The following is a 110,330-nucleotide window of genomic DNA, read 5'->3' on the forward strand; positions in this document are numbered from 1 at the left end:
GGAAGCGGGAGGGAGGCGGGGAAGCGGGAGGAGGCGCTGTGATTGGCAGCTGCTTCAGTCAATCGGACGCAGGCGGAGGCGGGGCGGGGCGGGCCGCCAGGGAGGCCCGTGGGCGAGAGGCGGGGCCTGCATGAATGGGGCGCGCGGCGCGCGGCTGCAGTCGGCGCACGGGGGGGAAGCTAGAGTCCCGGCCCGGAGTGGGTGGGAGGAAGCGAAGTGCTGGGGGAAGGGAAAGAGCGCGGGGGGCGGGGAGGGGCAGCGCCGGGGCGGCGCGCTGAGAGCGGCGAGGCGGCGGGTGTGAGCGAGAGCCGTGGCCGCGGTGCCTGTCGCTGCGGTGCCGCTGTCCGCTGCGCCGCCTCCTGTCGGACCCCGAGGAGCCCCCGACCCGGCGGAGGAGTAGGGACTGGGGTAGCCGGCACTGAGGGAGGAGCCGGGTCCGAGCTGCCGAACCCAGGACCCCCGGGCGTGGAGGTGGGGGGGCTGAGGCCCCCGAGGGGGCCCCGCCGCGATGGGCAACCTGGAGAGCGCCGAGGGGGGCCCGGGCGAGCCCCCCTCTGTCTCGCTTCTGCCGCCGCCCGGCAAGATGCCGATGCCGGAGCCCTGTGAGCTGGAAGAGAGGTTCGCCTTGGTGCTGGTGAGAGCCGATCCTGTCCCTTCCCCCTACTCCCGCCCCCACTCCCCGCCCCGATCTCAGCGCCCCGGGTGGGACTTTGCCCTGGTTCCTCGGTCTGGCCCACCCCTTCAGTCAGGGCCCCCGACGGCCCCCGACCCCCAGCGCCTTCCCAGGCGCTGAGCAGCCCCGTCGGGGACCTCCCGACCGAAGCGTCTACCTCTGGACACTTAGGAGGAGGGGTCCCTAACCCGGGACCGCCCCAGTATCAAGAGTTCTTCCTCTTCCCTCCCCCTTCTGCCGCCCTTCGCACTTCTCCCCACTTCCCTGACAGTCTCCCCAGATCCCTGGGATTCTCATTTCTAAATCTTTGGCGGGAGAGGGGGAATTCAGAAGCTCCGGGCCGGCCCATTCCTCAGCCTCAGTCCGGGTTCTCTGACTGGGGAGACCGCCTCTCGTGTTAACATGGAGGCTTTCCAGGGAGTGGGTCCTACTCCCAGCCCAGACCAGATGTTTAGGGGAGAGGAGGGGAAATGGAGGGGGGCTGGCAGCTCGTGAAGGGGGTGGAATAAAGAGTGATGCCATTCTACTTATTTTCAGAACGGCCTGCAGGCATCCTGCAAAGTTACAGTGGGTTTGCCTAAAAGGACTGAACATGTGGATAAACCATTTCACTAGTGTATTTTTCCAATTGAAACAATACACAAACCATCCTGCCTCCCCCACCACCCCCCTTTTTACGTTAAACCCTAGTGGCTGGTTTTTGTTTTGTGCCTGTGCTTCTTTTTAGTCTTTCTGTACCGTTCCTAAGTGGTCTGTATGAGTGAGGTTTTAGGGCTGACTTTAGGACCCTCCTTTGATGTGGGGATTGGACATTGATGTCAGTGGCTGTCTGGACCCAGAGGATCTGATCGATATCACTAAGATGGAGACAGAATATGTTGGAGCTATAAATGAAATTTTGGAGAAAGTGAATTAGGTGATGGAACATTTGCTAACAGAGGTAAATCTTAGAGAAACTTGGGGAAATAGTTCCCAGTTGCTCCAAGAACTCTCTTAGAGGCAGTACCAATGCTGCCTTTATTGTTACTATGGCCAGAAGGGCTGACTTTGCCTTTGCTTGTGAGGAGGGATAAGTTGTGGACTTAGCAGCCTTATTGGATTTCATCTGCTTTGGAATAGGAAGATTAGATCTGTTGGCATCAGTGAAGCTGTCTAGAGATCCTGGCCTCTCCAATGGTGCAGAGCCTGACATCAGCCCATTGGCACTGTAGCGGGATCAGAGAGGGTCCATGGGGTTCCAAAGGGAAGCTGGCACCTCTCTTGCCCATCAGCTTTGGAAGGGCCTGAGGGATCTGAGCCACACATCCTGTGGCCCTCTGCATTTCCCCTAGCCTCCTCAGGGGGATGGGGTGAGTCAGTGATTACTAATGTGCTGTGGCCATCTCAGAGGCTGAGGAGGAGAGCCTGGGACTTGGTGCCCTTGAGAACAAGAGCTCAACTGTTGGGGAAAAGAGTAGGAGGGAATCTGCACTCCAGTAAGGGTGTGAAAACCCCCCATCAAGTGGCATGAGGTAGCTACAGAACTGGAGAGAAAGGGTTGTTCAAAGGTGGACTGGATAGGGGGCTGCCTTAGGAAGGGGCTACCAGGCTGGTTGTTGTGAGAGCTCAAAACTAGAGTTGGTCATGTCCTCTTTGGAGTTTGGTTGACACGTTTGTTTAGTTGGCAGGTTAATGGCTTAATATTCACAAAATGTACAAGGTATCCTGATTACTAGCCAGCAAGCCCAGGTCAAGCCAGAGACCTGACCACCCACTTGCAAGCCTTCCTTTCTGTATAAAGTTTTTGATTTGTTTCCTTGTTGCTTTTGTTTTGATCTTTCTGCTGCTGATGGGGAGTTGGGACAGGGTAGGCCCAGGGCTAGTTGTCTTAGGAAAGGAGGTGATTTTACCTCATTTTTCCAACACAGGGAAATCATGCTTTCTTGGAGATTTCAGTTCTTCTCTGGGACTCTTAAAGATCCTTCTTTCCTCTGTTCCTAAAACATGCCCTTTCCACTATCCTTTGGGAACTCCATTGGCTATTGGCTGTTTGACCCTGGAACAGGCTCAGGTGTATTTCCTAACAGCCAGGATAAGCTTAGTAGAGTAGAAAAGGCAGGGGCTCTGACTTAGCAATCATCTTAACCTCTTTCAGCCTAGATTTTTTCATCTGTACAGTGGGGCAAATGATTCCTATCCTGGTGGGATTTTGAGAATTATGTGAGGTATGTATATAAAGTGCTTAGCACCAGGTACTCAATATAGATTTGTTTCTTTTTTTGATTGTGTGACAGATTGCTGCTTTTTCACCATTTTCTTTCCCAGATTGTCAGCCTCACTGTGGTTTATAAAAAAGTTATTTGTTGGTTTTGCTGAGGTGATGCGCTGGTGTCCTGGTTAAGCATATGCATTTTCAAGTCAAAATGGGCTCATATATGGCTCCTCACAGTCTCCAGTTAGCAAAGTATTTGATCTCCAGCAGGTTACTTAATCTAAGTCCCGAGTTCCTCTTATAAATGAAGATAATAATAGTATTTCCCACATGAGGTTATTGTGTGAATTTAACAAAACTAGAAGTTAAGTCCTTAGTTAGCATACTCTGGCATCTACTACATGCTCAGTAAATAGTAGTTTTTAAATGTGTAACTATTGTATATTTTTGAGATTAATCCTTTGTCTGTTGCTTCGTTTACTATTATTTTCTCCCAATCCGAGGGCTATCTTTTCACCTTGCTTATAGTTTCCTTTGTTGTGCAAAAGCTTTTAAGTTTCATTAGGTCCCATTTGTTTATTTTTGCTTTTATTTCCAATATTCTGGGAGGATCCATGAGACAAGTGCTCGGGCCTGGTGCACTGGGAAGACCCAGAGGGATCGGGTAGAGAGGGAGGTGGGAGGGGGGATCGGGATGGGGAATACAAGTAAATCCATGGCTGATTCATGTCAATGTATGACAAAAACCACTACAATATTGTAAAGTAATTAGCCTCCAACTAATAAAAATAAACGAAAAAAAAAATGTGTAACTCTCAGCTGTGACTCAGATCTGAGAGCACTATATTCCCAGAAAAGTATTTTCAGTTCAGAAATCTGATGAAACCAGTTACCCCATTATGTATAGCCAGTCCCAGGATATGCTGCTGATGTCACATGGAGGGCTTCCCCAGTCCCAATATATCTATGGAAACCACCCCCCTGAAAAACACCCTGGCTGGGGAAGTTGTATCACTGCTGAGTCAAGACCACAGGCTCCCCGCTTTTTGGTGCAGACACATGATCTGACCCACAATCTGTCAGCTGAGGTTGGAGAACTGAGGTCTGAAGCCATGAGGTGGTTTGTGCAGGACATTGTTCCCAAGAGTGCCGCCCCAGTCCAGTGCCCTCACCTGGGGCTTTTCGTTCTGGTGTTCTGAGATGCTGCCCTTCTCCGCTCTGGGGGCAGCTGACATCCCGGATGGGTCCCCTCTGGCTGGGTCAGCTTCCACCATTTATTCTGTGTACAGTACAAACAGTATTATTTTCTAGATGTGCCCTCATATTAAAAAGGTTGTGGAAAAAAAAAAAAAGGTTGTGAAGCTGCTATGTTACACTGTTTCCTCGGGATCCTCCCTTACCGCCTGTCTTGACAGCAGCCCCTATTCTGTTGAGGACTGAGAGTTTAGGATGGGCAGTTATTGGAGCTCCTCTTTATTAACACCAGGGTGAGAACCGATCTCTGGTCTGGTAAAGCCCCCTCCTGTATTTTGGTTCTGGCTGGATTGGATTACTACCCAATCTTAGTTGCTCAGAAGCTAGTATGCTGGCCAGTGTTGGTGTAGAGAGGGGAGACAGGCTTTAATGGTCTTAACAGGATAACTTTTCTTGTTTGCACCCTGATTTTTCTATTTGCTGGCTTATTACAGATTTGAGATGAAGTCTGAAGGTTCTGATGCCAGAAAAAGCCCTGGATATCCCACAAGAGGAGGCTCTCAGGGCATGAGGTTGGGGCTGTGTGACAGCCTGTCCCTGCCATGGCCCCTCCTTTCACATTTCCCTGGTGATGACTGCTGACTTGGGGTTTTTGCTATAAGTGTAGCATTGATGTGGGAGCTAAACTGGCCTGGGTGCTAGTTGTCAAGAGACTTTGAGAGACCTCCTTTGACATAGAAAGGGGCTGGGAAAAACTTGGACTAAATATCAAGTTCCAAATCGCCATGGTGGAAATGTTTTTCCCAGCTTTGGGGATTGTGGTGAATTAGTTCAGGCTGGGATAGGACTTGGGGGAGGGAAAAGGCTCTTGACAGCAGCTCTGGCCAGAGGAACCCCCTTGTTAAGAGACCCCACTGAGAAGACCCTAGGCCACAGAGAGAAGCCTAATTCCTAGACTTTTCCATGTGACCCTGCATTAGACTGGGGAGGTGTAGGGCTGGGTGGGAGAGGGATGGAACTGATGCAGTGGACTCCTTGTGATTTGGGGATGTTTTCATTGCTCGTAGGGAGATTCAACCTCTTTTTCTTTTTTCTCTTAAAGTGATACTCATTCTCTAAAAAAAAAGTTTGGGCAATTTATAATTTAGATTGAAGAAAAAAGTCCATATTTTCTCCATTCCTTTAGCAAATGGAGACATGTGTTCTAAAACTTTTCATATTTGTTTCTCTGTGTAGAGTTTTGTATCAATACAGTGTTGTGATAGTAGTGTGTGTGTATGTGTGTATGTATACATACACATATTTATCCAATATGGCTTTTTTTTTTTGCTTTTGTTATTTCAGTAGTTTTCCCAGGCTAGTCACTGTAAACATTTTTAAATGCTTGCACAATGGTCCATCAAATGAATGTACTATTGTTAACTCTCCTCCTATTGTTGGACATTTAGTTGTTTGCTTCTGTTTGCCGGCATAAACAGTGTTATGATGAATATCTTGGTGTACATTTTCAATAGTTAGAGTTTTTCTTGGGCTAGAAACCCAAAATTGAACTTGCCAGATTGTAGGATATAATGTTTTTCAGGTCCTAAATATATATTTCCAAATGATTTTTTTAAAAAAGATTAGTGCATGTGAGTGTCTTTAAAGGGAGGGAGGAGGGTTGAGAATAGCTTCTTTTCTCCAGATTATGAAAATAAAACAGTTTTTAAGCACATTTAGAAGTAAAAAGTTTGTAAAGTATAAAATACATAAAAAAGTATAAAGAAGAGAATTAAAATCACCTATAATCTCTCCATTTACTTTTAACATTTTGATGCAAATTTTAACAATTAGTCATACTGTGCATATTGTTTTGTAAGTTGATTTTTAATTTGACTATTTTAAGCGTTTTTTCATTTGTTTATTCTTCAGTATCGTGATTTCATATCTGCAGAGTATTTCATAATATAGTATTTTATTAATGCCTTATATTTCCTCTGTCTCTCCTTTTTGTTACTATAATTAACACTGTGATGAATTTTCTGTGCGTAAATATTTGTGTGCATCTCTATTTCCTTGGGATAAATTGCTAGAAGAGAAATTACTGGACCAAAGGCCTTTGAGGAATATGCCTTCTACAAAGGTTGTAACAGTTGGCTTTCCCACTGACAATGTGCCTCCTTTCTCGATAAACTAATCGTTACTGAATGGTTTAACTTTAAATACTTTTGCCAATTTAATTAGCCAGTATCTTGTAGTATCTTGTAGCATTAGTAGTAGCTTGTTCTAATTTGCATTTCTTTGAACATTTCCTCATAAGTGTTTTGGCCATCTTTTTTTTTTTTTTTTTTTTTTTGGCCATCTTTTATATGTGTTTTTAGTTCTCTGTTGGGGATTTTATATTTTATTATATATACATATTTCTGTGTAAAAATATGTATACACTTTCCCCACTTTTTCGTGATGAAATATTTTGCATGAATGAAAGAGCATATGTAACTATAATGTAAGATTAAAATAATGATAAAATGGGTACTAGTATATCCACTGGGGAGTTCTTAGCATTGCTTCTCGCCCCTTGATTTCTTCTCCCTGCTTGTTTATCTGGGATGAGAAAGCCCTTTAGCTCAGGACCTGCGGGGTCTGTGTCTGCAGCTGGGACAGTCCAGGTGGCAGCCACACCAGTGCTTCATGGCTGCGTCTGTGGGGAAACAACTGCCACAGCTGCTGAGAACAGGAACTGGCTGTGGTGGAAATAGCTAATCTTCAATGAAGTGAAAAAAGAAGCCAAGGTGGAGAGGAAATGAGACCACAGATCCTCCCCTGCCCCTGGGGTTGCCTGGGAAGGCTGGTCGGAGCCAGGGCCCCAGTTCTGTGGTCGAAACCGGAGAATCTGCCCCAGAGCTGAGTGCAGTCGGCCCGGGGGACAGCGGCGCTGGCTTCCTGAAGCCAGCGTGTAATCTGGTCAGCCAGGCTGGTCACCTCCACTCTGGGGAACTGTTTCTCCAAGTCTGAGCTGAGTTGAAGCAGTGCCAGGGAAAGGCCGGGGGTTCATTCCAGTTCGGAAATGCTCTTCAGAGAAGAGGAAGGACCTTTTTCTTTGAAGATAAGAAAGGGTGCTGTCTCCACATAGCCCCTACCCCCTGCTTCTTGCTGTGTACTTGAGAGTCCCCTCTCTGAATAGCACCATATGGAAAGTTAGAGTATTAAGATTGTCATCCACGAAGAAGAAGGTTCTGGAATAGAGATGAACTCGGCAGCTAGAATTCCCGTGTTCCCATTTCCAGTCTCTCTTTGCCTCCCTCAGCAGAGCCACAATTTTATATCTTGTTTTCCTTGCATGGAAAAATGAGTCCCCCAGGAAAGATGTAAAGTTATCAGGCTGCCTCTTGTCTTTGAGATACTCTGGTTGTCTTCGCCTCCCACCCTCCTCTATACTTCTTCTGTTTTCATCTTTCTGAATCCTCTTCCCAGAGTCTCTTATGCTTTCTGTCTTCCATCACTTCACAACAAAATTGTGGGTTGGGAGTTTGTGTGTTGGGTAGAGGAGGACCTGGATAGGTTTTGGGGGAATAGCTTTCCCCACTCCCTTTACTAATATCCATATTCTTCTCAGTTTATAAAGTACTTTGAGGTACTTGAAGGGTGTTCTAAGTAATATTCAGAACCACAAGGGGAGAGCAGAATTATTTATGTGACTAATTTTGCAAGTAGAGGAAGGATTTAGGCTGTTGAATACCCATGAAGGTTCAGTTCTTGTCCTCATCTCTTTCCTTGTTCCCTCCTTATAACACCTTCACATCCTCTCCCAGGTTATTCCCAGGGCAGGCTGGGCTGATGGTCCTGCCTCTGGGTCCCTGAAAACATGAAGGAAGAAATGATGTACTTTCCTCCTCCCCTGCTTGCTCATTTCTACCCAGATCTAGACTAGAGAGTGTCGTAGCCCTCCTCTGATTGCTTAGCCCCTCTCTAAGGAAGAGCAGAGCCTGAGCTTGGTGTTTGGGTACTTTCAGAGATGGTTATCTAGTTTTACGAACTAAAGTTTAGAGCAGAGTTAGTTTCCTCTCAGTTTTTACCAGCTTCCTTGCAGGGAGCTGGGAAGCCAGTCCCTAGATCCTCCTAGTATTTCCCATGAAGCCTTAAAAAACATGATATTTTGAAAGAAAAAGCACCAGTTTTGGAATCAGAAAACTTGTGTTCTGATCCAGCTTGATAGCCTTTTTTCTCCCCCCAACTGATGACCATTGGCAAAGTCTATAACTTTTCTGATTCAGTTTCATTTTTGTGACGTGATTATACCTACTTTACAAGGTTTTGAAGACGTTTAAAGTAGACAACAGTGAAAATACTGTGTAATCTCTAAAGGTTCTACAGTTAAATGTTTGTGGCATACACATACCACCTCTTAAAGTGGTTTTCAGATGGGGGAGGTGTTGTCCCACGGGGAGTTTTTGGCAAGTGGGGATGTTTTGGTATCACACTGACTAGGGGAGATGGGGTGGCTTTTGACATTTAGTGCCCAACGACTAGGAATATTAAACATCCCACAGTGTTTGGGTCAGTCCCACACAATAAAGAATGATCCTACCCAAAATGCTAATAGCACTTCTGCTGAGAATTATCTTCTGTTAATCTGTACCTCATTGTTTTGTGTTCCACTTGGGAATGAAGCTTTAAGGGCAGTAAAAGTAAAGGCAGAGCAACAGTTTTTGGTTTTGTCATGGTTTTCCCATTTCCTGGTACACCTTCAAGAAAGAGCTGGACCTCCATCTTTTTATTATCTCTGTCTATAGGTTTAAGGGCGGATTCCCTGGTTCCTTCTGTACTGTGAGTTCTATCCTACAACTTGTCAAGAACAATTTGGGGTACACATTTCACTGTTGACCTTTACTAACCCCATTAGCTCCTCAAGCCAGGGGAAGTGTTCTTTTAGGTTGGGGAATATGTTTAAGAGCTCTTTAAACAGTGTTTCTGAATTTTTTGAGTAAAGGACCCTTTTGAAAATCTGCTTAAATTTGTGACTTCTAATTCTAGGCATGCACACAGCCCTTTAGGGTTTTAAACCCATTCTTGGGTCTGCTAGGGAAACCCCTGGCTTTGAGCCTAGAGGAATAGGAAGGGAGATGAGAAGCCACTGTAGGAGCTCCTTCATACAGATAGTACTCGATATTTTTATAAGAGGAAGGGAGTCGTTTATCAGTTCAGATAAAAGGGTACCTCTGTTGGTGGATCCAAAAAGAGAGCATGTTGAAACTTGGTTGACTGCCATTCAGAGGGAGATATCTGGCCCCTGGACATCTTAACTTTGACTAAGGATACTTTGTGGTGAGGTCTCCCCCTTTGATCCAGACCCTCAACCTCCAGGAACATCCAGGTAGAGATGGCAGGAAATACTTTGACAAGCCAGGGGAACCAGGGGCATCCTTGGAGTGAGGCCCAAAGGTTAGGTCATCTCTCTGTGTTTGGAGGTGTTACCTGCCCAGACTTCAGCTTTCTCCCACAGGCCTAAGGTCTCTGGGGAAATCCAGGCGGTTGTGGCTTCCCTGGGCATGCCTTAAAGGGGATTTTTGACATACAGTTTCTAGCAGTTACTTTTATGCATAAATCCTTTTGCTTTCTACCTTTCCAAGAAAAACAAAAAAAACCTTTGCTTTTATTGACTGCTCAGAATATTTCATACCAAAATTTTGTGAAGAAAAATTCAGATCTTTGGAGGGCTTTATTTATTATGAAAAAAATTTTTTTTAGGACAGTGTTAAGAATGTTTTTTCTCGGTGGAGCCTCCCATCTCATCTTTATAGGAGTGGCCCAGTTTCTGCTCCACCAAATACCTAGACTTAACTCGTATAGCTTAAGGAAAGAATTCAACGTTTGTTGGGTATATGCCACATGCTTTTATGTGAATTATCTCATTAAATGTGACAGTCATTTTGTGTCTGTTGTACAGGTGATGAAACCAGGGCTCAGAGGAGTTAACTAACCCGGAGAAGGTCTTGTCACTTAGAGAGGCCTTAAGTAAAAATTTTTGTTTAGATCTTTTTGTTCATACTAGAAGGATTGATAGAAATACAGCTTCTAAAAGATGCTCATATAGAGTTTAAAAAACAGAGAAAATCTTCTGGAAGAATACAAATAAATCTAATAATGAATACCTGTGAAATGCAGGGAAGGAATCATAATAGGAAGGACAGGAAAGTCAAAGGGAATTTAGGTTTATATATTATGTTGACATTTCTTACAAGGAGAATGTATTTATGTGTTAGTTATACAATTAAAAGTTAAAGGAAAAATTCTTAATTTCATTAGATATCAAAGAAATGAACATTTCAATGATACACTTGTATATAAATCATCAGGGCAAAATTTTAAAGATTGGCAGCGTCTGTGGTTGTCATTGGGCTCCCCTGATGGTTCAAATGGTAAAGAATCTCCCTGCAACACAGGAGACCCAGGTTCGATCCCTGGGTCAGGAAGATGCTCTAGAAAAAGGAATGGCTGCCCACTTCAATATTCTTGCCTGGAGAATTCCATGGACAGAGGAGCCTGGCGGGCTACAGTTCATGGGGTCACAAAGAGTTGGACACAACTGAGTGACTAACACAGTGACATGGTTGTCACTAATAGTACATTAATACACCATTAGTGGTAGTATAATTTGGTACAGACGTTTTAGAAGATATTTTGTAGGGTCTACTGGTTTCATATGTGCATGCCCTTTAACTTGTTCATCTCATTTCTAGGAAGCTGTCTTACAGAGTGGTTTATGCATGTGCATGAAGGTGCATGGAAAAGATCCTCAGGATTGCATTGTTTACAGTAAACATCTGGGAGAAACCTGATTGTCCATTTCCTGTCCATATCTATTCCTTTACTGTTCATCTGGTTACCTCAGGCAAATACTGGGAGTTATCCTTCATTTTTCCTTCTGCTTTCTCCATACCCAGTCTATTACCCTGCCAGTTCTATGTTCAAAAATATGTCTCGGATCTACCCATTCTATCTCTACTGCCTCAGTCCAAGCCAGAATCAACTCTGACTTGTATTACATCCAACAAATTGGCCTCCTGATTTCTTCCACTGTGCCTTTCTCCATCCTCACATCCATTTTCCACAAAGCAGCCAAATTTAAACTATAAGTCAAATAGCATCATTTCCTACCTAGAAATCTTTTTAATGTCTTCCTTCTTGAAGGAAAAAAACCAGCAAACTCCTGGCCTTGGCCCCTAAGAGTGCATTATTTTGGCTCCTGCTGACTTCTTTAACCTTACTCACCTTCCTGATTTCTGGCCTCCACATTAGCCTTCCTTGAGTTAGGACAAGTTCCTTCCTTGTCTCAGGGCCTTTGCACAAGCTGTTTCCTCTCCAGGAATGTCTTGTCCTTGGATTTTCAAGTGGTTCAATCTAGTTTATGCTTCAGGGTTCAGTTTTAATAATATCACCTCTCAGAGAGGCCTCTCTTCCTTACTATTCTCTATCTTAGCACCCTATTAATTTCTTTTGTATAATTTTCTACTTTAAAATTCTTTAATTGTTTATGATCTGTCTCCCCAGACTATTGATTCCTTGAGGGTAGAGTTTTTCTGTATGCTTATCACTGTCCACCCCAATACCTGGCACTGGGTAGGCCCTCAATAAATGGTTGTGACTGATGGAAATCTCCAAGATATGTGTGTGTGTGTAAATATAATAGTCTAAAAGGGGAATTAAAAGAAGACTATATATAATGCTTTATAAAGCAGTACGTTTGTATGTAAATATATAGGAAAAAAGGCCTGGGACAATTAACACCAAGCTGTGGGTTCCTGTGGTTACCTGTGGTTACCTGTGGAGGGGGATGGATTGAGTTGGGGACCAAACAGTGATTCCTTTTTTATTCTATAAGCTTTTGAGTTGATTTATTTTTTAAGCTACACATACCCACATATTTGTTCCTCCTTTAAGGGAAAAGGAGGAATAAAAATAGGGGAGGAAGACTCAATTTTTGCTGTAAAAAAGAAAGCTCCTGTCTCTTACTCTGCACTAATACAAAAGAAGAGAGCAGGAGGGAGAAAGGACACCACCGGGGTCATTCCCTGCTCTGTACTGAGCTTGAGACTAGTTTTCATAGTAGGAAGAATCCTAAGAGATGCCCTTATGCCCTGAGGCTGTATTTTAAATTCATAAATGTAGGCACAATCTCGGTCCCCTAGACACAGGCAAGTTGTATATTTTTAGCCTCTTTCATTTCTAGGCTATTGAAAGCTGCACCTCCAGCTTCAGCAGAACTTTAGCAGATGAAGTTAGCAAAGAGAATAACGTGAGCTCTGGGCTTCACTGCAGCTAAGCTTCTCAAAGTTAAGTCAGTTCAGCAGCTGGGAACTGACTTGGAAAACTATGTTCTCTAGATTCTAGTCTCCCAGAAACATGGATAGCTCATCATTTTCACAGCTGATATTTGCTGCGTGCTAATGGTAGGCTGGTCATCTGGCAGACTCTTTATACACATTATCTCACTTAATCTCCACAACTTTATGAAGTAGTTATTATTATCTCCATTTTATAGATGAGGAAATGGAGGTCCAAGAAGGCTAAATAGCTCACCTAGGATCACACAGCTAGTAGGTGGTGAAGTCAGAATTTGAATCCAAGCAGTTTGACTCCAAAACCCACATCCTTAACCACAATCTCCTTCTCTTTCTGGGGTCAGCACCTCCCTCGCCTTCAGTATTGCTTTGGTGGGGATTGTGTACATTACGGCAGAAATCAGGGGAAGTAGGACAAGTCATTTTTTGCTGAGAAGTGTAGTGGGAAGGTCTGGGCTTTGGAATCCCAGTCAGTCTTGGGTTTGAATCCCAGCTATCCCCTAGGACATTCACTGTCCAACAAATGTTTCCTTCTTCATTTACTCTGTGCCAATGATACCACTGGGTATACAGTGGTGAAAAACAAATATCACCTCTGCCTTCATGGGGTTTATGGGAATGCAGATATTAAATGAATAAGTACTTAATTACAAATCTTATGTCCTTGGAAGCCAAAGAACAGGTTGTTAGGAGACAGTGTAACCAACACTCCCCTGTAAATGAAGGCCAGAGGCAACCTTGGGATCTATGAGAGACTTTCTCCTTTCATCTGATTTTCCTTCCTTTCTGGCTTTATTAAGAAAATAGGTCTTAGGTGCCCGCTGTATATACAACACTTTCTTGAGTGCTTTGAAGAATACCAAAAAATAGAAGATAATTGGAAAGACAAAATACACATTTAGAACTGTACTTTGAATGACTAGGGAATTAAAACCAGTGCCTGTCCTCGGGTTATCTGTGTGCCTCAGTTGTTTCATCCATAATGTGGATTACTGTTTGTCTTGCCTAGTCATATGTTTTGTGAGAAGACCAAATGAGATCATGAGGTGATGAGGGGCCACATAACTCCAAGCAGAGAAGGACTAGAGGGTTAGGGAAGGATTAGCGTGGCCTTGGATCGCTAATCAGGCAGTACTCTCAGAAGGACGTGGACTTGAAGTCAGGTCTTAAAGGGGACAGGTGTGGATTAGGAGAGAGGAAGCAGAAGGCTAAGGCAGAATGGGAGGGGAGTAAAGAGGAGGAATGAACTAGATCTATGAAGGACAGCCAGGAGACCCACCTGTCAGGGTAGAAGATCCTAGTTCTAGACACAGACATGAGCTTGGGTCAGAACAGTTGGTCAGTTCACAGAAGGTTTTGTCTGAAGAGCCCCTGATTGTTAGTAAAGGCCCTGGAGGCCTTCCTGCCCAGCGTTTCAGGGGGGACTAGAGATTAGTTGATAAGTGGTTCCTGGCCACTCCTGGTCTTGCTTGTAATAATGAATGATTGAAATATACAAGAAGAAAAAAAAAAACCCACTCAATCCTTACAGGTTAGAGAATCCGAATAATTTGATTAAGGTAAAACTGGTTGGAAGATGATCCCAGATATCACCCCTGAATTGCAGCAATCTAAGGGCTTCCCTGATGGCTTAGACGGTAAAGAATCTGCCTGCAATGCAAGTGACCCAGGTTCGATCCCTGGGTCGAGAAGATCCCCTGGAGGAGGAAATGACAACCCACTCCAGTATTCTTGCCTGGAGAATTCCTTGGACAGGGGAGCCTAGCAGGCTATGTACAACCCTTGGGCTCATACAACCCATGGGGTCACAAAGAATCGGACACAGCTGAACAATTAACACTTTCACTTTCAAAAAATATAGATGCTTCTATTTCTAGTCACCAAGTTTGGGGCTAATTCTTGCCTTTGCCAAACTTATCTTGCCTTCCTTTAACGTGGAATGTGGTCGGATACTGAATAATTTATATAATTAACAATACTTTGTTATGTTAGGTGTTCATTTCATACTACTCATTGCATAGTGTCCAGCGCGTGTGTTCTTTCTGCTTGCTAGTGTTTTCTTGTACACTGTATTAGGGTGGGGGGGCATTGGGGTGCACCCTCTCCCAGCTAGTCACCCAGGCTGGACACCTGGGGCTCGCTCTTGGCTGCTGCTCCTCGTCCTTCTCTCTGTGTACCTCCACCTCCGTGGTTGGTCCTCATCTCTTGCCTGATCTGCTGTTGTAGACTCCTTAGGGGTCTCTCTACTCCAGTCTTGCAGACCCAGCCCCACCACCTGTCTACCACTCCCACCCCCATTCATCTTCACAGACATATATAAAGATCTGGGTGATAGGTTTTCTAAGAAAAAAGAGTAAACCCTGGGATAGGAAAGAACTTTGCACATCCGAGGAACTGAAGGAATGCCAGATTGGTCAACAAGGATGCTAAAGAGACATCAGGGATTGTAGAAGAAAGGTGATCAGGGCTCAGGTCATAGAACCTTATCAGCCTTGATAAGGAGTTTGGGGAGTGACCCGATCTGTTTTGTAGTGTGAAGAGTTCACTGTCGCTGCTGTGTGGAGAGTCCTGAAATCTGGCTTCCCTCCGGGCAGCCTGTTGGCCTGAGTAAGACCAGGATCCTCAGTCAGCTCTGCCTAGCAGGGTGATTGAACCCTCTGCTCTTTCAGGTTTGACTGGTGTCCAGCCCTCTTTCCTATACCCACCTCAGGCCAGAAAGGGCAGTGCCTCTGCTAGGCTGGCCCCAGTGTTTGGCGTGCCTGCCCGTGGCCTGAGCCTATAATTTGGTGGGTTGGCTGGTTACAAAAATAAAAAGTGTGACCTATAACTAAAGCTGAGTGGATTCAGTAAAGAGGGAGCTTTTAATTTGCAGAGCTCCTGGGCTGTGTTTAAGTGGAAGAGAAATGTGTCTCCTCCCTAGGCGCTGCTCCATTTTCTCCCTGGAGTACCTGCTCTGGGTGAGTTAGGGTTTGTGGGCCTGGGGGGTGAGCTTTAGGGAGATATTTGCAAGGGATGTTAGGGTCCAACAACAGGTTTGATGGGGCTTGCTGGGAGGCTGGTGTTATTCAGTTGCCTCTCAACCCACTGGGAAGCTTGTAGAGTTTTTATTTTTTTCATTTTATAAGTGATACATTTAAAAACTATATTTATTTAGCTGCATCTGGCCTTAGTTATGACCCGCGAGAGGCACATGGGCTCTTGTGGCTTAGTTGCCCCGTGGCATGTGGGATCTTAGTTCCCCAACCAGGGATCAAACCCGTGTCCCCACATTGGAAGACAGATTCTTACCCACTGGACTACCACGGAAGTGCTGAAAGTAGAATTTTTAAAAGTTGATTGTGTGATCACTCATTTATTCACTCAACACAAATGTATTGAGTGTTAGCATTTTAGACATTGGGAGTTCCACAGTGAACAAGAGACAGAGGGACTCGCCCCATGGATGTCGCGTTGTTGGTGGGGACAGTGATCAATGCATACACAGATCTGTATGGAATGTTGAGTAGGGATAAGTGCCATGAAGAAAAAGAAGCTAAAGAGGTAGAGAGGAAGAGTGGCAATATTTTGGTGAAGTGGCAGTTTGGGGAGTTGAAGTACAAGAGAACAGTGAAACAGTGAAGACGACTCTGTGGACTCTGAACCCCAGCTCCTGAGAATCCCCCAGGGCAGGGGATCAGTGGGCAGCACAGCTGGTCTGGGCAGGGTCGGGTCCATGCTGCTCATCCAGGGGCCTGGCTGGTTCCTAGCCCCAGGTGGGCCCAGTCAGAGCCTGTGGTTGCCTCTTCCTGGCTCCACTTGTCAGAACTGTCTGCAGGACCAGGCAGGGTGCTGATTAACTGTAAATAGATACTTGTCTTTTCAGGGCTCCTCAAGCCTGATTCTCTTAAGATTTCCTGAAGTCACTGTGTGTTCTTGCCTAGAGACTTGTTCTAGGACTAAGAAGGCTGGCCTGGGAAGCTATAAGTGGTGTCAAGGTTCCTTCAGCCTGGGACTGCTGCTCAGCCAGGCCTTTTTTCAGGACCCTGGGGCTCCACGGATTTGAAGTTGAATCCCAGCTCTGCCATTTATTAGCTCCATGACCTTGGGCCAGTGCTGTAACTTCCTTGAGCCTCAGTTTCTGTGTCTGTCTAATCAGGATAAGAGTACTTGACTTCTAGGGATTTTTTGGAGACTTAAATAAAATTTAAGGGTCCAGGGCAGTGTCTGGCGTGGTGGGTGCTCAGTACATTTTAAGTAGAAATGTTATTCTCAGTTCACCAACCTCTTCGAGTCAGGGCTGCTAAGTCACTTCAGTTGTGTCCAACTCTTTGCGACCCCATGGACTGTAGCCCACCAGGCTCCTCTGTCCATGGGATTCTCCAGGCAAGAATACTGGAATGGGTTTTTTTTGTTGCCCTTCTTCAGGGGATCTTCCCGACCCAGGGATCAAAAACCAGCGTCTTTTATGTCTCCTGCTTTGGCAAGTGGGTTTTTTTTACCACTAGCACCACCTGGGATGCGCTCAAGTCAGGGATCTGGTATTAATCGAGAAATATGGATTATTATTGATGGGTAAGAGGCTGGTTCTGTGTACCTCAAAGTTGTAAAATCACTGAATTGCATACCACACATTAATCACCTTGCTTTTCTTCTTGATGTTGTTGGCCTTGTCATGACCATGACCTCTCCACAGGCCTTAGAACCTCCAGGAACCAGTATAGCCCTTGGCCTATCCTTTAGCACCTTTCATCTCTAGTGTATCCATGGAAGGAACTTGAAGAGCCTTTAAGGCATTTACCAAGGTTAGAATAACCAGCCTCTGCCTACTGAAGTCCAGACCTGTGCTCTTGGGACCGTACTGAACTCTGGGGTGGTAGTGGCTCATTTGCAGACTGAAGGGGTCACAGACTCCCTTTCTTTTCAAAACCAGTCTCAGAATGATGCCCAGATAATATTCTAGAACAGATGGACGTGACATAGCTAAGTGGGAAAGAGCATCTTTGTTTGAATCTTCTGTGTCCAGAGTATGCTTAGGCCCCTTTGGACAGACTTCTGGTTTATGGTTGTGGTTATTTTGTTTTCACTTGCTGCTCAGCAGAATCAGCATCACACAAACACTCATTATCCTCAGCCCCTTGGCAGTCAGGGCACTTGGTAAATCCCTTGTAAAGTGCTCACGTCTGCAGATTATTTTCTGATGCATCTGGCATGAGTTCCGGATTGATGGTCCAATAGCAGCTATTAATTGCTCCCTTTGGGCTTGCCTAATTACTGCTGGCATCGTGGGTGAGTAAGGGATTAAGAGTCTCTTCTGCATTTATGGGGTAGCAGGTCCTGGTGAGCTCCCAAAGCATTTATCTGTCATTTCCCCAGAATACCCTTGTTAAAAGTTGGTAGCAAAACCTCAGGAGTTGAAGGGTCGGCAGCTAGACAGCGTCTGGTGGCAGCAGGCTTCTCGGTTGATTCCCTCCAGGAATTGTAAAGAAACCATCTAGTATTTGTTGCCTATGGGTGCCTGTAGGGAAATGTCAGGTGGTGTCACAGTGTTATAAAAGCACTGCCGGCTGCTTCTGACTGTCTCAGAGGCAAGAGGGCAGAGGCTACTCCAGCCTTATCCCACCAGGGCTAGATGAAGAGTCACTCAGTACTCTGGAGGGCTTCTGAGGCTGCGAGCTGAGAATGGTGAAGGTGTCATCTTCCTCGCCTGGAGACAGAGAAGGGAGAGGAATGCTATACCACTGCTCTGAGCCTCCTGAGTGCAGCCCAGTGTTCATTCACTCAGCAAGCACTTACTTAGCACTTAGAATTGTGTTAAGTGCCAGAGAAATGAAGATGACCGAGTCAGTGTCTGCCCCCAGGAGTTCAGTCTGAAGGGGAAGAAAAACACATTAACATCTAATTGCAGTCTTCAGCTTGGGAAGTGTGACGGTGTAGAAAGGCAGGAGCATCTGGGCAGCACAGAGCAGGGCTTGGGGAATGCTGCCTGTAGGAGGAAACCTCTGCTGGCTAAAAGGATAATAAGGAGCTGGAGAGAAGTGTGGAGGAGAAGGCATTCCAGGTAGAGGGGCAGCGTCCAGGCAAGGCAGAGCGTAATGTGCTCAGAGAATCCTGGAGCTGCTCGGGGCTTTTGGAGTATAAGGTGTAAGACAGACAGTGGTAAAAGGACTTTGACTGCTCTGTGGATGGGCTTCCCTGGTGTCTCAGACAATAAAGGATCTGCCTGCAATGCAGGAGACTTGGGTTTAATCTCTGGGTTGGGAAGATCTTCTGGAGGAGGACATGGCAACCTACTCTGGTACTCTTACCGGGAGAACCCCATAGACAGAGGAGCCTGGCAAAGAGTCGGTCACAGCTGAGCAGCTAAGCACAGCACAGCAGATGAACCACACGTCATGCTTTTTGGTAGGAGGGTGGCATGGTCAGATTTTGAGGTGTCAGTGTGGCAGCCGTGGGAGGGGAATCAGTTGGAGGTGGACAGCTAAGTAGATGCCTGACAGTGTGGTGATGCTGGTGGCCGCTTGAACCAGGGCTGGTTTGTGTGGTAGAGACTCAACAAATAGTTTGAAAGATTAAACTTAGGGAGCTTGATGGTTCAAATTTGGTATTAGAAAGGTGGAGATAAGGGGAAAAGGAGGAACTCAGGATGGCACTCAGATTTCTAGCTTGAGATAGAAATGCATATTTGAGAGAGTCATTGGTGTCTTCCCAGGTCGTGCTAGTGGTAGAGAACCCTCCTGCCAATGCAAGAGACATAAGACATGTGTGTTGCGGGTTCAGTTCCTGAGTTGGGAAGATCCCCAGGAGGAGGGTGTGGCAACCTACTGCAGTATTCTTCCCTGGAGAATCGCATGGACAGAGGAGCCTGGCAGTCTACAGTCCATGGGGTCGCACAGAGTCTGGACATGACTGAAGCAACTCAGCATGCACGATGTCTATCGGTCAAATAAAATTTGGAGCTTAAACATTCTCATGCCTCTCTCTATATTCCCATAGACAGCACAGCCGTTTAGCATGTCTGGGAGGGGACAACTCCAGGGACTTCAGCAAGGTCACAAGGGGAGAAACAGAGTTGTGGAGAAAAGTAGTTAACTGAGGGGACCAAAAACAGAGATTTGTGGTTAATCAAACCTCAGCCTTGCAGACCGCAGGTTTAACCTGAGGAAGTCAGGAGACAACGGGGAAGCGAGGGGCTTGAGATGAGGTGGAACACTAAAAACAACTTTCTTTGCAAAGTCTCGTTCAAAAGATCACTCAGCAGAACACCTTAGTCAGTGAGTGACTCAATTCTTTCTCCCCAAACTCTGGTCCCAGCTTTCCTGTCAATTCCCTGGGTGGCCATTGGTATTTTCAGTCTTAGCTTTCAAAGTGGTGTATGTGCAACTGCTCTAACCTAGAAAATTAGTAAACATGTAAGTAAATATATTTAACCTATACTGTTCAGCTGCATGTATAGACTGTATTTTATGTATTTTAAAGTTCTGTGAAGTTATATTTTATGTATTAAGGGCTTAGAAGCTGTCTTTGAATCACCTGCGACTCCTGGAGTAGCGCATCCCAGTTACCATTTATAGAGCCCTTCTCCTGGGCCAGGGCACATGCAAAATACTTTTCTTTCATTCATCCCTTCACTGAATTCTTGTAGGAGGTAGAGATTGTGATTCACATTTTATAGATGAAGAAACTGAAGTTCAGAGAAGTCTAGTAACCTTCCCACTGTCTCATGAAAAGTACCAAGGCTCAAATCTAGGTCCTCCCTGTTCCAAAGCCCATGCTGTTATTTATAGATGGCTCTGAATGTTTAAAATGCCATTCAGATATGAAGGAATTGTCACTGGTGGTATCCAAGAGGGAGTTCTCTTGGCTTTCTGCTCTGTATGGTGTCCCTCTTCCTGTGAGACAGAAGCCTTGAACTTCAGGTATCCGGCACACATACCTCGTTCAGCTAGTTTCACCCAGTCTTGCTGGACAGGGAAGCACTGTTTAATGATCAACCAAAGTCAGTCAGATAAATCCAGGTGGGCCTTTCCAAGTTAGAAATGGAGATTTGATTTCTTTGAAAGGAGATGGCAAGATATGGCAGAAAAAGGCATGTCCTGTCAAACGTTCTGTTGGAGGCCACGTATCTGGGTTTGAATCTCGGTTCTGCCTCATTCGGTATGACTTTGAGCCAGTTGGTCTCAGATTTTTATTTCTCTCACCAGTTAAACAGGCATAACACCACTTACCTCCATGGGTTACTGAGAGCAGTGACCACAGTGCCTGGTCTGTAACAGACGCTCAGTAATGTTTTCCTCCCCATCTGTGGCCCTGAGTGATTATGACACCTAGGATGTCAGACATTGAGAGAAGCAAAGGTTCAGAGTCTCTCTGGGTCAAGGGGTGGGAACTCTTATGAGGCTGCCTCTAAACCGGTGTTTCGTTTTGTTTTGTTTTGTTTTTCTGGCTGGACAATCAAATGACAATACAAAAAAGCTGGGACACTCAAAGATGGGATTGGGGGTGTGGGTAGTCATGACCCCTGTGTCAAGCTCTGGCCTTGACAAGTATGAGGGAGGACAATGTTGGGAAGGTGGGTTGTGGATCAAGAGCGGACTGGGGTCTTTATGTTTCCTCCCCAAAGAGGCGAGGTGCTCTGAGGCCCTGAGACGGACCCCCACTTGAGAGCAATTGGAAGAGTCAGGAGAGATAAAAGACTTGTAGTGCCTCTCCCCAGCTGATATGACTGGTGCTGGGCCTCAGTTTGTCCTTCCATAAAGCAGGAGTCATGCCTCTCCCACGTGCAGTCTGGATGTAGGAAGGGATTCATTAGGTTTTATGACTTGATGATAAGCTCCTGGATTTATAATGAGACTCCTGGAAATCCAGACCCAGTGGTACTGGGTGGGGTAGAGTGCTGTCCCCAGCAGGCCACATGGGCAACTCACAACACCTTTTAGGCTTCTTCTGTATGTCAGATTGTCTAGGAACATGTGAGATCAAGGAAAAGTCCATGCCCTCAGGAAGCTTACAGTCTAGTTCAAGAAATAAAACAGAATGTGAAAGGTGAATAGTAATATGGGAGTGAAATCATCTTTTTTTCATGAAATCTTACAATTAAAAGATCTACCTCAGCCCAAAGTAGATATTTATAAGCCACAATTTTTCCTTTTTTTTGGTAAACATGTAAGAGTTATTTCCAGACAAACCAAGACTTCCAGTTGGCACAGTGTATGGTGCCTAGAAGATACTAAAGGAATGATGGAGTGTAATCGTGGATGGGAAGCGAGGGCAGTAGCCCTGCAGAAGTTCAAGGGACGGAGTGTGCAGAGGTGTGGGTTGTTTGAAGGGGGCTTCATGAGGCACCTTGATCATATTAATCCTGAAGGATGCATGCAATCTGAAAAGGTTCAGAGAAATGCTAAAACAATTGGTTGTCTCACAGGGGGCATTGTGTGAGAATGCAAAGTCAGGGTCAGACCCAGGTTCAAACCCCGACTCCATCACGTACTAGCTGTGTGACCTGGGACAAGTTCCTTGGCCTGCCTTTCTGAGCCTTTGTTTCCTCACGTGTAAAATAGGAATGATTTTGGTCCTAACTCCATAGGCTAGTTGTGAGAATTAAATGAGATAATTTATATAGAGTTCTTATCTCAGTTTTGTCAATAAATGTTATTAGCTTTTGTCTTTATTCCATCTTTCATTTTAATAGTAGTGTCATTAGTATCCTACTCAGGCCCACTGATTTACCTTCGTTCCTAGGACCTTGTGTCATCTGGCCATTCCCTGCCTGCTGTAATTTCCTCAAATATGCTTTCGTTCTGTTATTGCAGATCACTTGAAGACTCCTGGACTTTTTGTGGTGTTATGTGCTTCTGTGTACTTGCAAATGCCATGTCCTTGCCTAGAATATCACCATCTTCCCCTGCTTAATTGCTTTTGCCTAACTTCCTCCTGCTTGATGTTTTAAGAGTAAATCCTATAGCATTTCTTCCAGGAAGCCTTACTTGACTCCTCTGTTCTGTTGCCTCCCTGGGATCCCACAGTGCCATATGCCGATATTTGACAGCAGTACTGTGTGCACTCATCCCTGGCTTGCTGATCTACCTTGCCCTCTGGATATAAGCTTTCTGAATGTAGAGATTCTACCTTATTTATTTTTATATCTTCAGCTTCTAGCTTAGTGACTGGCATATAGTTATTTTCTGCTAATTGTTGAATAAGAAATCCAAGCCAAAAACAAACAAAAAACCAAGAAGAACACAGCTAGCTTTATGTGTAACATTTATTACCTAGTTCTGATTTAAATGCTTTATGTATATTAACTTATTTAATTGTCATAGCAACCTTAAGAAGTAGGTACTATTTATACCTCCATTTTACAGATGAGGAAACTGAGGCTCATAGAAGTTAAATAACTCTCCCAGGGCCACACTAGTAAGTGGTGGAACCAAGATTCATACTAGGGCAGTGTGGCTCCTCATTCTGTGCTTTAGCCACTCTTTGAGATTTGTGATATTTATTGAACGCCCAAGAAAAAGTGAAGAGACATTAGCTGTACATCACAACTCCATGAACACATGCTAAAAGCATTAGGGAATGTGTTGAGACACTTTTAGGGGAGAGTGTAAACCTTCCCACTCTTACTTATGACAGATTTGCTAGAGAAGATGGGATTTCTCCCCTTGTGAATTGGATGAGGTCATGGCTGGCGACTGGGAAGGAGATGATCTCTGAGGATGATGGAGAAGAAATCTTAGGGAGCGGATGAAGAGTATATGTATGGGGAAATTAAATTTGCTCAATCTTTATTGAGTACCTACTGCAGTGATCAACAAGCTGATTATGATGATGCCTGTGCTCAGGAGCTTGTGGTCTAGCGGACTTTAAGATGAGTCTGGTTAGACGACGAGTCAGGGGAGTATCTTAGACTTATAACACGAACTAAAAGACAGAGTTGAAACCCAATGAGAAGTGGGAATTTGCTGCGGGGGAGAAACAACATTTAAGGAAAGTGATTTGGGCTATAGCACATAAGGCAGATTATAAGACCAGAAATAGCAAGGACAATTGTTAAGAAGTTGGATAATCCCCTCCAAAAATAACCAGGGACTGAACAGAGGACTTGGTGATGGATGAGGTAGTAGCAGGATCAATCAGTTATTTATTAAGCACCTGCACATGACTCAAAGAAGGATAAGGCATGACCCCTTCCCTCCAGTAGTTGTATTCTAATTGAAATAAAGGAAACACACACATGAAAATGCACTATATGACCTCATTCAATTTGTGTTGAGATTCATAGTATCAGTGACCAGGTATTTTCTTTCTCTTTGCTTCACTCATCTGGATTTCATTTCTAAGGTCACCTCATTTTCCAGAATAGCTGCTGAAGTTCCAGCTGTTGTCTCTGCATTCCAGCCAGCTGGATGCAGAAAGGAGAAAAAAAAGATATATTCCCTCCCTTTAATGATACTTCTCAGAAGTTATACACACTACTTCTGTTCACATCCCACATGATCACATAGCCACATCTGAATGCTAGGAAAGATGAGAAATATATTAATTCTTTGTATTAAAAAAAATTTTTTTTACTGAAGTATTGTTGATTTACAATGTGTTAATTTCTGCTGTACAGTGGAGTGGCTCAGTTATACACATATATGCATTCTTTTTTATATTCTTTTCCACTATGATTTATCCCAGGATATTGAATTTAGTTCCCTGTGCTATACAGTAGGACCTTGTTGTTTAAAGACATGTGTTAATTCTGGTTGCTAAGTGCTCAGCTAAGCATTGGAGGTTCATTAATAAGGAAGATGAGAGGAGGTTGGGGATAACAAGCAGGTGTCTGCCTTATCATTCTTCACATTACAATTATGCTTTGGAGCTCAGAAGAGGGACCAAGCTCTGATGGATTTTGAATCCAGTAGTAATAGGTAGGGATTCAGAAGATTGGGGAAACATGAGTTACAAGTGAATCCTATGACTAGAGTAGCTACTCCAAGAGAACCCAGGAGACAATAAGCTGATCAGAGATGTTGGGGCCAACCTGGAAAAAATCTTAGCTCTGAAGCTGTTTCTTATCTAAGATGCTGAGAACAGTCAGTCAAGGAGTTTAGGTTTTCTTGTGTAAATGGTAAGGAGTCAGAGATTTCAGAACTGAAAAGAAGGATGATTTATCTTATGTGCTAGGAAGTTTGGAAATTCCATCCACATGCAGCCTGGAAGTAGGGATGCCAGCTAGAAGTTTATCCCAGAAGGTCAGGAGTGCACAACAAGGGCCCATCTGATGGTGGCCATGGGAAGGGAAGAAAAGGTATGGATGAGAGATCCTGGGAGAGGCACACTTGGGTCCTAGTGAGTAATGGCCTGTGGTCCGAGGAGAGAGAGGAAAATGCCTTTTGTGGGGTATAACCCCAGAAATGTTGTGTCCCCTCTGAGGTAGCACTGCCTAAGGGCTCCCCCTGTGGAAGGCAGAATATGGTAAAGAGAAGGGTCAACCTCAGTTGGCTACACGGACAATGTAAATCTACCCCAAGACTCCTTGGCTTTGGAAAAGCCAGCTGCCCCCAGCAGAATAGTTTCCATTCTGCGTAACTGGGGAGTGTGTGGGTCTGGCTAACCGCGAGGAGGGGCTGAGGAGCCAGCAGACAGATCAAGTTGCTGTGGCAATGGTGTTTTTAAGCTGGGGCTTGGGGCCCGTAGCTAACAAGAGTTCTTCTATCTGAGAGTATATGCATCTTGACTGAGCAGGCCAAGAGGGCGTCCTTAGCCAGGGCCAGGTTACCTGCCCAGGTCACCTGATGTCAGGTGTAAGGCCGACAGCGTGGCAGAGAGTAGAGCTAGGGGGCTTTGCTGGCCCTGGGGGCCTAATGGACTTCCTGCACCAGTTCAGGATCCAAGGCGGGAGTCGACCACAGTGCAGAGGAGGCCTCTGGGGTACAGTTGCATTTGGATAAAGCCACCTCTTCGTTTGATTGACACCGGCCTTCCAGGACCTTGCTTTTACTCGACTTCCCTGGTGTGAGTTGCAGAGCTCAGCCTGAGACATCTGGCAAATCCATCTCTTTTTCCTCCAGGCTGCTCAGGGACTTGGCCCGTAACTGCTCAGCAAGTCATTTCTGGTTAGAGAGTCATCAGTGACCACAGAAGCACGTTCTCCAGACAGGGCTCTGAAAGCTGGCTTTTCACTGGCAGCTTGTCCCCAAAGTGATAGCTTCAAGCCAACAAAACCAGAAAGTCAGACCTAAGCTGCTACAGACGCTTAAGTCAAGGAGCACCCACTTTTCTTTTGTCATAAGGTACTGCGGTAAATTTCCCACAAGTCTAGTCGGGCAGCTCAGGCCTTGGGGACACTGTGTGTGTGGTGAGCGCTGTGTCACACCCATGAGCCCCTGTGCATGGGGCTGCGGATGGAGGGAGGGGAGGAGGCAGGGAGCTGCTCTGTTGAGGCTGTGGGACTTGGTGGCACCAGGCCTCGCATCTAGGGAGGTGACTGCTCCCGGTCCACTCCTTCCTATTCTTCAAGTGTTTACCCCACTCCATCATGGGCAGGGCTCCCTCTTCCTCCAGCCAAGTGTCATGAACTGTTCTTGTGATTTCCTTTCTGCGGCAGGGCACTTCTTCTCCCAGAGCCTTTCCCGGTTGACTCGGGCTCCTTCCAGGCTCTGTCTGTCTCTTGTTATCTTCTCCAAACCTGAGCTCTGAAAAGGAGGATGGGTGGGAGGAAGGCGAGGAGAGCCATCCTGCGCTTCGTCTCCTAGGTTGGCCGCAGAGCCTGGCTCGGCCTGTCTGTGGGGGCTGCATTGAGACCTGGCTGCCGACCCAGCCTGCTTCCTCGCTGTGCTACACCCACCGGTCACGGGGCTGGGGAAGCTATGCTTCCCATGTCTGGACCTTCTTAATTTTAGCTCTTGGACCTCTGCTCAAACACTCTGATTTTTTTTATTTTCCTTTTGCCAATATTGTAGTTTGGGGGTGCAGTTTTGGGAGGAGCTGTGCTGAAACAGTGAGATAAACAAACAGTGACGTAGAGGCGGGCGGCAGCGTAAGCACCGGGCTGGGCCTGCTGTCTGGGCGGGCCAGGTGGAGGAGCCTCCCGCCCTGCACCCTGGCCAGCTGGCTTGTGTTAAAGCGCTGGCTGAAAATAACTCTCATTGTCTGGGAGCTGCTACCGCGGCAGGGCTGGCTATGGCCGCTGAGGGGGCCGGGGTAGCAGGAATGGTGCCTCCCACCTCCTTGGGCTCCTGCCCTTTGGGAGCAGCACCCAGCTGGCCACAGCTGCCCCTACTGCCCACCAGGAGAGACATGTGGAGAGGAGGCCTGGCCACTCCTCACCCTGGGTCCTTTTGGCGGCTGGGCGTGGGCTTTTGTGCCCAGTGTTGCCTGCTTCTCCATTGACCTGGGGGCAGAGATGTTGGTTTGTGAGGGGCTCCTGGTGGGAATATGGCACTCCAGCTGCTCCTCCAGCAGTCTCCTGGACTCCCACACCTTGTACTTCCTCACCACCTTCTCCTTTGCCATCCGCATAATGGGCTGATCTGCAGATGCCCGAGAGGACTCGCTGGCAGCTGTGACCAGGGGCCAGGGCTCGGTAGCATGTGGTGCCTGGGACAGTGCCTCAGTTCACCTCTGGGGAGGTTCTAGACTCAGCTTCCCCATGGGCTGAGCATGGCGACTGCGGCTACTACTCCAGGGAGAAGTGGCCAGCCATAAGAGCCTCGGTGGGGAGGTGGTTCTGAGAGGGAAAACATTAAGAAAACCACTAACTCACATTCTATATTTGCTCAAAATGAACAGCCCCTGCCTGCCTTCCCTTAAGTCTCCAGAATCCCCTTTGCAGGAACATTTCAGCCATCTCTCTCTCTCTGTCTCTCTCTCCTCAGGCCGTCTTAGCCTTTGATCCTGAAATTTATCATGACTGACTGGGACCAGTAGAGGCAGCTGGGAATTTTGGGTGGTTCCTATCTCTGTGTGTTGGGTTTTCCCCAGGCCTGGCCCAAGGAGACTGGCAGAGGAGGGGTGAGTCCCAGCGCAGGACCCACAGCTTTGAAGGAAACTCCAGCCCCACCGGCATTTCCCTTCCCCTGCAGTGGGAAGGAAGCGAGGAGGGGCTAACCGGCTGGGGGTGCAGAGCAGGAGAGGGAAAGGAACCTCTGTGACCAGAGCCAGCTCCCGTCGCCTCTGCTTCTCTGGGGCCAGCAGGGTCGTGTGGGGAGTAAGGAAGCCTCGCTGGGGGGACTGGGCCCTTGCTCCCATGGAAGGGGCTGGCCCCTGAGCAGGGCGCTCGGTCTGATCTCAAACTGGCCGTAAACCGGAGCCTCCTTGCTGGAGAAGCATCAGATCCACCCCTTTCTGCTTCTTTCTGTTATAGGTTTTTATTATTAGACTTCTGGCTGGTTCCCTCTGATTTAGGAATCAGTCCCAGAGTTGCTTTGAGTCTGAGTTCCTCTTCTCCCATCTCGCTGGAGTCTGCCCCTCCCTCCCCAAGGACAGTGATGTTTTACTGCCTCCTAGTCTTAGCAGCAAAGGATCAAAGCAGGGGTGAGGGGTTGCTCTGTCCCCAGAGTGTTGAGAAGCAGAGCTGAAGGAGGAGGGACAGAGGCAGGAATAGAGGATAACCAAGGAGCAAGAGAGCAGGTCCTTGGGATGTCAGAGCATTGCTCAGGGTTTCTAGGAGGAGCGGCGAGGCAAGTGTGTTGAACACCCACAGTGTTCCAGACTCACTAGGACCTAAAGTATTTATCATTTAATCCTCATAAAACCCTGTGAAGTGGTGAGATTATCTCCGTTTTGTGAATGAGCTCTCTGAGGTTCTGTGACTCTGAAGAGCTTGAAGTTGATCTGGAGCTCGCTGGTTCCACATCCAATGTCCTCTGCTCCAAAACAGCCGAGTCTCCTTTCTCTTCAGCAAGGGTCTCCGAGAGGAGTTAGCAAGAACTCAGCCTGGCGTCTGCCTCAGGAGAGCCTGTGGACTCAGTGGAGCCACAGCAGGAAAATGTCAAGGAAACAACCTCTGACTGAAACCGGAAGGAAGGTTGGCAGGTTTGCTCCCTGGCTGTCCCCGGAACTCAGGAAGCTGCCCTTCCTCAGGACATTGAGCCCTGCTGGCCTCACACACAGTATCTGCTGGAGGCAGGGGCCCTGATGTCATGGTCTGGCGGGGAGAGAACTGCCAAACCCTGGCCCTGCCCGTGATGGGTGGCTCCCACCCTCCACAGTCCATGACTGACTGCTTGTGAGTGCCGGAGGCTGGGGAATTCCCCCACCCACTTCCTTCCCCGTCACACTTCAGTCACAGAGGAGAGAAAACTACCCTCACTGCTCTGAAGTGTTACCCAGAGCTCTAGACCAGAGGACGTGGGCCTGTGGTCAGAGCTGCTTCATGTTCCTGCCCCTGGTTTCCGTTTGCTGGCATCCCTCTCTCCTGGGCATCTAAAGTCTGGCCAGTTCCCTGAGGTTCCTCTTCCATGCTCTTAGGCTGGGGTTCCCAGAGGTGGTGACCCTGCTTTGTCTTTGAAGTCCCGGGGGACCAGACGTTTTCTCAGCGGTTCACCTGGTGGGGAAGTGTGAGGCCCCAGCAGCTGCCAGCGGGTGGCTGAGGGAGGAGGTTGGTGTAGACGGGATGTGAAGTCTGCCACAGCCGCGACGAGCTCCCCCTCCCCCTCCCGAGTCACGTGCTTCCAGGGGAGATGACTATTTTCTGCCTTCACGGCACAGACATGGGAGAGGGGGCACAAGGACAGTGAAGCCACCTCAGGCCGTGCGCAGGGCCAGAACCAGGCCTAGTCTCACGAACTCTGCAAGCTGCAGCCTGGCCCTGCTTAGGTGGGAGAACTTGCTCCAGGCCACCTTTGGTTTTCGGGTCCCTGTTCTGTGGTGGCCTCCTGCTGGCCACACAGACACTCTGAGATCGGCCCTTAGCCGGGTGGTCCCAGAGAGAACACCTGGGGTTTTATTTGCCTGTCCGGCCAGGCCTGCTCCGTCGGCAGTGGGGCGGATTCGGTTAGCCCCTCTTCTCTGCCGAAGCTTAGGCAGATTCACAGAGCGGGAGCAACCATGGGGAGAAGGGTGACGTGGTGGTCCCTTCCCCTTCTTTTCTTCTCTTCTGGGTTTCTAAATTCTTCCATTTCTAAACACTGAACAGAGATCCCAACTCCACTTCCTTTTTCAAGCCATAATGACCCTGTTTCCAGCCAGAAGCTTGGCCCAGAGCTCAGAACCGGAACCTGTTTTTTTTGTTGTTTTTTTTTTAATTTATTTATCTTTGGCTGTGCTGGATGTTTGTTGCTGCTCAGGCTTTTCTCTAGTTGCACCGAGCAGGGGCTACTCTCTTGTTTCAGGGCACAGGCTTCTCATTGTAGTGTCTTCTCTTGTTGCAAAACACAGGGCACACAGTCTTCAGTAGTTGCAGCTCAGCCCCCAGGCTCTAGAGCACAGGTTCACTAGTTGTGGTGCACATGCTTGGTTGCTCCATGGCATATGGAGTCTTCCCGGATCAGGGATCATTAACCTGTGTCTTCTACATTGGCAGGCGGATTCTCTACCACTGAGCCACCAGGGAAGCCCCACAACCAGGACCTCTTAACCATAGGTTTACCATCAGCTTACCGTCCACTTGGTGCCTGTCATAGGGTTAGATGTCATTAGTGGTTGGAGGCATATGAATAATGGTACAGTCAGTCCTTTAGATGAGCGTGTGTGTGTGTGTGTGTGTGTGTGTGTGTGTGTGTGTGTGAAGTCGCTTCAGTCGTGTCCAACTCTTTGTGACCGTATGGACCGCAGCCCGCCAATCTCCTCTGTCGATGGTATTCTCCAGGCCAGAATACTGGAGTGGATTGCCGTGCCCTCCTCCAGGGGATCTTCCCGATCCAGGGATCAAACCCACATCTTTTAAGTCTCCTGAATTGGCAGGTGGGTTCTTTACCACTAGCACCACTTGGAAAGCCCTTAGGTGAGCATACAACTGGCTTAATAGCTTGTATGTAAATAAATACCTAATAAATAGATACATGTAACAGAAATAAACTATGTTTAAGGATTTTCTTTCAGTTTCTTAGAAAACAGAGAGCCTACTCCCAGTATACTCTTGCTGTTTTTGGAATAACTCAGAGCTGGTATGACTCCTCAGGATCCTGGGCACATACAGTCTGTGTCCCCAGGGACAAGGATGTCAAGGACCCAACAGAAATAAGCCAGGTGGTCACGCTTTGTTTACCTGGAAGTTAGAGCTGAGCTTGGAGCAGTAGGTAAGGGAGAGGAAGATGAGAGGAAGGCCTTACTGTGACCTGCAGCCAAGGCAGCCAGATTGGTTAGAGGAGGGGCTTGGCTGGACCTGAGCAGGAGGGGAGGGGTAAGGAGGGGTCAGTAGGGCTGCTAGTCTGGGTGGGGCTTGCCCCTGGATGTCTTGGCTTTTTATTCACTTACACTTGTATTCATGTATTCCTTCAGCAAATGGTAGTGAACAAAATAAAATGACTCCCGGTCTGTCCTGTACTCTCAGAGTGTCTCAGTGAGGGGTTGGGACACTTCACTGTGTCTTAAATAGTTGGCATAAGTAATCAGCACTAATGATTAAAGCAGTGAAATCTTGTGAACTATTTCCTTAAAAACTTGAGCAGTAATCTTCATGTTGATGTTCTGCTCATTCCCTGGTGTCCTGGATGTGAAGGAAGGGGTTAGACTTGTAGCATCTGCACAGGTTATATATGGGTGGCTCAGGATTCACCCATGGGTGTGTGTGGTACAGGAAGCCTGCCCAGCTCTCAGGCTGTGGGGGAAAATTGATTGATGTTGTCCCTTTAGACTGGTGACTTTCAAACTTTTTTGACCAGTCCCATGTTAAGAAACACATCTTACATTGTGTGTGTGTTTTGTTCATGAAGCAAAAACTTTGTGAAACATTATTTATACTTCCTAATTGCAATCAATTCTGATATCTTAAATTCTTGTTCTATTTTAATCTGTTCATTCTCATTCAAAATAAAGTTACTCTTGACTGACTCCACTTGATTCCACAACCTGTAGTTTGGAAGACGCTGCTCAACCAAACTGAACCAAACATGAAGGGGAAACAGGAAGATGGTCGTGCACCTCTAAGCCTTCCTATTCAGCCATGGAATGTCAGGGTGAAACCTGAGGGTTCAGGCGTGAGGGAAGCCTGTCAGCCCTGTTGACTCAGGTTCTCTCCTCAGAGCTCCATGAACCTGCCTCCTGACAAGGCGCGGCTCCTGCGGCAGTACGACAACGAGAAGAAGTGGGACCTCATCTGTGACCAGGTACAGGGCTTGGGACCGAAAGTGAGGCTGGGCACGGCGGCAGGGCCTTGGGCATTAACCGCAGCCCTGGGGTCCCTTGGGGAACCCTGGCCTGGTCTTGGCCTCAGCCCATGCTTATTTCCTCTTCTAAAAGCAATTTCCTAACAGAAACAGGCTGGTAGGCCAGCTTCCCCTCTAGCTCCCACAAAGCACTGTCTTGATTTCTCCCCACTGAGGTTTGTTGAGCTGTGAGGTCTGCTCTGGAGGAGTTTGGTGGTTTCCCCAGCAGAACCTGTTTCTGCCTTTCCAACCAGGGTGAGGGCTGTGCCTGGCTGAGGAATCCAAAGCGCCATTTGTCTTTCACTGTGCTCCAGACCTGGCGAATAGCAGCCTTTTCCCCATTATTTACAGGCCTCTAGGAATGAGAAGCCCGGTCCTCTAGTCTTCTGTTCCCAAATCTCAGAATGTGAGGATTGGAAGCTCTCTCTACATGAAAGTGTTTAGAGCCAGAAGAGAAACGAGAGATTTTCACTTAGCTCAGAATCAAGAATTAGCACCTGTGGCCTTGCTTTTTCCCCTGTGTACGTTTGAAGATAACAAATCATGAGTTTTTGAGCTCAGACAGGCCTGGCTGCAAGCAGCCTCTTTTTTTTTTTTTTTTTTTGCAAGCAGCCTCTTAATTGTTAACATAAGAAAATTACTTTAGACTCAGGGTTACTGAGTCTACTCAGTAACTCAAAATTACTCATCGAAGGAGGAGAAGATGGCAACAGAGAAGAAGTACCTGAGGATAAGTCGCGGAGGGGAACTTATGGTGTGGGGGATGTTAAGGGCCATGTGAGAGCTTAAGGAATCCCCTCACATCAGACACTGTGGGTGCCCTGCTTCCTTAGCATTCTTCTCAGAAGCCTGAGTGTCTGCATGCACACACGTGTTTCCCTCACAGGAACGATTCCAGGTGAAGAATCCTCCCCACACATACATCCAGAAACTCCAGAGCTTCTTGGACCCCAGCGTAACTCGGAAGGTGAGGTGCGAAGCAGGGTAGCCCCCTCTTGCTGTCCTTTGCAGTCCTGTGGGGTTTAGGGGCAAACCCTGTGACGTGGGTCAGGACTGTTCTGAGCAGCAGGAGTTGGGTTTTTGTGTTCTGGGGGAGTGTTGTGTTGTGGGGGAGTGTCTGGCTAGGAACAGATGGAAGGACTGTCACTGCCCTCTTGGGTGCCTTCCCTTTCCTTTTCTGCCCCTTTTGCTTGTATTGTAAAGTTGACTTGGGGGCCTCCATCAGTGACAGAGAATCCTACATTCACAGAAATTCAGGAGGAGAGTGCAGGAGTCAACCAAAGTCCTGAGAGAGCTGGAGATCTCACTGCGGACCAACCACATTGGGTGAGTCACCCTTGACCATCAGAGCCTTTCCACCTGGCCACTTAGGACCCGGCGTCCACTGAGGAGAGTTTGCCTGTTTATCTCCTTGCTGTGGGGCAGAGCTGCCTCACGAATGCCTTTTGGTTCCCCAGAGGGCTTCAGACTGTTCCTTTTCTGACTTTTCTCCCCCTCAGCTCTGCCAGCTGCTGACTGGATGCTGCTGGCAAGCCTGGGGCCTCTCCTGGGGTCCTCGGTCTGTGGCTTTGAGTGGAAGACATTCCCACAGCAGCTGAGACTGGAGTCTGCCTGTGGCCTGGGGCTGGGCCAAGGGAGGCCCAGAGAAGGCTGGGAATGGGGGAATGTATTGCATTGGGTTGCTGAGACCTGGTTTGTGGACTGTTTGGTGCCCAGAAGACTATTTGCTTGATTATAAGACAATTTTAGTTCATGAGCAGAAGCAGCTTCCTGAAACTTCAGGGAAGATCTAAAGCAGGTGGACCAGATGCTGAACGTCTTCTGTTGTCCCAGACCCGGGTCCTGTCAACCTATTGCCTAGGCCCCTAAAAACTACATGAGTCTTTTTTTTTTCTTCCAGAGGAGTGGGGAACCACAACCTGCTGAGCAGGCACAGGGCTAATGTGTGAGATAGAGGGAAAGAGCTACAGTCTTGGATTCATAAAACTGTAACCAGCCAGGGTAAATATAGTGAAAGTGAGAGCGAGAGAGAAGATGAGAGAGAGAGAGAGAGTGTGTGTGTGTGTGTGTGTGTGTACGTAGACAAAGTGACAGAGAACTGCAGGCAGGACTACAGATCTGGCCTGATCATTGAGCGCTCACAGGAGTGAGGTCTGAAAAGTCGAGCCTGGGGTGGAGGTGGGGGTTGCTGGGCAGGTTCCAGACCCAGGAGCAGGAGTAGAAAGAGCCAAATGACATCATCTGCCTTCCCCTCCCGGCCCGCCCGGGCTTCTGATGCAGGCTACCTGTATGCAGTCAGCTGCCTCCTGCAGTCATGGGAGAGAACAGGAAAGGGACAGTTGCTGTCGCGGTCACTGTGCTTGGTGACCAGAGCTGGCTTTCACACCTCATCCATGAACCACACACTGAGAACTGATCCGCTAGGAAATGTGTAACTCAGCCTTCACCTTTATTTGTTGAAGCTCGAGGAAGGAAAAACTGCAGTGCCCCATCAGCTACCCCACGTGTGAGAGCACACGCGACACAGATGACAGCTCCAAGCACCACCCTGCACTCATCCGAATGGCCTTTACCCCTCCCTACTTCCTTCTCTCTCGGGCCCTCCTGTCCTCCTTACTGAGTCCTCCTGCATGAGGAGGGGGCTCTGCTTTTCCCCGGAGAGGGCTGTGGAGCAGTGTGGGACAGTCCCCCCAGCCTGCCCCCTCTACCTGCTGCCGTCCCCTCTGGCCATCGGCCAGGTCTGAGGCCAGAGCAGCGTGGTTCCCAGGCCCAGGTCTCTCGGCAGTTGGCACACAAGCTAGAGATCCGAACCGGGTCCTTGGTTCCCAGGAGCAGCTCAGCATCTGGCATTTGAGGAGCTCCTGTCATTTGAACTGTGCTCCCCTGGTGGAGTTATGTGGGAAGGCCAGGACGCTTCCTGGATTTCTGGGCAGGAAGAGTGTGTCAGGCTGTCAGGCAGGGCTATGGGAGCTCCAGGGCGGTGGGAGCCCAGGGCAAGGTAGCACGAGGGGAATCCTGCCTCCGAAGCAGCCTGGTCCGCCCCAGGCCCTTGGAAGATGGGGACTCGAGCCTGGAGCGGGCCAGGCTGGGAAGCGGGGTTCCAGAGCTACCCCAGCTCCTCCTCCTCCTGGTTTGTGTTGGTTTCACGGCCTTGCTGAAGTGCCCTTTGACATCTCCTCAAAGTGTCAAGATCCCGAAAATAGCAGTGGAGACTCAGACAGGAAATGAGAAGGGGGCGGGGAGCTGGAGAGCAGACAGACAGGAAACGGGGGGCCTGTCGGCCCCCAGAGAGGAAGCTAACTTCAGGCAGCTCTGGTGTCAGTCAGCCTCCTCCGCCAGAGCTTGCTGCCAGATCTCTGCCGGGCTTGGCGCTTCGGCCTGGCCTCTCTCTGTAGCCCGGGTGTGGCCATCCGACATGGCGCTGGTGTCCCAGCTGTGGGGGAGAAGCGGCCTCGGGGGGCTGTTCGGTGCTGCTGGCCTGGAAAGACCCCCAGACTCTCAGAATGAATAGGACACAGGAGTCAGGGTTTCATCTGGAGAGTTTTCTTTCTCTCGGAGTCCTGTGTGTCTACAGGACAGGAGTGAACCTGTCCTGTAACAATCCTGGGAATTGCTCCTGACTTTCCTTCCAGGGATGTCTCGGTTTGAAGGCAGAAGGGTGGAAGTGCTCTGGTCTGTTGTCTGTCCTCCTGCCTCCCCGGTTCAGTCTCTTAGAGGTCAGAGCCATTCTGGAGTTACTTGAGTTCCTGACTGTTCCCCCATCCTTCTCCTATTCTGCCAGTCTCACCTGTGACCACACACAGAAATCCCATGTATCCCTCTGTTCACCGCTTCCCAAAATACCTTTCCTTGACCTTGGTGGAGAGCCCTTTGGCCTGGTATGCCTCTTTTCCAGAGCTCTCTCTGCCCTTCCCTGCCTGTCTTTTAACTGAGACTTCGGTTGAGTTGGGGTGCTCAGTCGTGTCCAACTCTTTGTGACCCCATGGACTGTAGCCCACGAGGCTCCTCTGTCCTGGATATTTCCCAGGCAAGAATACTGGAGTGGGTTGTCATTTCCTTCTCTAGGGGATCTTCCTGACCCAGGGACCCAGGGATCCTGACCCAGGCTTTGATCTTCAGAATTCTCCCAGCCTGGTGCTGAGTTCCAGAGGATCCAAGAGGGGATGTTTCACAGAGGCACCTTTTACTCCTCCCCCTCAACCCACTTTACTAGCACTCTCCTTTGCTATGTTTCCTTTATCTGCAGGTGGGTGCGGGAGTTTCTGAATGATGAAAACAAAGGCCTGGACGTGTTGGTGGATTACCTATCCTTTGCCCAGTGTTCTGTCATGTGAGTACCACCTGGGACCAGGGCGGGGGGACCAGTGAGGTAGGACACAGTCCCATTCTGCTTTGACTGGAACTGGCAGTAGTGAAGGTGGAATGGGAACTCCAGGCAGCAGTGTGGGCATGGACAGGTGGCCATGGGGCTGCCTGAGGTCAGCGAAGAATGCCAGGTGACGAGTAGGAGGTGTGTTTTGGGGAGCAGAAGGCAGGATGTGGAAGGGCAGCTCAGGATCCTAACCCAGAAGACCCAGACTCCATGCTGGGAGCTGCCCAAGGAGGTGTCCTGGCTTTTGGGAGAGAGGCCCCCGCGGGGTTTGTTTACTTTGGGAGAGCTAGATCTTCGCAAAGCCACTTTAGGTCTCCAGCTGTGAGAGGGTTTCTTCATGTCACCCCAAGAGCAGTGAGCATGACCTTTGACAGACTGAAAATGAAGCCTTCAGGAGCCTTTTTCAAGCAGGCAGGGGTTTGGAGGCAGCTGGAAGTGAGTTAGCAGAGGAAAAGGCAACGTGGGCCAGGGTGGGGAGTGGAAGGAACGAGGGCTTTCAAGGCAAAGCCCAGCGTGGGTCTCTCCGGTCCTTTACTATCTGCGTGACCTCTGGAAGGATTGCTGAGGTCCTCTTATGTAAGAGGGGATTCATGTTCCAGGGTTGCTGTAAACATTGGATGATAATGTGTGTAAAGCAGTTTGTAGTATTTGGAACATAGTGGTAGCCACTTTTATTTGTTAATTGTTATTTAAGGTGGTGTTCCCTATCATAATTACCTAAATATCTGGAAAGAGGGTTATGTTGATCATTCACAGCATGACCAACACATGCAGACCTGTACCCAAGACTGACCAGAGCCCTTGGGTGACCGATCATCCCAGTTTACCCGTGACTTTCCCCACATGACTTTCCCCAGTGTTAGCGCTGAAAGTCCCTCATCCTGGGGAACTCCTCAGTCCAGGGACTCTCCCCAGTCATGACTTTCACTTTTCTTGCTGCTGTCCTTGCCCTGGGCCATTCTCCTTCCTCAGCAGGTTTTTACCCTCATCTCCTTAAGAGTGCGGGAAACTATTGCCTCTCCTGGGTTTGGCCTTAGTCATTTTTACCAGGTCATCCCATTAAAACCAAGAGTGACCGACTCCCCCTTCCCGTCCCTGTAGAAGTCAAGCCTCATCATCTTTCCATCCCTTAAAAAAAAAGCAAAACTCACTCTTTTTATAGAAAGAAATGAAAAATATTTGCTGAAGCGATTTAAAAAAAAATTCAGAGCTTTTATAGTAAAAGATGTAGATCATTTTTCCAAATAAGCCTATCTTGTTTGGAAAGCAAACAAATTCCAGCTGCTTGAAACTAAAATATCCTGAAACCTCAGTATGGTAGTGTCCATGGCAGTACCTTTGACCGTTTTTAAGAGAAAGACTCGGGGCAGGTAGAGGGTAGGTAAGAGTAAGTGTTTTGGGAAGGGTTGAGAGGAAAAGAGTGAAGCCAAATAGAGTTTGAGCAAAGGCACTTGTTTGTACACTGAACGTCCCAGAGTGGGGCTGGAGTGGGAAATACTATTATCGATGGAGGGAGGGCACTGGTAAGTGGTTTCCCTGTCCTGGAGACTCCTCCGAGTTCTGCTTGAAAGCCCCATCAAGCATCTGACCGTCAGGATCCTGAAGTCTGTTCCTACTTTCTTGGAGACATTCAGGCATCTGCAGATACTGCTTCCTATTTCAGAAAGCCTTGGCCTCTGTGACTTTGACCCTGGCGCTGTGCATATTTAAGGAGCCTGTTGGAAATGCTCGTTCCGTCCTGGGTGACCCACTTCATGGAAGAGGGCAGGAAAGGGGAGTGGGGCTTGCTTCTCAGAGGGGGAGATCCAATGAGGGCACCTGCAAGGGAGAAGGTCCTATGGGCTCATCATCTTGAGCTGTCCTCTTTGCTCTGGCCACACTCCCAAACTGCTGATTGTGGAAGACAGCTGGTCCGAGAAGCAGAAAGTGACAAAGAAGCCGTCCCAACTCCTGTAGGGATTAAGGACCCCAGTTCACACCTCTGCCCTCCCCCAAGGGAAGCTGCAGCGCGAAGAGCCTCTGAGCCAGGAAAACCTAGAAACCTCAAGTAGAACCATGGAGAACCCAGCCATCAAAACTCAGTGCTGGGATGGGACTGGAGTTCTTCCTGAACATAGAGGCCTGTCCCACTCTGGCTTCACCAGGACCCCCATCCCCTTCCACTCAGACCTGCCCTCATGAACCTAATCCAGAACCACCCAGGCCCCCTCAGGGCATTGAGAGGCCTCTCCGGCAGCTGCTGTTGGCCGCCTAGTAGTACCTGCAGTTGCCCAGTTCCCCACTGCTGTTCTTCGGGCCGACTCAAGGGGACCCATGGCTTCTCTGAGATGTCCTGTCTATGGCTGGGGGTGCAGAAAGACTACCAGCCCCCTGAGTCCCTTCAGGCCCATGGGAGGTGACTGCTGGAGTTGCTTGGCCAGTGGGGAGCAGCAACTGGCCTCTCAGTATCCCCATCTCCTCAGATGCCCCTCCTGGGCATGGCCCATGCCGCCTCTGCCCTTCTCAGCACACCTGTGCCAGTGGCTCTCCTGGCCAGGGCTGGGTCTCTGCTGGCCGGTTCTGCTTTTTCTTCTGGCTGCCCTTGCTTCTCGTGGCCCTCAAGGTCTAATGGGCGGGGGTGGGCCCGCCAGGGGCTTGGCACTGAATTTCTCCTGTGTGCGGGCATGTGTGTCCTTTCCTGCTCCAGGTTTGACTTTGAGGCTCTGGAGAGTGGTGACGATGGTGCGTTTGACAAGCTCCGGTCCTGGAGCAGGTCTATCGAGGACCTGCAGCCAACCAGCGCCCTGTCCGCCCCCTTCACCAACAGCCTCGCTCGCTCTGCGCGCCAGTCTGTGCTCCGGTATGTGTGCTCTCGCTCTGCCCGCCTGCCTCCCACCCTCGCCCCCATCCATCCAGGTCCTGGGTAACAACGGTGAGTGCTCACGCTCCTCCCTTCACTCTTGCTTCCAGGCTCAGCTCTCTTGCCCTCTGCCTGCCAGTCTGTCTCTGGTCTGTCCTCTCTGTCCCTTGACTCTGCCCAGCGATCTGTCCTGGGTAAGTACATCCCCCTCGGCTGTGCCCACCCCCTCTGGGGTTCCAGCCCTCCCCTCTCATCTCCCCCTCTCTGGGGGCCCCTCCATTCCTCACTCTCACTCTGCCATTCCTTCAGGCCCCTGGGCAGGGCTTGTCCTCATCCAGCTCCTTGGTCTTCACCGGCTGGTTCAGCACCTGCCTTCATGTCTGTTTCCCCCTGCTCTGTACTCAGCTCTTTCAGCTGCCCGGAGACCAGCCCCCACCAGCCTGCTGCTGCTCACCTTTCCCTCCCTTCTTCCTTTAGGCCTTTTTTCCTCCAAGGCTGCAGCGTGTGCATTGGTCTGCAGTAGCTGAAGAGCTGTCCTGCCCAGAGGCAGGTGGATGGACTGGATGATTTCTCAGAGCCCCTTCACAGAGGGAGGCTTTCCTTTGGGCCCTGTGGCCCCTTCCATGATCTCTCTCAGCCATGCTTTTCTCCTTGTCTCCTTTGGGTCTTGCCCCTGACACTGCTCATCATTCTAGTCATGCATGACCAGATACCATTTGTGTTTCCTTTTTTTTCCATGAAACATCACTGGGGGCAAAGTCAGAGGTAGTCCCGGCCCTCTTGTAGCCTCTGGGGTCTGCTCTGTCTTTTCTAGGGCCTAGAAGTGGGGTGGGAGCCAAGATGCCCCTGCCCCAGGGGACGTGTAGAAGATGCAGTGACTGGGAGGAGGGGAAAGGAGGGCTCCAATAGATGTCTCCTGGACCCATCCTGAGATCTAGGAAGGCCTGCACACCTCCTTTTGTGTTTGGAGGAGCTCTGAACTTAGGATGGTTTGGGCACTGGTTTTAAGGCTGGGGTCCTGGAGATTTACTGACAAAGACCTGCTCCAGGGAGGTGAAAACAGTGGAGCACCCTTCCCCCTGCACCTTCTCTCAGGGATATTGGTGCAAGGTCCTCCATCCCCCTTTCCTCCTGCTGCTGAGGGGCAGCCTGCTGTCTGAATGATGCTGCATGCCCTCGACCCTTCACCAGAATCCCTCTCTCCTCCAGGTACAGCACTCTCCCTGGGCGCAGGGCTCTGAAGAACTCCCGCCTGGTGAGCCAGAAGGATGATGTCCACGTGTGTATCCTCTGTCTCAGAGCTATCATGAACTACCAGGTAAGGTGACAGCACTGGCCGTGGGTGCTCTGCCCCTTCCGCCTGGTCTCCCAACTAGGAGAGCTAGGAAGGCACCACCTTGTAAAGGATGAGTTTGCGGGTGGGCCCACAGTCAGGGAGCTCCAGCTGGGGTCTGCCTTCCCCCCATCACCGTCTCCCCTCCTGTCCTTTCTCCTTGCTGCAGTATGGATTCAACCTGGTCATGTCCCACCCTCACGCTGTCAATGAGATTGCGCTCAGTCTCAACAACAAGAATCCAAGGTGAGTTCCCTTCCTCTCCTTTCTTCCCCTCTTTGCCCAGGGCTCTGGAGATCTGGGCTCCACTTGTCCCCGTCTGGAAGTCCTATCTGGTCTCGGGTCCTGTGGCCTAGGTCAGTGCCTCAATTCGGCCCCCTCCCCGCTGCTGGAGGAGGAGTGTTCTGCTTCCCTCAGGTGTACACAGCTTAGGGAGGGGAGCCAGCTTGCCTCCCTGGCCTTCTCTCCCAAGCCCACACCTTCTCCTTCACCACAGAGGCTGTCTTTGTTCTCTCGAAAGGACTCACACAGGTGTGAAAGTGAACTGTGTCATGGCCAGGGCAGGGGCGAGGGTATTCATTTTTATTCTCCACCCCTTAGGACCAAAGCCCTTGTCTTAGAGCTTCTGGCAGCTGTGTGTTTGGTACGAGGAGGTCACGAAATCATTCTCGCTGCCTTTGACAATTTCAAAGAGGTCGGTGTCCTACATTCATGTGTGTGTGTGTGTGTTTGTGTGCGTGTGCGTGTGTGTGTTTGGTGGGGAAGATATGGGAGCCAGGTAGGTAAGCACCCTTTCCTGTGATCTCACACATCCTGGGGATTTTAACAGCCCAGTGCTTTTAGCTCAAGGTGATCTGCCCCCTGCTTTTTTAAACCCAAACCCAGACTTCAGTCTTACTAGATCTTATGTTGGGAATGCTCCTGATTGGCTAGCAAAGGATGCCCTCATTGAGGGTTAGTCCTGTAGTCCTAACCCACTGTGCAGAATACCTGAAGATCCTGGTAAATGGTTGGACCCCTGGGAAGCCTGGTGATCTGTGCTTTAACAGGCACCCTGGGTGGTTCCGAGGTGGTGAACACACTGGTCGTACCCAAGGCAGTTATACTTGTTGTGGGAGGAGAAACAAGGGTTCTCCTGGGTTGCTGGCTGTTGTTGGTGAAGGGAAAAGGAGCTCCTAGTTGGAATTCCCCAGCCCCAGGGCCTGGCTCTGAAACCCCCATCTGCTTGAACATAGGATTCCTCGACATCCAGCCGCAGCTGCTGGTCCCACCCCTTCCTCCTCTTTGGACCTCTTCCCTAGCATCCATTGTTCAAGCCAGGAAGTGGCTCTTCCTCCTTGAAGCCAGGGGCTCGGCTGAGTCTCTGGACCTCTCTCAGCTCCGGGGCTTTCCTGCGCCCCATCCTCTCTCCTGCATCCCTGCTAGGACCTCAGTGTCCTGCCTCAGCCTTGGCCTCCACCCCACTCCTTTCTTCAATAACTCAGCACCCCCAGGCCCCTTTGTTTCTTCTTGGCCTACCCCCAGAGGCACCTAGAGCCCAGACTAAGGTCACACCTTTACTGAGCCCCTTCTGAGGCCCAGAGCAGATGTCAGGTCCCAGGCTTTCTTATGTCATGTCCCAAGTGGCCAGTTACATAAAGAGCTGTGGTTACACTTGGTCAGAACCAAGTCCCTTTGACAAATGTTCCTAGGAACCAGGGCTCGGGGATGCTAGGGTTCTGCAGGGGACAGATCCTGTCACTGAGAAGTCTGTTTGTTCAGGTGTGCAAGGAGCTGCACCGCTTTGAGAAGCTGATGGAATATTTCCGGAATGAGGACAGCAACATTGACTTCATGGTGAGGAGCTGGGCTGGGTCAGGTGCTTGCCCAGCAGGGCCACCTACTCCTTGAGAACTGGGCCAGGCCGACAGTGCGCTTTGGTGTTCTCTGTGGAACCGCAAGTGGTTCTCTACTCAGTAACTGCTCCTTGTCCACTCACCCCAGAGGAAACTCCAGGACAAGGTCATTTTTCTGTCTTGGGTCTGGTTCCTTTACCCCTTTCTGTGGCCTTACCGTCCCTGATTTGGATCCTTCCTGAGCTGCTTTCCTTTCCCCCAGCTTTTCCTTTGGCTTCACTTCTCTTCAGTCGAAGGTGTTCAGCTAGTAGGGTGGTCTCAAGAAATACCTGCTGAGGGACTTCCCTGATGATCCAGTGGTTAAGATTCTGCACTTCCACTGCAGGGGGCACAGGTTCGATCAGGGAACTAAGATCCCATATGCCAGGTGGTGTGGCAAAAAAATAAAAACAGAAGTAAGTTTAAAAAAAAACACAACAACCTGCTGATGTGCAAAGAATATCAGAGGACGAATCTTCATTTATACCCATTTCTCATATAGTTTACTTGTCTTCATACACTGACTATTGTTTGACTTAAGTTAAAATACTCTTATTGCTATTGTTCCCCAAAGACTTACCTATTTGCTCACTCCTTTTGATTATCTCCTTGATGATGCTGGTTCTGCCAGCCACCTGTCGTCTCTGTCTCAGCTGTCTCTGACCCTCTGGGCTGCTCCTCCCCCAGGTGGCCTGCATGCAGTTTATCAACATCGTGGTGCACTCGGTGGAAGACATGAACTTCCGGGTCCATCTGCAGTATGAGTTCACCAAGCTGGGGCTGGAGGAGTTCCTGCAGGTGCAGTGGACTGGAGTCCTCACAGTGGGAGGTGCTCTGGGACAGAGGACCAGCTTAGCTGTATCACAGTGGGTGTTTCTTTTCTAAGAGCCTAGTCATGGATGCTCCTGGCACCCCACCTGGGATTCAGGCCTTCCTGCAGAGGGCTCAGTCAGTCAGCTCCAGGGCCAAGAATCAGGCACTGCTGCAGGAGGAACTCCCCGGGTCTTAGCTCCAGGAAGGGGTGGTGAAGGGGATGAGGAGGCTCCCCCCACTACTACTGTGTCTGCTCTTCCCCAGAAGTCACGGCATACAGAGAGCGAGAAGCTGCAGGTGCAGATCCAGGCGTACCTGGACAACGTGTTCGACGTGGGGGGTTTGTTGGAGGATGCCGAGACCAAGAATGTGGCCCTGGAGAAGGTGGAAGAACTGGAGGAGCATGTGTCCCATGTATGTGGTCCTCCGTTGCTGCCAGGACCACTGTTGAGGGTGGGGAGGGAATGGGGACATCTGAGTCCCAGGAATTCCGAGCCGACCTACGTACCTCCCAACTGAGCCCCCCGGAAGCCTCAGAACCCAGCAGGGCTCTCCGGCACATGACTCGGCTGAGGTACTGGGCCATCTGCAGGGGAGTGAACACACCACTAGTGACCTCTGGACTGGATGTGAGGTGGCCTTGGGCTCCAGAGAGTTAGATGTAGCCATTTGCCTAGTACTGTTTCCCGCGGCCTCAGATCCCAGGCCCACAGGAGTCCGTAGGGAAGCCACTGGACCAAGCTGCCTTTGGAGCCCTGGGTGGAGGGGTCGGGCCCGGGTTGGTCACTCGGGCTGAGATTCCACCGAGTGGCCAGACTTTAGGACTGGCCGCAGACCTGCCCTTCTCATCCTGCAGCTCACAGAGAAGCTTCTGGACCTAGAGAATGAAAACATGATGCGTGTGGCGGAGCTAGAGAAGCAACTGCTGCAGCGGGAGAAGGAACTTGAGAGCATCAAGGTACCAGGTTACCTGGGAAAGGGGCCCCTGGGTGCTGGGGCCAGGGGATCTTGCTTTCCATCTCTGAATCATGTCAAGTCCTCACGAATCCAGATCTTGATTCACCCTTGGAGCACTCCACTGAGGGTGGGCTGATGATTTCACCCCAGGATCTAGCCGGAGAGGGAAGCTGGAGCCACAGCGGGCCAGATGCACACACAGAAGGGTAGAGACACCTCTGGAGTCCCCGCCTCCTCCTCCAGCCTTGCTTCTCCCTAGCCTGTACCTCCACATGCTTCCCCAGCCCAGCTCCTTGGGGCTATTTGTTAGGGTTTCCGCCAGGTATCCCATACTGGAGGGCAAGGCCTCCTCATATTTCAGTGTCTTCTCTGTCCCTCATTGAACTTTTGTAGTTGCAAAATCATGCCCCAACCTATCTCTTCTCCCACAAGAATACAGTTATGCCAGCTCTGCTGAGCCCAGCACATATCCACCAAGCCCCTGCTAAGAGTCTGAAGTGCCCTGTCGGGAGTATGGAAGACACAGAGGTGGCTAAGGCAGGGCCTCGTCCGTAGGGGGCTTCCAGTTGAGCAATTGTACAAACCAGATGGAACGAGAGCAGGCCTGGGGCACCAAGGGCTGAGAGCAGCCATAGCAGGCTGCTGGTGGGTCAAGGAGCATCTCCCAAGGCAGCCTTCTACCCAGGTCTTGAGGGACCAGTGAAATTGGGCTGGAGCACTGCAGGGTGCCAGCCAGATGGTCGACTTTTTCACTTGCCTTTTGTTACGTTGCATCCCAGCTTCCCCCAGTCCCCACCGGGGTTTCTGCTGCTCTTTGCCTTTGAGCACCTTCCTGGAGACCCCTGTGTAGGAAGCCTCACTCCCAGAGGCCTTCAGGTGCTCTTTTCCTAATAGTACTCTCTGCCCAATAGGAGACTTATGAGAACACGAGCCACCAGGTACACACCCTGCGGCGGCTCATTAAAGAGAAAGAGGAGGCCTTCCAGCGCCGATGCCACTTGGAGCCCAGTGCCCGGGGCCTGGAGTCTGTGGGCAGCGAGGCTCTGGCCCGTGTGGGCTCTGGGGAGCTGAATGAGGGCGTGCCCCACTCCGACCTGGACCTCCTTGCTCTGGCCCCACCCCCTGAGGAGGCCCTACCTCTGCCTCCACCGCCAGCTCCTCCCTTGCCCCCGCCTCCTCCCCCGTTACCAGGTAAGCAGGACCCTTACCTGATAAAAGGTAAGAGGTGCAGCCTTATTGTGGGGCCACAGGGAATGTGCTGGAAGGATGTAAAGTCAGATGGGAGGGGCTGAGGGAGGGAGCATCTGAGGGATGCACAGGTTACTAGGGAAGGGATTCTAAGAGCAGGTGTGGATATGTTTTAAGGAGCATAAACATGCTGTTTCTGATTCCTCTGAAGACATTCAAGGAGAGGGCTTAGGCTAAAGCAGGAAAGTGTGGGTCAGAGACCAGCACCACCACTCCTGGGACCCCTGGGAGTCAGAGTTAGAACCCCTGGGAGCTGCTTGGGCAGGGAGTTCATGCAGCCTGCTCCCCTGAAAGTCTTTAAGGACAGGTAGACGAGCAGAGGGGTCTCTTGGCCCTTGAGTCACTGTGCCATTTCTTCTTCCCCCAGACAAGTGTCCCCCGGCCCCACCTCTCCCTGGCGCTGCCCCCTCTGTGGTGTTGACAGTAGGCCTGTCAGGTGAGTGTCCCGAGGGCTCTGGGCAGAGCTAGTGGGACCGAGGGAGTGTGTCCTTGGCTCCTGTCTCACTGATCCTCCTTTTAAATTAGCTATTCGCATTAAGAAACCTATCAAGACCAAGTTCCGACTGCCCGTCTTCAACTGGACAGCCCTAAAACCCAACCAGATCAGTGGCACTGTCTTCAGCGAACTTGATGATGAGAAGATCTTGGAGGTAGCAGGGCCCGGGACCCTGAGGGATAGGATTGGGGGCTAGGGACTAGGTTGTCCTTCAGGCTAGATCTTCTGGCCTTGGAGGGGCCCCCGGACTCAGCCCTTGGGGTACCAGAGCTGGTGTGCTGCCAGGGGCCCTCCTCCTGTAGGGAGAGACCACAGCACTTTCCCTCTCATGACTTCTGCCAGGACCTGGACCTGGACAAGTTTGAAGAACTGTTCAAGACAAAAGCCCAGGGCCCTGCCCTCGATCTCATCTGCTCCAAGAACAAGACAGCACAGAAGGCTGCCAGCAAGGTGACCCTGTTGGAAGCCAATCGTGCCAAGAACCTGGCCATCACCCTACGCAAGGCTGGCCGCTCAGCTGAGGAGATCTGCAGGGCCATCCACACGTGAGGCTCCCACTGAACTTTCCCTGGCTCCCACCTGTTGGTAACCCACTTAGGATCTCCACCTGGGACCCCAGCCTTCTCTGGATTCCAGGGTATCAACAGAACTCCCTCAGTCATTCAGTGGCATAGCCAGAACTGACTGCATCTGTGCTATGTGCCAAGCATTTTGTGAGATGCAGGGGAGTCAGTCCAGACCTTCCCTCAGGGAGCTCCCAGTCTAGTGGGAACATTCCAGTAACACTGGGTGGTAACCACCAAGATGATGGAGGTACAGGAGGCTTTAGGAGAACAGCGAGGGCCAAGTAGCTGAGCTTGGTGATCAGGGAAGGCTTCCTAGAGGAGGCGATGTCTCGCTTGCGACTTGAAGGATGTATATGTATATGAAGTGCAGACTGGGGCCTAGAAGGAGAGGCATGGTGCCCTGGATACTGAAAATTGACTCTGGCTTTAGTGTAAAGAGGCGAGCCAAGGAGACTGAGAGGCAAGCAGAAGTCTTGCAGGCTGGGCCTCCTAAGCCACACCTGGGAGTTAAAACTTCTTAGCTGCAGAGGGAAGACACTGTAGGGTTCTTAAACAAGAATGGACTGTGCCCCTAGGACTTTTACTGGTGCTGAGTAACATCAGTACTGGAGTTACTGAAGGTGAGGCCGTGAGTCCTCTGCCTCTGGCTGTGTGCTGCTCCAGATCCCGCCCTCCGTCCTTGCAGGAACTGGATCATGAAGGGATGACAGATACTGTGGGCAAAGGCAAGACCCGAGGTGGTTCCTCCCTCCTACACAGGTTCGACCTCCAGACACTACCCGTCGACTTCGTGGAGTGCCTGATGCGCTTCCTGCCCACGGAGGCGGAGGTGAAGCTGCTGCGGCAGTATGAGCGGGAGCGGCAGCCGCTGGAGGAGCTGACGGCTGAGGACCGCTTCATGCTGCTCTTCAGCAAGGTGGAGCGGCTGACCCAGCGGATGGCTGGCATGGCCTTCCTGGGCAACTTCCAGGACAACCTGCAGATGCTCACGCCGGTACGGCTCTCCTCCGAATCCTGGTGGTCCACAGTGTGGCCCCCCCCCCCTCCACTCCTGACCTGCTGGCCCCTTCCCTGCTGGCCCTGCTCTGACGCCATCCCGCCCTGGCGTGGGGTTACTTAGTTCTTCCTCTTGCCTTCCAGCAACTCAACGCTATCATTGCCGCCTCTGCCTCTGTCAAGTCCTCCCAGAAGCTGAAGCAGATGTTGGAGGTGGGGGAGGTTGTGGACGTGGGTGCGGGTGGTCCCCAGGTCCTGGGTGGGGCTGGAGCTGTGCAGAGAGGAGGGCCTGCCCTGAGTTCCTCTGGTGCACCTCTGAACAGATCATACTTGCGCTGGGGAACTACATGAACAGCAGCAAGCGGGGAGCTGTGTATGGCTTCAAGCTCCAGAGCCTGGATCTGGTAAGAGGGTAGGGGCGACAAGGAGCCAGGGAGCTTGAGGGGCGGCAGCTGTGGAGCCCAGGTGTTCAGACCTGTTGCGTTGCCCTTTGCCCCCCTCAATCAGCTGCTGGACACCAAGTCCACCGACAGGAAGATGACCCTGCTTCATTTCATCGCCCTGACGGTGAAGGAGAAGTACCCAGACCTGGCTAACTTTTGGCATGAGCTGCACTTTGTAGAGAAAGCCGCTGCAGGTGAGAGCCTGGCCTGGCGAGCCTGCCCTTATGTCCAGCCCAGGACAATCCCCGGAAGCTATGAGGAGAAGAACGCTTGGGTGCCTTTCTTTCTGGCTTTTCTTTTTTTCTGACACTTCAAAGCTTTCCACTGGGGCCATGGGCAGGGGCCACCCCCGAGAGAGCCTTCCTACAGGCCCCTCGCCCCACCTGGCCCTGCCCACCCGGGTGCTGTGGGAGCTGGTAGAGAAGGCAGCCATGGCTCTTTGCCCCCGCTGGCTGGCCCCGGAGCCTGCCTGTCTCTGTGATGTATGTGAAGCCCCCCACAGACATAGGGTCACTGTCATTTTGTCCCCCTCATGAAACCGGGGCAGGCCTGGGGCAGCTCTGTGTTGGAGCCTAGCAGTCTCCGGCTCACCTTCCTTGGCTATCTGGAGGGTCACGAGCCCACAGCCTCCACTCCTTCTCCTTGCCCCTGTGAGAGCCTGGCTCGCTTGGCGCGCCCCTCTCCACACGTGTGGGAGCTCTGGAAGCAGGGCGTGAGGAGCCAGCAGTCCCCGCTGCGGGGAGGGCTGTAGTCCTCAGCCTGGGCTCTGGTGACCGCAGTGTCCCTGGAGAACGTGCTGCTGGACGTGAAGGAGCTGGGCCGGGGCATGGAGCTGATCCGGCGGGAATGCAGCATACACGACAACAGCGTCCTGCGCAACTTCCTCAGCACCAACGAAGGCAAACTGGACAAGCTCCAGCGTGACGCCAAGACGGCCGAGGTGAGCACAGGGTGGAGGCGGGTGCGAGCAGCCGGGGCCACGGCGCCATGCCCCTCTGGTGGGCGTGGTTCCGGTTCTTGGCTCAGAGAACTTTCATCAAGCAGCTGGCTGGCTGATTGGGGGGCAGGGGGTTGCACTGTGGGTGGCAGGCAGCTGCCTCTGGAGACATGCACTCCAGGGGGCTCTGGGAGCCCCTCGTTCTTTCCCTCCCACAGGGGCTGTGGGGGCCTCGGTTGCCTCTGCTTGGTCCTGGCTGGTCCCTCGTGGGAGCTGGGCTTCCCCTAGCCCGCCAGGCTGACCCCTTCTGCCAACCCCTTCCCCAGGAAGCCTACAATGCCGTAGTACGCTACTTCGGTGAGAGTCCCAAGACCACACCTCCTTCAGTATTCTTCCCAGTGTTTGTCCGATTCATTCGTTCTTACAAGGTGAGTAGAAGAGAGGTTTCTAAAGAGGAGTCTGGCTCTGAGAAATCGGGCAGGGGGGAGAGGGCTGGGCTTGAAGTCTGGGCCTTTTTTGTCTCCTCCTCTGGGTCCTGGGAGGGATGGATAGAAGCTGGCGGCAGGCCTCTTAGCTGTGAACTGGTGGGCAGGGTGGGGGCCCAGGCCCTTCCTGTCATTGTTTGGGGCAGGAAGTGCCCCTCCAGAGGGTGGCCACCTGGGGTTGCTGGTCCCACTGACACCCACTCTCCACCCTCAGTGTCAGCTCCTCCCCTCATAGCCTGTGTGAACCTCAGCACACACACACACCGTCCTTATACACACACACCATCCTCAACACACACACACACACCATCTTTCATGGTTCTTAGGAAGCAGAACAAGAGAACGAAGCCCGCAAGAAGCAGGAGGAGGTCATGCGGGAGAAGCAGCTGGCTCAAGAAGCCAAGAAACTGGATGCCAAGGTGGGTGGGACCAAGGACTGAGGCCTGGAGAGCAGGGCAGAGGCTTAGGGGGAGGGTGGAGCAGAGAGCTGGAGAGGAGATCGAGAATTGGAGCCCAAAGACCACCCAGAGGACCTGATGCTGGAGTCCACAGGATGGGGAGAGGGGCTCCGAGAGGGGACTCCCAGGCTGTGATGGGGGCGGGGGGTGGCGCTGGTGAGCACAAATCCAGGGCACTCCAGGGTCTGAGTGCATCTTGAGGCAGGAACCAGCCCTGCGGAGGGTTAGTGCTAACGCCCTTCCCCTTCAAATGCTCGGCCCTAGACCCCATCCCAGCGGAACAAGTGGCAACAGCAGGAGCTGATTGCAGAGTTGAGGCGGCGCCAAGCCAAAGAGCACCGGCCTGTCTATGAGGGGAAGGATGGTACCATTGAGGACATCATCACAGGTGGGCCCTTTGCCCTCTGGCGCCTGGCCACTGGGTGGCACCCAAACCCCTCCCATAGCCCTTTGGGCCTCCTCCCACCCCACCCCCATGGGGCCTGACCACTGTGTCTCTCTCCTGGGCCACAGTGCTGAAGAGTGTCCCTTTCACGGCCCGTACTGCCAAGCGGGGCTCACGCTTCTTCTGTGATGCAGCCCACCATGATGAGTCAAACTGTTAACCCCCAAGGCTGGGGCCCTTGACAGGTACTGGGCACCACAGCTGCCCTCTGCATGCCCACCTTCCAGCACTCCTGCTGGGACCCACAGACACCTCCTCCCCTGCATGATTTGGAACCATCCTCTGGCAGCCTCGCGGTGACGGGGGACACATACTTCTTCCCTTGCATGCCCCATGCTCTGAGAAGCGTGACTGATCCCTGCATGTACCCTCAGGGAAGTGGTCCTCTCCCACTAATGCTGTCTTGGCTTCTACTAAGACCCAAGGGGTAGGGTAGGGAGCTGCCTAGATAGGCAGGGCCAAGCGCCGCCTCTGATTATTGAGGCTGAGCAGCTCCAGTCCTGGGCCTGGGTGTCCGTTGTCCTTGCCTCCTCAAATGAGCTCTGGCAGTGGCTTCTGCCCAGGGACATCAGATGATCCTTGACCTGTTTCCTGATATCCAGGCTGCGTGGGGTCTCTTCCCAGCTTCCAGCTCTTGCTGAGTCCATCTTATTTCTGCCATTCCCTAGTGACCTTTAGCACCCCCACCTGTTCCTCTGAATATGCAGAGTCCACCCTGACTGTCCACTCCAGCCTCTTTTAATCTCACTCATTAGCCTCACAGCTGGCTCTTCACTAAACCTGCCTGTGGGGCTGGGCCTACAGAAGGTGGGCCTGGCCTAGCCTTCCTGCCTGTTCACAGGCCTCTTGTCTTCCCCACAGGCCTCCACCACCAGCCCCTCGTCGTTCGCCATCCAGCCAGGAGTGCTGCACCGCCCGCCGGCCCCCCTCGGGCTCCAGGCCCCCACTGAGACCCTCCTGAAAGCAGAAGCACTTCAACCCACGGAGTCCTGCAGGTCCAATCAGTGCACCTGAAGCCCTGGAACTGGCCAAGGGCCCAGCAGAGGGCTATGCTGCTCTCAGTCCATCCCAGCTCTCAAAGCTGCATCTTGCCTGCCACCTCTGTGGGCACGACGTCTTTCAGGGCCTGGCACTTCCCTGGTGCCTCCAGTATTGCACTTTGCTCCCAAGGTCTTCAACTTCATTTCCTCAAGAGCCAGCTCAGGGCTGGATTAAAACCATTTCCAGCTTTAAGCTAGGCCACGGGCACCTAGGCCCACCATCACTAGAGCCAGAGGGAGGAGAGGAGAAAGCAATTATCCCTTCTTTTTTCCCCTTACTTTTTGAATTCCAGTGGTCAGCTGTGATCTAGGAGTGTCCAAGCTTAGACAGCCCTGGACCCTGCCAGCCTCAGATCACCTTCTACCAGCAGCAAGGCTCTCCTAAGCCTGGGCCCACCCAGCTGTGCCCTAGTGATAAAGGGAGAGGAGCAATCCCACACTCCCTGCCCGTGGCCCTTTGCAGTTGAGGCTGATTCTGTCCTTGCCAGTGTGAGCAGAGGGGTCATTTTCTCTTCCCCAACCTGGAGACAGCAAGAGAAAGGGTGTGCCAACAGCATCCTCTTTTCCCCAGCTAGGTTTTGCTGGCAGGGGGCAGGGTCATGGTGGTCTCAGCTGTTTTCTCCATCCCCTGTCAGTTTCTTCTCAGTCCCTGAAGGGAACACAGGGGCCCACTCCTTTTTGTACATGTACCACTTCCTTCTCTCTTGTACATAAACCCCAAACCTTCCTTCTCTCAACAAAGGCTTGAAATACCAGGCCTGACTCTGTCTCCTTTTTCTGAGCATAGGGGTTACATTGGCCATTTAGACTGACCTAAGCCACAGGGGGGCTTCCCTGGTGGCTCAGCGGTGAAGAATCTGCCTGCAATTCGGGAGACGTAGGTTCAATCCCTGGGTGGGGAAGATCCCCTGGAGAAGGGCATGGCAACCCACTCCAGTATTCTTGCCTAGAGAAGCCCATGGACAGAGGACCCTGGCAGGGTGCAGTCCATAGGGTTACACAGAATTGGACATAACCGATGTGACTAAGCAGCAGCAAGCCACAGGGACAGAAAGGAGGCTGGGCCAAGCTGCCATGCTTGGGGGAGGTGACAGCAGAAGCCTGGGCAAGGAGAACCTGTTTAGATGGGCTCCAACCTCACAAAGGGAGGCAGGCTTCCCATGAGGCACCAGTGCCCCCTGCTGGCCATGCGTGTACCTGTCTGGTCCCCAGCCTGCCCCTAGTACCAAGCCCACAGACAAGACAAAAGAGCCACTGGCCATGTTATAAATATTGTCATTTAAAAAACAAAACCAAAACAAAACACACATACACTGCGCCCCAGGGCTGGAGAAAGGAGTGGTGGAGCCCCAGGGCCTGGGCAGGGAGGAGCAGGCCCTGATGCTAGAGGCTAAGGACCCCGCCCCTGCCACCCAGGCTGTGTCCACCAGCCTGCCACGTGTTCTGGGGGCCCCTTCTCGCATTTTATCTACTGGTACCACCCACCCACATGGCATTCACCACCAGTCGCTGGCCTGAGACTGAGGGCAAGCACTAGTCCGGGAAGCTGAGGGGACCCTTGGACACCACAAGCACCTTGGGAGATGCCAGAAATGGTGGGTTGGGGTTGGGGATACTTGAGAAAAAGTGGACACAGACCCAACTAAGGAAGAAGTTATGGGGCAGACAGCGAGGGTGAACTCAGCCACAGCCTCACGCAGACCCGAGGCACGGTGGCGTGTCAGGTCACTGGTGGTCATCCAGCTGCTGCAAGAGCGTCCGCCGCCGTCTTTCCAGCTCCCCCTCGCTCAGCTCGCTTTCCGACGTGTCCCAGCCCGTCTGGTGGAGCAAAGGCACAGCTCACCCACGGCTTTCCCGAGGGCCTGGGCAGAGCGCTGACCGGGCGGGGGCCGGGTGCCTGCCTCTCACCTTCTCCTTCTTGATCCCAAAGGCTGGGGAGCGGTTAGGGAGCTCTGCCCGCCGGAGGTCCCTGTCCTTGTCCTGTTCTGGTTCTTTCTCATCACTCTCCTTGGCAGCTTTCTCCTCAGGGTCTGTCTCACTCTCGGGACTGTTCTGTAAGAGCCCAGAAGCCGCCTCCTCAGTTCCTGTGGAGGTCAGCCCGCGAGGCGGGTGAAGACATGAAGATATCTCATAAAATAGCAGAGCCTTGGACGGAAGTTCCTTCTCTACGCACCGACTTGTGTCTTCTCTTCTTAGTTTTCTTTTTTGGTTTCTTGGCTTTCCGAAGACCATGATCTGGAGATGGAAAAATCCCCACTAAGTCCCACGGGAAAAGGGAGGCCTCATCCTTTTCTCTGCTCATTCTTCACAGGCAGGGACCTGTCTGAGGAAGTCTCAGTCCAGTTCTCCTTCCTTCTCTCCGCTTCCCGCCTGGGCAGGGACGGGAAGTTCTTACTCTCTGACAGGTGCAGCCCTCCCCACCACCTCAGGGGTGGGGCTCCCCTAAGGTCTCCCCTCCAGCTCCCAACTGCTTACCTGATCCGAGGAGAAGGCGAGAGGAGGGGGAACCCCGTCCTCCAAGGGCAGCACCCCCACTTTCAACAGAATCAAGTGAGGAAGAGGGCTCAGAGCCTGACTCCGAGGGGTTCCGTCGCCTCCGCTTGGGGGGCCGGAGAGAGGGCGGGGGCAGCTCCTCGTCTCCTGACTCAGAGCCCTGGGTAGATGAACAGATACAAGTCAGCAGAGAAGGGCACTGGGCTCCAGAAGCCCTCGAGTCTAGGAACTGGGGACAGGAACATCCAAGGCCAAAGGAATCTCCCAGTCTCCCTCCAGGGAAGGTAACATATGGGGGAAGCGAGAGAAGTGGTTCTTATTTCCCTCAGGTGGTCCAGCCTCACCCCGCATCCTTCCTACCCGCCAACTCACTGAAGGCGAGTGGGAACGCTTGCGATGGTGCTTCTTGCCCTTTCTGCCGTGCTTCCGGCCTTTGCTGTGGAGGTGCTGGCATTCCGTCTGGTGGAGGCAGAAGGAAGGGTGAGGAAGGCGCCAAGGTTAGCCCCAGGAAGGAGCCTGTGTCCCAGAGGTTTTGCTGCCTCCTCTGAGGCTAGGGCCTTGGGTGTATCCAGGGCACCGTGAGACCTCCCCTTCCTTAGTTGCCTGGGAAAGGAGAGCCTGGGGCTGAGAGGTTACTAGGCTACTGTTAAGCTAGCTTCATGTGTTCATCAGCCTGGGGCAGAGAGAGAGGACCAGAAGCTCTGCCTCACCTCCAGTACCTGCAGGAACTCCCGAAAGAGCCGGATCCGCTCCGACTCCAGGGTGATCTGCTCAAAGGCTGAGTCGCACACAAAGCGCTCACGGACCTTGAACAGGAGAGCACTGCTGATCAGACCAGCCCCAGCACAACATGGAGGCCGCCGTGAGCACAGGGCAGGGCTGGGGCAGAGGAAGGAAGGAAGGGCGCCGAAGCTGGCCCCGAGCTGTGCTACGACTGGGGTGGGCCCCCAGTGGTGGTGAAGCACCGCTGCCCTCAGGACTGAGGGGGTGGTATCTGATGCCAGGCTGCAGTCCTGACCTCTTCCCAGGCCGTGCCCAGCTCCAGAGCAGGCACAGCCTGCCTCAGCATGCTTCGGAAGGCAGCTTCCCTGCGCCGCAGTCGCCGGGCCTCCTCCTTCTCCCGCTCTCTCTCACGTGCCTCTGCTTTCTCCAGCAGCTGAAGGCGACAGGACACAGGGCAGGGTCACTCAGGAGGTGGGTGTGTGGGAAGCTGGAGTCTGAGCTCCTACTATCACTCCTGGACTGGGGGTAGAGTCACACTGGGGCGGTGAGTGAGAAGGAACGGAACCAGAGCAAGGGACGAGTTCGAGAACGGAGCCCTGGCTACAGCCCCACCCCACGCGGCCCCTCACACTATTGAAAGTCAGCTTGATGTTGCCTGCATCCAGCGCAGCAGCCCTCTTGTCAAAGCTTATGACGTGGGCGAAGTCCTCGAAGGCTGTGTTCACCTCCACGCAGAAGCCCCGGTCCTGTGGGCACAGCAGCGCATGAAGCAGGGGGGCACCACAGGCCTGAACCTGAAGCTGGCTGCCTCCAGGGCAGGCATGGGTCAGACTACAGATGCTCAAGTAGCCCCTCCCCCAGAAGAGATCCACAGGACAGGGATGCACTTCGGAGACCAAGTCATTCAAATTCTCCCCCATCTGGTAATTAAGCCTCCCATACCCGCCCTTGCCTTAGCTGTCACAGGGAACTGGAGGGGTTGGATCACGGGTAGGTGTTCAAGGTACATGTTCTCTGTCTGTCGATGCCTGTGTTTCTCACAATTGATTCTTTGTCCCTCTGGCTTAAGCTTGAGCCATTGCTGGGTCATAAGCTCCCTGTATGCTTTCTTAGTAAGCATCTACGGCTGTATTTATTGAGTGCTTACTATGTACCAGGTACCATGCTGAGTGCCTCACACACATTATCTCACTCAATTCTCACATATCTGAACTAAAGCACAGGTGCTAATTTTATGTGGAAGAAGAAACCAAGGTTGAGAGGAACTAGAGTAACTGCCCAAGGTCTTCAAGGCTAACATATGGCTGGACAAGAATTCTACCCCAGGTCTTTATAACAACAAAGCCCCTACTTTTAAGCACCACGCCCACAATCATTTTGTCCACGGGAAAAATAAAGGCCATCAGCTGTACAACTCCCCGGCATTATTAAGAACACATCATACTATAACGCACCATGGACTAGGCACTGTGCTTCTCACCTAAGCCTCACAACACCCCAGTGAGCAGGTTATAGGAGAGTTGTCTCACTTGACCCAAGATGACTCAGTGGGAAATGCAGCCACTGGAGCATGAGGTCTGAGGCAGAGGCCCAGGTCCCCTTCTACTACCTCTGCTCATCTGGAACTTGTTCTGGCCCCCTGCTGATGGCAGAGGAATACACTTCCTGCTGCTTCCAAGAGGGCTTCCTCAGCCCATGCTCTCCACCTCTTCCCCTCAGACATACAATCTCTCTCACTTAGGGAACTGCAGACTTCAATCTCACCTCTTCACTGACTCCTTCCATCAAGTACGCACCTCACTTAACCTGGAATACCCTTTCCACCCTGCTCTCACCTTCCTCAAGCTAATAACCTCTGCTTCTGTCCCTCTGTTTCACAATCTTTAAATGTAGCACAAAGGAAAACATTTATTAAGCCTACTAATGAGCAAGATACTACAAATGTTATCATTTAATTCCATGACCTTGCATTTATGTTATCCTCATTTTACAGATGAGGAAACTGAGGCTCAGACATTATATAACTTGCAGAGGTCTCAGGAGTTCTACAACTCTAAAGCCTGTGCTGCACTCGTTCTACCCTCTTCATGGACACTGTTCTCCTAGAGGTTGCTCATATCCTAAGAACTCCGAGGATCCCTTCTCAGTCCTCATTCTTCTATCCTCTGTTCACTTCTGCAGTCCTTCCTTCTCAGGGGTCCCCTCCTGTCTCTGAACCCTTTTACCACCTCTTTTGTTTGTATGTGCCTGTTCCACACTGCTCCTAGCAATCTCACCCCTCACCTCTCTCCTGACTTTCAGACCCATACTAGATTGGATATTTCACAGACACTTCAAGTTCAGCAGATCCCAAGATAATTCATTTTCTGGGAGCCCACAGGACAGGGATGCACACTCCACTCCCACTCCCATGAATGGGCCCAGATTTTCTGTCTTTCAGCTGTTCCGAGTTCAGGACTCTGCATTACCCTATGGGATGTAGAGTGTCATCACAGTCCACAGTCTGCCTGGTGGGTAGATGGCCTCAGGGAGCCCTGGGTTCACCTGCCTTCCAGAGGCAGGAGCCCAAAAGGGGTCAACAGGAAGGGGAACTGACCAAAGACTGTCCTCATGAGGTGTGAAGAGACAGGCCTCAGTAAGGATAGGGCTCCTACAGGCCTGTCAGCAGTACCAGCCACTTAGGGGTTAAAAGTTAAGTGTCCAATAAAATTTAACTCTTCCCGGATTAGATATTTCTACTTTACGTGATTATCATATTTAAAATATGGTATTTGCTTTATTCCTCCCTGCCCCCGGTTGCTTTATGAGAACAATTTCCCAAATGGAATTCATGTTTTCTCTTGCACTGTTCTTCCTGCTTAATCCTTACCAACCATCAATCTACCCCTGCTATCTCCGACTCACTCCTTCCTTCCCTCAATTTCACACACACAAAAAAATGTGTCAATTCTACTTCTGAGTGACTCTAGCCTACTGGTTTGAATACTCTTTTTTTAAATCAGCAGATTTTTTTTTTTTTTAAAGAAAAATCTTAAGTAGAACCCTCATTCCATAAGAGAAACAAGCAGTTACACTTGAAAATAGAGGAAGGAGCAAAAAGTCGCATCCACCCCGCCCCCTCTGGCTTGTCCCAAGGCCCCTGTGAGCCGACCTAAGGAGCTTCAGAAACAACTGGAGCACCTCAGCTGTGCTCACTGGCCATCCCCACCTGGATCATGCAGCAGCTCCTGCCTGGTCTCTCTGCTCACTCCCCCAACTTCAAACCCTGCCTCGAGAGTCCACGGCTGCCCAGACTTTTCTCCCAAGGGCCCCAACAGCAAGGGAGCAGTCTAGGGGTGAGTCAGAAGAGGATGACTCAAGCTCAGAATTGACCTGAATCACTTGCCACTATCACTTTTTGTGTCCTGAGGCTTCAAGTCCTGTCTTCCTACCACTCCATCCCTGTGCATTTAAGTACTCTGGCTGCGGGCATGGCTCTACACCACCACTGGGGCTTTTCCAAGACATCATTCCCCACCTCCCTGTTACTTACAAGATAAAAATCCAATTTCCTTATTTTAGCATTCAAAGAATTTTATATGCAGGGCTCTCCTTCCCAACTGGGGTATAGAGAAATAGAGGAAGCCACAGGACAATATGATACATATTACCTAGTGGTAAGTAATTTTAAAATATTAAGTTTATATTAACAGATAAGTGTTACCATATTAAAGTACAGCACCTGCATGAATTTTAAAGCAAAACACAGGACTTAGAAGAAATGTGTGTGCAGTGAGACAATCCTAGCTTTATTCTCAGACCTTCTTTATCTCGGATACCAAGTTACTCCTGCTGGCAATCAGGTGAAGTCTGGGGGAACATTCCCCACTTTTCAGATGAGGAAACATGCTCAGAAAGATTAAGTAATCTGCTCAAGGTCACAAAACTTGTAAGTGGTTAAGGTGGACTTTCAATCCCACAGTCTGCCTTCACAGTATTGCTCCTAACCACGGTGTACACGGTGAACACTGCTCCCAGAAACTCATGAGAAGGGTATTCACTTCCACAAAGAAATACTTTGTTATCTTTTTCCTGAAACACAGGGCTCTCTCAGTCCATCACTCAATTTTCCCTCTTTGATAGACATGAATATTGAGGAACTCGCCAGCATGGAGGTGGTAAACTGTAGGTGACTTTGCTCTCATGTTACGGACACGACAGGGAGGAGTGAGGACAGATCAGGAGGATATGCCCCTTCTAAAAGGCCGTGGTATCTCAGTTTTAGCCCACTGAATGCTTTGCAAAGCCAGCCTAGTGCTGCTAGATAATCCAAATTTCCAAGAGATGCTGAAGATCCAGATTTTAATTGTAATCTCTTGATTTTAAAATGCTAGCAACAAATTCCAAGTTTTTCTAAAACACTGTATAGGCAGAAGGAAAATACTTGTGGGTTACTAGTTTATGATTAGTTGTGCTTCCTGCTCCTCTTTGCTCCTGCGGCACCCTACACCCAGGGCCTCCATCCTCCCCACCTCCTCATTCTTAGAGGTGCAGTTCAAATGGCAATTCTTCTGATTCTCATCCCTGTAATAATAACGCTTGCCCCTCTGTAATGTCTATCTAATTGTCATGTCTCTCCTCCTATTAGACCCTGAAATCCTTCTGGGCAGAAATTGTATCTTGTTCATTTCTGTAAAGAAAGGATTCCAATAGCTAGCTCCTGAACTCAGTTGCAATGCTCCCACAAAACAGGATTTATCAGGGAGCCCTGTTCTGGGAGCAAGCCCTGCACCCAGCCTGCATCCATCCACAGCCCCAGGCCTCCCTCACCTTAAGGATGTCCTTTATGATCTTCTTCTCATCATGGAATCGTGCCTTCAACTCCTCCACATAGAACTTGAACAAGTCCAGAGGGGTGGAGCCTGCGGGGGAGGGAGGGAGGGGGGCCTGGCGGGCGGCAGCTTCCCAAGGCCTGAGGGTGGGGTTGAGGACAGGACCAGGGAGTGGGAGTGCAGACAGACTGGCAGGGCAGGAAGCCAGGCCATAGGAGGGAGAGCCCGGCTGCCTTACCCGGCTGGCCCAGCATGTTGGCAAAGCGGATGTCAGTGCTGACCGCTGGGTATAGCTCCATCCAGGTGGACATGGAGTGCAGCTGCCCTGTCTCGTGCAGCTCATCCAGGAAGGTCTAAGCAGGGAAGAGGCCAGTTACAGGGAGAGTGAGAGAGGGAGGGAGGCAAATTCAAAGCCTGGGGCGGAAGAGGAGAGATGGCAGGGAGAGGCAGGAACGACCAGAGACTGAGGAAATGCAGACAAGGGAGGCAGAGATGAAGAGTTACAGATAGGGAGGCAGAGAGCAATGTGAACAGAGACTGTGAAACAGAAAGGGACAGATTTCACATGAGAATAAGCCGGACTGGAAAGCAAAGAAACAAAAATATGCCTGCAGCATTACCTTCCCATGACTCCCACACTTCCCAATGTGTTACAGCCAAGTAAGCCCCTCTACCACCACTACGAGTGCCACCTCCAAGATGGGGGATGAACTAGCTATGCCTGTCTGGCTCCCCACTGAAGGGAAATAAACCTGGCCAAGCTGCCAAGCCTTGCATTTAGGGCGCCATCTGCTGGCAGTTTCTGGGTGGCGCACACACCTAGTCTAGAGGAGCTGGCCCAGAGCTGAGGGGACACAGGAGGAGCAGAGCTGTAGGCAGAGAGAGGCCTCATGGAGCAAGGACAGGGCTGGGCAGAGAGTGGGCCTGGCCGAGAGAAGGCAGAGTATAGGTGAAGAGGAGACTGTCCAGGGCAGAGCTGAGCTCGGATCCAGAGGGCAGCAAAGATACCTGGAAGGCCTCCCGGTTCTTGCGCTGCTGGCGCCGCTCCCGAAGTCGGGCTCGCTCTCGCTCCTCCTCCTCCTCCCTCTCCAAAGCTCGGATGTGCTCCTCAAAGCAGATCAGTGCATCTTCCTTGTCCATGTCTAACCGCAGAGAGGAGGCTCAGCAGGCACCGCGCCAGGGGAACACCCTCTCAGTCCCAGCACCCCCAGAGCTTCCAAGATGCTACTCCTGCAGGTGTCGGGGACACCCAGGGTGGTGGGGAGAGGGGAGCAGGGGCTCCTGGGAGAGGCTACTGGAATGATGGCTCATGAAAAGGGTTCACTGATTATATGAAGCACTCAGCTCTTGTGAATTTGGTTACTAGAAGTCATCATATGAAATCAGTTATCTCAGAATCTAAGGTTTTACTTTTTATTGGACTGGGAATCAACCAGGCTTTGATATAACTTCAGAAGGTGAATATCAGAAGATACTGCAAGTGATGACAGGCCAACAGCAGCTGATTGCCACATGTGTGACCATTTACGGCCCACCATACCAAGATGATTTTTTTTTTTTAATTTTTTTATTTTTCAGTGGGTTTTGTCACCAAGATGATTTAAAACCATATTCACATGAGCTATAAAAGTCATCTTCAAATATTATTCCTACCCCAGTGCTCTTTTCCCAAGAACACACAATATCCAGGTTAACTATAGACCCTAGAGGGAGAGGTGTCCTGAAGCATCCATCCTGTGATCTCAAGTCCAGAGAGGTTCTGGACTAAATGCGAGGGACTCCTAGATGTTCAAAGGAGCGGGAGGTGCAGGGGGAGCAGTGTGAGGCAGGTGCTGGGGGTCAGGGAGGAAAAGGGAAGGGAGAAAAGGGAGTGGAGACCCAGGCTTACTCTGCAGCTGATGGTCCTGAGCAAAGCTGGGGTTATCCATGAGGTACTGCTGGGCCTGGGACCAGGTGGTTTGGAAGTTGACACTACTCATCCCATCTAGGATGCTCTTCAGGGCCTGGATGTTGCGGCGACGCAGCTGCTTAGCCTGTTCCTAGGGAGTCATGGGGTCAGGGTGAGGCAGGGCAGGCCAGAGCTATATAAGTGGGCCTGGGCAGAGGAAACCTAGGTAAAGGCAGGTGGCTTGGGAACTCTGGGATGGCCAGACTCAAGGCCTTTCTGACTCCAGAAAGGGGAAGGAGCACAGGTTACAAACCACACCCTCAGAGATCTTCCTGTACTCCCACACCAAGTTGTAGGCCCAGAGCATGAACTGGGGATGTGCCATACCAGCTTCTGAACAAGAAGCTGGGACCCTCGGGCAGCAAGTGAATGGGCGGGTCCACAAGGAAGCCAAGACATGGAAGGCCTTAATGAGACTGGGGCTGATGGATCCAGCCCAGTAGTTGTTACCTTCTCCTTCTTGGCCAGGAAGAAGAGGACATCATCATAAACCTCTTTTCGATCCCTCTCAGGGACCACAGCCCAGACCTCCAGCTCCCCAAAGGTCTGTTCTGCCCTCCTGTGGAGCATATGGGTTGTGAGAAGGCAGGCAGAGAACAGAGCCTGGGCCCATGGGGGTCTCAGGGTTCCCAGGCCCCAACCCAGCCTGGCCCCCTGACCGGTAGCGGGTGGTGGAGGTCATGCGTTCATGCTGCTCCAGGAAATGCTGCAAGGTCTGCTTGGCCTCCTTGGCTCTGAGCCGGGCCTCTTCCTTCTCCTCCTTCTCCCGCTGTGCTTTGTAGGCATTGAATGCCTGCTTTTTCTCACTCAGTTTGGGCAAGGCACTAGGATGGACAGGATGGGAGTTGGGTGGGGGTAGAGGAGTCAGCCTGAACCACAACGCATGGCCCACAAAGCAGGGTCATGGCACACTGGGGATGGCTTTCACAGAACTGACTGAAGAGTCCATGCAAGGGCACAGCAGGCTGCAGGGGCCCCAAGGGCACAGGGAAGCAAGATAGGTTGGTCTCTGGGATGTGGGGAGGGGTGACAAACAGTGAGGGAACAAGACAGGGCTCTTAAGACACTATTAATACTGAGCCCTTTTGCTATGGGTTCTCAAGTTGCAATCAGGCCTCTGCCCTATCCAGCCCCTCTTTCCCCAATTAATTCAATTCAAATCAATTCAATTCAACAAGCATTTATTGAATGATTCCCTTCCCCTCCTTCTCCTGGAGGTTCTTCAGCTTCTCTTCCCCAGCACACTCACCTATCTATCACTCTTCTCACTCTGACCCCCTCAGGGTTTCTTAGGAAATCCCTGGATCAGCCACCCTCATGAGCAATGTCTGGAGGGCCTGCCCAGGCCTACCTGTAACGGGGGTCAGTGACCACCATCTTCATGGCCTGTTCCCACGAAGCATTGGAGGGGACAGCCTGGAATGGAGCAGGCGGGGGTCATGCCCTGCCCACCTCCAGCCCCTCCAGGGCTACCCTGGGAGCCCCACCCTCAGCACCTTGTCCCTCAGCAGCTCCTTGAAGGCCTGCTTTGCCTTCTCCCGGTTACTCCAACTGAGACCAGACCTCTCCGGCTCCGGTTTTGATTCTTCTTCCTCTTGCTGTGGTGGCTGATGCTGTCCAGCAGAACTGGGGGACAAAGGGAACTCAGGCATAGTGTCCCCCAGTCCCTATAGTTTTCAGTGCCCTGTGTGATCAGAACACCCCCTTGCTCCCCAGGGAAGCCCTTGTCTGCTCATCAGAGGCCATGCCCAGATCTTCACCCCTTTCCCGAGAAACCTGGCAGAGGTCGGGGCTGAACCCAGCTGGGAGCTGAGGTCTAGAATGCCATGGGGGACGGCCCTCACCTGCTGGGGCCCTCCTCTGGCTGCTGCGGGAACCCCTGCTCCAGGGGCTGGGCGGCCTCTGACACGGTGCAATCTTCACTCCCACCTGGCTCAGGTTCTAGGAGGCCTGTGGGCAGCAAGGTGGGGCCAGGCGGCACAGGTGGGGGATCGGGCTGAGGCTGAGGCGGCTGTGGCTGTAGTGTCTGTGGCTGCTGCTGTTTCCTGTAGGTGGGTCGGAAGGGCAGTGTCGAGTAGTGCAAAGACAGAGGTGGTCAGGGGCTGGCTGGTCTCTAGCCTGTGAAGGACTAGGGCCAGAGCAGACCACTTCACAGGAAGATGAGAGCTGGCTCTTCCTCTCACAGAGCATGGATCATGCAGAGAGGCCACTCCCACCCCTCAGGAGGCCCCACTTATGGGTGGACAGGTGGGCAAGACAAGCAAGTCACTTACCCTGCAGCCTCTTGTTTGACTAGAGCTGCAACAGGAAAGGATAATGTGGTTAGAGGGTAGCACAGGGTCACGCCCCAGAGCCCCTGCTTGGGCCCACCCCCTCCTCACCCTCCAAGTCATCCAGGTCCTTGGGCCGGGTCCAGCGGGACTCCTTACTCTGATTGTTGTAGTAGTAAGGTTTGCCTGTGTCCGACTTGTACTCTTTCCAGGGACACTGGGACAGCAGGAGCTGTAAGAGGATGGGCCAGGGAATGTCAGTGGGCTGGGCATACCTTCCAGCCACAGTTGGGGGAGCTAAATGAGGGGATCCAGTGAGGGGGTTACACAGGAGTGTTTAGCTACCACCTGGCCTGGCTCAAAATGAGGGAAGGTGGACTTCTTGAGAACCTAGGAAGGTTGGGGAATGGTCAGGGATCTTAGGATTAGAAGAACCATGAGTATGGTTAGAGATTCAAGGAAGGCCAAGGACTTGGAAGGGTCAGGGCAGCTGAAAAAAAGGGCTAGAAAGCCCCACTCAAGACCTCTGCCTTGGACTTGAGTACGCTGGGCTTCTCCCACACGGACTGCTTGTCGTCAGCATTGTAGTAGTAGATGCGCCCATCAGGGGCCACATGCTCACTCCACAGTGCCCTCTAGGGGAGGGGAGGGTGCACAGAATGGTGGTCAAGGCTCCTTTCCCAAAGCTTCTCCTCCTCATCCCCAAAATTTAACCATTAGCACCTCCCTTTCAGCCTTTCTACCCAGAGACCCCTGAGTGGAAAGAACTTACCGGAGGGCCTGTCCCAGCCACAGCAGCTAGAAAAGAAGCCAAAGAAAACATATTAAGTCCTTGTTCCAACCCTTATCTGATCCCCATCTATTCCTCCCTTACACTCCATCCCCAGTAAATCTCCCCTGGTCCCATCACATCCCAGGATCCCTGGCACCCCAACAGGCATGATCCAGGGTGGGCTCTAGTCCATGGTCCCCTCTCCCCCCCAACCTCCGAGCCTGGGGGGAGCAGACCCCCAGAAGACTCACAGCTGGCGGTGTCCGCACCCGGAGCCGTCTGCCGAAGAAAGAGGAGGGGGAAGGGTTGGGGCCAAGCCCAGTGGCCCCCAAGACCCAGGCCATGGGGGATGAAGAAGCAGGCCAGGCCAGGATCCATGTGTCCTGCTCCCAGGGATCTCTGTTCCCTAACAAGCTTCCCCCGCCCTCCGGGACCATGACTCTAGGACCCCAGGAAGAAACTGCACGGCAGCTCCTTTTTTCATTTTCAAGTGAGAGTATTCTGTTGAGTGAGACTCCACGGCCCACCTCTTCCACACAAAGTACCAATTGCCACATCCTACCCAACTCTACTACACTGAGCAGCAGCCCAAGAAGGTATAGCGAGATCTCCAGGTATTGCGCCGCTCCTTCCAGAGACAAAGAAGATTCGAAGAAGAAATTGTACTCGTGTGTCCACAGTGCTAACTCTGTGCGAGTGATCAGTGTCTGGAGTGAAGGTGTTCCTTAAGGGAACTGGGCATAGCAGGGGGATAATGAGAGGATGCATGTGCCTTTGGGGACGAGTGAAAAACTAGAAGAGCTGAGTTCATGGCTGGAAGGACTCAGTGTGGGGAGTGCAGCAGGGCCAAGGGTGGATGTGATGAGAAGAGGGAAAGAAAGGAGGCTGCGTCCCTGTACGCCAAGTCAGACCCGCAGGGCTGCAGTGCAGAGCCCACTTCTTGCCCTCCCCCCCGGTGCTTACCGCTGCGGTGACAGGCACTGCTGGCATCAGCATTCCTGGCATCATGGGAGGTACCATTCCTGGTATCTATGGATACAAAGGAGATAAAAACCAGCTACTGAGGTGAAGGCTAGCACAGGCCGCACAGAGTCCTGAGAGATCCTGTCAGGGCCATGACCCTCACAAGGGCACTCAATGGGCTCTGGGCGCTCAGCTGAGCCTCAGAGTGGCCTCTAGCCACTCAGCAGACAAATTCATGTGGGCCTGGCCCCATCTTTCTTCCCTCCCTCCCTCCCCAGATTCTCAAGTTAAGTTCAGATATCCACCTTCATCTCTACCTGCAATTGAAATGACAGGATTTTCTGAGGCCCTGGTGCAGGGGAGGAGATTACCTGTGTGAGCGGTGGTGGTGCCCCCATTGGTGGGAGCATTGGGGGCATGATGCCAGGTGGCATGGGGGGGATGGCCGGTGGTCTCTGACTCATGGGAGGGAGCCCCATTGGAGGAAAAGGTGGGGGGATTCCTGGAGGAGGCATCTGGAAATGAGGAAAGGAAGAGAGCCTGAGCAGAAGAGACACTGCTCTGCCCCTGTCAGGAAACAGCCACTCATCTCCCACCCAACCCTCCACCCTGGCTCTGAGACAGTTCCAAAGTTTCAGTCTGAGAGGCATGAAACTGCCTCCCTCCTCACCACTGAGACTGATAACAGGGGTCCTCTGGGTCTAAGAGGCAAGCACACAGCTTCTTGAGAGGCAGAAGAGAGGGGAAAAAGAAATGGAACTGCCACCAGACTGCGACCGGAAGGCTCCACCACTTAAGTGACTCTCTTCAAAGAGGCCTTTCAGATGCAGGGCCAGAGGCAGGTGTCCAGTCCCCAGTCTCCCAGTCCTCTGCCTCCTATCCCTTTTTTCCCAACTTGATGACCACCGGTTGGTATTCCAGCCTGACTTCATGGCATGTTTAAAAAATATAGACAAGGGGAGTTTCCTGGCAGTCCAGTGGTTAGGACTCCAAGCTTTCACTGCCAAGGGCATGGGTTCAATCCCTGGTTGGGGAAGTGAGATCCCACAAGCCATGCTGGAGGGGAACAAAAAAGAATACAGACAAGGAGCAGTGAAAGAGAAAGACAGCCCCACCCTGCCCTCACACTTAAGAGGGGCTTTTCCCATTCACTTCTTCCCCCAGCCCCCGTGTGTCCCAAGGATAAAAAGACAAAGGGAGAACTGTCAACTTTATGGACCCAAGCAAAACCATCCCTCATCCAAGGGCAACAGAAGAGGGCATGACACAAAAACTGTGCTGGCGATGCAGCAGTGCTGGGGACTAGGAAGTTGGGGGTGCAGGCTGGAAAAGCCAAGCCCAGGGAAAGACATAAAACTTACGAAGGGTGGTGGCATCATGGGGGGCCCCGGTGGGAAGGGGGCAGGCGCTGCTGGGGGCCGGGGACCAGACTCGGGAACCGACTGTTGAGGGAGAGAAAAGTCATAGAACCCCGGATGGGCAAAGAGATGGGCTTTTGTAGAAGAGAAGCAGAGCGGTGAGGATGAAAAAGGAGCACCAAGTTCAGAGGAAGAGTCTCAAAGCCCAGTTTCCTGCCCATCCCCACTCTGAGCCCTCAATAGACCTGTTCTTTCTTTTGCCAGTCCAGAGTCAACTGGCTGAGCCCCATCAAAGTCATCTGTAGTTTGAAGTTTCCATTTTGCCCAAGCCAAGAAAAGATGGAGGAGGTTCTACTACAGGCACAGATCAACCCTTTCCAAGGCTTTTCATCCACCCTCCCGCCTGTGGGCAAGGCTGTACTTCCCTCAAATCAGTCAGAGGTCTCTCATTCCCATTCAGGGAGGAAGTGGCCTCTTTTCCTGCTCGCCTTCCTGAATTCACCTAGTACAGAGACTCAACCCAAAGCCCTCTAAACACAATCATTAGTCCTTCCTAAGTACTACTACCAGCCCCCTCCCCTAACTGGCCTCATCTTGAGTCACTCACTCTCCTTGACACCTCCATTCCCATTCCCTCCTTCTGTTTAGCTCTGCATCCCAGCCCCCACCAAGACAGCAGCCTGTGCCTCTCCTACAGATACATCCCAGTAGAGGAGGCTTTGAACAGCCTAGGTCTCCCTGTTCTACACCCAATGGCTAGCCACATCTCATCCTTTAGTTCTCAGCTTAAATATCACTTGCTCTAAGAAGCCTTCCTGACTCTATTTAAAGCACGTCCAATTTGTTCTGATCCTTTTTTTTAGTTTCCTCACTACACAATTTTGTAATTATTATGTTAGATTGGATATGTGCTTCCCCTTACACATATTACACATATTCCATGGGGGCAGAGATCATATCTGAGTTGTTGAAAGCTGAATTCCTGGTACCTGCCACAGCGTCTGGCACATAATAGGTACTCAACAAATATAAAGTGAATGAATAAACAAATGAAGGAACAAATCCTATTTATATAGAATCTTATGGCTCTAAAAATTCATCCTATAGATATAGCCCTACATGTGTGTTCAAGATTTTCAGAGCAGCATTATTTATAAAACCAGAAGACTGTAATCAGTCTAAATATCCCTCAGGAACTATAAAATTTTACACAAACATAAGACGAACTACTATGCAGTCATAAAAAGAATGAAGAGGTTCACTGTCTTGATAATAATTTGGAAGATACATAAACAAGTGGGAAAAAAAGCAGAGTGCAGCAAAGTTTTATTACTTGCATAAAAATCAAACAAAAGATGACACAAGAAATGAGACTGAGGACACAGGGAGAAAGAACTGTGTGTGCCCTCTGTAACTTTGAATATGACTATATTCACCCAATCAAAAACAGGTTTTAAGTGAACTGGGGCACTGAAATGCAGCTAAAAGGCTCTGTCCTTCCTCCTCCTTGCTTGGAAGGTGCTGGGAGTGTGGTGGTGGGGAGGAGTTCCAGGTAAAGGTGGGAGCTGGCTCACTGCCGCTCAATTTCCCAACTTTCCCAATTATCCCTATGGTGGGAAGACTCAGTATTTAACAATGCTTCTACTCTCTACTTCAGCAACACCTGTCTTTCCTTCCCTCTACTTATCTTGTCCTGAGAGAGGGGGTAAGTCAAGCTACTCCAACTTGAATTACCTTTCCTTGGGGTTCAGCTACTCTAAGCCCTGTATTCAGACCTGCTCCGCTCCCTGAAACCTCCTTTTGCACAAGAAGTCAGAAATCAACTTAGGATGAAATCTAGTCTTCTGCGCCATACTTTCCCACCCAACCTGCCTCAGGGTCCTAACCTTCCAGAGGCTACATAACCATCTCTAGGTCCTACCAGGCTCTACAATCACCCATCTCAGAGACTACGCCACCATCCACACAGTTGTCCAAGATAGAAATTTGTGAGCCACTCACCACACCTCCCTCTTTCTGGTGAATACATCAATGAGTTCAGTTAATTTTACCTCCTAAAGATTGCCTGAAACCATCTATTTCTGTTTCCTCCTCCAACCCTACAACTTAAAAAAAAAAAAATCTGACCTACTTCAGTGGCCTCCTGACCAGTCTCCCCACATCCACTCCAACCGCATGCTACATTACTCCTCTGCTTAAAACTCTTTAATGGCTTCCCACTGTCCCAAAACCCATGTCCAGGGCCTGGGAGGCTGTGGCAGGCTTGCTCCCCAACTGCCTTGCCTTCTTCACCCATGCTGAGCTCCTTCTTGCAGGGAGGCAATCCTCCCTCCAACCCCACACACCCCACCTCCATAACCTTTATATTTGGTCATCATCATTTCTTCAGGAAAGGCTTTCTCCAACCCAGTGGACTACTCAGACCCCTATTTTACACACTGATACACCATGTACCTTCCCCTTCAGCAATTAGTCAGTGGAATTTTAGTTATTTGTACAATTCTGATTGTATTATTTACATGTAAAAACAAATGCTGCCAAATTACAATACTCCACTGACTTGGGGCTTCCCTGGAGGCTCAGACGGTAAAGAATCTGCCTGTAATGCGGGAAACCCAGGTTCGATCCCTGGGTTGGGAAGATCCCCTGGAGAAGGGCATGGCAATCCACTCCAGTATTCTTGCCTGGAGAATCCCAGGGACAGAGGAGCTTGGTAGGCTACAATTCATGGGGTCGCAGAGTTGGGCATGACTGAGCGACTACCTTTCACCACTGATCTTAAGATGCATCTTGACTTCAGAAATGTTAAGATGTGAGTCTTAGAATCAATGAAATATCTGATACCTCCAGTTTCCAGTCTAGGCTAGAAACTTTAAGGGGCAAGGACTTTGTTTTTGCTCATCCCAGAACCCTGTGCCCATTGTAATTTCTTCACCAACCCCACTGGCTCACAGTACATACATTTCTTAACTTAATGACTGAATGATCTAGGCAGGTCCACAAAACAAAGCCATCGGTAAGGTCTAGCAGTTATTTAGGGAACAAAGAATGTCAGAGCTGGAGGAGACTCTGGCAACTACCCTAGGCATGTTTTCTCAGATGAAAAAAGGTGGAATAATGGGTCCCAGGGCTGGATCCAATCTGCCCTGAAAAACAGAATCCTTACAAGAAGCAGGTCTGTTTTTTTCACTCTAGCATATTCTCTGTGACCCACGTGGTTAAACCAGGAAGTCCAACATCTTCTTGCTTGGAGACCAGTGGTGGCTCCCCATTACCCACCCTACAGAATCTCCCATCGGACATTCAAACCCTTTAAACAAGACCCATCCCACATTCTTCTGGCTCACCCTGATTCATGGCTTCCCTCCTCCTCTTTGCACACAAAGTATATTACTCCATGTGTTTCTTTTATTCTGCTTTGTCTCTTATTTTGTTCAAGATGATCCGATATTCATCTCCTTCAGGTCCTTTAAGATTATCTTCCACACATATACCCTCCTACCTCAGTCCCCTCAGGATAAATACTGCACTACTTTGCACAGAGTGACACGCTACTCTATGGATGTTTGCTGGGTGTTTCACATGGGACTGCATGTCTTGCTACTCAGGTGGGGGTTTCCCCACATTTAGGGATTGAGTTTTCTCCTTTTAAGTCTCTTCTGAATGTCAAGACAGGGCCCTGTATACAAAGTGTTGTGACAAAATGCAGACTCATCCCTAACCTTATTTTTGCATACTGAAATATCCTAAAACAAATGTGTGTGTACGTACCTAGGTACATTTGTATAAACTCTTTGGGTAAAAGCTGACTGTGATGGAGAGAGAGGCAGTTTGGCAGTGGTCTGTGTGTTTGGGGGAGTGAACTAGAATCAAATATTAGCATGGGAAAACTTAAACAATTTTAAAAAACTAACTCTATATGACCATCTTTAACTTGGAACGGAGACCCGTGGCCAGGATCCAGACACTAGCCTGTTTTGGACAGTTTCCACAGAGGACGGAGCAATGGTATGAACATAAATTACTGTGAAACATTCAAAGCCCTCCTTTCCTTGAGTCTCCTCTGTGCAACCTGTATACTTTCTTTCCTGAAACACCCCTGCCCCTATTTCACTTGATGCAGTGCCTATATAACTTTGAGTCTTATTACACTTCTGGGTGAGACTCTGAAGAAGTAATTTGTGTGAGAAAACGATACAGGAAAGGGGGCTGAAAGAGAAACAGATCATGTGTCTTCCCTGGAACAAAAACACATTTGTGGATATGGACAGACAATGAAGAGATAATCAATCATCTGATCATCATGTGTTCACCTGGGCCAGCTGAAGTGAGTCCTCCCCACCCCCAAACAATCAATTCTTCTCAGCGATCACACATGGGGGACATCGCAGAACTGAAGATTCAGAAAAAAGAACAAAAGAAGAGGAGAAGACTGGAGAGACACAGAATGGAAAGGGGGGATAAAACCTAATTGCTAATATTTACTGAGTGCTTATTATGAGCCAGATACCACAACAAACAGTCATTTAATCCTTGCAACTATTTTGGAGGTTATTATCCCTATTTTACAGATAAAGAAACTGAGGTTCAGAGAGATCAAGTAACTTGACCACGGTTCCCAGAGATTAAAGGGCAGGGGCAAGTATGGAACCCAAGCAGTCTGACCAGGAAGAAGACTAAGCTTTCAACTACTCCACAAGGAGTAGCTTTCAACTACTCCACAAGCCTCCCAGCAAGGATGATGGTACCACAGGCATTTCTCGCATTCAAATTCATTCCCCTGTCTTCTTTTTACCCCAATTCTCAAACAATCCTGAAATCCTCAGACAGCCAGGTGATCCCAAGGTTGGCCTGCTCTGACTCACTTCCTAAAGGGATCTATGCTGGAAAATGAAGGCTGGGGAGGCACGCCTTTCGGAAAGAGGTAGCAATCATCAAAAAGAAAGATTTAGGGAGGCTGAGAGACCAGCTGATTAGCCTGTAGTCTACATCCACCAGCTGCCCTTCGTTAGCTGCCCCAAACAGCACCAGCCACTCCCTCCCTGTTTTCGAGGCCATCCTAGTCTCCACTCCCCTGTACCAGCCTTATTACTCTTTCTGCTTCCCCAAAATATTAGCAAATATTTTCCATTGCTTCTAATTCTGCCATCACCTCACCACTCTCCTGATGAACAGAAGGTTACTTCTGGTCTTCATCCTTCTCGGGTTCAGTCTCAACCTCTTCGTCTTATTTACAGTCCTCCCATCACTCCAACAGGAATCCAGAGGCGCTGGCTAGCCAGCCCCAGCCTTGCTTTGTGCCGAGCCTCCCCTCACATCCCTAGGGATTTTATGCAGCCCCAGATGAAGGACTAGCCTCCATCTTCATCCGACTTTCTTTGCTTCCCCACGTCCTAGAACCCATTCTCCTGAACTCTATCCTCAAGCACCTCCCCATTTTAAGAGCAGAAAGAGATCTGGGATATCCTTCTTATGCATCTTCCTTTTATTTTTTTTAATCGATGGGAAATCTTAGGCCCAAAGAAAGGCAGTGAGTGACTTGCCCAAGGTCACACAGAGTTGTTACAGACTGTCTTGGCGGCAGAGCCAGGGTTGGGACAAAGGGGCTTCTGCTCTCCCCGTTTTTTGGACTACCCAGCACTGGGTGGGGGTCAGAAACGTCTCTTTACTCAGGAGACAATACCCCCTCCTCACATCAGCAGACTATGCGGGGAAACGAAGGAGGGAGTCTCAAGATGTCTTAGGGGGCATCCGGGGCTTCCAAAGGGAGCAAGCAGTGAGTCTGAGGAAGGGCCCTGTCGCACGCCAAACATCCCAGGAGGGGAAACTGTGGCCCCCCCGCTTCCCCCTAGACCCACGGTTCCCACGTCTCTCGCCTTTCTGTTCTATCCCGACCTTTCTCCACAAACTCACCCTTCACTCCATCCTTTCCCTTTCCTCACCCAGTCCCGCAACTCCAGTTCACCTCGACACCCCCCACCCCCCCGCCGTCCTCCATCATGGCCTCCCCCGCCCCTTCCCACCCAAATCCCCCCTCCCCCCTCCTGGGCTCCTCTCCCTAACCCCTCATTCCCCTCGCTTTGCCCCGGGGTCCCGGGTACCCCTAGCGGCCTCCCTGCCCCCACCCGGCCCCGGCCCGGGCCGCCGGGGGCGCTGTGGTACCGCCCCGGGCCCCGCCACCCCCGCGCGGGGACGTTACCATGCCAGAGCCTCGGAGCAGCTGGGCCGGCTCGGCCCACCCGCCAGTAAAAGCCGCTCTGATTGGCCGACCGCAGCCGGGAAGGCGGGGCCAGTGGGGGGTCGCACCCCTTGGTGGCCGGGGCTCCGGTCGCTCTACCGACCAGCCGGGTCCTCCACCGGCCCGGAGAGCCCGGGTCCGGCCCCGCCCCCGGCGCGGAAAGCCAGGCTCCGCCCCCACGCCGCCGGTCCGGGGTCCGCCCACTGGGGGCGGGGCACGCCTCCTCCGGGCTCTGACTGCACGAGGGCCGACAGGGCTGCAGCCCGCGGCCTTAACGTGGAGCTTGACCCCTGAGCTCACGCCCGCTACATCCCTGCTTTTCCGCCCTGCCGGCAGGCTTTCGACCTCCGCCCTCCGCTTCTCGGCCTTCGCGCTGGGCTGTCCGAGCGCACGGAGCGACTCGTGCGCTTGCTCCCAGAACCAGAGGCCCGACCCAAGCATTCATTCCGAATACAGGGGTATCTTTGCACTTCGCAAAGCGTTTTTTGATTCATTGCATAGTTATTTTTAGCACTTTAATTCACTCATTCAACAGCTATTTATTTTGAACACCTGTTAATATGCCGGGAAGTGTGCAGGCACTGGGCAAATAGAAGTGGAAAAAATAAAAGTGAACAGATCTCCGGAAATTCCTGCCCTCGAGCGTTTTACACGTGCTTCTCACGTGACTCCAGTGTTGCTTCATTTGACATTGGCTCCCGCCGTGTGGTGAAATAGTAAGGTGAGGGGCCCCAATTCATTTTAGGAATAAAGATGTGAGATAGATATTTCGTTGAACAGATAAAGGAATTATAACCTAAAGCTATGTAATGACTGTTAAACGTCTCAGGGCTAGTAACTTACAGAGCTCCAGGCATTCGGGTGCAGAAAGGTGGAACACCTTCCCTCCAAAGCCCAGGTAAAGATATTTCCTTTTTTATTTATCCACACTTAGCTGAGCCTGTGCTCTGTGCTTGGTTCTGTGCTAGATCTTGAAGATACAAAGAACTCTCACCTGGGTCCAATAGCTGGAAGATGGGAGCCTAGCAGGTGAGAGGTAGGAAAACAACCAATGGGAAGTAGAAGTTCTAAAGGTGGCAAACAGGAGGAAAGGAGGAGTGAGTCATTCTTAAGGCCACTGCAGAGAGAAACTTCATTTGGAGGGAGTTGGTTTGGGACTGTTTTTTTGGCAGCATACAGCTTGTGGGGATCTTAGTTCCTGAGCCAGGATTGGAATCTTTGCCGGCTGTAGTTGAAGGGACGACCCTAACCACGGGACCATCAGGGAGTTCGCAAACCATGTGGTTTTCATTGTAATACTGCTGCTGCTGCTGCTAAGTCACTTCAGTCGTGTCCAACTCTGTGCGACCCCATAGACGGCAACCCACCAGGCTCCCCTATCTCTGGGATTCTCCAGGCAAGAACACTGGAGTGGGTTGCCATTTCCTTCTCCCATTGTAATACCAGATGGCCTCAAATGAGGACCTAGTCCTGTTGCTTTCAAATATTATTATTGAGACCTCTAGGCATAGCAGAATGGTTCAGGGGCTCCATCAACTTATATCAATCGTATTTTATTTGTACAGTGTTTTTTTTTAAATGAGATAATTTTTAAGAATACATAGACACAGCAGAGCCTTTCCTCCATCATCTCTACCTCCTGGGAAGCAGCCATATTCAGCACTTGTAGACTGTTTCTTCTGGCATTTATCTTCATACCTCTGACCCTCCTCCAGCCGTATTCTCCCCTCAGGGTGAGGCATCCAAGGGGTTTGCCTACCCAAAGCCCGTTCTTGTGTGCTAAGTTGCTTCAGTGGTGTCTGACTCTGTGCAACCCTATGGACTGTAGCCTGCCAGGCTCCTCTCTCCGAGTGATTCTCCAGGCAAGAATACAGGAGTGAGTTGCCATGCCCTCCTCCAGACCCAAAGTCCACTTCAGTTTAGTTCAGTTGCTCAGTTGTGTCCGACTCTTTGCAACTCCATAAATCACAGCACGCCAGGCCTCCCTGTCCATCACCAACTGCCAGAGTCTGCCCAAACCCATGTCCATCGAGTCAGTGATGCCACCCAGCCATCTCATCCTCTGTCATCCCCTTCTCCTGCTGCCCCCAATCCTTCCCAGCATCAGGGTCTTTTCCAATGAGTCAAGTCTTTGCATGAGGTGGCCAAAGTATTGGAGTTTCAGCTTCAGCATCCGTCCTTCCAATGAACACCCAGGACTGATCTCCTTTAGGATGGACTGGTTGGATCTTCTTGCAGTCCAAGGGACTCAAGAGTGTTCTCCCACCACAGTTCAAAAGCATCAACTCTTCGGCGCTCAGCTTTCTTCACAGTCCAACTCTCACATCCATGCATGACTACTGGAAAAACCATGGCCGTGACTAGACCGACATTTGTTGGTAAAGTAATGTCTCTGCTTTTAAATATGCTATCCAGGTTGGTCATAACTTTCCTTCCAAGGAGTAAGCGTCTTTTAATTTCATGGCTGCAATCACCATCTGCAGTGATTTTGGAGCCCCCAAAAATAAAGTCTGTCACTGTTTCCACTGTCTCCCCATCTATTTCCCATGAAGTGATGGGACCAGATGCCATGATCTTGGTTTTCTTTATATTGAGCTTTAAGCCAACTATTTCACTCTCCTTCACTTTCATCAAGAGGCTTTTTAGTTCCTCTTCATTTTCTGCCATAAGGGTGGTGTCATCTGCATATCTGAGGTTATTGATATTTCTCCTGGCAATCTTGATTCCAGCTTGTGCTTCTTCCAGCCCAGCGTTTCTCATGATGTACTCTGCATAGAAGTTAAATAAGCAGGGTGACAATATACAGCCTTGATGTACTCCTTTTCCTATTTGGAACCAGTCTGTTGTTCCATGTCCAGTTCTAACTGTTGCTTCCTGACCTGCATTCAGGTTTCTCAAGAGACAGGTCTGATGATCTAGTATTCCCATTTCCTTCAGAATTTTCCACAGCTTATTGTGATCGCAGTCAAAGGTTTTGGCATAGTCAACAAAACAGAAATAGATGTTTTCCTGGAACTCTCTTGCTTTTTCGATGATCCAGAGGATGTTGGCAATTTGATCTCTGGTTCCTCTGCCTTTTCTAAAACCAGTTTGAACATCTGGAAGTTCGCGGTTCACATATTGCTGAAGCCTGGCTTGGAGAGTTTTGAGCATTCCTTTACTAGACTGTGAATGAGATGAGTGCAATTGTGTGGTAGTTTGAGCATTTTTGGGGATTGCCTTTCTTTGGGATTGGAATGAAAACTGACCTTTTCCAGTCCTGTGGCCACTGTTGAGTTTTCCAAATTTGCTGGCATATTGAGTGCAGCACTTTCACAGCATTATCTTTCAGGATTTGAAATAGCTCAACTGGAATTCCATCACCTCCACTAGCTTTGTCCGTAGTGATGCTTTCTAAGGCTCACCTGACTTCACATTCCAGGATGTCTGGTTCTAGTTGAGTGATCACGCCATTGTGATTATATGGGTCGTGAAGATCGTTTTTGTACAGTTCTTCAGTGTATTCTTGCCACCTCTTCTTAATATCTTCTGCTTCTGTTAGGTCCATACCATTTTTGACCTTTATTAAGCCCATCTTTGCATGAATATTCCCTTGGTATATCTAATTTTCTTGAAGTGATCTCTAGTCTTTCCCATTCTATTGTTTTCCTCTATTTCTTTGCATTGATCACTGAGGAAGGCTTTCTTATCTCTCCTTGCTATTCTTTGGAATTCTGCATTCAGATGGGAATATCTTTCCTTTTCTCCTTTGCTTTTCACTTCTCTTCTTTTCACAGCTATTTATAAGCCCTTCTCAGACAGTCGTTTTGCTTTTTTTGCATTTCTTTTCCATGGGGATTGTCTTAATCCCTGTCTCCTGTACAATGTCGCGAACCTCTGTCCATAGTTCATCAGGCACTCTGTCTATAAGATCTAGTCCCTTAAATCTATTTCTCACTTCCACTGTATAATCATAAGGGACTTGATTTAGGTCATACCTGAATGGTCTAGTGGTTTTCCCTACTTTCTTCAGTCTGAATTTGGCAATAAGGAGTTCATGATCTGAGCCACAGTCAGCTCCTGGTCTTGTTTTTGCTGACTGTATAGAGCTTCTTCATCTTTGGCTGCAAAGAATATAATCAATCTGATTTCGGTGTTGACCGTTTGGTGATGTCCATGTGTAGAGTCTTCTCTTGTGTTGTTGGAAGAGGGTGTTTGCTATGACCAGTGCGTTCTCTTGGCAAAACTCTATTAGCCTTTGCCCTGCTTCATTCTGTACTCCAAGGCCAAATTTGCCTGTTACTCCAGGTGTTTCCTGACTTCCTACTTTTTCATTCCACTCCCCTATAATGAAAAGGACATCTTTTTTGGATGTTAGTTCTAAAAGGTCTTGTAGGTCTTCATAGAACCATTCAACTTCAGCTTCTTCAGCATAACTGGTTGGGGTATATGCTTGGATTACCACTTACCCTCTAATAGATGATATTCTGAATATCTGGGACCCTGGGATTCTCTGCCCAGCTTGCTTCCTGGGCCTGCACCAGCTTCTTCCTTGGGTCTTTCCTCCCCAGGGAGACCATGCTGATAATATGGACATTCCTAGGACTGAGGGGTAGTCAGGGAGCAGCTATTCAAGCAAGAGGAATGAGCACAAGCTGGGATGTCCACAGGACCTTATGTGAGGCTCTCTCATTGCAGAACAGAGGCAAGGGCAGAAAGGAAGGGGGTCAGGCAAGAGTCAGAGGCTAGGGGCTGTTATTTTCTACTGTAGAACTCAGGATTGCCAAAATTGTAATTTAGAGCCTGGCCTTTTAGGTAGGTCTTTAGGAAAGTATATTTGTTAAGTTAGGAGTTTAGAAGGTGTTTTCTTTAACAGTGTGTTGCCTTAGTTTGTAACATTAATATATGTAGTGTGTGAGTCTCCATCTGTAATCTTGTCGAAGGCCCCACAAATAATAGGGGCAGGATCGAGGATTTAACTCTTTCCCCTTCCTCTCTCCCCACTGCTCATACCTTCTTCTTCTCTCCTATCTGCCAAATTAAATTTGATGATTTTTGTTAGTTCAGTTTTCAGTTCTTATGATTCTGTGACTACATATGCTATTCACAATTGAGCCTTGTGAAAAACTTTGATTACTCTTCCTTTCCTGCACTTTATATGTTTCCTGGAATTAGTAATTATCTTGTTTTTTTCATTTGTTTAGTTTTCTATGTGTTTATCACAAAATCTGCCTCAGAATCTTCCCACAGTTGCCTAAATCTCTTCTCAGAATGTGTAGATACAGGAGATATCCTATCAATTTCATCTTCTTGATGACATCTGGAGCCTTCTGACCTGCTCCAATATGTTTATCTTCCTACCCCCTTGCTGCACCTAGCATCTCCTTTCTCATCCCTGTAGGCATTTTCTTTGCCTCTCTCCTTTGTTAGGTCTTTTATTTGCCATTTTCTATATCTTTCTCTTTTTTAACTTATTCCCTCTTGAGGAGACCATCTTCTAGAAGCTTCCTCAGAAAGGAGAAGGTAAGTTATTTGGAAACTGCGCATTTGACATTACCATTATTCTATTCTGACACTTGCTCTATTGTTTGGCTGGACCTGAATTTCTTTGAAATTATGATGGCATTGTGATATTACTTTCTAGCTTCCATCACTGCTCTTGAGATGTCTGAAGTCTTTTAACTCCTTATCCTTCATGAGAGACTTTCCCCCTCCCTCTGAACCTCTCCTTGTCTTCAGTTTTCTGAAATGACAGATATGTCTGGGAGAGGCTATTCGTAGTGCTGGGCACTCAATGACTTCTGGGAAATAATCTTTCTTAAAATTTTATATATTTATTTATTTATTTGACTGCACTAGGTCTTAGTTGCAGCACAAGGGATCTTTAGTTGTGGCATGCTGACTCTTAGATGTGGCATGTGGGATCTAGTTCCCCAACCAGGGATCGAACCCAGGCCCTCTGCATTGGGAACATGGAATCTTAACCATGGACCACCAGGGAAGTCCCCCGGGAAATAATCTTGAATCATCCCGTTTGTGATTTCCTCCCTTCCATTTTCTCTCATTTCTTTTTTTGCAACTCCTATAATTCAGATGGAAAAGGAAATGGCAACCCACTCCAGTGTTCTTGCCTGGGAAATCCCATGGACAGAGGAGCCCAGTGGCCTACAGTCCATGAGGTCTCAAAGAGTCAGACACCACTGACACATGCACACAGCTCTGACACTATTAATGATCCTTTTGTTTAAATTTTCTGCTTTCACATAATTGTTGTTTTCTCTAAATTTCTGTGATTTTGGTTTCTTTCATATATATTCTTTGCTCTTGTAATCCTTTGTTGCCTGCTCACATTAAGGATGGGTTACCAAAATCCCAGGTAGAAGCAATTGTGCTCTGTGGGCTCAGGTACTCTAGTGGACTTGTCTCGAAGAACTTCACTGCGGGGAACCTCTGGAGTCCCATCTTTAGGCCTGCCTTCTCGGGGTGGTCAGTAGTCTGGCACAACCAATTCCATTTGCCATATGGTTGCCACACTACAGTCCTAGGATTCATCCTTCTCTGTTCTGTCAGAAACCACTCATCTAGCTTCCTAAAGTATTTCACTCTTGTCTCCTCTCCTGTTTTCCTGTCTTTGTGCATTTATGCCCTAAAAAAACAAAACCCTTTGCTATAGTTTTAGTGTATTTTTAGTAGAGCAAAATTAGATACATGTGTTCAATCTACCATTTTTACCCAGAAACTTTAAATATCTTTTAACTATTTGTAAAACAGTAGTTTAAAAATATGAACACTCAGATGTCCTACATTTCAAATTTTTGGGTTTGTCAAAACAGGCTTGTTGACATTGAATGATTTTATAACACAGAGATATGAAGTTGAACTTACAAATGTGTTCTAATAAGACATTGCTTGTGTCTGTTTTAGATAATGAAGTTCTACAAAAGGCTTTTCTTACAGAAGGGTGTCAGGTGGGGTTTTTTTTTTTATAATTTTATTTATCTATTTTTATTTATTTTGACTGTTCTGAGTCTTCATTGCTGTGCAGGCTCTTCTCTAGTTGTGACAAACGGGAACTGCTCTCTAGTTGTGGTGCACAGGCTTCTCATCGCAGTGGCTTCTCTAGGGCGCGTGGGCTTCAATAGTTGCGGCTCCCAGGCTCTAGAGCACAAGCTCAGTAGTTGTGGCTTATGGGCTTGGTTGCTCCTGGGCATGTAGGATCTTCCCGGACCAGGGATCGAACTGGTGTCTCCTGCATTGGCAAGGCGAATTCTTAACCACTGAACCACTAGGGAAGCCCCCAGCTGCTTTTTTAAAGGTTTGCAAACGTCTCTTTTGAGCTGGTGACCAACTAGTGTGACCCTTGAAATGTGGTGAAGGTTCTGCTATTGGCCTGCATGGGAGAGGGGCTTGGAGGAGGGCGTGTCCCAGCCCCGCTGGTAATGGGGATGAAATAGGGGAGACTTGCCACCTGAGAAAAGAGAAAGAGTTCTTTCCTTATTCCCTCCTGACTAACTTCCAATCCTTTGTGCTGTCTGCACGCAATCCCTCCACAGCCTTGAACATTATAGGACGTTACATTTTTATTTATTATTATTATTATTATTATTATTTTAGTTCTACCACTTTATTGCTACCAACCCATCTACCTCCACCTTCATGCACACATGCTGAGTCATGTAATCCCATGGACTTCAGTCCGCCAGGCTCCTCTGTCCGTGGACTTTTCCAGGCAAGAATACTGGAGTGGGTTGCCATTTCTTTCTCCAATAGAACATTACATTTTTAAAAATCAGTTTGTGGGACGTCTCTGAAGCCTTTACTGAGCCTACACCCTGTACAGCCCAGGCTCCGCAACAAGAGCCATTGCAATGAGAAGCCCATGCACCACAACTAGAAAAAGGCTGTGCGTGGCAACAAAGACCCAGAGCAGTCAAAAATAAATGACTTTTAAAGTTAAAAAAATATATAAAAGTCCGCTTTGGGATTTCCCTTGTGGTCCAATGGCTAAGACTCTGCACTCCCAATGCAAGGGGCCTGGGTTTGATCCCTAGTTATTAGGGAACTAGAGCCCACACACAGCAACTTAGACCCAGTACAGCCAAATAAAGAAATAATTTTTTTAAAATCAGCTTTATTGACATATAGTTTCCCCATAATAAAATTCACCAATTTGAAGTGTAGGGTGCAGTGAATTAATCATGACATAAAACAGTTCCTTCCCTCAGAGACCTTCTTTGTTCCATGTTGCAGTCATTTGCATCTCCCTCATCTGGCTCCTGGCATCAACTACCCTCCTTTCTGTCACAATAGTTTTGCATTTCTAGAATTTCATATAAGTGGAATTATATAGCTTGTAGTAGTTTGTGTCTACCTTCTTTCACTTGGTATAAAGATTTTGAGGTTATCCATGTTGTTGCATGTATCAGTAGTTCACTCCTTTTTAAAAATATGAAGTGGTACGTCTCGTTGTCTATCCATTTACCAGTTGATGGAAATTTAGGTTGTTTATAGTTTTGAGCTATAACAAATAGAGCTGTTTATGAATATTTGTGTATAGATCTTTGTATGAATATGTTTTAATTTCTCTTGGGTGAATACTTAGGAATGAGCTTGCTGAATTGTATGGAATAGATATTTAAATTTTTTTAAAAAAACTGCCAAATAGCTTTCTAAAGTGGCCATACCATTTTACATCCTCACCAGTAATAAACGAGGGTTTCACATTCCAACATCCTCAACAGTTAGTGTGCTCACACTTTTTATTGGGGTTAACAAATTGTGTATTTCCCTAATGACTAATGCTGTTGAGAATCTTTTTATTGCTTATTTACCTTTTGAGAACCTTCTTTTTTTTTTTTTAAGATTTATTTATTTATTTATTTATTTTTGGCTGTGCTGGGTCTTGTGCTACATGCAGCCTTTCTCTAGTTGCAGCAAGTGGGGGCTACTCTGTTGTGGTGCGGTTCTCATTGGGGATGGCTTCTCTTTGTGTGAACTTCAGTAGTTGTGGTCCCTGGGCTCTGGAGCACAGGCTCGGTAGTTGTGGCGCACAGGCTTAGTAACCCCTTGGCCTGGAGGATCTTCCTAGACCAGGGATCAAACCTTATCTTCAGCATTGGCAGGTGAATTCTTAATCACTGGACCACCAGGAAAGCCCCTGAATATCTTCAGTGATGTGTCTATTCACATCTTCTACCCATTTAACAACTGGATTGTTTTCCTTTTTATAATTGAGTAATAGTGGCTCTTTATAAATTCTGGATACAAGTCTTTACCAAATACATGGTTTGCAAATAATTTTTTTCCTGTCAAGGGCTTCTATTTTATTTTCTTTTATGTCTATATCAGGTCTGTGCTTTTATAATATTCTGTCTTGTTTTTGTAGCAAGATAATGCTAACTGCATAAAATGATTTGAGAAGTATTCCATTACTGTTCAACTTTCTCAAAGAGTGTATATATGGAGAAGGAAATGGCAACCCACTCCAGTGTTCTTGCCTGAGAAATCCCATGGACAGAGGAGCCTGGCAGGCTACAGTCCATGGTGTCACAAAGAGTCAGACATGACTTGGCGACTAAAGAACAAGAGAAGCAGGACTGGCATCTGAACCCAAATAAAGATGATTCTAGAACCTATGTTCTTGGTATTCTATACTGTTTAGGGCTGTTTTGACAATTAAATGAGATGATGTACATTAAAAAAAAAAAAAAAAAGAGTGTATATAGAATTATATTATGTTTTCCTTAAATCTTTGGCAAAATTTACCAATGAAGTTATCTGGGGCTGGAGTCTTCCTTAAGGGAAAGGTTTTTAATTACAATTTCTTTAGTAGATATAGGGTTTTTCAGGGTTTTGCTTTCTTATTGAGCTTTAATAGGTTGTAGCCTTCAAGGAATTTGTCTATTTCATCTAATTTATCAAGTTTATTGGCATAAAGTTTTTTCATAATACTATCATTATTTCCCACTATAGAGCCTGTAGTGATGTCCCCTTTATATTCCTCATGTTGGTAAATATGTCTTTTTTCTCCCCTGGTAAAAGCTGGATAGAGCTTTATCAATTTATTAATCTTTTCAAAGAACCAGATTTGGGTGATTGCATTGATTTTCTCTATATTTGTTTGTTTTGTTTTATTTATTTACTCTTATCCATATGATTCCCTTCTGCTTCAGTTTCTCTGTAATTACTTATCTAGTTTCTTACTCTAAGCACTGCTTTAGCAGTATCCTACAAATTTTAATATGTCAAGTTTTCATTTTCACTCAGTTCAAAATATTTCATAATTCTCCTTGTCATTTCTTCTTTGATTCATGAGTTGTATAGAAGTGTGTTGTTTAATTTGTAAACATTTGGGAATTTTCCCAGATATCTCTTAATTATTGGCTTATTGTTTAATTCCATTGTGATCTGAGAACAGATTTTGTATGATTCTAATCCTAAGCTTATTGGTACTTGTTTTATGGTCCGGATTATTATTCCATATGCATTTGGAAATAAAGCATCCTGCTGTTGTTGGGTGGTGTGTTCTATAAATGTCAATTGAGTCAAGTTGGTTGATAGTATTTTTCAAAACCTCTATATCCTTGCTTATTTTTTTCTACTTTTTCCAGTTCCTGAAAGAGAAGCGTTGAAGTCTCTAACAGAAATTGTTGATTTACCCATTTCTCCTTTCACTTCTGTAAGTTTTTTGCTTCATGTATATCAAAGCTGTTATTAGGTTCAAATATATATAGGATTACATCACTTTTATTAGTTGACACCTCTATCATGGAGTTTATGGATTTAAAAAGGACACCTCCCTTTTTAACTTTGCTAATCTTTCTTGTTCTAAAATCTGAAATTGAGACTTCCCTGGCGGTCCAGTGGTTAAGACTCCAAGTTTCCAGTGTAGCAGGTGCTAGTTTAATCCCTGGTCAGGGAAATAAGATCCCACATGCCATGCCATATGGCCAAAAAGTAAAAAATGAAATAAAATCTGAAATTGATGTAGACACTCTAGCTTTCTTTTGACTAGTATTGGCATAGTTTATTTCTTTCCATCTTTTATTGAGTCTTGGGTTTTTCTTAATTGAACCTTATAATCTATCTTTTAATTAGCTTATTTAGATCATCTATTTGTGATTTAATTCTCAGTATGATCATCTTTAAAAGAAAGAAAAAGTAGAGAGGGAGAGAAAGGAAAAAAGAGGAAAGGACCCCAGACGGGGAATCAGAAAAGCAGGTTGAGGACCTCATTTTGCACTTGCCATCTCTGTAACTTTAGATAAATCTCATAACTCTGAGCCTCAACTGGCTCTCAAACATGTTTGTAAGGATGAATAAATTATTTGTAAACTATAACATGTTCTGAAATCACAAGGGATTAAAGGAATCCAGTGCCAGATGTATAGATAGGAATCCATAAAGCAGGATGTGAGTACCTCAAAGGCAGAACTAGGTCTCACTCTTCTGTATTTCTAGCACCTAGCTCCATGCCTGAAACATTAAATGTTACCAATAAGTGTTCATTGCATGAATGAGACATTGAAAGAATTAACTTTGAATAAGCTTGAGCCATCGGGGGAAGCCCATAGTGAGGGAATGATAGTATGTAAAAAACAGGTGGGTGTTAGGTGACATGTTTTTAAGTGGCTATGGCACTGCTGAGAACTGAATTTACAATGTTTTATTCCTTATTTGTTAAATGTTTCAGTAGCATGGAAGAGTAATTTGCACATATATATATTTTTCTTACATATTCATTAATTTGACAAATGTTTATTAAGTGCCTATTTTATACCAGGCAAAGTTCTAGTCCTGGGCATGAAACAGTGTCCATTTTAATCTGTTTTAAAAAGTCCTCTGGTAATGATGATTATCTTCAGTGAAAGTATTGATTAAGCCCTGACTCTTGGTGTAAACTGAAATGTATTCCCATTAGTTATTGGTTGGTTGTAATTTTTTTAAAAAACCTCTTTGGGAAAATAACTTTTTCTAATTTTTTTTCTACTTTTAGCCATTAATATTAGTTTGGGAGCATAACATTTAATGATTTTTTAAAAAGCAGTAGGCCAAGTTAATACATATTAGGTGATGGATATGGATAAAAAGCTAGATAATCAAGCAGATAGATGACAGGGAGTCATTCTTCCAGTCAACCTGATGATGTCATTGGAAGAAAGAAGGTCAGTTGGAACCTGTCACCTGGCAGTTACAGGGAGCTGCAGCTAGGAAGAGGGGTCAGGAGCTGCTCTGGACTCCTTAACCCCCAAGCAGCCAACACTGTGTGTTCAGGCCCCTGCATCAGAGACACAGGACGTCTTTGCGACTGACAAGAGTGATCCAAGATGGAGAAAGATAAACCCCCACAGTTGGTGACCCCTGCGTCAGTCAAAGCCATCATCTCAAGGATTGAGGCAGCCCAGCTAACTCGAGCTCAGGAGGTAACCCCAGAGATAAAAATGCCACCTTTCTGTTGGGATCTGATGGGGATGCCAGGGACTGATGCTAGATTTGGACAAGATTCCAGCTCTGGGCCCTTGTGGATCCTAGGATCCTTAGCAAGCTGGGTTTATGGATAGCTTAGTGTAAAATATTCATCTCCTAGATTGGCCTCTGAAGGGTGAGCTGGAATCAAACTGCGCCCCCTTAGGCTAGCGATGGGTCCAGGAAGAGGACAGCCCAAGGGAAGCCCTAGGATGGTCCTGAGACCATGGTGGTGGGCCCTACCAGGGCAGAGGGGGCCCAGAGTTCATGATTTCAGGTCTGTTCTTGGCAACCTATCAGAATTTCCCCAAGTTGAGTCCTAGAAACTCACAAGGAAATAGCCAAAGATTCTAATCATCCAGCACATGAGCCTCTAGTGCATTTTTTAATGGGAACCTCTGATCCTTGCTTCCCTTGTGACTCAGTTGGTAAAGAACCCGCCTGCAATGTAGGAGACCCAGGTTCGATCCTTGGGTAGGGAAGAGCCCCTGGAGAAGGGAAAAGCTACCCACTCCAGTATTCTTGCCTGGAGAATTCCATGAACTGTATAGTCCATGGGGTCGCAAAGAATCAGACACAACTGAGTGACTTTCACTTTCACTTTTCTGATCCTTGGGTTTCTTGGGGCCTCATTTTTCTAGTCTGTTGCCTCTGGATCCTTGTGAGAAGAGATGTCCAGAAGTCCCTGGCAAATTCTGAAATTCTGAAGAAATGTTCACTGTGGATTTTTAGTATTCTCTCTCTGACCTGGTCTTAATAATTGAAATGAGAGTAATTAAAGCTAACACTTACTTTATGTGCCAGGTGCTGACCTAAGTGCTTTACAAATACTAGCTCATTTAATCTTTAGTAAAACTCCGTGACATAGTTATTATAATGATCCCCACTTTACAAATAAGAAAACTGAGGCCCCGAGAGGTTAACCGCCTTGTCTAAGGTCACATGACTAGGACATGGCATCTGGTGCCAGAGTTTACATTCCTAAACACTACAATCTGCTGCTTCCCGTGTAGAATATTTCTTCCCAGCTCTCAGAAATCTTGGACAATGTCAACTGTGTCATCAACCGCTTCCAGGAAGAATTAGGATATGATTTAAAAAAAAAGGCGAAACCTCCCCAGCCAGAGCAAAAGGGCAAGAACAGATTCATCTTGCTGGAGAAAATTTCCTCCTTCTCCAAAGATGCTAAGACTAAAGAGAAGCACTTGTATGAAATTCTTCACTGGCTAGGTGACTGGGGTGAGTTTGCAAGCTGGGTGCAGTCCTAAGGGTGGGTTCCTTCCCCTCGTGACTCTGGTTCCAGCTCACTCAACCTCCTCCTTTCCCCATCCTAGGTCAGCCTTTGCTGGGAGGGAAGGGCAGGGTGGTGGGTGCAGAAGGCGCAAAGGACACATCGCAGTGCCTCTCCAGTGAAAACGGCTCCCACTCATGACATAGCACATCACCTCTACTCCCTAGAGAGGCAAATGTGTTATTGTCCAAAAGATAACAGATTGTGACATTAGATGCCTATGTGATGAAGCCTAAGTCATGGGTTCATTATTACATCTCATTTTTTAGCAAGACAGAAACTAAATGCAAACTCACACTATTTTCTTTTTCCAGCTTTATTGAGATACAATTGACAAACAACATTGTATAAATGTAAAGTGTACATGTGATTATTTTATACATATATGTATATGTATGCAGTGAAATGATTATCACAGTAACACATCCCCTCACAGCTACCCTTTTTTTGTGTGTATGGTAAGAACATTTAAGATCCTCTCTCAGCAAATTTCAGATATTGGACATTGCAGGCTTAGTTCCAGACCACCACAATAAAGTAACTATCACAATAAAGAGAATCATAAGAATTTTTTGGTTTCCCAGTGCATATAAAAGTTATGTTTTTATTATACTGTAGTTTATTAAGTGTACAATAGCATTGTATCTAAGAAAACAATGTACATACCTTAATTGAAAATACTTTATTGCTAAAAAATGCTAACCATCATCTGACCATGCAGGGTTTCCACAAACCTTCAGTTTTTAAAAAATGCAATATTTGCAAAGAGCAATAAAACAAGATGTGCCTGTATACAATACAGTGTTAACTGTAGTCATCATGCTGTATATTAGATCCCCAGAGCTCATTCATCTTATAATTGAAAGTTTGTACCTTTAACCAACATCTCCCCATTTCTCTCACTTCTTAGCCTCTGATAACTACCAATTTACTCTCTGTCAGTTCAGCATTTTTTTATTTCCATTTCCCTGTCTGATTTATTTCACTTAGTGTAATACCCTCAAGGTCCATCCATATTGTCACAAGTGGCATGATTTCCTTCTTTGTTGTGACTTAATAATATAGACCTTCCTTAGCTTATGATGGGTGTACATCCCAATGACCCTATCGTAAGTTATAATACCATAAATCAAAAATGTACTTAATACACCTAACCTTCCCTAGTGGCTCAGATGGTAAAGAATCTGCCTGCAACACAGGAGACCTGGGTTCCATCCCTGGGTTGGGAAGATCCCCTGGAGAAGGGAATAGCTACCCACTCCAGTATTCTTGCCTGGAGAATTCCATGGACAGAGCAGCCTGGTAGGCTACAGTCCACGGAGTCCCAAAGAGTTGGACACAACTGAGTGACTGGCACTTTTACTTTCACTTTAACCTACCAAACAGGTTAGCCTAGCCTACCCTATTCAGAATACTTCCATTAGCTTATCACCTAACACAAAGCCTATTTTATGATAAAGTGTTGGATATTTCACATAATTTATTGAAGACGATACTGAAAGTGAAAAACAGGATGACTGTATGCATACAGATGGTTGTAAATGTATTTGTTGTTTACTCCTGTGATTGTGTGGCCACTTAGAGCTGCAGTTTGCTGTTAGTGCCAGCATCATGAGAGTATCATACCACATATGGCTAGCATGGGAAAAGATAAAAATTCAAAAATTTCTACTGAATGCATGTCACTTTCACATTGTGAAGTCAAAAAGTCATAAGTTGGGGACTATCTGTATTTCATTACATATACCACATTTTCATTATCCGTTCATCCATTGACTGACACTTAGGTTGTTTCCATGCCTTGACTCTTGTAACATGGGCTTCACTGAACTTGGGCATGCAGATGTCTCTTGGAGACAGTGATTTTGTTTCCTATGGTTATATACCCAGAAGTAGGATTGGTGGATTATATGCTAATTCTATTTTAAATTTTTTGAGGAACCTCCATACTGTTTTCCAAAATGGTTATACCAAGTTACACTCCCACAAACAGTGCACAAGGGCCCCTTTTCTTCGTGTCCTCACCAATACTTGTTATCTCATATCTTTTACATAATCGCCATCCTAACAGGTCTGAGGTAGTATCTCATTGTGACTTTGATTTGCATTTCCCTGATGATTAGTGATGTTAAACACCTTTTCATATACCCATTGGCTATTTGTTTATCTTCCTTAGAAAAATGTCTATTCATACCCTTTGTCCATTTTTTAATGTTTAAATGTTTATTTATTTATTTGACTGCATAAGGATCTTTGCTGTGTTATGCAGGCTCCATAGTTGGGCCTTTCAGGCTTAGTTGTTCTGAGGCATGTGGGATCTTAGTTCCCTGATCAGAGATTGAACCCACATTTTGCAGAGTGGATTTTTAATCACTGGACTACCAGGGAAGTCCCCTTTGTCCATTTCTAATCAGATTATTTGTTTTGTTTTGTTTTGCTCTTGAGTTTTGTGAGTTTCTTAGATATTTTGGATATTAACCCTTTTTAGATATATGGTTTGTATATATTTTCTCCCATTCTGTAGGTTGAGACTTTTCACTTTGTTGATCATTTCTTTTACTGTACAGAAACTTTTTTAGTGTGATGTAGTTCCACTTATTTATTTTTGCTTTTGTTGCCTTGCTTTTGATGTCATATCCAAAAAAAAAAAAAATCATTGCCAAGATGAATATCAAGAAGTTTTTCCCCTAAGTTTTCTTCTATGAGTTTTATGGTTTGGGGGCTTATATTTAAGTTTAATTCCTTTCAAGTTAATTTTTGTAAGTGGCATAAGACAGGAGTCCAATTTAATTTTTTTTGCATGTGAATGTACAGGCTTACCAGCACAACTTATTGAAGAGATTATCCTTTCTTCATTGAGTGTTCTTGGTTCCCTTGTCAAATATTAGTTGACTGTATATGCATGGATTTATTTTTGAGTTCTTGATTCTGTCCCATTTGTCTATGTGTCTGTTTTTATGTCAGTGCCACACTGTTTTGTTTACTATAGCTTTGTCAGTTCAGTTCAGTCACTCAGCCGTGTCCAACTCTTTGTAACCCCATGGACTACAGCACACCAGGCTTCCCTGTCCATCACCAACTCCCAGAGCTTGCTCAAACTCATCTCCATCGAGTTGGTGATTCCATCCAACCATCTCATCCTCTGTCGTCCCCTTCTCCTCCTGCCTCAGTCTTTCCCAGCATCAGGGTCTTTTCCAATGAGTCATTTCTTTGAATCAGATGGCCAAAGTATTGGAGTTTCAGCTTCAGCATCAGTCCTTCCAATGAATATTCAAGACTGATTTCCTTTGTAATATAGCTTAAAATCAGGTAGTGTGATGCCTCCAACTTTGTTTTTGTTTCTCAAGAATGCTTTGGCTATTTGGGATCTTTTGTGGTTCCATATGAATTTTAAGATTGTTCTCCTCGTTGAGTGGAAAATGCTACAGGATTTTGATAGAGATTGCACTGAATATATATAGATGACCTTGGGTAGTATAGACATATTAACAGTATTAATTCTTTTGATCCGTGAACATGGGTTATCTTTCCATTTATATGTGTTTTCTTCAATTTTTTTAATTAATGTCTTATGGTTTTCACTGTAGAGATCTTTCACACACCCCCATTAAATTTATTCCTATGTATTTTATTGTTTTGATGCTTTGTAAATGGGATTGTTTTCTTTATTGCTTTTTTAGATAATTAATTGTTAGTGTGTGGAAATGCAACAGATTTTTATATGTTGATTTTAGGTCCTGCAACTTGAATTTATTATTTATTAGTTCTAATACTTTTTTTGGTGGAGCATACTAGCTATTTCATAGAGGAACTCAAGGGTGATATGCAAAGTACTGAATGGATACTAGGCCAAAGAGCACAGATGCCAGCTGTAAGCAACTGGTATAGCCATTTGGGTGTGGACCAGCTGCACGCAGCCTTGGAACCAGGTGCTACCCCTCTTAAGATCCGAACTATCCCATCAAGAGACCTCAGTCTGGTGTGAGATGTGGTGGATGCTGCAGTGTTGGAGGAAGATGGTTTAATAATATGCTCTAACCCTCCTCACATTGCCCTGCTCCTGAGGAGTGCTCAGTTCAGTGGTTCTTCAGCTGCCTCCAGAAACTAAGCAGAGCTGTTGACTTCAGTTAATTCATTTAATTGTCCAGATAGAATAAATAATTAGACTAGGCAATGAGCATAGAAAAATAACACGGCAGACACATGCCTGGCCTTGTAGTACAATACAATTTAATATCTATGCATATTTTCTACATGGCAGGTCTCATGTTAATCATTTCACTTGTATTATTTCATTTAATCCATACCCAACCCTCCCTTTTTGGCAAGGATACAAAAGCTCAGGGGAATAAGTGATATGCCCAACATCATACAGCTAATAAGAGGTTAAACTAATTTAACCTCAAAGCCTGCTGGGGTCACCCCCATGCTAGGGCTGTTTGGGGCTCCCTAGAGGACAGATTGTTATCGGTCTGAACGTCCCACTCTCTCTCAGGTGACAGCCTGACCTATGAGGTCAAGAACAGGAAGAGTGAGGAGGAACAGGAAGCCCTGGATGAATGGATCGAGGTGATGGAAAAGGTGTTACCTCTCTCCCTCATGGCCACCAAAGGAGGCATCGAGTCTCTCATTTCCCTTTGCTCCACCCTCATTGAAGGACAAAGGAAAGGGGCACAAAGTAGGTACTGGGAACAGCATGATAAAAATAACTCTACTCCAGGGAAATATGGAGGATCAGGAGTGTGTTGAATTGAGTTGAACTGGATCAAATAGGTTCAGACCCTCTGGTAGGGGTAGGTCCACTCTACAGGTGCTGTGGAGCTGACAGACCCTGACAGGTAAGCTCTGAGCCCAGCGGAGTCCTCTCCCGACAGTATCTCCCCTGGCCTCATATAATGCCCCAGCTCCTTATTACCAAAGCCCTAATAGGGTTGGATGGGAATGTGGCCAAGCAGGATCTGGAGAATCAGTATAATCCTTGGATCCATGGGAGCTTATTGTGTTTGTTCTCTCTACCTCTCCTAGTGTCCAAACATACCTTCTGGCGGGACTGGCAGGAACAGAGCCCCAAAAAAGTGATATCCTGCCCTCAGCCCCTGAGCCCAGAGCAGATGCTGCAGGACAAGCACACTACCTGCATAAAGGTCTCCGAGGTGAAGTCCATGTTACAGGAGCTCCTGGACTCCACCATGTTCAATCAGGGGGAGGTTAGGGCCATCAGGTACATGTCTGCTGTCGTGGAGAACCTCAATAACGCCTTGATCCTCCAGCACAAGGAGAACAGGAGCCTGGAGGCCAAATACAGGCACCTGAAAACAGAGATGACCAAAGAACTCAGCAACCAGAAGCTGTACTTCCAGAAGTCCTTCCAGGTCCTCGAGAGTAAGAGAGATGCCCTACTAAAGCAGATAGAAATTTTAGGGGGAAAGTACCATGACCTGCTCCTGATAAAGCATGCCCTAGAGTTTCAGCTGAAGAAGACTCAGTCTGCTGGAGGTCAAGCAGAAGACTTAGTCAGGGTCTTGGTTGAGTTCCCAGACCCTTCCAAGAAAGACGCCCTTCCAAAGAAAGACACAGTCATGGAGGAAACCCAACAGGAACCTAAGAATGAGGAGCAGTTTTCACCACATTCCCCAAGCCCCATGGCCATGGCCTGGGATGGTGGTGCTATGCCTTCACCAGATCAGCCTCTTTCCACCATGACCATGGATTCAAGGATTGCAGATGTGTACAGGAGCAAGGACGCTGAAAGTCTTCAGCCTGCGTTGACATCCTCCATGGATCACATGTTTCCTAAGAAATGGGAAAGACTGTCAGCAGAAAGCCCAGGTGACAGAGCCAAAGACCTGGGCTCCCAGGAAGTGGCCTGGGAGAAGGACGGACTCCAGATGAAGTCCCATTTTCAGAAGCAGCTGTCCTTGGAGAGGTCGGGGAAGTTGGCCTTGGAGAGCAAGGCAGAGGCCAGGGCAGAGGAGCTCAGCTGGGAGAGGCGGAGGCAGCAGTGGCAGCAGGAGGAGGAGATGTGGCTGCAGCGGCAGGAAAGGTGGGCCCTGCTAGAGCAGGAGCACGAGGAGAAGCTGCGGCAGTGGGAGGTAGAGGAGGTGGCAAGGCAGCAGCAGCTGAGACTGGACCAGGAGCCGAAGGGCCCATGGAGAGAGCTGGAGAAGCCGAGAGAGGACGCAGAGATGATCTTTGTGCCCATCAGTCGCTGGAGGGACTTGGAGGACGCGTCTTTGGCACCTCCCCCAAGCCGGGCCCAATCTGCTCGCCAAGGCAGGAGGCCACGTGTGCCCAGGTCCCCTAAGACCCAGCAGCCCACCCCCAGAAACCAGAGGTCCATGAGTTCAGCCGAGTTTACCCAGAAACCACAGGCCCACTGGCTTCCCACGAAGCCCAAGAAATCGGCCTCCTTTCCTGTCACAGGTACATCCCCGCGAAGGGTGACCCAGGCCCCTTTGCATACAGCCCCAGGAACTCTGAAGGAGAAGGTATACCATATAGACGTGAAGGCCCAGAGGAGGAATCTGCAGCTCCTGACTGAGGAGGATACGCTGGGGTTGCCCCACTATCTGCGCAGTAAGGCGCTGGAGCTCACCACCACCACCATGGAGCTGAATGGGCTCAAGCTATGGTGCCTCTGCCACAAGTACATCTGCTACAGACACTTCCAGAGCCTCCGGTAAGTCTTCCCTGGCAACCATTGGCACACACACCAGTGGGCAGAGCCAAAACCCAACGAGAAAGAAGGAGCATGGGGCATGGGGTGGGGAGAATCACCCAGGCCAGGACATGATGCCCCTGAGAGAGGGATTTGCACAGGACCTCAGAGCCTTGGGCAACCCTGAGGTGTGGGAGGTGAGCACACAACACTGCTCTCTCTCTCTGAGTCTTCCTACTGTCTTCCTGTTGTCCTATTGCCCTGTCCATCACCCGCCTACCACGCTCCCCCATTTGCCTTACTTCCTCTTCCTGTTTCCAGCCCAGCCCAAGGCTCCTTACCTGACAACACCTCACCTCTGCTCCCTGTTTTCCCCAGTTCTCACACACACAGAGTCTTCCCTGGTTAACACAGAGCTAGGGGCCGGGAGGCAGCCCCTTCATCCACTAAATCACTTCCCTCTCTTCCCAGCCAAGACGTGATCAACCATATACAAGTCGTGCGAGAAGCTGGGGCTTCCTACAAGGCCCAGAACCTCTTCCTCTTCCTGGAAAACGTGGACCACCTGCAGAAACTCCAGCTGCAGGTGTGGACAAACAAGCAGAAGGACCTGGAGGAGAAGCACCGAGAGTGCCTGAGCAGCATGGCGACTATATTCCCCAAGGTGGGCCTCCCACTTGGCGACCTTCTCAGGGGTCAGCACAGCCAGCAGGAATAGGGCCAGGATGGAGCCATGGGGCTGTGGGGGTGTACCTGGGGGCAGGAGAGCAGATGGGAAATAAGAGAGCAGATTAAAGCCTCTGAACCAGGAGGAGGGGAAGGCGGGGGCAGCCTGAGTAGAAGGAAGGCAAGTTTTCCAATCACCATGAATGGGGGGAGAGCAAGAGAGGGAAGAGAGGGAAAGTCGCTCAGTTGTGTCCGACTGTTTGCGACCCCTTGGACTGTATTGGACTATACAGTCCATGGAATTCTCCAGGTCAGAATACTGGAGTCGGTAGCCTTTCCCTTCTCCAGGGAATCTGAGGGACCCTCAAAAAGAGCTGGAGGGGACTTCCCTGGCGGTCCAGTGGTTAAGACTCCGTGCTTGCAATGCAGGGGGCACAGGTTCGATCCCTGGCAGAGAAGCTAAGATCCTATGTGCCACAAGTGTATGTAGTTGCTCAGTCGTGTCCAACTCTTTGTGACCCTGTGGACTGTAGCCCACCAGGCTCCTCTGTCCATGGGATTCTCCAAGGTGTGGCCAAAAATAAATAAATAAATTTAAAAAAGAAAAGAGCTAGAGAAGGAAGCCTCTTCTGCAGGGGAGGTAGCCAGAGCCTGCAGTCCAGCTCTGTGCTCAGATCCTCCTTTTCCCATGGGTCTCCTTGTCCAGCTCCTATCAGATCTGGTTGCTCTCCAGGCTTGGTCACCGCTGTCTTCTTCACCCTCATGCTGAGGACTCCATTTACTCCTCTCTGGGGACAGCTCCCCTGCTTCCAATGCTGGGTCTCCCTTGTTTTAGTGGAGCACCTCCTCCAATCACTTCTTGACAAAGGGTTCCTGACAGGTAGAATCACTGAGACCCCGGTTGTCTGAAAATGTCTTCACTTAATATCTACCCTTAACTGTGGTTGACAGCTTGCTTGTATAGAGAAGTCTAGGTTAGAATTCATTTTCTCTCAATTTTGAAGGCACTGTTCATTGCCTTCCAGGTGTTGGCTTTGCTGTTGAGAGTCCAAAGTCATTCTGAGTCTTACTCTATCGGGTTTGACCTATTTTTATTCTCTAAGGGCTGCCTTCAGTTTCCTGACTCTTGCTGCCAAGGTCAGAAAAGCATCGAGCTCTGACATGGTCCACAGGAGGCTAGCTGATGGCTGGCAGTGACTCTGAATCTGCTAAGATGGGCCCGGAGGTAACCCCCCTGAGTCCTGAGCAGCAGTGGTCAGAGTCTGAGGGAAGCAGTGTCCTGAGGAATTCAGCATTGGAAGTTGAGTCAAGGCTGTTGGAAGAACCTTGGCCATGGAGCTATCTCCCAACTCAGTTTCCTGTCTCCTTATACTAGTCTTGATCACCTCCTGTAGGTGTCTTGACTTGCTAAATTGGTTTTGAGGTTGAGAAGGAAAGGGACCATATATATAATTCTTTAGGTGGCTGTGAGGGTTCCCCCAGCCCCTTGCCCAAGGCCAGGGCAGAGGCTGAATGACTAGATACAGAGAGCATTCCAGACACAACCTGACCCATGTCATGAACCCTATAAGTCTTCACAGTTCTAGCTGCTCGAACTTCCTTTAGTTTCTTCCTTGCTGTTTTTCCCATTGTCCGGATTCTCCACAACAAAGGAGAAAACAGGAACTAAACCAGCAAATTGCAATTCAAGGCACTTCTAGGAAATATGGTACACTGAAGTCCCAGGGGGTCTCTAATTAGAGGGATTCCCTGGGCCTCCCCCTTTCTGCTCAACCCCAAATCAGGCAGTAGTTGTGTTGGGCTGTGCTCAGCCACTCAGTCATGTCCAACTCTTTGTGACTCCATGGACTATAGCCCACCAGGATCTTCTGTCCTTGGAATTTTCCAGGCAAGAATACTGGAGTGGGTAAACCTTCCCTCCTCCAGGGGATCTTTCTGACCCAGGGATCGAACCTGTGTCTCTTGCGTCTCCTGCATTGGCAGGTAGATTCTTTAAAAAGAGGATAAATTCCTGTCTCTCTGATGATGCCTCTCTATTGGTTTCTCTTAGCTCCAGAAGGAGTGGAACATTAACCTGCACACCCCTGTGGTCATCTCCCCGAAGTCAAGGAAAAGCAAGCCTCCTCCATTCCTACAGAGGCACATCCACTCCAGCAGCCCCTTCTGCAAGCGATCCCAGGAGCTCCTTAAGACCAAGCACCAGCCACGGGTGCCCCAGCAGATGGCCCGGTAGGTGCACGGAAACCGGGGGAAGCTGGCTGGGTGAGTGGGGAATCAGGGAGCAGGGGTGACCAGACTGGGAAAGGGACCAGAAGCTCAGTGAAGGCACAGACAAGCAAAGCTCACCCATGAGTTGCAAGGAGCCCAGCTTCTCAGCTGCCCTGCCCAGTTCTGGTCATTGGCCCAGATGAGGGTGTGTGTATGTGTGTGGTGTGTGGGCTTCAAGAGCCAGCCCGACCAAGTATGTTTCAAACTATGCAACTGAGAGACTCCTGGGACCCACAGCTGAGAACTCACAACCATTTCTACCCCGAACATTGGTCAGTTCGTAAAAATAAACTTGAGCCTTCCCACCCCGCGACTGCTGGGCTCAGAGAGAGACACTGTGAGCCACACCCCAACCATCCTACTGTGGCCGGTTCAGGGCTTCAGCCCCGGGGCATGTCTCGGAGGAACAGGGGCTACCTCGGCAGCCTTTTCCAGTAGCTCCTCAACCAGAGGAGACTCCGGGAGGTGAGACTGAGAGTTGGGAAGGGAAGAGATGCGGCATGGAGGATGGTGACAACTATCTGAGGAGGGAAGAAAACCCTGGAGAGCTTGTTGCTCCCCATTGCCTCCCTTTCTGTAAGTCTAACTTTATCTCTTTTTGCACTTTCCACCTTCACACCCCAGCCAACAGGGGAACCAGATGGAAGCCATGTGGAAGATTGATGTGGCTGCCTCCAGTTACCCCATAGAAAAGAAGACCCCCACCAGCCTGTCCTGGGACCAGCTAGGAGGTTTCCCAGACATTCCCCGCCTGTTGGCATTGGATGTGCAGTCCTCCTTCCACAAAAGCTTGATGTCCCTCAAGGCCCGGTAAGGTGCAAGGCCGGATAGTCAATCTGGATTCAGGGACACCCGCCCATCAAGGGCAGGGGCCAGAGTAAACACTCCCTGTGTCCAACCGCCCAACAGATATCTTTCCAAACATTAATAATGACTCACTTACTGTAACACATTGAATCTGCCCACAATGCAGGAGACCCAGGTTTGATCCCTGGGTTGGGAAGATTCCCTTGGAAAAGAGAAATTCTCCAGTATTCTTGCCTGGAGAATTCCATGGACAGAGGAGCCTAGTGGACTACAGTCCATAGAGCTGCAAAGAGTTGGACAGGACTGAGTGACTAACACTTTCACTTACCGTACCACATCAGACAGACTTACCTGCCTCATCAGCCATGAGCTTGGGTCCCCACACCAACACCATTCTAGTTCTCTCAAAGACTCCACATGGCATCTCAGAAGACCAGGATGGAAGTCTTTTCTTTCCACTTATTTCCTGGGACTTGCATGTAAGTTACTCAAGAGTGTATCCTGCTCTAGGCCTGGGGGTTGTTCTCAAGGTGAGCCAGGTGCAGGTATGGAGAGATGAGAGAGACCAAAAATCTCAAGATAAACCCGGGCCCATCTTTGGCACTGTTGTTTCCTTACTGCCTTTAAGAACTGCCCCCGGGAAGAGCAGCTGAGGGGAGGGAAGTGGGACTCAGTGGGACAACAAGAGGCTTTTCTGGTTAGGAAGGTTCAACTCTGCCTCTCTTGGCTTGAAGACTCAAGGTTCTTCAAGGAACCCTTCTACATTACTAATGCCAGCTGTCTCTTGTGGCCCTGGCCATGTGCCAACTAAAGATCTCTGACCAGGATAGGAATTCCCTGGTAGTCCAATGGTTAGGACTTGGCACTTCCTTTGCCGGGGCCCCAGTTTAATCCCTGGTCAGGGAACTAAGGGGCTTCCCATGTGGCCCTAGTGGTAAAGAACTTTCCTGCCAATGCCGGAGATATAGGAGATGCAGATTCGACCCCTGGATCAGGAAGATCCCCTGGAGGCGGGCATGGCAACCCACTCCAGTATTCTTGCCTGGAGAATCCCATGGACAGAGGAGCCTGGCGGGCTGTAGTCCATGGGGTTGCAAAGAGTCAGATGTGACTGAAGCAGCTTAACACATGCACACAGGGAACTAAGATCCTGCAACAAAAGAATGAATGAATGAATGACTTAGGGAGAGGGCACTGATGCCTGCCCGTCTAGACCTGACCGCAACCAAGCCTGCAAGATGCTGGTGCTGCCATCATCCTCTCGACAGGGACTAAAGGAAGACAGGGTGGCCCAGCAGCATCAAAGGAGGCTGGTGCTCGGCCGTGATCCCTCTCTGAAGTGGTCCTGAGAGTCCCAGCTGGACATCAGCATAGCCCACCTAGTACATAGATACCTGGTTTTCAGTTCCTGAAGAGAGTCCAAGTGTCTGGGCCTGTTGCTGTTGTTGTTAGTTGATTTGGATACAACAGAATTGAGCAAACAGAATTGAGAATAACCAAAACAACAGTGTGGCAGAATTTAGTAACCCAGAAACCAACTGGGACTGCACCCTGCTGAGACTGGACTAAACTTGCCCTCAACTCCCGCACCCCCACAGTGGTGTCTCTCCTCTCCGAGCTCCTCTGCATCTCTCCCAGGGCTGGGGCTCTGCTCTGCATCTGTTTCAACCTGAGGCACCAACCCCTTTGTTCTTCAGACACATATAAATGCGTGCACGTAAATATCAAGTATACCACGCCACTTGGCCCCACGCACTTCACGATGTTAGTAACTTTCTGAAAATTTAGGAGGGTGACAGAGACAGGGATTCACAGTGAACAGCCCCACAGAGCAGCCTCCTTTCTTCTCCTCTCTCTGTATATAACATGCAAAATGCAAAAACTCCCTCCTGTCTCACGCAGAGCTGTTCCACCCACACCCAGCCCTCCACTGGGATCTCAGCTTCAGATTTAAGCACTTATCAAAATATTGTTCCCACCAAAGACTTTCTCTTTTCCAGGGGAATTTAGGTGAATACAATTTTCTTCCCCCCTTTTTTAACTCCACATGCGTGTATTCAGTTTATCACAGTACCAGGTGTAGAAGTCAAGTCTTGCTGCTTCTGTCTTCTTTACCCACATGCCAGGTGCGCACCACCTACCTGGATGTCAAGCCGATCCCCGACATTTCAGGACAGTGCTGCCTGCCTTGTCCTGGGATCTCGGTTCTATGGCCTGAGAATCTGCTGCTCCTGAACGCAAGTTCTCTGGTGCTTCCCAGGCTCCTGCTGCCCCTGGGCTGGTGGTCGTGCTGCTGTCTTTGTGAATTCTCTGTGTGTATGCACCTCTGGAGACATGCTGCTTCCACTCCCAAAAGTGCATCCCCTCTTTGGCTGCCTGCCTCCAGCCCACCTCAAATCTGCATGTCCACCTCTTGTGTGGCTCCAGGCCACTCACCCCTCTGTGACCCTGCCCACCTCATCAGCTCCCCTGGCTGTGCTCTCCAGTTCACAGTAGTGGCTAGTCCCCTAACTGGGACCCACCTCGGGCCAACTGCACCGTTCTCCCCGTTTGCTTGACACTGGCAGCGTGCCTCATTAAAGGCTCGCTGCGATGTGTTCTCAGCATGTGGGGAAGGGCTCTTCATCTTCCCTGTGGGCTTTGGGACTGAGTCTCTCAAAGGCCAGCAGACCCCCTTCTCCAGAAGTTTCCTCTGCTTTGTTTTACACATGTCTTCCCCGGGCTCTCTGTCTGACAGGTAAGATAGCTACATGCCTGCACACTCTAGGCACTGTCTGTAGTCCGAGAAGAATCTTAACCTGACTGCCTTCCCCCCCCTTGCTCAGAGCCTGTTTCTGCAGAAAGTACACAGCAGTTCACATGTGTGTGCCAAGATGCAGCAAGCAGGGACTCATGCAGACTTCCAATGTGGTGCTGACAGAGGAGAGGGCTTATAACTTGGTTTCTGGGAAGGAACCAAGATAGGGGTGGAGAAGAAGAAGCATGGATGGGTGAGAAGGAGCAGGGAACAGTGAAGAGAGGGAAGAGGGAGAATTCTGTGATGTGAAAGAAGAGGAAGATTTGCAAGAAAAGAAGCAGAGCCCCTGGAATGTGGCAGAAATGTCATATTAAGCAGTTCCACATCTGGGTCAGCCCTGGACTGGTCTCCCAGAGTCGACCAGGGACACAATTGGGTAGGCTGGGTGGGCGCTCACATCTCAGGGGCCATGTCTCAGCTGCTCCCCAACCCATAACTCTATTAACTCTTTCAGTGCCTCAGCGACCCAAAGAAAGGAAGAACAGGAACCCCCAGAGGAGTCAGCTGAGCTTGTTCGTAAAAAGTCAAACGAGTCCTTCCCTGGAACCCTAAGAAGCCAGAAGGATCAAGACAATCCCAGCCCCATTCCATGCCTTAGCCAGTGATTCTCAAACTTGTTCCAAAGCATGTTCCCAGCTACTGTTTTTAAACAAACTCTCTAGGTCCTGCTAAGTAATCCTAGAACTTTGAGAAACACTACTTTCCTCTTTCAGTCAGCAAACTGTACATTGTTAATAAAATAGAGATATGTTTATTTTTTAAATTTTCTGTCTCATTGCTAAAACCCACACCTCCACAACTCATTTTTGGAACCAGCTCCATGACTTGGACACTAGTCACAGAGGATTCCCTAAATGTTGAGCTTGCCTTCTGGGAGCTGACCAGCCAAGACAGCCATGATTAGTGCCTGGCACACGGCAGGGCTCAGTAAGTCTTCACTCAGTCAGGGACATGGACAAATATGTAACTGATAATGAGTGTCAACACTTAGAACAAAAGAAGATAGTACAAGTCTGAGCCAGGGGTGACCAGGTTGGGGGGTGGGCAAAGACGAGTGCCCTTCTGAGGAGTGAGGACACAGATGGAACAAATGGAGACAGAAGTTTCCAACTCTACATGGTGTGGGCTTAGGAGGCCATGCCTGTCTATTAATTCAGGTGAGACATGGCTTTGGTTGGTTCACACAGCTTACAAGCAGCGTCCCACCCTCACTCTCCCTTGCACTCAGCTGTCTGCCAGTCTCCCATCGGCCTCTGCCATCCCCTTCCGCCTTGTCTCACCCGGCCAGCCGGGCCAGGCCTAGGGAGCAGGCACAACAAAACGTTAGCTAGGAAATCACCCTGTCCTCAGAGGACCTACAATCCAGTGATTCTGTTTCTTAGGAATGGCAGGCCATGCTTGCTCCCGGCTTAAGGCTGAAACTTTGGAAGGAAGAGAAGAATATGGGATGCAAATAGATGGGCGCTTGACCTGATCTCTCAGCCAGAGCAGGATTTGAGCCACAGCTCAATGTATCCCAAGGAAGCCTGCTGGAGGGAGGATGGTAAGAGGCATTCTCGATGCAAGTCACACATACTTGACTGCTAGGGCAAGAATGGGCCATTTCTAGCCTTTTGGGTTTATTCTTTCCAGGAAGCCTCACCCATGGTAGCCCTCATGCTAAGTATACTTCTTTATAAATAATTTGAAAAGATTTTTATAACTTCGCTTTGGATATTAACTGACTATGAGTAAGTTGTGTTTTTTTTTAATGTGCAGTGGGCTGTGACTTCTCAGCAATCATCACCCATAGAGATGAAATCTAACAAGTTTTGTAAATATGAGAACATTTTGAATATTAAACTTGACAGAATAATGAAACTGACAATATTATGCTTTTTGTTGTTGTTCACTTACTCAGTCATGTCCGACTCTTTGTGACCCCATGAACTGCAGCACACCAGGCTTCCCTGTCCTTCACTATCTCCCAGAGCTTGCTCAAACTCATGTCCAGAGTCAGTGATGCCATCCAACCATCTCATTCTCTGTCGCCCCCTTCTCCTCCTGCCTTCAATCTTTCCCAGCATCAGGGTCTTTTCCAATGAGTCAGCTCTTTGCATCAGGTAGCCAAAATATTGGAGTTTCAGCCTCAGCATCAGTTCTTCTAATGAATATTCAGGGTTGATTTCCTTTAGGATTGACTGGTTTGATCTCCTTGCAGTTCAAGGGACTTTCAAGAGTCTTCTCCAACACCACAGTTCAAAAGCATCAGTTCTTTGGCATTCAGCCTTCTTTATGGCACAACTCTCACATCCATACATGACTACTGGAAAAACCATAGCTTTGACTAGATGGACCTTTGTTGGTAAAATAACGTCTCTGCTTTTTAATATACTGTCTAGTTTGTCATAGCTTTTCTTCCAAGGAGCAAGTATCTTTTAATTTCATGGCTGCAGTCACCATCTGCAGTGATTTTGGAGCCCAAGAAAATAAAGTCCATCACTGTTTCCATTGTTTCCGCAGCTATCTGCCATGAAGTGATGGGACTAGATGCCATGATCTTTGTTTTTTGAATCTTGAGTTTTAAGCCAGCTTTTTCACTCTCTGTCACTTTCATCAAGAGGCTCTGTAGTTCCTCTTCACTTTCTGCCATAAGGGTGGTGTCATATGAATATCTGAGATTATTGATATTTCTCCCTGCAATCTTGATTCCAGCTTGTGCTTCATCCACCCCAGCATTTTGAATGATGTACTCTGCATATAAGTTAAATAAGCAGGGTGACAATATACAGCCTTGACATACTCCTTTCCCAATTTGGAACTAGTCCATTGTTCCATGTCCGGTTCTAACTGTTGCTTCTTGACCTGCATACAGGTTTCTCAGGAGGCAGGTCAAGTGGTCTGGTATTCCCATCTCTTTAAGAATTTTCCTCAGTTTGTTGTGACCCACACAGTCAAAGGTTTTAGCATAGTCAATAAAGCAGAAGTAGATATTTTTCCAGAACTCTCTGACTTTTTCGATGATCCAATGGATGTTGGCAATTTGATCTCTGGTTCCTCTGCCTTTTCTAAATTCAGCTTGAACATCTGGAAGTTCTCGGTTCATGTACTGTTCCTGGCCTGGAGAATTTTGAGCATTATATAAACATTTAATTACATATTTTTATATTTTGGTGCCAGTGACTTTACTCCCTCGACATGTGGGTTCTTCGTTCCCGACCAGGGATCGAAGCTGTGCTCCTTGCAATGGAAGCACCAGAGTCCTAACCACTGGACCACCAGGGAAGTCCCACCAATGACACTTTTAAAGGTTTCACATGTTTTCATAGGCCTTTGGCACTGTGCTTAAGGTGCCCAGCAGCCAAACCCACTCTGGTGATGGAGGAATTTGACTTTTTGGATGTCTTCTCTCAAGCTCTCCAGCAAGCAGTGTCTGATAGAAGTTGTGAAGCCAAGAGGATTGCAACCAAGGAGATATATAGATATAGTATATGATGTTTTTCTGGTATGAGGTTCTTTAATATTATACAAAAGCCTCATTTTTTTCAGAGCAAAGTTGATGTATTCGATCAAAGAAGATATTGTCTTAACCCTCAAAAAAACAAAAACAGGAAAGTCAAAATATGAGAAGCAATACTGCTTGGCATATTTCTTGAAGCCAGATTTGGGAGTTGACCATAGCTCTGCCTGCATGGCCCATAGTCTCAGGGGTCTCCAGGATGAGGATTTCCACTAAAGTGGAAGGTGACATGAGAGAAGGGTCTACTTTAGCCATAACTGTGGCCTTCAAGGAGGTGTTGATGAAGTGAAAGGGATGAAAACTGTTTGTAAACAGTCAAGACAAAAAGCCAAGGAGGGGAAAGCCAGGTGGGATTTGGTGTGTCCCATGTGATGGGGAGGCTAACTTAGAAAAAGTCAGATAAAGTATGAGTATGATTCTGTTGTTGGAGGAGTCATCTTCTCCAAAAAATATATGAGCATGGCTAAGACCAATCTAGTCTAGTAGAAAAGGTGGACAACATGCATGAACAGATGGTAAATCTGAGCAGAGATAGGAAAAAAAAAATGGAAGTGAAAACTAATATCAGAGGTGAAGAATTCCTTTGGCCAGTTAAGTTGGACAAAAGCAGAGGAAAAAAAAATCTGTTAGCTTGAAGCCAGGTCAGGAGAAATTTAAACAGTAACTCTACGCTAAGGAACAATTGAGCAAACCCAAAGCTAAGCACCAAGATATGTAGGACAATGACAAATGCTCTGACACACATGAAGTCCCAGAAAAAGGGAGACAGAATGGGGCAGAAGAAATATCTGAAGAGAGAACCACTGAGAATTTCCCAAATTAATGAAAGAAAACCAACCACAGATCCAAGAATGCCAGAGAACCCCAAACAGGATAAAGAAAAACACACCTAAGTATAGTATGGTCTAGTTGCTGAAACCAAAGATAAGCAAATATTTTGAAAGCAGCCAGAAATAAAAACAAATTATATAGAAAAGTAAGAAAGAAGTCTTCTCATCAGAGACTTTGCCAGTCAGATGGTCCCTGAGGTCCAGCTGTATCCCTTGTAAGTCCACAAGATAACCCAGTGTATTCCAGGACATTCCCTGTCTAAGGGCTGATACTAGCTTAGGTGGGTTTTCAGTTACCTGCAGAAACAGTAATGAGCTGGAACTAGCAGTGTCTCAGCTGAGCAGCGTCCTCCAGGGCATGGGCCCCACGTCTCCACAGTGCCCAGCTCCCTCCTCTCTCATACACACCTGGCCCTGAGCTGGCTGGTGGCCCTTAAAGACTTAAAGACTCCTTATAGGCTGTGAGTTGGGAGGAGGCAGAGAAGATCGATACACTAGTCAGCTGACCTGAATGCCCCTCAAAGAAGGCCCTGGGATCTGACTATTGTGTCAAATTCTTTCCGCAAAGGTGACCCAACCTGGAACAACCAAAGCCAAAGGCCAGCTGGTATACCTGTCAGGGCTCTGGGATGGTCATTGCTATTGGCAGTAATGTCTGTGGGGGCAGGAGCAGCTGCCAGTATTTCAGGGTTGCCATGGAGGTCAAGAAGATTCAGGTTTCTTTTCCCACACCTCCCATTCTAAGAGTCCCTGTGTAGACCTCTGTTGTCTCACGTTCCAGAAGAGAGTTCCTTTACACGGGAGCCACAAGGAGGCAGCAGAGTGCTTGTTTAAGGGCCTCGGCTGTCCTGGATCGGAGAGGGCCGAACTGTATGGGAACTGCTGAAGGATGGACACAGCCAAAGCTGGGTGGAGTTCATCTGAGAATGTGCTTGGCTGAGTGAGGAGAGCAAATATGATCAATATATTTGAAAGACAAGGGATTCCAGACCCATCCTTTGGACATCTGGATCCATTCCTGGTGGCTTCAGCCTAGGGCACTTGACTCACTCACCCCCAGCAGGGTCCTCAGCTTTGTAGTTCAGAGATCTGTCCATGTAAATGATATTTCAGGCAACTATTTTTTAGGAACTCTGCCAGGAGGCCCTTCCTGAAGACTTCCTCAAATATATATCACATCCTCATTCATTCAACAAGTATCTGTTGGGTACCTAATAGGAGGCACTGTTGAAAGCTTTAGGACATAGTGCTGAAGAGAAGAGTTGGTTTTTTAAAAGTGATTTCCCAGAACTTATATTTTATTGGGCAAAAATAGACAAAAAATTAGTAAAATACACAGTATGTCAGATGGTAAAAGATGCTATGGAGAAACACAAATTTCAGGAGAGGAGTAGGCCGGAAAGTGCCACTCGACCTCCAGGGCATTCCTGAGATTACCATTTAAAATAGGGCGTGTCAGGCCTCACTGAGTTGACATTTGTGGAAAGGCTTGGAGATGAAGAAGCAAGTTGTGAGAAAGGGTGTGCAGGCAAAGGGAACAGCCTGAAGTGGGAGCATGCCTGGCATTCTAGAGGAATGGCCGGGTCTCCCGTGTGACTGGTGCCAGGTGAGTAAGTGGAAGAAGAGTAGCGTGGAAAGTGCTGGAGAGTGACTGGAGGACAGGTCACTTAAGGCCTTGTAGGCCACTGGAAGGATGCTTTTTTTTTTTTCACTCTGAAAGAATAGGAGCCATTTTTACTCTGAATAAAATGGGAACCACTGCAGAATTCCAAGCAGAGAAGTGATACAATTGGATCCACCCTTCCAGAGCATCACCCTGGCCACAGGGATGGGAACAGACTGCAGGTGGGGAGGGGGAAACTTTCTATTCCCTTTCTATTCAGGAAAGTTTAGTAAATGAACTCAAATGCTACTCCCCCTACCATGATGCCTCTCCTGATCCTCCGTAAAGTGCCCCCTTCTCCTGGAGGTTCTCTCCATCTTTGCTGATGCATCTTTTCCAGCATTGGTCAGTTTTGTCTTTGTTCTAGAACTTTTTTTTTTTCAGCATTTATTTATTTGACTTAGTTGTGGCATGCATGATCTTTAGTTGCAGCATGTGGGATCTAGTTCCCTGGTTAGGAACCGAACCCGGGGCCCCCTACATTGCGGGGGCAGAGTCTTAGCCACTGGACCACCAGGGAAGTCCCTGTTTTGGGATTGTTGGTGAGCTGTTCTCAACCCCACCAGATCTTAAACTCTTTAAGAGCAGATGCCCAGTTGCTTTCGTAACTGTAGCTGCCCCCAGTACAGAATGCTATGCACATAGTAAAAACCGAGTCAGATTTTTCCCTAAGGAATAAGTGATCCCACCCTTCCTTAATTGAGCTCCTGCTCTTGCCGCTGAGGCCTCTTCCAGGTTGCATTTCTGCCTGGAGAGCTACATCTCTTTGTGTTAAATGCTTAACCACCATGACAGCCCTAATTCGGTCTGTTAACCATACTACATGACATAGCTTGTCAATGACCTACTAAGGCAGCCTGTCAGAGCTGGCAGGAAGCACATGCCAAACATTGTTTGCCAAAGCTTTGCCTCTGGAGGCTACTGAGAGCAAATTAAATGAGTAATTATTGAGTCCCTAAACCGACTCGATGGACATGAGTTTGAGTAAACTCCGGGAGTTGGTGATGGACAGGGAGGCTTGGCGTGCTGCGATTCATGGGGTCACAAAGAGTCGGACACGACTGAGCGACTGAACTGAACTGAAACACTTATTAAGCACCCACTGTGATGTTATGCTCTGTACCAGGCTGTAAGGGTATAAAAGTCAATTAAACAAACTTCTAAGGAGCTTACTGCAAAAATAGGATACAGGCTATATGCAAAGCATCAGAGTAATAAAAATATGTAGAACTAGGTCCTTGTCCTCTCAAGGACTTACCATCCACTCATCATTCATCCAGCAATTACTTAATGCACTGTGCTAAGGCTGGATGTGTAATGAGGACACTGAGACACAATCTCTTTTCACACTCCACTGTGGAGACAAGAGTAGTAAATAGTGGGGATATAGCTAGGATGTTCACTGCAGTGAGTCTGGAAAGGCCCTCAAGGCTATGTGGGATTTCAATAGAAAGCTGAAGGATGTATAGAACTAACACAGGTGGCAGGGGTGGAGGACTCCAGGGGAATACAAGGGATTAGAATATTATAAACATAGAGCATGTTTATGGACCAGAAAGTGGTTGATATGGCTGTAGTTCATCAGTAACAAGCCAGATATTACAGGAGCAAAGCTGGGCTGAGATTGGGTTTGGATGAGCTTGAAGGCCAAGCTGATGATTTTCCTCAGCAGGCAGTGGAGAGCCATGGATGATTTTCAAGGAAAGGAGTGATGTTACTAGACCTGTGCTGTAGAGAGGCAGGTGTGGCAATGTGGAAAAGTTAGAGAATGGATGCAAGGAGACCAGTTAGAGGACCAGTAATGAAGTAAAGGCACAGCTTTGATTGCATTTACTTATTTGTGCCCTTATTTGTTCACAGGCATCTCAAGTATGTGTAAAATCTTGTATTGACTGAAGGTAGGGGTGTGGCGCAGACAGGGAGAGAATAAAAATAAGACCCAGTTTATGTCCTTAAGGGTATTTTAACCAAGTGAGAGACATGGACCACTGAAATGCTACCAAAATCTTCCCTTGTTTCTGTCATGTGACACTTGGCTTCCCTCCTGTTCTCCACACTCCCCTGGCTCTTGTGGGAGTTCATGATCTTCTGCCTGTAGGCCAGGGGTTGCTCCAGCGCCCAGATTCCTCTCCTCATGCCTCAGGACATCCCAGGATGACTTCACCCTCCCTTATGGCTTCAAACATCAGCTCTATGTTGATGATTCCCAGATTTATCCCTAATTCCAGTCTCTCCTTTGAATCCTAGAGCTGTATGCCCAAACACCCAACCGAGGATCTTAACTGGTTGCCCACTGGCACCTCCAACGCAAGTCATCTGAATACGTGCTAAGTCACTTCAGTCGTGTCCAACTCTTTGCAACCCCATGGACTGTACGTAGCCCGCCAGGCTCTCTGTCCATGGGATTCTCCAGGCAAGAATACTAGAGTGGGTTGCCGTGCCCTCCTCCAGGGGATCTTCCCGACTCAGGGATTGAACTCAAGTCTCTTACGTCTCCTGTGTTATCAGACGAGTTTTCTTGACAGCTTGTGCCCCCTGGAAGCCTGTATGCAAGTATATTGGGTCAGAAATTATATTCATTTGTAATTTTGACAAGTACTGACAATTTACAGTTCTACTAGTAACACATAAGAGGGCCTCTTTCTCCATAACCATGCCAAGGGCATATTGTCAAACATTTGAATTTTTGCCTATCTATAGGTGAAAAATGATATTGAAATGTAGTTTCAATTTTCTTGTGTGAAGTTGAGCATCTTTTCATATGTCTAAGAGCCATTTATCTTTCCTTTTATGTTAACCATCCTATTTTGTTCTTGTATTTTTGTTCTTTCTCATATTGATTTGAAAGGATTTTGTATATATTAAGCAAATTAGTCCTTTTGTCTATGATATGAGCTGCAAACATTTCCCTCAGTTTGCTATTTGTCTTAGTTAATGGTGTTTTTTGCTCTGCAGAAATTATAGATTTTTATGTTGACAGAATTGTCTTTTTTTATGCTTTGGGAAATTTTGTGCTATTCTATTTTCTCTGCTGTGACATATAAATTTATAATTTTACTATTTTACATTTATTTAAATACAATTGATTCATATAGATTTATTTTAGTGTGAGGAATACTTTTTTTTTTTTTTCAGGTGGCTACACAATTGTCTCAATACCACTTACCATATAATCCATATTTTCCTTACTGATAGGCAATGCCACCTTTATTACATGCTAACATTTTAAATGTCTTGCATCTGTTTCTGGACTCTGTTCTCTTGATCAAATTGCCTATGCTTGTGCTAGTGTCCTCTGGGTTTTACTATTTTAGTTTTTATTGGTTTAATATCCAATAGAGCTATTCCTCTTTCATTAACTTTCTTCTTCAGAATGCTGTTACTTTTTATGCAAAAATTTCCATATGAATTTTATATTCAGATTATGTAGTCTGTTGGTATTTTTATTAGATTGTGTTAAATTTATAGATTAACTTATGGAGAGCTGACATCTTTATGATAGTGAGTCTTTCTACCAAAAATAGAGTATGCCTTTCCATTTATTCTTATTTTTGTGTGTGTTGTTTGATAGTAATTTCAGTTTGGGGCACCTAGATCTAGCACACTGTTAAGATTAGGTTACATTGCTTTTTCCTTGCTATTGTAAGTGATACATTTTATTCCCATATATTTTCTATCTGGCTGTTGTTCATTGACTTTTTATATATAATTTGTACCCACTTTGCTAAAATGTCTTATTTGTATTAGTTTTTCAGTTGATATCCTCCAATTTTCCAGTTGGGCTATTAAACCATAAATTAATAATGGTAATTTCACCTCTTCCCTAGTTTTTATATCTCATTCCTTTCTCTTCTGAAATTAAGCAGGCTAGTATTTCCAAGGCAGTGTTAAATAAAAATTGTCATAGGGGCTATCCTCATGGAATACCTAACTTTTAATGGGAATAATTTAGGTTTCCTCATTAAGTGTGATTCTAGTTTTCAGACCAAGATGGAACAACAAGTCAGATGTTTCATAAAGTTTGCCTGTGATTCTCTACCTTGGGGATTGATATTTCATTGAAATTCAGCCTGTGTATGAGACTTTTCCTTTGCAGATGGTTTCTCCTCCCTTAGAGAGAGTAAAAAAAGAAAAATAAAAGTATACAGATACCAAGTAGAGTATATGTTGACTTGAAACGCATTATGACAGGCTTCCCTGGTGGCTCAGTGATAAAAGAATTTGCCTGACAACGCAGGAAACACAGGTTCAGGTTCGATCCCTAACCTGGGAAGATCCTACATGCCATGGAGCAACTAAGACCATGCCACAACTACTGAGCCTGTGCTCTAGAGCCCAGGAACCAAACCACTGGGCCCTTGGCCACAGCTACTGAAGCCCACATGCTGTAGAACCCATGCTCCACAACAAGAAAAGCTACCACAATGAGAAGCCTGCACACGCAACTGGAGTAGCCCCTATTCGCTGCAACTAGAGAAAAACAGAGTAGCAACAAAGACCCAGTGCAGCCAAAAATAAATAAATAAAAATTAATTTTAAAAAAATGCATTATGAGTCCGAAGTCATCTTTGCACTGGTCAAAGCTTTATTAAACCTGACTTCCTAAGAAGGTATATTTGAGCCAAGGGCAGTGCAATCCTGTGTCCTCTGAGTGCCCGGAAAGTAGCAGTCTCAGGTGAAAGAAAAACTGGTTCTGCTCTAATGGAGGGGAATATTATCAGACACTGGGTCCAAGACTGACCACCTGGCAGGAGGCACTAGGACCCAAGCCCTAAGTTCAGTACCAACAGCTAACATTTTATAAGCGTTTGCTATATATGACCTACTTGTTTACGCAGAGTGATTTATTCCTCAGAACCATCCTATGAAGTGGATA

The 110,330-nt window shown here is 48.5% G+C and overlaps 3 protein-coding genes across 18 annotated transcripts; 2 read left to right on the top strand and 1 right to left on the bottom strand.

The window, feature by feature from the left end:
- Positions 1-254: 254 nt before the first annotated feature.
- FMNL3 (formin like 3) lies at positions 255-51,696 on the top strand. Of its 3 annotated transcripts, none has more exons than XM_065934467.1 (27): positions 255-634; positions 31,531-31,614; positions 32,540-32,620; positions 32,903-32,979; positions 35,900-35,983; positions 38,712-38,864; positions 40,074-40,182; positions 40,367-40,443; positions 40,798-40,891; positions 41,959-42,033; positions 42,759-42,869; positions 43,149-43,298; positions 43,741-43,842; positions 44,753-45,032; positions 45,457-45,525; positions 45,615-45,739; positions 45,928-46,130; positions 46,911-47,145; positions 47,292-47,360; positions 47,471-47,551; positions 47,655-47,784; positions 48,370-48,530; positions 48,854-48,955; positions 49,339-49,431; positions 49,735-49,858; positions 49,984-50,100; positions 50,777-51,696. In XM_065934467.1, exons 1-26 carry the CDS (start codon positions 509-511, stop codon positions 50,073-50,075), a joined length of 3,087 nt encoding a protein of 1,028 aa, XP_065790539.1. In that variant the 5' UTR covers positions 255-508; the 3' UTR covers positions 50,076-50,100; positions 50,777-51,696. The 3 variants fall into 3 exon arrangements, with proteins under 3 accessions (XP_065790539.1, XP_065790540.1, XP_065790541.1); XM_065934468.1 differs by having other exon boundaries at positions 43,152-43,298; XM_065934469.1 differs by lacking the exon at positions 38,712-38,864 and having other exon boundaries at positions 256-634.
- Positions 51,697-52,213: 517 nt separating this feature from the next.
- On the bottom strand, positions 52,214-72,620 carry PRPF40B (pre-mRNA processing factor 40 homolog B). Of its 14 annotated transcripts, none has more exons than XM_065934472.1 (26): positions 72,493-72,586; positions 66,297-66,377; positions 65,307-65,450; positions 64,936-65,001; positions 64,224-64,251; positions 63,973-63,998; positions 63,725-63,835; positions 63,312-63,432; positions 63,204-63,228; positions 62,775-62,975; positions 62,427-62,556; positions 62,282-62,346; positions 61,590-61,754; positions 61,381-61,489; positions 60,871-61,021; positions 59,991-60,124; positions 59,221-59,335; positions 58,981-59,072; positions 54,801-54,917; positions 54,467-54,604; positions 54,159-54,254; positions 53,809-53,907; positions 53,431-53,608; positions 53,129-53,190; positions 52,864-53,007; positions 52,214-52,773 (listed from the first exon to the last, which is right to left on the bottom strand). In XM_065934472.1, exons 1-26 carry the CDS (start codon positions 72,493-72,495, stop codon positions 52,681-52,683), a joined length of 2,694 nt encoding a protein of 897 aa, XP_065790544.1. In that variant the 5' UTR covers positions 72,496-72,586; the 3' UTR covers positions 52,214-52,680. The 14 variants fall into 14 exon arrangements, with proteins under 14 accessions (XP_065790544.1, XP_065790546.1, XP_065790542.1 ...); XM_065934474.1 differs by lacking the exon at positions 72,493-72,586 and adding an exon at positions 71,451-72,221 and having other exon boundaries at positions 63,360-63,432; XM_065934470.1 differs by lacking the exon at positions 72,493-72,586 and adding an exon at positions 71,451-72,221.
- A 12,216-nt stretch (positions 72,621-84,836) lies between these two features.
- Positions 84,837-100,067, top strand: FAM186B (family with sequence similarity 186 member B). Its single transcript, XM_065935064.1, has 10 exons — positions 84,837-84,932; positions 85,989-86,214; positions 90,762-90,944; positions 91,292-92,945; positions 93,396-93,588; positions 95,641-95,819; positions 96,483-96,668; positions 98,304-98,433; positions 99,233-99,402; positions 99,917-100,067. The coding sequence occupies exons 1-10, from the start codon at positions 84,837-84,839 to the stop codon at positions 100,065-100,067; spliced, it is 3,168 nt and encodes a 1,055-aa protein (XP_065791136.1).
- The last annotated feature ends 10,263 nt before the right edge of the window (positions 100,068-110,330 follow it).

The sequence above is a fragment of the Muntiacus reevesi genome, chromosome 4 (genome assembly GCF_963930625.1).
Source record: "Muntiacus reevesi chromosome 4, mMunRee1.1, whole genome shotgun sequence".
In the NCBI taxonomy this organism is placed as follows: Eukaryota; Metazoa; Chordata; class Mammalia; order Artiodactyla; family Cervidae; genus Muntiacus; species Muntiacus reevesi.

What these genes read in the sequence shown, in the direction of transcription:
- FMNL3 (XM_065934467.1), top strand. Translation starts at nt 509, where the DNA reads ATGGGCAACCTGGAGAGCGCCGAGGGGGGCCCGGGCGAGCCCCCCTCT. An exon ending in ATGATGAGAAGATCTTGGAG is followed by an intron (nt 45,740 to 45,927) that starts GTAGCAGGGCCC and finishes GACTTCTGCCAG; the next exon opens with GACCTGGACCTGGACAAGTT. An exon ending in ATCTGCAGGGCCATCCACAC is followed by an intron (nt 46,131 to 46,910) that starts GTGAGGCTCCCA and finishes CCTCCTACACAG; the next exon opens with GTTCGACCTCCAGACACTAC.
- PRPF40B (XM_065934470.1), bottom strand. Translation starts at nt 71,489, where the DNA reads ATGAAGACCAGAAGTAACCTTCTGTTCATCAGGAGAGTG. An exon ending in CCATGATGCCACCACCCTTC is followed by an intron (nt 65,451 to 66,296) that starts GTAAGTTTTATG and finishes CCTCATTTCCAG; the next exon opens with ATGCCTCCTCCAGGAATCCC. An exon ending in AGTTCCTGCAGGTACTGGAG is followed by an intron (nt 53,908 to 54,158) that starts GTGAGGCAGAGC and finishes TGCCTCCACCAG; the next exon opens with ACGGAATGCCAGCACCTCCA.
- FAM186B (XM_065935064.1), top strand. Translation starts at nt 84,837, where the DNA reads ATGGAGAAAGATAAACCCCCACAGTTGGTGACCCCTGCGTCAGTCAAA. An exon ending in TCACTGGCTAGGTGACTGGG is followed by an intron (nt 86,215 to 90,761) that starts GTGAGTTTGCAA and finishes ACTCTCTCTCAG; the next exon opens with GTGACAGCCTGACCTATGAG. An exon ending in GTGCCCCAGCAGATGGCCCG is followed by an intron (nt 95,820 to 96,482) that starts GTAGGTGCACGG and finishes TTCACACCCCAG; the next exon opens with CCAACAGGGGAACCAGATGG.